Below are 144,179 nucleotides of genomic sequence, written 5' to 3' on the forward strand. Positions count from 1 at the left end.
AATACATTTTTAAAAAACAAATAAATCAAAACTTCAGGAACAGGTCCTAACATATTTTTAACTTTTGCAGAAAAAAAAATAGGATTAAAAGATATGAATTGGTGGGGCAAAAATTTTCAGAATAACTTTTTCCATAATAGCATCTCCCACCAATTTTCTAAAGGGATCCGTACACACCTGGATTTTAAATATTTTTGCACTGAAGCAAACTTACCTTTCAATTTCATTTTCTACCAAGTTTTTAAAGTGCCTGGATATGGTAAAAGCATGGGTGAGTTGAACGTGGGGATTGGTGAAGAAGAGTCTAATACTGGCTACACCAGGGAAGGATTTACAAACCAGATCTGCTCAGGGTACCTGTCTTCATTCCCGCCCCCGCCCCCAGAGCAGGTGCCCAGGCCTGAGGAGGGGCTTAGCTTCCTGGAGACTGAGGCAGGGCTATGGCCTGACCTCAGACCCCCTTGCCTGGGCATTCGCTTGTGTCCTGCAAAGCAGAGGCAGCTGGACTTAATGAAGTCCCCACTGCAGCACACCCCGCTGAAAATGACAAACGAACGGCATTACGGACGGTTCCCACAATTACTATCAGTTGGTTGTAATATAAATATGCAAATTCCCTGGGCTTGAACTTTAACACCCTCTGTAGAGACCATTCATCTCTTTAAAGTATTAATTTAAGTTGTAAAGGGGCCCATACATCACCGTGTGTCATTTTGAAAACAAATATTAATCAATTTTACCCTCGGAATTGCTGCGTAGCGGGGCGGCTGCGGGGAGAGATTTACATATTCATCCACGCTTAAGGAAGCCAGTGATAATGCAGGTACAACCCCGAAACTTGCGCCTCCAGACCTTATCTGCACGCCCTGCCAGCCGCGCCTGCCGCCTGCACAGCGCACCGCCATGCAAATGAGGCCCACAGACCACTATCTGGATAACCTTGAACGTGGGGACGATGGGCAGCGGCCTCCTCCCAGAACTTCCAGAATGCTGGAGAAGGTTGGGCTCACCCTCCCCAAGCAGTGAGGGTGAGACACCACCTGGGGCCTGGAGGTGCCTAGGGAACAGGTTCTACTCCTGTGGCTCCAGCCTTCAAGGACATAGATGATTGGAAGTGGTGGCCCTCTGGGGACAGAAAAGGACCCAGTAGCCTGAGAGCCGTGGTCCCCAAACTGACTGTGCACAGAAGAATGTATTTCCAAAAGTTCATGCAGAATGGAATTAAAAATGTATTTTGGCGTGGGGTCAGCCCAATGGCTCAACAAGCTAATCCTCCACCTTCAAGCACCAGTTCGTGTCCTGGCTGTTTAACTTCTCACTCAGCTTCCTGTTTATGGTCTGGGAAAGCAGTGGGGAATGGCCCAATGACTTGGGACCCTGCATGTGGGAGACTCAGAAGAAGCTCCTGGCTTCAAATCAGCTCAGCTGCAGCCCTTGTGGCCATTTGAAGAGCAAACCAGTAGATCTCTCTCTCTCTTTCTCTCTTTCTCTCTTCTCCTTCATCCTCCTCCTCCTGCTCCTCTCTGTAACTCGGCTTCTTAAATCAATAAGTAAGTCTTAAACAAGAAGAAAAGTTAATGCTCAAAGCGCCTAGCACAGAAATGAGCACGCCCTGTCCATGCTGGGGTTTCGGTGCCAACCATTATGTGTGAGGCTGAGCAACTGCACTGGCTGTTTCTCGTCCTCTCCAGCCCTGCGATCAACTCCCCATGCTTGAATCTGACCTGTGTTTGAGGGACAAGGCCTCCTGCCCTGCCCTGTCAGCTGCCAGTTCCGAGTTGCACATCTTAGTTGTTGCACCTGCCTGGGCATCTGCCACTTGTTTACAGTGGGAAAGGATCTGCACTGAGTCCCTGGAAAGGAAGGCCAGGGGCAAGGTCAGCATAGCCCCACCGTACACACACGACACGACTCCATCCCACCAGCCTCTTGAACCCAAACTTACAGGAATGCAAGACAACACAGTGAGGCAGCTGCCATTCCCCGGGCTGGCAAGCACCCAGTCCCAACCAGCAGACCACACATGGCACCCGAACAGGCACATGACACATGATCTTCCTGCCCTCCCAGATCTGACCCACTGCAGACCACATTTGCCAGTCTGTTTGTGTGTCCATGGGACAGTCGTCAGAACTCTACGTCACCGCCTAGAACACTCTAGTTCCCTTCATTGGCCCACCTGCCGGGTTGGGACAGGGCTTCTGTGTTGTCCTGCACCCACAGGCCTGTGTGCAGACACAGGGTTCTCCTGGCAGTTGGTAGTGCTGGCAGGTGGACACAGTGGACTACCTCCTGGCAACATCTGCTTCGAGTGAGCAACAGAAAGAGCTCCTCGCTCTTCTTCCCCAGGCTGAAGGACAGACACTCGTGTCATCGCTGCCAAGGCTGGGACAGCATTTGGAACTCTCCAGAAACCACCATGACACCTGCCTCCTGCAGGTGCATTTGAAACATCCAAAGAGCATACAAACAGACACATCAAGCTACATGTAAGCATATGGACGTGTCAAGATGAACTGTACCATTTGTATTCATATGTATATTGAATCAGATGGAAGCAGTTACATTCATGTATGCAAGACACATATAAGTATTGTGTATGTGTTGGGCAGTGTGCACACATCCACATATATGTTGTTTTTATGCATACATACATTGAACCACACACACGTATGTGCACATCACATGGATATGTGTGCTGAACCCTAAGTAGCTGCACATTTATATGCTGTACCACATATAAGTATCATGTACATACATGTGTATGTTGAATCAAAGTCAAGCCTATTTGGTCTGTGAGACTATGTGCAAAACGTGACAGCCAGAGGTAATGACAGAATATCTGACAGTAACCCCCAAAAAGAAACGCTTGCTGAAGACAGCCTGTGTTCACAGAGTTTGAATTCACCAAGCGTTCATCCCACAGATGCAGGCCAAGCCTCTCTCTAGTTACAGCTCAGCATCAAGTCAGGAATCCAAAGGGTGGAGGTACAGGGAGGGAAACGGCATCTGGGATTTCCATTTGTTCCTTACATCTCAGACAGAGCTCCAAGCTGTAAAGGAGAGCACGCCGTGATCTGCACCAACATTGCCATTCTCTGTACCTAAGGAATGCTCATGACTTTGAAAGATAGGGTAACGTGGAGGTGGAAATTCCTAGAAAATATGTGAAAAGGTACAATTACAGAGAGGGAGAGAGAAATGAAGAGAGAGAGAGATCTTTCATCCACTGGCTCACTTAAAAAAAAAAAACAGATTTATTTATTTATATTGGAAAGACAGATTTACAGAAAGAAGGAGATGCAGAGAAAAAAATCTTCCATCTGCTGGTTCAGTTCCCAAGTAGCTGCAACAGCCAGAGCTGAGCCTATCCAAAGCCAGGAACCAGGAGCTTCTACCAGGTCTCCCACACAGGTGCAGGGTCCCAAGGCCTTGGGCCGTCCTCAACTGCTTTCCCAGGCCACAAGCTGGAAGCTGGATGAGAAGTGGAGCATCTGGGACAGGAACCACTGCCCATATGGGATGCTGGCACTTGCAAGTGAGGATTTAGCTACTGAGCCATTCACTTCTTCAGTGGCTGCAATAACTGGAGCAGGGCCAGGTCAAAGTCGGGAGTATAGAGCTTCATCAGAGTCTCGGATGGGTGCAGAGGCCCAAACACATGAACCGTCTTCTGCTCCTTCCCCAGACCACTGGTAGAGAACTGGGTCAGAAGTGGAGCTAACACAGCTGGAGCTGGCATTCAAGTGAGATGCCAGCATGGGAAGACAGTGGCTTAACCTACTGTGCCACAACACCAACTGGTAGGTGTGTGTCTTAAGGGCAGTGTGGATTTTTTTTTTTTTTCCTAAGCACAGCAGTGAAGTGAGTTGGCCTTTGCCGGGGAAGCTGGCTTCAGACACAGCCACATTCCCATCAGGCCCTGAGACCCATCTCCGCAGACCTCCAAGTTTGCAGTAGTCAATGACCTGACCAGCGAACAGCAGGAGTGGTGACCTTGGATGAGTCGCCCCTGTGCTTTCATCCAGTGATGTGGGGACACTGTTGGTACCTGTCTTCCAGCCCTGCTGTGAGGGAGAAGCCAACCCAAAATAATGGCAAGCACTCAGTAACATCAGCTGCCATTGTTCATCCTCAGCACCGTGATGAACCTGCCGGTTCCATTTAGGAAACTGAGGGAGAAGATGGGGGGTCCAAATAGAACAAGTGGGGCTGCCAGGCTGGGTACCAGGAGTCAAGGCCCCAGCCCTTGACCCAGAACCCTTCGCAGCTTCCCAGGCCAGATACTTTTGAGCTCAAATCTTGGTCCCGTTCCTTAAAGCTCCAAGAGACAGCTGGCCGACACCACTCGGGATGATGGGATTTCCAAAGACGGATGGGGACATGGGTTGAGGGTGGGCTGGGGTTGTCACGGGAGCATGTGGCATGCCTGGTGCTCTATGTTCTCACCTCTCTCTTCACATTCTTTTACATTTAACAGATTACCAATATTAAAGGGAAGCCGATCTATTAGACAATTACCTAGGGGAACCCGGCTGGCACCATCAAGCCAATAGAGTTATGACAGCAGGGCCCGAGAGGAATCAGAGCTGAGTAAAAGCTGTCGGGGCCGCTGACAAATGATGATAAAGTGATCGCTCGTGCCAGCGCTCGATGGAAATTGACAAGGTGAGCCTCCCCCCCTAATGAACAGATCCAACCCTTGCTCCTGATGAGATGCATGGCAAGTTTAATCTCAATAAGCATCAAAAGAAATTTGCTTCCACATTTAGAAAGAACACAGATACGTGGGCAAAATCAGGCCTTCTGAGAAGGGAGTCAGTGCACGGCAGGAAGTGGCAGCTGTGGAGCTGGGACATCTTTGCTGGGTCCACTCAGAGGATCCCAGATGCACCTGCCAAACAATACCTCCATTGCGTATCCTGCCCCATTCCAGTACAGAAACTGGGACTTCCAGGGCACCTGTGTGAGAGCTACCTGAACCACTCAGAAAACCCCTGTGATGGTTGTTTGATGCCCAAGGTTCTGCTGCGATACTTGTAAAGTAACGTCAGCTACAAAACAATGCCAGCCCGCCAGACAAGACACGTTAGAGGAACAAGGCGGGTGGCGTGGGGGTAGGGGAGAGACAGCCTCTCCCCACCCCCCCGTACGCCACCACCACCACCACCAGGCTTGGGAATACAATGCACCAGCTGCACATTAATAAATATGTAATGTTTGATTAGAAATATGTATAGTATTTTTCCCTCCCCAAATGCCGGCTCGCCCTCAGGCGGAAGACGGGATCTGGCCCACACTGACGGGTTTCTTTCTTGCTTGCTTTGAAAATACAAACTCAAATGTTTTCCTGTCCCAGCTGTTTCCCATTGTTGCTGTTTATCAGCTTGAAGGATGAACAGCGAAATAAAAAAAACACGCCCGCATTTCAAATGTGCCAGTCAGTCACGGCATTGTCCCGGGAAGAAAGCTTAATTGTCTGTGCTGGCAAACTTCTTTTTGGGGAATGTCCAGGTTTGAAGAAAAGCTATTCAGCTGTGCAATTTGTTTAATACATGCAGAGAAAAGCATATAAAATCACACGCTTTTCTGGGGGGAAAAAAATTTAAACAAGGGGAGAAGAGGACTTGGAGAGAGGCAACAGCGAGGCATACATGGGAGTGGAGCAGGTTGTACCCCTAGGCACAGGTTGCTCCAGCCTTCTGGGGGACACTGCGGAGGGTCCCATCCCCAGAAAAGGGTCCAGCATCTATGACCCAGGAGGGAGCAATGGTGATGTCCTTTACTGTCCCCAACTCTGCCCTCCCAAGCTTCTAAACAGATTCTGTTGTCTAGGAGCTGAGGAGGGGGCAGCCTCAGCCAGCCACCCATCTGGGAGGTTTATTCCAGAACCTTTTCCCACATGGACAACTTGGGTGCAGGTCAGTCTGGTTAATGCCCAAAGCAGACATGGCTCTGTCACTGCAGTGGACCTGTCAAGGCAGGTACATAATTGGATAGGGTCCCCACCTAATTTCAGGACCAAGTAGAATCTATGGCTACCAGGTTAGCCTGTGGGAGGGGTGCAGAAGCTGGCACCTCCCCTGGACAATGGCAGCTACGTGGTTTTACAAAGGGTTGAATGTGCTCAGCTTACCTTGCCAAGGAGCCTGGCCTCATGAGGTTCCCCAGATCTGAAGTGGATACCTGGGGTTCAGATGGTGGTTTCTTGTGTCTCTCCTAAGATGTAAGTGACATGAGTCAGGCTCTTGTCTGTCAGCAGAGGAATGAGGAGGAATCAGGGCAGGTGGGAGTTGAAGGGACACCAGGGTCCTGGGAGGAAGAACCCAAAGGTGGAGAGAGGACAAGGGACACTTCTCCATTCAACTGGAGGTGGCAGCATTCCTGTCCCAAGTGTACCCTCCCCATGTCTCACCTCATTCATGTTATCCTGTAACTGGAAAGAGATGGCAGCACTGTCAGCATGCCAGCCCAGATCCTAACAGCAGCCCTCCAGTTTGCCAAAGCACCCCCCGCCATGCCCCAGCATCCCTCACCATGCAGTTCACAGCCACCTGGTGAGGTTAACACCACCATGACCTCTGTACAGGAGAGCACATACAGCGGCCGATCAGTTAGTGCCCAGACTTGAATGCTGCTCTTGGAGCCCTGGTCCACCTGAGCTTTTCGAAAGTAGCCCAGGTGAAAAAGTTCAGCCAGAACATCCCCAGGTTCTTCCGGCTTCCAACCAGCACTCTTGGAAGAGGGGTTCAGGACCAACCTCATACAGCTCCTGGAGGCTGGATATCTGATCCACCCGCCTCAGCGATGCCAGACGCCTCTGATTTCCCTCCAAGCTTACTCTCTGTTCCTTCCTCTCCCTCTGTCTCTCCACGGTGAGGCCCTCAAACATCCCTGCTCTCCAGCACCCCTTGGTTCTCATCTGTAAGCCTCTCTTCCCGTGATGACCTTGAAGTCTGTCTCACTGGGACCACAGAGGGAGCAGTATGGAGAGTACAGTTAATTGTCTTGCATCAGACCTATGTCTTGCCCTTGACCTGGGCTACCTGTACAAAGCCAGCTCTGCCCCCTGACCTAGGAGTCCAGCCATTCACACACCTCAAGGACCTGCACTGCATCAGTCATTCCTTCCTTCCTGAATATTAACTTCCCTCGGCCCTGCTGGTCCTGGTGTTGCCATGGAAACACATCCCAAACTGCCCAGCCCCCAGAAGGATGAGTACACTAAACAAGAGCTTCCAGTGGAGCAACCAGGGCTGCCCATTGCCCACTGTCTTCCTCTCCACAACCCTGTAAAGGAAAGCCACATAGAAAAGAGAAAGAGTGGCTGTGAGTGCATGGACAAACAAGAGCTCATGCACAACTGGAAGATGGGAGTGGATGAGCAGGATCCAAGGGAACTCCGTCAGCCCGTCAAGACAAGAGCTCTTGAAAAGTGGGAGAACATTCAAGGCTACCTTGGGCTGAGGAGGGACAAGTGCCAAGAGCCAAGGGGGCACAGAAGTCTGACAAGTTCACGGCCTAGCCATGCTCCGAATGCATTTTCATCAGAACCCGGCTCTGTACCAAAACAGGAAGCTGTGGCAGCCTTTAACCCCAGGTCTAAAGCAGCAAAAAAGTGAACCTGCTTCTGCCTCCAGCTTCATCCGCTGATCTGTTACTATGCAGTCACAGACATCTGAGAGCAAGTGAGAGAGGCAACTCTGATTGCCCCCACCCAAGTCCCAGGCATCATGATGTCACGATGTAAGTATAATCCCAGAACCCCCCAGGTCCATTCACAGAGGAAATAAATAAAGCAGGACTCAACCCACTAAGAAATGCTCAAGACTCTGTGAAGAAAACCATAAAAATTTATTTGTGAGTCATAAAAGAAGACCTGAATAAAAGGAAAGACATAACCACAGACCTGGCCAGGAGCTCAAGGTGCTGTAAACACGTCAAATCTGTTGAAGTTCAACTCTAAATTCAATCCCATCCCAATCACTCTACCTGTAGGACATTTTTATGGAACTGGGCAAGCCCATGGTAATTCCTTTCAAAGATCAAAATGCAAGGAGAAGCCCAGAAAGTTTGGAAAAAGCTAATTGAGTATTTGCTCTACCCAATATAGAAACAAAGTATTTTTTTGACAAAAAAAAAAAAAAGATGATGGGATTAAGGGAAGAAATTTTTAAAAATTGGAATATAAAGAACAGAAAAAAAATGTTTCATGAAATCAGAGGAATATGAAGTTTTCAATACATGGAATGGAGACAGCTATTTTATTTTTTAAGATTTATCTTTTTTTTGATTATTTTTTTCATTGGAAAGGTAGACACAGAGAGAAAGATCTTTCATCCACTGGTTCAGTCCCCAAGTGGCCACAATGGCCAGAGAAGAACCAATCTGAAGCCAGGAACCAGGAACTTCTTCCAGGTCTCCCACGCAGGTGCAGGGTCCCAAGGCTTTGGGCTGTCCTCTACTGCTTTCCCATACCACAAGTAGGGAGCTGGAAAGGAAGAAGTCAAATCCCTACTTCACATTACATATACAAATAAACATATATACAAATAATATATACACTGGATTAAGATGTTAAATACAAAAGACAAACCTGGAAATGAACTAGAAAGCACATGTTCCAGTTGAAATGAATTTGATTGCTATGATTTTGAAATGACACAGCATAAAAATGTCTCCATGTTACAAAAGAAATCCCTCAGAAGTAAAGATGACACATCAAGAGCTACAGGATTTATTTTCACATAGTTGAAAGGTGGAGTTACAAAGAGAGAGAGAAAGATCTTCCATCTGCTGATTCCTTACCCAAATGCCTGCAACAGACAGGGCTGGACCCAGACCAAGTCAGGAGCCAGGGACTCTGCCCAGGTCTCCCTCGTGGGCGTCATGGGCTTTTGACCAACGCTTGCATCAGCAGGAAACCAGAAAGGAAGTAGACTCAACTAGCACTCCAAAATGAGATGAGACTGTTCCAGGCAGCAGGCTGATCTTTAAACTGATACCATCTTTAAATTGATAGGTCAACTGTGCTAAAAGTGCATCTGTGGCAGAGCAACACGGCAATGCCTCGTTCACTGTGGAAAGCACCTGACGCCTCTCAGCATCACCATGTGACCCACGCTGCGGTCCCCATTACAACTCCTAATAGTAAGCCTGGCGTCCACGGTGCCCTGTCATTGCAGCAACTGATCTTGCGAGGCTAAGAATTTGGAAACATTTGAAAATAACACCATCATTGAAGCATCTTTTGCTAGGACTATAGAAGTGTTGGTCCTGGCACAGTAGCCTGGTGGCTAAAGTTCTCATCTTGCATGCGCCAGGATTCCATATGGGCACCGGTTCATATCCCAGCTGCTCCATTTCCCTTCTAGCTCTCTGCTTGACCCAAAGCTTGGGAACCTCTACTCACGTGGAAGACCTGGAAGAAGTTCCTGGCTGCTAGCTTCAGATCGGCTCAGCTTTGACTATTTCAGTCACTTGAGAAGTGAACCAGCAAATGGAAGATCTTTCTTTCTGTCTGTCCTTCTCTTTGTAAATCAGACTTTCTAACAAAAATCAATAAATCTTTTTTAAAAAGAGTCTATCTAAGCTCACACTCAAAACAAAGAAGTGTTAGGGCCCTGTGTGCTAGCCTAGTGGCTAAAGTCCCCACCTTGCGAGTGCCAGGATCCCATATGGGCACAAGTTCTAATCACAACGCCCTGCTTCCCATCCAGCTCCCTGCTTGTGGCCTGAGAGAGCAATCGAGGACGGCCCAAAGCCTTGGGACCACGGTGGGAGACCCAGAGGAAGCTCCTGGCTGCTGGCTTTGGACCAGCTCAGTCCAGCAGTTGCAGGCCCCATGGGGAGTGAATCAGCGGACAGAAGATCTTCTTCTCTATATATCTGACTTCCCAATAAAAATAATTAAATTTTTTTAAAGATTTATTTTATAATTAAATATTTTTTTTTAAAAAAAGGAAGGGTTAGAGTTTGTGCTACACACACACACACACCACATACATACACACTGAGGTCTAGAGAATGGAATGAGTAAAGTGATGCTGAAGAAGATGAGAGACCGCCACGATGTGCTGACCACCAGGAAGCACCTGCTCTATAAGATGTCAGAAACATTGTGGAAAGCTGTCACCACTGTCACAGATGGAGGTGTCCCAAGCATAACGAGCCACAACTACCATCTCTCAGGAAAACTCGTCCTAATTCACCCTAGCTTGAATTGCCTTTGGTCATTAGGATACCGATGTTGCCCTCCCTGAGCCCCGACTTCCAGGAACCGGGCAGGCGACAACTTCCAGCTGTGTCCTCCAGCCAGTGAGAGGCGCCTTAGTGTGGAAGTTCAACCCCACACATGACCGGGGCAGCCCACAGCCCATGACTGATGAATAAAAACTACAGAAGAGCCTGCCCATAAGACAAAAAACCCAAGTTCAGGGTGATTCATACTTCAGCGCTCCCTGCCACCACCAGGACTCAGATCAGGACTGGACTTGACTCAAACTTCACCTCTCTGCCCTATCCCTTCTCCTCTCATATTCTACCTAAGTCCCTGCTACAAGATTCTTTCTCAAGAGAACACCCTCATTTCATCCAGTGGTCCATAAATCCCATCTCAGGCTCTGATGGCTAAAATGCATGTTCCCAGGAGAGGTGCCAGGAACCAGCCTAAACGGATGGCATTCTGAGCCACTAGCTGGCTACAAGCCATGGCTCCAACATGCAAGGTGATGCAGCATTGTCCCTGGCAGCACAGTCACTAAGACTTCCACCTGTGGCATGAGGCAGGGAGAAGTGGCACACTGCCTGACAGCAGAGTTTTGATATTTGAGAGGCAAAGGAGAAGAGGTTCTTAGAGAGATGGTGGGCTGGGATGTCCACTGATGAACATCACAGATGCCTTCAAGAGGAACAGGCAGGGTCCTTTAGGATAGTGGTTAGGATGCCACTGGGACACCTGTACTCCATCAAAGCACCTGGGTTTGAGTACTGGTTTCACTCCCAGTTCCGTCTTCTTGCTCATGTGCACCTGGGAAGCAGCAGGTGATGGCCCAAGTATCCGAATCCCTGCCACCCTTGTGGGAGACCTGACTCGGTTCTGGCTCTCAGCTGTCAACCTGGGGTGAGGCCATTGTAAATATTTCGGTAACGAGTCAGCAGATAATAGGGAAGTTTCCTCTCTCTCTCTCTCTCTCTCTCTCTCTCTCTCTGTGTGTCCTTTTTGAAAGGAAACGACAGGCCCAGACAAGCGGTCCCAAGGTGACTCGGAAAGACCCATTGGCAGCTGTCCCCTGTGCAACAACTGTGGCAGACAGAGCGACCCGGCTCCAGATTGAAGGTAACAGTCACAGACTTCCAGGGAAATCTCAGTTCTAATTCCCAGCCTCAGCCTGCTTTGGACATCAAGTTGGATCCCTGATAAGGAAGGTTTGGGACTTGGGAACTTGGGGTTAGGACAAGCAAACACATGCATGTGAAAACTTGGAATGTTCTGGGCCTGCAGGAGCTGTCCACACCCCACTCTGGAAGACTCTTCCAAAAGCCTCAAGCGAGGCCTGTGAGACAATGACAATGATGTACCTCCTCAGTGGCTACTGTCACCGCCTCTCCCGGCCAGCAGCCAAAGTCTCCACATTGAGTGTGTGCTGAGCCTGCTAAGGGAGGGGAGGGCTTCTCAGTAAAGATGCCACAGTCTTGGGGAACCTGCTCTGGCAAGCCTGGGAGAGGCTGCCCAGGAGTGGGTCCCAGGCAGTCAAAGCAGAGCTCAGTGGTCAGCCAGGGAGCCCTGTCCCTGGACACAGGCTTGGTCACATGAGCAGGGTCTCAGGACTTGGGCCTGGTGGGCGGACACCTGACCAGGGCTCGGCAGCAGATGCAGCTGTGCTGTGAGTCCCACGGACTGAACCTTAAGACTTGGCAAATCGCTGGGACTGACACTAGGAATGGACGTTCACCGAGCCATGATCTCAGCTTCCACATTAAGAAAATTTTTAAAAAGTCAGTAAACTAAAACAATATAAAAGAAAAAAATAAATAAAGATTAGGACCCAGATCCATAAAACAGAAAGAAAAAAAAACAAACAGTGAAAAAGGAAGCCTGTTCTTAAAACACACACACACACACACACACATAAAACCAATAAACCTCTAGATAGAATGTTCAAGAAAAAGGAGAGGAAATGGGCTGGCCTTGTGGCACAGTTAGATAAGCCCCTGCCTGAGTCATCATCATCCCGTGTGACCTAAGGTTCCAGTCCTGGCTGCGTAAGTTCCAATCACCAGCCCAGATCCCTGTTAACGTGCCTGGGAAAGCAGCCAAGATGACCCAAGTCCTCAGGCCCTTGCCAGCCCCATGGGAGACCCGGTCGGAGCTCCAGGCTCCTGGCTTCAGCCTAGCTCATTGGCCACTCTCAAATGAATCTTTATTTATTTGAATGAGGATCTTTCTAAATAAATAAATAAATAAATAAATAAATAAATCACATCTGAATTAAACACAGATGATTTTTTTTCTTGTCCTTATTTATGTCAGGAAGAATAACTACTGTTCCGGAAAAGAGAACAGAAACTTTTCAATTTATTTGGAGGCCAGCATTAACCTGACAGTACAAGAAAAGAAAGCCATGGAGCAATTGTCCGTTATGAACCTAGATAGAAAAATACCTAACAAAATGTAAGCAAATGAAATCAGTAACGGGGCAGTTGGTGTGTGAAGTAGTGGTTAAGTTGCTACATGGGCAATCACTTCTCAGTCTTTGATCAGGCTAAGATCAGTGCATTACACGGGGCTCCAGAATCCCACACTGCAGCCCCAGGCTCCCTCACTGCTGCTTCCAATCCAGCTTCCTGCTAACATGCTGATAGGCAGTGCATGCCACTCCCATCCAAGACCTAGATGGAGGCCCAGCCTCCTGATGCCAACCTGGTCCACCCTGGCTGTCGTGGGCATTTAGAAGGTGAGCCAGCAAGTGGAGGATCTCTGACTCTCTGTCTTTCAAACAAAATAAAAATGGATAAATATATGTAAATATATATATATATATATATGTTTTTCAGAAGAAAGTACTAAGTCTAAGTGGAGATCATTCTAGAAATAGAAGCTCGGACATACGTTTAAAAACGTACCAAGCATTTGAAATAAATTGTGCCAACAGAATGGTAAAGAGAAATGAAATGATGACACCAGTAGTTCCAATAACAGATTCAGAAAATGCTTCTAACTATTCAACATTTGGCTAAATGTTCTATTCAGAACAATGAGGAGAGCAAGAGAAATAAAAAGCACACGTATTGTAAAAAAATTAGATTAGAAAACTCCTAGATGGAAGAACACTGGAAAAAGAGCAAATATTTAGAATGTTTATCTATATATTCTGATATAACACAATAATGAAAGCAAAGAAGCCAAAAATAAAATCAAGGCAAAATCTGAAAAGATACTGCACCAAGAAAAACACATGATTGGGAAGTAGTGTGATGCAAAGACACTCAATACCGTTAGAGTGAAAGAAGAGCCAACTAGCGCCACAGCGGGCTTCCACCACACACCACCAAGATGGTTTAACATCAAAGACCGGCAACCCAAACGGTAAGGAGAATTGGAGCAACTGGAACTGCTTTGAGAAACAGCTTGCCAGTGGTGCAGAGGGCTCCAGCTGCATCCATCTCACAGCCCAGCAACTCGACTGCCAGCTGTTTACAAAGAAGACATGGACACATATGTGCACACGAAGTCGGTTTGTAGCATCATGCTTCCTATTGGCCGACACTACACACCGACCCGGAACCCAATAGCTGGTGTTTGAATGGGATGGAATTCTTCCCAGCAATGAAAAAGAATCAACTACTGATCTCTGGAATAATATGAATGTGTCTCAGAAGCATTCTTGCCAAATGAAAAAAAAAAAGACTCAATTTGTATGAGCACATAGATGTGGGACCAGCCAGGGAAGGGAAAACAGCAAAACAGCGATGAGAGCAGCGAGTAGCAGGGATTACTGGGTTACAGGAGGGGCCAAGACAGCGAGGAGATGGGTTTCTGGGTGCACAGATGTCCCATCTCCTGATTATGGTTGTTACAAGACTGTATATGCTGCCAAAATGCACTGAAAGAAAGTCCAAGTTCATGCCCATAGTCACACCCTTCTACTTGAGTTGGATGGGGACCAAGTCAATTGCATATATTATTCCCTAAGCCATTTATACCAATGTGTTTTTCTGCATTTCTTAACATGAATGAAATATTATTCAAGCTATGAAATATGAGTAGGGGAAAAATTGAAACTAATTTGAACTCTTACAGAAAACTGCTTCACGGTAACTAGCTTTAAAAAGTGCTGGGGGACTAAGTGTGGGCAAAATTACAGTCAAAATTGGAAGATTATATCATGGAAATCCAGGCTTGCACGTTCAGATGGCTTTATAGGCTTCTGTGTCCCTCAGCAGGCTGGATGTCACCAAGCTGCCCCACAGCTGTGGTGAAGACAATGTCAGGCAGCAAGTGCTGCAGGCCCCACTCCCCCACCCCCAGCTCTCCCACAGGGGTCCCTAGTGAAATCTCAGGGTCTGTGGTAGGCACAAAGGAACTGATTGTAGTCGGTGCCAGGAGCACGCACACAGCCAGCCTCAGCAGCACCCTTCCCACACGTGCTCTTGACCCAACATCCCACCCAACCTGGACAACAACATCATCTAGGGAGGGTCCAGTCTTGAGGCCTCCAGCCGGCTCCTCCTTTGCCTCCCAATCTCCTAATGCCACTGTTTTCTTCCATCTCCCTACGCTGCCTCACACCACCCTCCCCATCCTCCCACCAACACCACAGCCCTTCGTGTCAGTCTGAGACCACTCTACGACATGGTGGACAGCAAACCCAAAGAAAGCTTGGCAGCAGATGGAGCAGAGGATCTTGGCAGCTGTGACGATAGACTGTGAACACCACACCAGCCATTGCTGAACTTGACTGTGGACTTCACAGTCATGTCTCACCCTAGGTCTTATGGGCATGGTCTTAATTGTTAGGACAGCAAAAATTGTGGCCCGGTATATTTATTTCCTACATAACAATTCATGCAAACAGAGGCTTGAAACAACAGAAACATGTTCTCTCTGAGCTCTGGAACTAAGGTGAGGGCAAGGCCTTGAAAGGCTCTGAGAGAGAACCTGCCCCTGGTCTTTTCCAGCTTCAGTGGCAGCAGCAACCCTGGGCCCCCTGAGTTTCCTTGGCTTGTGGATTCCCTGCTCTACCTTTCTGTCCATCTTCACTTGGCCTCCTCTCCTGAGTGCCTCTGTCTGTCTCTTGTAACAACACCTGCCATTGTGCATGGTCCCACCTTCATACCATCTTGAGATCCTTCCCTGAATCACACGTGCAAAGGCCCTCTATCCAAACAAACACACTTCTGAGACTCAGGGTGGACACATCTTTGGGGAGAGAAAGTGGAAAGGTCCCACATTCTGTCACCTGTAAAGTGAAAATGGAGCAGCCAGGGCTAGAATCCAATCTGGCTCTCAGGGGAGGTGCTGATGTAAATTGCATTTTCTGAGCAACGGAAGAGCTGGGATGAGATATTCCAGCTCAAGACACTAAGCAGAAACAAAGGGTGACTCCTCATTTCATCCTTCCTGCTCCTGAGGGAGGCCTGTCTACACTGGCTGGAGGCCCGGGGGTGGGTGCACCACCAACCTTCCTGAGTCGCCCGGTTCAAATGAGCAACCTTTCATCTGAGCACCCACTGGCCCAGTCAAGTTCATGCATCAAAGTCACTCTCCGAATTAACAGCTTCTCACATTTATCTGCGACATGACATAAGAGCTCCAGCTGGTGAGCTGCCCTGTGTGACTCACAAAGTAGGGAGAAGCCACAGCCAGCAGCCTCCGTGGCTTCCCCTAGCACCTGCAGAACCTCCTCGGGACACAGGTCATGTCCTTCCTGTCCCCACAGCAGCCTGAGCTGCCGGGAAGCACTCCCAGCATGTTCTCCATTCTCAACAGACTCTTTCTAAATTCACCCCTGCTCCCCACGCCCATCCCAAGGAAAGATGGGCTGGAAACAATGCCTTCTGCAGCGGGGCTGTGTTCAGTGAAGGCACTTGTCTTTGCTGAGGTGCAAGGGCCACTTGCAAGAAACAGGGTACAGGCCCTGGTGAAATGGTTCAACTGGTTAATCCTCCACCTCCAAGTATGGGGCCCTCATTTGGGCTCCGGGCATGTCCCAGCTGCTCCACTTGCCATCCAGCTCCCTGCTGGTGGCCTGGGAAAGCAGTGGAGGATGGCTCAAAGTCTTGAGAGACTTGGAAAGGGCTCCTGGCTTCAGCTCAGCTCAGCTCCAGCCATTGCAGCCTCTTGGGAAGTAAACCAGTGGATGGACAATATTTTTCTTGTAAATCTGATCTGCATTTCCAATAAAAATAAATATAAATCTTTTAAGAAGTACTTTAAAGTGTTTTGTGAAAAAATGATTGAGGGAGGCAGGGAGGGAGGGGGGAAGGAAAAAAGGAAGGAAGGAAGGAAGGAAAGAAGGAAGGAAGGAAGGAAGGAAGGAAGGAAGGAAGGAAGGAAGGAAGGAAGAAACAGAATTCCACCATCTGCCAGCCTGGCTTCTACCCACAGCAGCCACTTCCACTCAAAGCAGCCTTGTGTCTCCTCCATTAACAGCAGTGTGGGGGATGAAAAGATAGAGAACTTGGGCCCAGCGCAGTAGCCTAGTGGCTGAAGTCCTTGCTTTGAACCCGCCGGGATCCCATATGGGCACCAGTTCTAATCCCAACAGTCCTGCTTCCCATCCAGCTTCCTGCTTGTGGCCTGGGAAATGCACCCATGTGGGAGACCTGGAGGGAACTCCAGGCTTCTGGCTTCAGATCAACTCAGCTCCAGCGATTGTGGCTGCTTGGGGAGTAAATCAACGGATGGAAGATCTTCACCTCTGTCTCTCCTCTTCTTTGTATATCTGAGTTTCCAATAAAAATAAAATCCTTAAAAAAGAAGAGAGCATGGAGAAGTTGAAAGAGGACTGCTGGCTTCCTCCACGACCCCGGGTGTGGGGGCCGATGCTCGAGACAGCCCAGAGAGAAGCGCAGAGACGCCTGGAAGAGCAGCTTCTTGCTTGCAGAGTCCCAGCCCTTACGAAGAGAAACGGAAGATGGCATGTAAACCCTGGATTTCCAGCTGTGCTAGAAAAACCATGGGAGCTGATCTTCAGGAAGCAGCGCACAGAGCAGGGTGAGCAGATGAGACAACACTGCAACACAGAAAGGCTGTGGAACGAGCACAGTGCCAAGGGGCCCTCGTCCACCCTGCATCTGTAGGGCAGGCTCCTCCAAGACTTTGTCCAATGCCAAAGCCCAGGGCCAAGTGCCAAGGGTGCCCTTGAGGCAGAGATACAGAGCTCCTCCACGTGTTGGTCCATTTTCCCCTTCCATGCCTGCGACAGCCAGGGCTGCACCAAGCCGAGGCCAGTAGCCTGGACTGTAACTAGGTCTTCCATGTGGCTGGTAGGAATCCAGTACTTGAGCCATCACCTGCAGGCACCCACAGCGCACGTTAGCAGGAAATCGGATCAGAAGCAGAGCAGCCTCAGCTCCAGCCCAGGCCTCCTAAGAAGGGATGCAAGTGTCCCAGGAGGCATCCTAGTCACTGCCCCGGACACCTGTCCCCCAGACACCTGTCCCCCAGACACCTGCCTGGAGAGTGCCCCCTTGGCCCTGGGAATGAATGACGGACTATCGCCACCCTTGAAAAGAATGTTTTTGGAAAGATGTTAGAACCTGGTAGGGAGGCTTAACTCCCAAGAGAGTTCGGAGCTGGCAAGCACCTGGAGGAAGGGGCTGACTTTCCCCTCCGTGATGTTGGGCACCATTTCCCATCACGTGATTATGTTAGACTTGTTAACTAAGCTTCTTCCACCTTGGAATAATTTTGCATTTGCACAAGAGTCGCGAAGATAATAGAGTGTCCTATGCCCTTTACCCAGTTTTCCTAACATTAACCTCTGTCATAACCCCAGCGTCTTACTCAAGGCTGGGGAGGTAATGGTGGCACAGTCCCACTAACTAAACTATAAGCTGGATCTGGATTTCACAGCTTGGGCTCAAATCTCCTCTCCTGGCTTCAAGGTCCCACGTGGCGTTTACTCGTCTCAGCTCCTTCCTCTCCTCCAAGCGGCAAGTCTCTCCATCTCTTGCTTTCCATGAACTCGACACATTCAAAGCGAACCAGTCACATATTCTATAAAAGGTTCCTCAGTCTGAGTAATCCTACTGTTTCCTCCTGGCTGGACCAGACTCTGGGTTTGGGAGAGATCATTACAGAGATGAAACAGCCTTCTCATCTTGCATGACTTAAACACCAGGAACTTTAACCTTGACCTTGGCGAAGGTGCCATCCACTATGTCCTTGGGCAGGGAGTCACCAAGTGTATCCTACTAGGCAGCTGAACTCCATCTTCTGGAACCAGGAGTCTCTAGGAATATTCATAATTTCCTGTATGAAGGAATTCCCCCCCTCACTTAAAAAGTCATTCAATCATTTATTTATCAATGTGCCAGCAAGTCTTTTTTTGTCCCTTTTAATTATCATTTAAAACATGAGCAATTTAGACAACACTATCCCAGGTTTGATCACAGTTCATTTTAGATCTTTAAAAACTTTGTTTATCTGAAACCTGGAGTTACAGGGGGATGGCAGGGAGTGGGGAAGAGAGAGAAAGAGAGATCTTCTACCCTCTTGTTCATTCCCCAAATGACTGCAATGGCCAGAGCTGGACCAAGCTAAACCCAGACACTTCCTCCAGGTCTCCCACGTGGGTGCAGGGACCCAAGCACTCGGACCTTCCTCTGCTGCCTTCTCAGCTGCCAGAAACGGAGCAGCCAGGGCTAGAATCAGCGCTCACACGGTATCACAGGCAGTGCCACCATGCCAGTCCCTTGAAGCGATTTTGGCTCATAGAAGCCCATGGTCACTGATTGAGCCTGTGATGAGGTATGCATGGCTCAAAGTCATCAGAAATCATGCCTGGGTCTCCATCTCCAGCGCCAGGGGAGAAAGTTCTGGGGAGCCATGAGTCCATGGTTCAGCATCATAGCTCTGTCCCCTATCAGCTGCACCACTTCCGGCAAGGTCCACCTGTCAGCTAAACTTCTACTAAACAGGAACAGTGCAGCGGCCAGAGCCACCACTAGGGGCGCCTGTGTCTTCTGTCAGGGTGCTAGCAGATGGAAGATCTCTCCTCCGCCTTTCAGATAGATGAAAGTAAATTAAAACTTTTAAAATATAGGATAATTATGATAAATAATAACACTTTCTGTCCTGCCCCCACATTTAGCTAAACTCAACTAAGACCTCGTGGAGAAAACGCAGCGTCCACCTGCTGTGGTTGTCAGTGGTACCAGCTCACCTGCTTGCCAGGAATCAGGTAGATTCAGGTGTACACACTCTGCAACCCATCGGCTGTGGTTGGCAGCGGCAGCGGCAGCAGCTGGAGCCGGGGGAAGAACGAGGCCTGGCTTTGCCGGTGGCCCACCTTGGACTTGCTGGCCCGGATTTCGAGCAGCTGCCCTGTCTTCCGCGGTGAGCGGTGTGTCCGAGCCTTAACGTGCCAATGCAAGGGGCACAATGAAGTCGCTCCCAGCTGCTCCCACAAGGGTCTTCATCGATATGGCCTCTGCTGTCCTGGGTCCCGTGACACGGTTAAGGACACTCCTGTGTCCTCCTCCGTTCTCCCCATAGGGCTCCCCACCTTCTGCAATGCACCCCCTTGCCCTTGTGCTTGGTCCCTGCCAAGCCTGGGTGATGGAAGCCAGGGGTTGCCCCCCATGCACCCTGAGCCCTTCCTCTGGGCATTACTACAGCTAAGCGCCCATCCCACTGCCAGGGTCACGTGGTGACTAAGCCTCCAGCCATGGACTTAGCTCAGCTCTGGATGATCTCTGCTCCCAGAATTCTACTTGTCCCATGTTCCTACTGGGGGGGGGGGAGGAAATAGGGGGCCCCTGGAATGGATCACTCCATTTCCTCTTCTCAGTACCTCTCCCTACGGCACAGATCTTGCTCCCTGGAGAATTGGCCCAAGACATCACCCAGCCCTGCTCTGAAAACCCAACCTCCCACCCAGGACCCCACACTGCCTCCTGCAGGAAGTTCTCCTAACCAGACCAAATGCCCAGAAAGGGCTCCGATTTCACACACAGAGATCCCCTCCCAACACACACACACACACACGCCCAAGACATCCTGCAGGCAACTTGGATCCCTTGTCAGGTGGAGATCCCAAGGCACCCTCAAGGGACCAGCCTGACAACGGCTAAACGTACCTAGCACGCTTGGCTGGAGGTGGGTGGGCAGCACGCAGGGGCAGCTCCCTTGCCCTATATAGCCTGGACTTGCTGGGTAGTTCATCCTCAGATCTGACTCCTGACTCTTGGTTCTTTGGCTCATTCTGTAAAGCTTCCTGGAGCGGCCAGTGTCAAGCCACAGCAGAGGGCCACCACACCGAGGCGCCTGCCCGTCACGGATGTCAGCTGACGGCAGGAGCCAGTCCCCACTCTGCCCTCACAGCCCATCTCTGGAGCACTGTCAGAGTCCGAGGGTGAATCGGGGGTGAAGGACAAGTGCGGGAAGACACCTGAGTGGCTGTGGGGGGGATGGTGAGGACTGAGCAGGTGACCTGGGTGTCAGCAGGGGACTGCAGCTAGCGGAGCGGCCAGGGGAGCCTGTGGGAACAGAGGGAGACCACACGGCCTCATGCTCCTGTCCAGAACATTCCATCTCACCCAGCCCAGCTGCCAGAGGGCAGTCCCCACGCACCCTATTCATTACCTGACATAACTAATTGCCTCATGACATTTCCCATATTATAGACAATCGTGAAGTATGGGCCCAGCTGTTCCCCTTCTCGGACCAAGAATCGGTTGATAAATATGTTTATTCGAGGTCAACCCAGCCTCATCCATTAGAAATATTGTTTTCCTAAACATTACATTGATTTAATTTAACTCTAATCAATTTAAAATGGTTCTGACAATTAACAAAAGCTTCAAATATGACCTTAAAGTAATAGGATTCATTAGCTATGTTTAGGATTAAACTTACCCTAATAGAGCCATTTTTCTTCCAAGGGTATTTGGTGAGCGACTACTGGTCAGTCAAAATGAAATCAATTATTATAAATTATACAGTTAAAGTTGATTATGTATCCCTGCTAATTTGTATAAATAAGGGCCTCTGACAATAGGGAGTAATTTATTAATAACTATCTCACTGCAGCCGAACGGCACACTTCATGTTACAGCTGCTGGCATCTGTAACCCACGAAGGACTCCTTCCCTGGGCTGTCCCCACGTATGCTAATTAAACCCATAATTAATTGGAGCAGTTAGAGTTAAAGGCACAAAGCCCGTGCCCTTTGCCCTCCCAGCCATGATAGTCAGCTCCTTCACAAGGAAGCTGATCAAAAATTCATATGCTGGCAGGAAGGCAGCCGTGCCACCAAGTGCTGGGGACTGTGACAGCTGGCTGCTAGGGTGGGTGGTGGAGCAAGGGACACTGCCACCACCGCTGCCCCAGCTTCCATTCGGAAGGGAGACTCAGGCCCAGAGCAGGCTCCAGGGGCTGCTGAGCCACTGGGGGTGACAAGGGAGCCATCCCCACCAGATACAGGTGCACCAAAGAGTTGCTGTGGAAACGGGCGGACGCAGCCTGACTCAGCCCACTCCTGGGCCTGCAGGAGGGGACGAGGTCCACCCTGAGCACCGAGAGACACAGGATTCTTAGAGTCTGCCGAAAGGTCAGGGACCGCAGGGCCACCTGGGACTGCTGTGTTCTCCAGGGTTCCCCACGGCAGCTGTGGTACACTGGGGGCAGGGACACAGGGACCTCACAGCTGAGGCAGACAGGTCAGGATGGGGCTGCTGTCCCCACGTGTTGGGGTGCCTGGGGTGGGGAGGTGCTTTCCGTGGGAATTGTGGTGGGTCTTCTCTGAGCTCAGGAAAGCGCCTGAGGGCGCGACTCTCCAGGGAGAGGCTTCGCGGCTTCGGATGGCGGCAGGTGGATGCAGAGGGATGCGCCAGGTCCAGCCTGGGCTGAGGCCAGAGGGGCCCTTGGAACCCACAGGGCCACGTGATCAGACCAAGAGCTGGAGACAGACATGGGGGCTGCAGAGTGCATCTCTGAGACCTGCCCCCACCCCCAGCCCCATCCCTCTCACCCCACCCCCCTCCCACCCCAGGCTTTGCTCCAAAGGTTAAGGTCCTTGACTGCAGACAAGGTCAAGCTCAGACTTGACCTTCTAGAAAGTTTTTTGATCCTGCCCTTGACCTAGGTTTATGAAGAAAAGAGGGAAGCCCATGTGTGGAAGTACACACACACACACACACACACACACACAGTTCAATGTGACAACTCGAAGTTGCTATTCTCAAACACAAAAGAAAGTTTGTCCTCATCTGTCTCTGAAAGACACTGGATGCAAATGGTCTCACAGGAAGTGGGCGGAACTCAAAGCAGGACAACAAGGCAACTGGGAAAAGTCTCTGGGTCCGGGGCAGCAGCCTGGTAGATAGTCGGATTCGCACCTGCTCCCTATTCCCTCACCTAACAGCTCTACTTCCAGGTCTCCTGGGAGGGCCGCCTAACCCATGGGTGCTGGGACCTTTGTGGCAGGGCCAGGCACACCGGCCCCATGCTGGGAGCACGCCCTCTGCTCGCTCACCAGCCTCAGGCACACCGTGAGCCCCTGGACGTGAAGCCCAGGCCTGACTGGGAAGTGCTGGGTGGCAGAAGACAACTCAACAGTGATGGCTGGGGCAGGAGAGGCGACATGGGCCAGGGTGCTGGGAAAGTTGTCTGGGTTTGAATGCTTATGGCTGCTGAGGCAAGACAGCATCCTGTGGGATGGTGATGAGGTACAGGGAGGCAGGGCAGCCCCACACGGAGCCCCTTCCCATGGTTTCTGAGCAGACTCTCACACTCACAGTGGAATGGAGTCCCCGTCTACAGCAGCTGGGGTCTTTGGGGAGTTCTTCATAAAACCCAGGCCTGGGTATCCACCCGGTGGGGAAACCAAGGCCCTCACCTGTCTGGCAAGGTGGTCCCATAGCCCCCTTCCTGTCCCCAGCCCTGAGGTCCAGGTCACATGGGCCTCCCCACTTGGTCCTGTCTCTCCTGGCCTCCCTTCCATGAAGCATGGCCCTGTCTTGCCCCGCTCCTCCCCTGTACCGTTTGCTTAGAGGCTGGGACAGCATGGCCAGGGGAGGCTGCTGGACATGGAGGCTGAGGGTGAAGTATGGTACGAGGGTACCTGCGCTCAGGCCTGGCTGCCGTGGAACCCCGGCAGCTCACCTGGCACCTGTGCCCAGACTCAGGTTCTCCACCCAGTGCCCGTGCAGGGCGGGGTCAGGCCCGCATCAGGGTCAGAGGACAAAGGCCATCCTTTGTGCCTTCCCCCTGGGCTCCCCAGTCTCCTCAGCAGGACCCTGCTGTTGGGTGGTGCTGCCTGCTGTCCCGTCCTCCTGCTCCGCTTGCCCCGCCCCTTGGATGTCTCAGCCCTCACGCCAACTGGGGCTCCCTGCTTCCCTGCCTGGCGCTCAGTCGAGCCTGGTTTCTGCTTGGATGGCACCGGTGAGCAGCATCGCAGACGGTACAGCTCCCTCCCTGCTGGCTGACATCACAAACTGCCCAGATACTACGCTGCACCTGCTGTGGTCCCCAAGCACCCTTCTCCTGCATCTCACCTTTCCTGGGGAGGTATCCACCGTGAATCTTTGCTTGGGCTTTGGGGATATGTTCTAGAAGAATCCTCGATAGCCACATCATTTGTCGCAGGCGGGAAGGTTACACTATGCTGGGCGTGGCCCGGGCTTCTGAAGCCTCTCTGGGCGCTTCTGCCATTGTGAGTTTCTCAGAGAAGTATCCTAGTGGCAACAGCAGGGCTGGCTGTGAGAGCCACACAGAGGCGCACCCTACGTGGACACATCCTGAGCGTGGCCACGGGAGGGGAGACACCAGTCCCAGCCAGGGTGGGGAAGGGAAGGGTGACAAGGCACCGGAGGAAGGGGACCCGACAGTCCCTGAAGCCAGCCCGTGTGTGCACTGCAGAGTCCTGCCGTGCCTGAAGGACGGACAGGTGGCCCCGGCCTCCCTGCCAGGGACAGCAGCCCAGGGAAAGGCTCTCTGCCCAGTCCAGTAAGGCTGGCTGATGAGACCTCGGGAGAGAGGCACCTGCTCTGCGCCCAGCAAACCCCGCGTCCAGAGGAGGGTGGGGAAGGACAAGCAGCTCGCTCTCTTCCCTTCAAATACATCGCTTGTCTTTTAAAAAGACAGAGTAGCCGCCTAGGGAGGAGCTCACCCCTGGGCCCCTGGCTGTGGCTGGACACCCCGGCCTGTGAGGGCTGGAGAAATTGGAGAGACCATGCGAGGTGGCGGCTGGGCAGCTTTCCAGAAGCCCCTCCTTCCACCCCGGGCAGCAGCCCCTCCACTGACTGTGGGATGTGTCTGGCGTTGCGGCTGCTTTACACACCACCCAGAATGGACGCAGGTGGACACCATGGTGCACCCCGGTGCCTGGCAAGGACTCCACCTACATCCCATGCCAGGGGGTCTCGCTCAAATTCTGGGCTGCAGTCCCTGAATTCAGTCTCCTGGCAGGCAGTGGGTGATGGCTCAACAGGTTCCCGTTCCCCACAAACCTAGGTGGAGTAGCCGGTTTCAGCTTGGTATGGTTCTGATTGTTGCAGGTATTTGGGGGAGTAAACCAGCAGATGGGAGCTCTCTCTCTCTCTCTCTCTCTCTCTCTCTCTCTCTCTCTCTCTCTCTCTCTCGGAAATCAGGAAGTTTAAAAACCAAAATGCAGGGCCCAGCACAGTAGCCTAATAGCCTTACACACACTGGGATCCCATATGGGTGCCAGTTCATATCCTGGGGTTCCCACTTCCCATCCAGCTCCCTGCTTGTGGGCTGAGAAAGCAGTCGAAGCCGGCCCAAAGCCTTGGAACCCTGCACCATGTGGGAGACCTAGAAGAGGCTCCAGGCTCATGGCTTCGGATCAGCGCAGCTCCAGCCATTGCGGCCACTTGAGGAGTGAATCAACGGATGGAAGATCTTCGTTTCTGTCTCTCCTCCTCTTTATATAGCTGACTTTCAAAGAAAAAATAAAATAAATCTTAATTTAAAATGCAGGTTTGATTCTGTAAGCATCTCAGCTTGCAACTCTAGGATCTCCCTGGGTCGTTCCAATTCAGGGTCCGAAGTGTGGCAACGTTGATGAGAGGGGGTTGATCTTTCCGCAGTGGAACTCCGTCTACCTGAGTCGCAGCACTCACACGGGTAACTGCCCTGCGGTAAAGCCGCTAACTCCATCACCGCATCCTGGACACCGCACAGCCGCCCTTCCTGCACTTGCCCGGCAGATGGCGCCAGCTCATTTCGAATTGAGTCAGGAGCGGCCTCTTGCCGGAGAGACCGAGAGGACAGACAACAGCAGAGACGCCCGACGCCGGCCAGAGGAACGGGAGGTCGCGGAGGAAGCCTAAAGGTCCCCGGAAGCGTTCAAGCATCGCCCGCTGCTTCCCCAACCCGGAGGTTAAGCTCTGGGGCATCGCCATACCGCGTGATGACCACAAGATGGCAGTGCTGCATCCAGAAGGACCAGCCGCCCACGCAAGCCTGGACCTCACAAAGCAACCGGACACTGGACAAAATGACCTGAAAATAAGATTGTGGAGGCGGAGGAGAGTGGAGAGTAGCGAGTTCATCCAAGGCCACGACCACGACGAGACCCGTCCCCCTGCAGCCTCTGCGGTGAGACGCGGCCAGAGCAGGCTCTCGCCAGCCTCGGGCAGCTCCCCATGTCTCCCCTTCTGAGAAGAGACATTTTGCAGGGCCCAGAAGCTGGGGCCTCTTGTGCCTTTTCCGCTGGAGAAGCAGGTAGCAACACCAACAATGGTGACTGGGGAGGCTTCCATGCCTGCGAGGCACCAAGGTCCTGCCCTCTCCACTTCAGCACACTTTGGAGCCCTGCTGAGATGCCAGGGTCCAGGGAGATTGTGCTGGACGGGAAAGAGGGGCAGGGGGCCTAGAAGGGACTGCAGGTGCATGGGGGCAGAGGGAGGCAGTAAGTCTGAACTGTTCCCAGGGCTCAGGAGAGCCAGCGGCTGGATCTGCAGGAGTATGCCGAACTCCTAAATCTACACATTGATGAGTTATGTAAACACACAATGAACTAAGTTGAACCTGAACCAAAGGTCATAAATATTCAAAAATCTCCACCTCCTAATTCAGTTATCCATGCTGGGAGTAAGCGAGTTTTCTCTGGAAAGTGGAGTAATTATTGTAATGTTTGAGGGCATACAGGTTACAAAGTTTCGGCCCCAATTATTCGGCTTCCCCGTGATGACCACAAGGTGGTCACAAAGGGGAACACGTAAGTGGATGGGAGTGGCTTGGTTGCGATGAAAGTGTTAGCTGAGCTGCGTTCCTGGACCACAGCTCATCCAGCCCTGGTGTGATTGGTGCAAACCCCTGGGGGCAGATGCTTCAGGCTCACAGGTGGCTTGTAGAATCTCATAGAGGATCTCCCCAGATCTGTGGCATCAGCTAAGGCTACAATTCAAGGGTTCCCCCGCTCCTCCAGGGGGCTGGCTCACCCCCAGCTAACACGGTGGGCAGGGGCCTCTTAGAGATGAGGATTTTAGAACAGGTGCCTAACCAGCAGTGACCCCGCAAAGAAAAGGCAACGCAGCCTGCAGCCACATCAGAACAAATCAGAAATCTGTAGAAAACGTGCACATCCCAATGTAGGAGCTCACGGAAAGGGCTGCCTGCCACCTCACTGGGACCCAAGGTCAGGCCAGACCTCAAGGTCACTGCCCGTGCCTTGGGAAACTGAGAAGGGGCTCAGGAGCCTCTGTGGCAACATCATCCCCTCACCCACTCTCCAGACCGCAGAGGAACCCCCAGCTCTTTCCTTGGAAGAGACAACATTGGGAGCCAACTTGGGTGATTGGAGGCTGGGAATTCAAGAGTTTTCTGAAAGAGAAGCATTGAGATGCAGCGAGTGGATTAATGGACAGCTGTCTCTGTGCCTTTGTGACCTGTCGCTCATTCTGCTAGCTGAATTGCCTGGTTTGATCAGAGCCAATCCACGCTTGGCCAGGAACTAGCTGCTCCAAACAACATTCAGGGCCACAAAGACAACCCACCAGAGCTGGCAGCTCCTTCCTGTGCCCCCAGGACCTGACAGCCCCCAGGACCTGATGGCCCACAGCACCAGGAACATAGGCCTGCGTGAGCACCAGCACCAACTGGCTGCATGTGTGGACACAGCACACGGGCGGCAGCGAGACTCCCTGTGCCAACAGTGTGCCTCAAGTTTGGGGGTTACATTCAGGACCATGTGCCTGGGCGGGCCAGGAAAAGAACAGCAGCGTGCCAGCCTCCCTTCCCCACACTCCCCTCGCAAAAAAACAAAAACAAAAACAAAAACAAAAACCAGCAGCGTAGCCTGGGGATGGTGGCTCCTGTCAACCAGGTCAGATCTCCTGGCCGGGACTCGTATTTTCATTTCACCTCCCTGACCTACAGGCAGACGTGTGTGTGTGTGTGTGTGTGTGTGTGTGTGTGTGTGTGTGTGTGTGTGATGGGGATGGCATGTTGTGGACACACTTCACAGATTGCAAACATGTGCACCAAAACAAACTTCTTTCAGCTGCCCTTAGCATGAGCGTCCAGGAGGCCTGGTGAGACGCATCATCCCAACCCATTCACAGTCCAGGCAGACAGAATGGGAGCACAGGAACGCCACATCTGCAGCCAACAGCCCGTCTGCGTGCGGGTGGCATACTTTGTTCTGCACGTGTGTCCCTTCAGCTGTGGCTTCGTTGGTTTTTCTGGGACACGTTCTTGGATGCGTCGTTAATACTGCTGTTACCAGCTCTGACCCTGGAGGGCCGGGCAGTCTCAGGAAGCTTTGTTCTCCCTTTGTACCCCAAGAGACCACAGCAAGCGTGTCAAGCCATGCAGGGCCATGCCATCCCGGGGCCCAGGCACCACAGGGACACAGAGCAGTGGGCGGCCTCGCGGGTACCACAGGCTCTCGCAGCACAGGGCTCTGGGCCATATTTATAGCTGGAGGCAGACAAGGAACACCTTCCCATGGGAGTAGCTGAGATCCTGCAGGTGGGAGGTGGGGGGGAGGGCAGAGCTTCACTCCGAAATGCCAAGTTCAATGGCAAAACCATGCAGGACAACTATTGCCACAGACGCCCATCTCAGACAAGCAGCTGGTGTCAGAGTTTCCAAGGTGACTATAAGGAGAGTTGGGGACTGACACAACAGCTGCTTAGGGTCCTTTCTTGCTGGTGCCACCAGCCAGCCCCACCTCCAGAAGCTGTGGAGACCCAATCCTGGCTACCCCAGAATCCCACCCCACTCCTCCAAAGAAAGCGAGGAAAAAGAACCATAAAAATTGCGATTTAATGACACAAGAAATAGTATAGAGTACATTTTCTTTCCACAGTAGCACTTCACTCATCTCTTTAAAAAATTTAACAAAATTAAGGCTAAATCAGAGCGATCTGACAGTCACAGGATGTTTTCTGTGGAATGTTTTCATAAGCACAAGATGCTCTTCAGGCAGAAACGAATCAGATATTTTGAGTGCAATACCTGGATGTGCTCGTTGGTCCCGACCTACGTGGCAAGCACCACTGCCCCGGAAGCTGTTGACAGGATCTACTAATAAAATGAGCGTTTGTGATAGAGTCCACAGTATCAGACCGCCACGACCCAGAACAGCTGAGCCCCCAGCAGAAGTGCTCCCGAATCCCTCGAGAGGCGGTGGACAGGAGTTAAAGGTGCAGGAGCTTCATATGGGGAATGCTGCTACTCAGATGGACCCGTCCCTGACCAGCCCTTCTCCCTGAGCCCAGGACGCACGGCACCGTGACACAGTCCCGTCCTCAGTGCAGAGACGCAGGGCCAGGAATCCAGTGGAGTTCTGCCACGATCCGGCTACATGCATCGTTATTTCCCATGACCCAGAAGGGGAAGCTGTTTCTCTGCCACTTTCTCACTATTCTCGGCCACATCTCCTGATACTTGTCCCACTGCTTTCTGATGAGGAGAAACCAGTAGGCTGCTTTGGGGTTTAGAGTAAAATGAGTAAAATAAAAAGTCCCCAAAGCGCCAGCAAGATGTCTGAAAGAACAAGCAAGAACGTCGCTGGCTCCCTGCAGGACCCTCGCTCTGTCCCAGGAGCCTGTCTCCATGCTGCCCCACGCACACCTGCCTGCCCTTCTCCCCGCCCCTCTGCACACTGGCTTCCCTGTTAACACTCCCTCCCCTGTTCCATGCCCTACTTGCTCTGGAGAATTCAAACACTATTTTCCTAGAAAGTGGTCAGGCAGGCATCATGGCAGAGCAGGTAAGTCACTGTCTGGGACTCATGCACACCACATGCAGGTGCCTTAGAGCAAGTCTCACCTCCACTTCTAATCCAGCTTCCTGCTGATGCTCCTGGGAGAGCGCAGATTATGCCCAAGGACCTGGGTTTCTGCCAACCACGCCGGAGCTCCAGCTGGAGTCCCTGGCTCGTGGCTTTGGCCTGGCCAGGCTGGGCTGTTGCAGGATTTTAGGGAGTGCGTCGGTAGATGAAGGATCCTCTCCTCCTCGCCCTGTCCCTCGACTCCAGCCCCCATTGCCTCCTTCACACTCCCTTCAGATAAACCACACAAACAATCATCATCAAAGAGTCACAGATGCCTTTTGCATGTCACCAACTCCAAGAGCATGCTCTTATTTGTCATGGCGTGCCCTGTGGCCGTTGACTGGGACAAGGACATACCATATGTATGATGGGAGGCCTGCCACCCCAGAGGAAAGTCCTCCAGGGTCATTTACAAAGTCTCATCATAAAGTAGCAAATGACAAGAGACAATCGTATTTTTCCCCCTTAAATTTGCATGCGAGTTTCGCTTTTCCATTTATGTTGCTCCCATGGCCTCAGTTTCCCCTGTGGAAGTCAGATTCGAAGGAAAATCTTCAAACAAATATCCTCCTAAGACTTATCTGTGTTTTCCAAAGACTGCTCGGAAGGAGCAGTTGAGGTCTGTTTGCTAAAATGCATCTGCTGCATAAATCCAGGCATGCGCATACGGGATACAAACAAGAGAAAGAGCCAATCGCACGGTATGCAGGAGGAGTAACACCCTAGGGTTGCAGGGTCCCGAGCAGAGACGGGCCTTGGTGATCTCCCAGGCCAGGAGACTTCCCACCTTGTTGCCAGGTGAGCTGTCCACTATCAGATTTCACCACTCCCTGCGGAACAGGCAGATTCACCAGGCATGGCTGGAGGCCCAGGGATTTGCAATTTCCCTCTATTAAATGCAGTGCAACCTCCTGTTGGACAGAGGAGGAAATGACAGCTCAGGGTCAAGAGGCAGTCCAAGACAGCAAGGAGGCAACAGACACGGAGCTGGCCCCAGGCCTCCTGCCCGTCCCCCTCTACCCCTTCGTCATCAGCTCCGCTCCAGGGAGACCTGGAAGAGGCTTCTGGCTTAGGACTGGCCTGCCCTGCTCATTACAGCCATTTGGAAAGTGAACCAGTGGATGGAGGCTCTCTCTCTCCCTCTCTTTGTAACTCTGCTTTTCAAATACATACAGCTTTAAAAGAAAAAGAAAATGCCATGTTCAGACATTACATTACTTATTAAGCCCTTCCTTCCCTTGTTCTCGAATTACACGGATAAAAAAATCAGTGAATCCTTAGCAAACGAAGAACGCAGCCATTTTCCTATAACATTTGGCAAACAGAATCTATACAGGTCCCTGACTGTTTTCAGAATCCCGCGGCCACCACAATTCACAGCCTACTGCGTGACTTGGTGTCAACAGGCCTTCTCAGTCTTATAAAACATTCTTTTAGGGATAGAATACAACTCCTTTATAAAGCTAACAGTGAGGGCCTAGATAGACCAATCTCCAACTAACACAGTTTCTTCTTTCTATCGTTCTTGGTCATATTCACACTCTCACACACACACAAACACACAGATTTGGAGGTGGGAGACATGACTTGTGATATTTTCCATTTGTGGTTATGAATCATGAACTAAATTATAAATGGGTCTTGCCATATTGTCATCTTGATTGCAAATATAAAGTGGACCAAAAAATCCCAAACATTAAAAAGCCATGAGGAAAATACTAAAGAAAATTGAAGTCTAAAACCAAACTCAATCAGCAGGTGCTGAGGCCCTGACTTCATCCCATGTTACAACCAGGCTGTGCTAGAACAAGCAGGGGCTACCCAGAGGGGCCTGGAAGGGACCGTTGGGGTACAAATCCTTCCTGGCTGGCTTCGTGGCACCCAAGGGCAAGGGAAGGATCTGGGCCTCCCTAGGAACTGGCCCTTGGCATCGCTTGAGTGCTCCCTGCCCCCAGTAGAGTTAAAAGGACGAAAAGTCCCACCCACAGTGTCACCAGCCATCATAGGGGATGAGGCCCGGGGCATGCAGCAGAGCCTCCCAGCCCAGCTCTGAAAGCCCACACACCCTGGCCAGCCTGTCTCATGGCTTCCACCAGAGCCTGCACAGACAAGTTTGCAGGGTCCCTACTTCCAGGGGGAAGGGAGGAGGAACTGTCTTAAGAAAGAGAAAGAGAGAGTCTTCCATCTGCAGGTTCACTCCCTAAATGGCTGCAATGACCAGGACTGGGCCAGGCCAAAGCCAGGAGCCAGAAACTTCTTCCAGGTCTCGCACATGGGTGCTGGGCCCAAGCATTTGGGCCTTCCCAGCTGCATTAGCAAGGAACAGCCAGAACTTGACCCAGCACCCATATGGGATGCTGGCATCACACACAGTGGCTTTATCTGCCAGCCCTTCCTTTAAAAATCCTATCCACAAGCTCCCTCATCACATTTCTTATTCTACATGTTATAACATGCTGACTGACTTCTAGATAGCGGTGGCTGGAACCGACTTCAGCCAGGTCATTTCTCAGGTCTTCGCCTGACCAGGGCCAGCATCCCCTCTCCACCCCAATCTAAGGGTGTCAGTGTGAACCATGTGCATTTTTTCAGTTCTAAACTGTAGAAAAAAAAATCACAAGATGAGTCTGGGTACCTTAATAGGACCCATACAGCTAATAAAGAGGACTCGATGGACTAATCAAACCAAAGGGTCAGAGTGCCTTTAAACAGGTGACCACAATGACTCCTTCTGCTACAGAGCCCGTCGCTGCCCTAGGGAGGGGCCCTATGCCAGGGACACATGACCATCCTTCTGTCTGTCTGTCTGCAGGTTTGGGAAGTCAGTCCAGAAAGACAACACCAGCACAAAACAACACTCAGCGAAGAGACACCCCACGGCACTGACACTGATCGGCTACAGCTCTGTCCACGCACACACATACACACACAAGGGGTGGGTGGGGGGACAGGAGGTGCAGGGAGAATGGGCAGGGGTGCATGCTATCAAAGAAGACATTTCTACCCAGCTCAGTTCGTCTGAAGGACGAAGCTGCTGCTACCACTGCGGCAAAAGCTCGGAGTCATAACTGGTACAAAGGAAACCGAACCAACTTCAGCGAGGGTCCTGGCCGGCTGAGCCACCCCAGGTTCCCAAGAGTCAAACTTAAAAGAGTAGAGGTTCAAATCAGCAACACATCTCTTCAGTGACATTCTAATCTTAGACTTTACGTGCCCAATTAAGGTTTTTTTTAAAGTGACTGTGTGTTTAAGGATATATTATTTGCTTATCATGCTAATTTCTTCATAAAGGGTGCTGTGTCCTGCTGTATAAAATAGACAGCCTTGAAGACAGAGATGTTGTGAGCTGCTGGTCAGCAAGATGACCACTTCCTGGATGCCCCGATCCTTCAGGAAGGTTCCACCAGAAAGGGATTTGTCACGACAGAATCACTAACTCATCTCAGAACCAGAACACAGAGAGAACACCACACCGCTAGGGGGAGCTAGTACTTCCGGGCCACTGTTGAGCCACATGGAAGCTGGGCGGATTGCACATGCAGGAGTTGAGCGCTGCACAGGAGAGAATTCACAAGTCGAGTTTAGCACATCTCTAAGAACATGCCTCAAAGTAGACTCTCAATTAAACCAAATGCTCTCTCGCACCGGGCAACCGATAGCTACAAAGGAAAAATGATTTCATATTGTTGGTCCATAAAGAAGACGTGTTTATTTACATTCTCAATGGACTAAAGAGGTTTGAAACTGTCACAATCAAAATTGTATGCTTCGAAAAATATGTGACCAATGCACTTAACTTAAAGCTTTAGGTATTAATAACTTCATTTAGACTTTTTTTAAAAAAAACCAACACAAACATACTTTCTAGAGTGCAAAATGCTTCTTATTAAATACTTCAGTAACACAAAAGCAGTGTGTTTGTGGAACACAGGAATCCCGTCCGGAGGGGTCACCACCACGAAGACATCCATTGCCGGCAATGGACGGTCAGCACAAGGTCAGCTCCAGGAGACGTGTGCCCTGGGGTCCCCCGGCAATCACTTGTACAGGCTCATGGTGGGACTCTGGTACATGCACATGTAGGCGTCACAGAGGAGTCTTCGTGCGCAGCCCTGGATCCTCCGTGAGTCCAGGGAGTGCAGGTCTTCTGGGGACATCTTCAAATACTCTCCGACTTCCGGGCACGGCGTGACCTGAGGGATGTTGAAGCCGTTCTGACCCCCTGTGACAGAGACCAAGAGCTGTCTTAGTGGAAGACACTCACCCACTGGCCTGCCCCACAGGCCTGCCACCCAGCAACGGCTCCCTCATTGTCAGTTGACATTTCTCGGCTTCTTAAAGGATTCTGGGACCAACAGTGAACACAATTGGTAAAAAGGAAACACAACCTGAATAAAGCCCTCCGTATTCATCCAGGACTAACGTTACAGGCAAACATGCACTCAGCAATCTCCACATCCCTTCCCAGACCATACAAGTACCACAGCACACATCACCATGACACTGTGCAATTTAGAGCAGGTCCAGTACAACGGACGCTGCTAAAGTCAGTGGTTAGCCTAGCGGTTAAGAGATCTACCTCCCATATCAGAGTACCGGGGTTCGGTTCCCAGCTCCCGACTCCGGCTTCCTGCTAACGTGGACACTGGGTGGCAAGGGTGATGGCTCAGGTGACTCAGTCCCTGGCATGGGAGGCTTAGTCCGAGTTCCTGGTGCCAAGCTTTGGACTGGCCTAGCCCTGACTGTTGTGGGCATGTAAGGATTAAACCAGCAGTGAACTTTGTATGTGTTTATCTCTCACACAAAGAATGAAATGTTTTTAAAAGGAGTCCTATTATATTTCCTCTCATTTAAAAAATAGCTATTTATTTTTATTTTAAGGTCAGAGTTGGGGGGGGGGGGGAGATGGAGAGAGATCTTCCATCTGTTATTTCCCTCTCCAGCTGGCTGCAGTAGTCAGGGCTGGACAAGGTCAAAGTCAGGAGCTTCATCCAGACCTCCCACATGGGTGCCAGGCCCAAGCAGTTAGGCCATCTGCTGCTGGAAGTGGAACAGCTGGGACCCAATACTGGCACCCAAATGGGATGTTGGTATCTCAGGCAGCAAGTACAACACCAGTCCCTATGTTTTCCCTCCTTTTAAAAACATGTGCACATGGCTCATCAGGTTAATCCTCCACCTGCAAACACATCCCAGATGGGCACCGGTTCATGTCCGAGCTGCTCCACTTCCCATCAGGCTCCTTGTTTATGACCTAGGAGAGCAGTGGAGGATGGCTTCATGCCCCTGTGCCTGCATGGAAGACCTGGAACAAGCTCCTGGCTCCTGGCTTTGGATCACCTCTGGCATTGCAACCACCTGGCAAGTGAACCAGCAGATGGGAGATCTTTTTCTTTCTCTCCTCTCTGTAAATCTGCCTTTCAACTGGAAATAGCCCAGCATGTTGCATATCTCCAAGACTACGATGCCGCTCTAAGTGTGTGGTTTCAGGGCTTCATTAGAGTTCTCAGTGATGCGGATCTTCCAATGGCCTCTTCCCAAGTCTGAGACGCCTGTGTTCACACGTGCGGATGCCAATGGGAGCACATTCACACGCGGGGCAGGGCTCTGCCGCCCACGTGACTGAGAGCTGAGCATACTTGGCTGAGAGTCTGGGCCCCTGGTCAAGAGGCTAGCACTTTTCTCAGGGGTTTAGAGGCTCTAGGAACTTGGAATATAGAAAGTGGTAAAGGAAAAACAGGTGTAAGAAGAACAACACAGCTGGGAAGTTAAAACCTTTCCTGGGGCTGGTCTCAACCTGTAAACTCCAGACAGACAGAGATATAGCCGTTACATACTCACATCATTTATAAAACACACCAGCCCCCGGGGCTTATCAAGTATTCCTAAAGTAATGACTGACTACCCTGGAACACGGCCTACCGAGTGCAACATATTCCACATTTCAGGAAGAAACACACTGAATGCAAAACAGGCTCAATTTTCCAAAGGGGATGTTTGCTGATACACTTAGCTTCTGTCATTTGGAAGACAACATAGGTCTTTACCAGGATCCGAAAGATGGAGTAGGGAACATCAGCTATGTACCCTTAGATACCTTCCACCAAAAGAGGAATGATGGGACCGAGAGAGAGATAGAGAGAGAGAGAAGGGGAAGAGAGAGAGACTGTAATAGCCAGGTCTGGGCCAGCCCACATCTTAGAGCCAGGATCTAATGCAGGCCTCATACACAGAAGGCAAAGCCCCAGCGACTTGAGCTGTCACCTGCTGTCCCCAAGATCCGCACTGGCAGGAAGCTGGAATCTGGAGCAGCGCTGGCCTTGACCCCAGCCACCGGGACCCAGGATGAGGGTATCCCAAGCAACGCCTTACCCTCTCACTGCCCCGGCTTTCTTCCTCCCATAAGGTGCTGCCTGGCCTTCATGCTCCATGCTTGGCTCACTGTTCTCAGCCTTTATTGTCTTGTCTTTTTTATGATTTAGTTATTTATTCTTAAAAAGTTACAGAGAGGGAGGGAGGGAAGCAGAGAGAGGGGGTTCTTTCATTTGCTGGTTTACGCCCCTGCTGTCCACAACAGCCAGCTTGGGCCAAGCTGAACTCAGGAGCCAGTAGCTTCAGCTGAGTTCCCTGGGTGGGTGGCAGAGGCCCAGGCACTTGAGCCTTCTTCCAGTTTTCCCCTGGCCATTAGCAAGGAGCTGGACTGGAAGTGGTACAGCTGAGACACAAACCAGCGCATATGGCGATGCTAGCATCACAGGCTTCACTCTGCCTTAGCAACAGCAGCGTGGGGGTAACGCCCATCCTACCAGGATGCAGGTGAATGATGTCAGGAATCCCAGACAACCTGGCAGGTAGATGCCACAGCGGTTCACACACCTGACAGGGCCTGAGAGCAGACTCTCTCAGTCCTCAAGTCAGGTATTTCGCATTTTCAAGAGGAAAAGGCTGCCGCGTGCAGCAGGCAGGCCTCGGACATACCGTCCCGGTCGGCCATGCTGTCAAAGAACAGCCAGGCAGAGTCGTCCTTCCCGTATTTCACAAAGGCCACGTAGTGGCTCGTCTCTATGCAGAGCACAGCGAACAGCTCCATCTTCTGGCAGGGGATGCAGCCATGTCTCCAGTCCCAGTCAGGCAAGTCTTTGGGGAGCGACACTGGGTTGTATTTATGATTCAGCCTCTTGGGGTGAAGGTGGACCTACAAGGGGCAGAGTGAGAAGAGAAGGAATGAGCTGAATGGCTGCATATGAATGGCCGTGCCCCCTCTCCTTGCCTCCATCCCTGATAACGTGCAGCTAAGAACTTCACCGACTCCATGAATTCAGCCGTCAGAAGGGGTGTGAAGACAGCCTTCTGTTATGAATCCTTTTAAAGTTTGGATGACATCAGAAGACTTCAAAAATATGAAATCTGCCACAGATGGCAAACAACTTAGCATTCAGCAAGAGGCTACTCCTTCCATGATAGTAAACTTACCTGGGTATTGCAGGTTTTACAAAACTGCTTGATTTTTCCAGCTGAGATGTCCGGGTCATCGTAGCATTCTCTACACTCATACATGGCGAGCCCTCCACAGATTCGACACTGCCTGGGAGCTGCAACAGTAGGAGTGGGTGGGCATGTAAGGGGCCTTCCACAAAGTGTTCCTTCATTTAAAATGTCTAAAAGTTAACGTTTTATTGTAATTATCTCAAAGGCAGCAAGTCAGGGAGAGCTGCCCTCTGTTGGTTCATGCTCCAGATGTCCGTGACGGCCAAGGCTGGGCTGACATCTTCCTCATCGCTGCTGCCTCTCCAGGTCCACAGCAGCAGGAAGCCCAGGTCAGTACTGAAGCTGGGCACTCAAGCACACTACGCAGGCGTCTTATGCTAGGCTCAATGCCCAGCCCACCATGGAGAGCAAGCCTTCAAAGGGGTAGCATTCTATCCCCCTATCCTCTTAAACTTTAAGCTAGGGTTTTGTTGTTGTTGTTGTTGTTGTTGTTGTGTTGTTTTGTTTTGTTTTGATCTAGAACATCTTTAAAGACAGTTTCTGTGGTCCATTGACACTTCTCCTACATATTATAGAGCACTGTCCTGTGCTCACAAAATAGCCATTGATGAAAATCCCAGCATATAAAATAGGAAAGAGAACAAAAACCAAAAAGTATCTACAGTCAGCAGGACAAAAAAAAAAAAAAAAAAAGAAAAGAAAAGAAAGCTATGCATATGACAGTGAATTTCTCCAACGAGCGATAACTACGTATGTGCACACACAGTCAGGGATGTCACAGCCCTCTCCATAATGTCCTCAAGGCGCTTACTTGCTCACTTAGTGACATCATGATCATTTTCACGCACATGGATTTTCAGAAACATAAACTGTATTGGCAGTAGTTTCATTATTCAGACATACAAGCCCTTTAACTAGTCCCCTGTCGTGTCGTTCCTAACTTCTTAGTCATATGACAATGAGAATATGTGCTTATGAAATGCTTTTCTCTTGATCATTTTCTAAGAATAAATTCCCAGAGTGACAATTCCTGACTTAATACTTTCAGTGCTGCAGACACAGAGTTGGCCCTGTAGACACGCCGTATACTGCCTCCCTCAGATGTGCAATGATTGCAGCAATGAAAACTAGACTTCCAAAAGATGTTTATCCCGTAGGACTCTTGTTCACAAGTAATGAGACTGACCTGACAGCCTATTTCCATACACAAATAATCAAAGCCTGTAAAACAATTGTATACTTACTGTCTTCAAGTAAATCAGTTATATTTAATTCCAGAGAAGGAAATATTTTTTTGAATAATTTAAAGTCTTTTCCAAACCGAGGCATCTGAATAATCAGACATGACGGTGCCTAGAAAGAGGAGACAGAATTTTAGAACCAAAATGCTTGGAAAGTCTTCCCCGTGAAACTGAACTAGCCATAGCTGTCAAGCCAAGTGGGGAGTTCTGGGAACATGGTGGCAGCCTGTCACCCAGGACCCGCAGCGCACGTGGAGTGCAGGGGCAGGACACCAACAAGTCCCAGGTCTCCAGCAGCCCAGGCTCGCTCAGGCACAGCAAGCCAGGAAGTTCACAGTTCTCAGAACCCAACAACGGAATGACCATTTTCCACTCTGGGTTTATGCAAATATTTAATTAGAGTTTTGAAAAAAGAAACCTGCTTTTGCAGATATAAAAATGAAACTATCATCGTACCAGGACTCTAGTTTGTTACGGTTCAACAAATGAGCGACAAGATATTCTTTCAGAAATGAATAACATAAATTAAATAATAAAAATAAGCCACAAGTCTATGCTATTACGTCATGAAGCTACTAAATCAGAATCAGTAGATGGCAAAAGAAAAATAATTAAGTGTCCATTAACAAACCAATAGATATTACTTTATGGATCACTGGTTTCTTAATGAAAGGGAAAAATAAAACATTCTCTTTTTATATATTTGGATAATATACTTGGGTAATTATTTAAAAAAAAAACATTAAATCTTCCTATTTGCTTTAAACTAATTAGTTTAAACCAATGGTTTTAACAGTTTAATGGCTTGGTGTTTTTTTTCTGGCATCCCGAATCCAAGCAGTTCAATATTGGTTCTAAGGCATCTTCCCTAAGGACATGCTCACAGACACACGTACTTACGAACATGTGTTTTCTTACCAGTGTGTGTCTCACACTGCTCTCAGCTGGCTAAAAGCGACAGCTGTGGGATGCACCTGCTCGTCAGGAGCCTGAGGACGTCCGGATACAGCACAGGGAACAAGCACCACTCACCTCTGCGAACTTCAGGTTACTGTTGATGAAGGACCATTCCAACAACTGCTGGATGGTGGGGACGCCAACCTTCTCATTTTTCTCCATAAAAATCTGGTAGAAGTAACAATCTTGTACTTTTTGACCTGCTGATCTAAAACCAGGGAGAAAAGAAAAGTCAAGCCCACATACAACTCGTTGAATGATTCTCACAATGTGAACTTTGTTCCAGCAATGTCTGAGAACAGCAAAGCTATGAAATCAACGGTGTGGCTTTCCCTCAGTTTCACCAAAGAAGTAATTGTATGTTAAATGTACTTATGCGCAAGCACCTCTGAATAAACTCCTGCTTTAGTTTCTGTATTGGAAAGTTCTCTTAGTGATCAGGAGAAAAATAATGGAATATTCAGGAATTCCAAAAAATTCACAGGAAAATGAAATGAAAAGATGCGCACATTTCCATGAAGTTATTGAAATCTTTTTGTTAAATCCCTAATCAAGAAGTACTGTGTGAACAGTAAAAAACCAGAAGCTAAAAAGCACTTAGTTCAACTTCACTGCCCAGATCTAGAAGGCAGTAACTTGCACTTAATGCTTGAGAGACAGGAAAACAAATTTTTCCAAGCCTCAACCTTCTTAGAAGACCTGCTAGACCTTTGCAGTTCTAAACCAAAGGCCCTGAGACCTTGGGAAGGGCCAGGGCTTGCCAGAAAGGCAGGAGTAAAGCTGTGGATTGGCCCAGGGGTCCCACAGCCATGCGCTCTTCTCTGCCACAGCATGCGTTCTCTTACAATGGCTGCTCATTTATTCAACAAATATCCAGCAAGCCCCTCCCTGTTACAACACGCCACACTGCCACCCTTTATTGAAATTGGCCTTCTTTTCACCTCTGAGTGGCATTCATCTTTCAGACTAACTCTACCAAAGGGATTATTAAGCTGTAAGTGTTTATACTTTTAGCAGGGTACATTCTGAAATAGACTCAGAATGTATGTATAGTTCAAGATCTGAGGGGAGCAATATTGAACCGCTTTGATGATAAAGTCACAGTAATGCACAGCACGGGTTGCAGACACCCTCAGCCTCTCAGGGCAACTTATTCTCCACAAGAAACACATTCGGAGAACAAAGCAGGAGATGTTGAAGAACCAACACAAATAAAACAGATGATAACACAAAGGCCAGAGGTTTTCTTTGGCAGCCAAAAAGCAGAAAAGGTTTAATAACAGAAAATGAACAGGAACCAAGTAAGACAGGAAATGAAGAAAGCAGCAAGGAGTAGGAGTGAGCAGTGAATGAGCAGTAAAACCAGGAGAGAGCAGGAGCAGAACCGAGGGTGGGGCACAGGCACGGGGCAGGTGCACGGCCACCAGGCAGACTGCACCAGTGCCGTTCTGGAAGGCTACTGTGCAAGGGCAGTGTGCACCTGAGGTGCTAACGTTCCTCTGAAGCAGAAGGGATGCAACTGTGCTTACTGAGATGACAGACACACTCATGGATTTGTAAAATTTTAGTCCATTTTTCACTGTGAATGTGATCAGTATGCACTACAATTCTTCACAGATGCTGGGTCATGAAGAAATGTGGAACGTGACGCAGACACGACCCAGCCATGTGCTGGGGATATCCACGCCATGTCCTACAGTGAGGGGCACGCACGGCACCACCTGGAGAGTCTCCCCTTTTCTTGTTGCTGGTGTTAGCCCATCTTGCTTGGAACACCCGATCTCCATCACCCCATTGTTAGGTAGTGGCTCTCATTTTAGCTGCACCTAACCTTTAACATTGCACACATCAATACTCACTAGGATTACCACCATCCGTATTGCTTTTGAAATGAGAAATTTCCCAATTTCTTGATTCTTTCCTTGTTTCTGGCAACCCACTCCTTCATTCTAAATTCAGCTCTGTCTCATTGAAGTACATCATGTACGACGTCTCCCAGTGGCAAGTCTGTCCTAGTTCTTTCTGCTCAGGAATTCTGCACAGCATTATTCTTAGAATGTGAATCTGTTCAAACTTCTGAAAGTTCATCAGCTATTACCTCTTGAAACTGCTCCTTCCCTGTCTCTTTGGTGTCTCCTCTGAAACCATCCACCTTCCCTGCATCTTAGCTTCTTTCCTGTTTCCCAATTTTTTTTATCCAAGGTGCTTTAGGGGGCTCCATCTTCCAAACAAACAGTCCTCTCTCCAGCTGAGCATACCCAGTAAGGTGCCCCCGCCACCCAGGGTATATTTTCTATTTCTGGAAATCCTATTTTTGCTTGTTGACTTCAGGTATTCAGTCTTGCTTTTGTCTCTTTTATCATTTAATAATACCTAGCTTAGTTTTGTTTTTTTTTTTTTTTTTTTAGTTCTGTTCATTACTTCAGGTTTTTAAGGCAATTATCTTCCTATTGGCTGTAGCAGCTGACTTTCCCCCAGTCAGAAAGAAAGGTTAGTACTGGAGGGGGAAGATTGACACTTGGAAAAAAATAAATGGGTTAACTTAAAATACCATCTTATAATTTTTAAAATTTTTTTGTTGTTGTCACTTAAAAGGCAGAAAAGTAGGTAGATTATTCATCTGCTGGTTTACTGGTTTACTCCCCAAATGTTTGTAACAGTCAGGGTTGGGCCAGGCCAAAGCCAGGATCCCAGAACTCCATCTGGGTCTCCGGTGCTCCAGCAGGTGTGTGGGTGTCCAAGAACTTGAGCCATCACCTGTTGCTTCCTAGGCTGCGTATTTGCAGGAAGCTGAATTCCGAGGAGAGTCAGGACAACTAAAGCCTATCCCTATTCTATGACTTTCAACAGTAATCCTCTATATGAAGAGGTTGCTTTGGGGTCAGAAGGGGTCAGATTAGGAACTTGCCAGGGTCCTTCAAACTTCACAAGGAAGGCCTTTAGACTTGGAGGTGGTCCTAGAGGTAAGTCAGCCCTCAGTGCCCTCAGAGTTTGACCTGGGTCACTTACTGGAGGGGATTGCAACCATTAAGTATGCTGGGCTTCCCAGGAAACAAACAATGATGAAAACAACTTCTTAAAGCACCTGGGATTTACCTCTTTAAGAGGAAATGTGAAAATTTCTTTTTCTTCCAAAGTGCCTGCTACATTTCTTCCATCATGTATTGGCACATCTTTTCTTTGTGATTTGTTCTGAAGGCTGACTTGCAAGTTACTTGAAATTCTACATACAGTTAGTTCTATTTCTGAGCTTTCTATTTGGTTCTGTTTATCCATACTTCTAATTTTGGCACATCCTATTTTAATGCCTATTTCTCTGTCTGTATATCTTAGAATTATTTGCAGGAATCCTTTAATATTTTCATACAGCTCATTTTTATAGAGAATTTTAAAATCAATTCAGATCTAAATGCCTATGTCCAAATTATGTTATAAAAATAACATCTTTGAAGCATGCAATCTTCTTAATATTGAATTATCTTCAATAATTAATCAAATCATCCTTTAGCTCTATGTAAAAGTTTTTAAAAGTATACCTCAGAAAGTCACTATCCTTGGCATTTTATTATATGTTCACACAGTATGAAATTATTCCTTAACAATTCTGCTTAACAATATATAGAAGTGTTATTTGTTTATCCATGGTCCTTTTTTTACATGGCTAAAGTACAAACTCTTATTTTCTAGCTAATTCTAGGACTTTTATATGCACATAGATGGATACTATTTTTTAACAGGTAATAAATAGACCCTCCTTGGGGAGGTTAGGATGCTGGGTAGTGTTCTCCTGTCCCAAACCAAGAGTGCCAAGGGTCAGTACGGTGGCTCCTGACTCCAATGACCTGCTCATGCAGACCCTGGGATGCAGTGCTGATGGCTCAAGTCCTTGGGTTTCTGCAACCCATTCTAAACTCTTGGACTGAGTAGTCAGCTTCCAGCCTTGGAGTCAGCCTGACCCAACCACTGTGGCCATTTTGTGGGGAGTGAACCAGAAAATTGAAGCTTTTATATGTGTGTATGTGTGTATGTATGTGTATATCTGTGTATGTGTGTGTACGTGTGTATGTGAGTATGTGTGTATGTATCTGTGTGTATGTGTGTATGTGTGTATATCTGTGTGTATGCGTATGTGTGCATGTGTGTATGTATGTGTGTATGCGTATGTGTGCATGTGTGTATGTATGTGTGTGTATGTGTGTATGTATGTGTATATCTGTGTGTATGTGAGTATGTGTGTATATCTGTGTGTATGTGTGTGTGTTTGTGTGTATGTGTGCATACATATATATATAAGATTTACATATGTGCATACATTCCTACTCATGGATGTTTATGTGTTATATACTATTTAATTTTCTTAAACTTCCCAAACAATACCCAACTATGCTTGTGGCACTGGTCCCACATCCATCTTCTCATTCATCCAGCCAATAATGACAACAAGCAACATCGAGTAAGACAACAGCAGGCATGTGTATTTGTCTATAACTAGCTTTCTGGGAAGTAAAAGCATACTACCAAGGTTTTCAACAGAGAAACCCAGGCTGAAATGTAAAAAGGTTTACCATCTCAACTGCAAACATTCAAAGTGTATGGAAAATTCAGCCACATTTAGAGCATCTCACTAAGAACTTGACTGTGTTAAACTCCAGGCTTTCATTCAACTTGTCGAGGGAAAAAAATGAGTTACAGAACTGAGAACAAAAGAGCTAATTTAAGCCTCAATTAATTCTCTGAAAGGTAGGCAAAAAACAACACTCTCACAGTGATTAGAATAGAATGAGAGCATCTGAAAAGGTCCATTAATTTAAAAAATATGTATCCTCAATTTCATTTCAAAGTAATTTGCAATATTTACAACTAGGGTTAAATCAAAAATACAAATTCACATTGAACTTGTTCCAGTTAAGGATGGCACTATGTAATGATTAATATCAATTTGCATTTATAGTTGTCCAGTATACAAAGAGCTCTGAAGAATACAACGCTAGCTAATCACTAAAGAAGCCATTTCTACTGACTGATGGCAGTGGAAATAAGACCTTTTTTTTTTTACTGCTTATATAACAATTCAAAAATTACCTTATTTTTAACAATGGTTCTACCCTTAAAATATGATGAAACAGGATATTCAAGAACTCTTCAGGATCTAGAAGAAATTAAAAAAAAAGGTTACAGACAAAAAATTTTAAGTCATTCAATAGCGAAATTTATGTCTTATTTAAATACTTTATACATGCAATACTCTTTCAATTAAAAGCATGTCTTTTGGGGCCAGTGCCATGGCTCACCAGGGTAATCCTCCATTTTTAAGCAATGGCATCCCATCTGGTGCCAGTTCTATACCTGGGTGCTCCTCTTCTGGCCCAGATTCCCTGCTTATGGCTTGGAGAAGCAGTAGAGAACGGCCCAAAGCCTTGGGATTCTGCACGCGAATGGGAGACTCAGAAGAAGCTCCTGGCTCCTGGCTTCAGATCAGCTTAGCTCCAGCCATAGAGGCCATTTGGGGAGTGAACCAGCAAATGTCTGATTGAAGAATCTTTCTCTCTGTCTCTCCTCTCTATAGATCTGCCTTTCCAATAAAAATAAGTACATCTTTAAAAAAAAAAAAAAAGACAGAGATTTCAAGTTTTCCTGACAAAGGAAAACTACAAAGTATAATTAAAGGCTATGATATAAACCTCTTTCAGTTTGACAAAAACAAGATAAAAAAAAAAAGGACTTTTGTCTCCATTTTATTCTCATTTTTTCACATATCAAAGAATACAACAATTTACATTGAGTGAAACTATTTCCTTATCTTGGGGGGGGGTGCTTAGAATATGTGAAATAAAACCTGAAATAGGCTTTGTGGTGTAGTCCTCTATCTAACCCTCTGCTGCAGCTGCTTATCAAGCGTTGCTGACAAACTCACCACTGAATCCTGGAGTAAATGCATTAGCCAAGGAGACTAAAACACTTCTCTCTTGGCATAAACTTCATCCTAACCAGCCATTATTTTTTTTTAACTTTCATCTATAACAAGAAAAGGTAAGTGGGAAAACAAATTCTTTCACTGCTGAAAGACCAAGTCTGAATACCTCTGCTCTGGGAGGAGAGCTGCGCCTTTACTCCTCTAGGTGTGAGAACCTACACTCTTCAAAGAGCTCATTTACGTTTAGAAGTAGGAGCTGACTTTCAAAGGGGACAAAGTTGTACATTACTTAGAAATCAATTTCCAATTTAAGAGACACACATGTCAGCTAATAATTTGCATATAAATACACCTTTATGTATTTCTAATGCATACACAACTAAAAAGACAGTCACCTTTTTCTTCCGAGGTAAATCCTGATGCAGCCTCAACTTTTTCAAGTATTTTCCTCAATTTCATAATTTTTGTGGCACACACATATCCGTATCTATGTTCACAAAAGACGATTAGTTAGCTGATATTGACACACATACTAAATTATATAACTTTTTAACTACCACTCAATTTTTATATAATTCCAACATGTCATAAATCAATAAATTAAGAATCATTTGAAGAATCCAATTACATACTTCCTGAGGTTTGAAAAATTAAAAATATAGAAACAGAATTTATCCCAGATACCTTAATAACATAAGGCAAAAATATTTTCAAAAGTTAGTGTTAACTTTTTAAGTAACTTTTGGTTAAGGAATGAAATATTTTATTTTATAAAATGGAATAAACAGTTGTGAGAAAGTCATTATTTATACCAATGGATAAACTAGCCAACCAAAAGAAATGGCAAAGAGAATTAGTCAATTAAAAATGTCAAACCTGCAGCCCAACCAGCATAATTAAATATTGTGTACCTTTCATTGTCAGAATTTAGGTCACATTCAGTTTAGTGTCAATCCCACACAAAACTGTCAACTGAAAAGGACCTCAGGAGAAAATGTGATGGCCATGATGATCTTCCGGAAAGTAGGTGAGAAGCAGCCAGTGGGAGCAGCCATTTCTCAGGGTAACCAGCCCTTCAGCTGCTAGCCCTGTGCAGCGAGCGTGTGCTGGGCACCTGCTGGCATGCTCATCTAACAGGCTAGCCACCGGGAAAACGAAGTGCATAAGGAAAAAGAAGGGGACTCCACCCACGAGAGGCTTGCAGTGGAGAAAGCAGAGGCCCCGGGAGTGAATAAACCATGCCAGTTGTAACACAGGTGTGACTGCTGCCAACACAGCACTCGTGATCCACAGGCCATCCTGACTGCAGGCGGTGAGAACAACGGTATTCACAGAATTCCTATCAAACTGGAGGCAGGAAAAGAGGGACAGCTTTTCCTAGAGTTTTGTACTTGTCCTGTCTTATCCTAGTATCAATCACTTGAAAAGAAAAAAAAAATGTATGCCTAAAAAGTTGCATCAGACAAAATAATCTGAATCTGATGTGAAAATTGACTCATGGTCATCTTAGAGGGTGACATAATCACAGGTCCATTCTAGGATTTAAAGAAAACAAAAGATATAAGCCAGTAAATTTGTCTGCATATGCTGTCCTCTTCTCTAGCCCAGTAAAAGAGCAGGTCAGTGGGAATGCTCAACATAGACTGGCATTCTGGTGCAGCAGTGGCAAAGATTGTACCAGGGACTGACACGGTGGGACAGGGCATTAAGTCATCACTTGCGATGCTTGCATCCCACACCATTTCCAGTTCTCCAGTCCTGGGTATCCTACCTATGGTCCAGCTCCCTGCTAAGGCACCTGGGAGAGCAGAGGATGGCTCAAGAGCTTGGGACCCTGCCTCCTACATGGAGACCGGGTCAGAGTTCCTGGCTCAGGCTTTAGGTTGGCATTTGGGCCAGGACAGCCATCTGAGGAGTGGGAACCAGCAGATGGGAGGTTTCTTTCTTTCCCTCTCTTTCTATCACTCTGTCCTTCAAACGAATAAATTAATTTTTAAAACAATGCTAGGTCAAAGGGTCATCTCAGAATCATTTTTAAAGGCAGGGTGGGGAGGCCTTAATATATTCCTTTAACCAATAAATATCTTACTGCACTACAACTCATCTGTACCCAGGATAAAAGTAACAAGAAAATTCTATTTGTTCCATTTTTTACAGAAAAAAAAAAAAGTCTAAAAAGCCAGACTACACCAATTCAACTAAAAAGCATGCTTGCTGTTAGCAGTCGTGTTGCTGTTTCTGAAGACGGGTCCCAGAGACTAGCAGTCACTGTTGGCCAAATGTACTTCAACAGCTAAACTGGAGCATGGATCAAGCACTCCTAAAAAAGGTCAAAATCTGAACTGCTTCAAAATTTAAAGGGATATTGGGGATTTCAAATGTTCACACCAGGGATGCTCAGCCAGTGAAGCTTATGCAAATATTCCAAAGTCAGAACAACCCCAAAAGCTGCAGCACACCTGGTCCCAGGCTTCTCAGAGAAACCACAACTCAAGCTGCAACCAGAAATGCTTCGATAACTTCTCAGAATGCACTCACTTCCACACTTGGATCAAATTTAAGTGTGTTAAATAAGCAGAGTAAGGGTCAAAAGTTCTTAAAAATTAGTATTTCACCAAAAAACTAAATTCTGCTTGTTGTTCATCACATGAAAGCAAGAGGATTAAGTTATCACTGCACCAAACAGAAAAAACCAGCAGACAGCTGATCACTGAAGAGTAAAATGCTTCTACCACGATTATCTTCACTTACATTCGCAGAGGATTAACAATTTCTGTCCTCAGAAGCTCTTGAGTCTCACTGTAATATTCAACATCATTTTTCTCTTTGGGTCTCAGTAACACAGTGTCCAGAACAGAACTAAAAGCAAATAAGCTGCAAAATAAAAGAAATATTTTTCCTCAGGCACTAAACATATTTTCAAGAAAGAGCTTCTAAAAAGAGCCAGAAGAGGCAAAGAAACAAAGACCAGGGAAGATAAAGCAAAAAGAACAGAGGTGCACAAACCAAGACCCTAGTGGAGAGTCCTATGCTTCTACACCACGGAACATTAAAGGGAACATTAATACCAACAAGGTACGGTGTCAGGGCCTGGCACGGTAGCTACGCTAGCAGCTAAAGTCCTCTCCTTGAACACGCCATGATCCCATACAGGCACCAGTTCTAATCCCAGCAGCTCCACTTCCAATCCAGCTCCCTGCTTGTGACCTGGGAAAGCAGTCGAGGATGGCCCAAAGCCTTGGGCCCGTGCACCCGCAAGGGAGACCCAAAGAGGGCTCCTGGCTCCTGGCTCCTGGCTTCAGATTGACTCAGCTCCACCCATTGTGGCCACTTGGAGAGTGAATCAGTCAATGGAAGAGTTTCTTCTCTGTGTTTCCTCCTCTCTGTATATCTGATATTCCAATAAAAATAAATAATTCTTTTCTTTTTAAGTACAGTGTGCAAGGACAGAGTTGCCTACAATATTTTAACACAGAAAATTTGTTTGCAGAAGTTAAAAGAAGGTTCCCAAATCTGAGCCAAGCCACAAAGGGAGCTGGAAATTTCTTCTCATGATAAACGCATCCAAACTCATACTTCTCTCACTCCTCAAGTCCTTTTGCAAAGATCTAGCTTTCCTTAAATGTTAAAAACCCAAGTGACTAAGGAATGAATTTACAAATATCAAAGAAAAAGAACATTTGGCTAAAAACAGACTGTTTCCCGCCCCCCCCCCCAGAAAATCTAAACAACAGCATTTCAGAGCTGCAAGTCTTGTTTTTAATCAATAAATCTGAGAAACTGAAAATATCCTGCCATGCTGGCATGATGGCTGAACAGCTGAACCTTCAACTTTCAAGCACCAGCATCCTATATAGGCGCCGGTTCATGACCCAGCTGCTCCACTTCCCATCCAGTTCCCTGCTGGTGGCCTGGGAAAGCAGTAGAGGACGGCCCAAGGTCTCGAGACTCTGCACCCGCATTGGACCTGGAAGAAGCTCCTGGGTCCTGACTTTGGACTGGCTCAGCTACGGCCACTGCAGCCTTTTGGGGCATGAATCAGCTAATGGAAGTTATTTCTCTCTGTCTCTCCTCTCCATAAAGCTGATCTGCCTTTCCAATGAAAATAAATCTTTTTTTTTTTTTTAAGTATCCTTCCAATAAAAAGGCCCATGAGTTCTGTTCTCTCCACCTGTGAACCTGTGAGCCTGTACCACCTTCCCAGCACCTTCCCAGGATCACAACAGGGCTGGGCAGAGCTGGCAGGCCACACGTCATTTAACTGGCAATGGACAAGCCTTATAGCCCAAGGGTTCTTGATTCAATATTCAAAGCCTAAAGATTTTAAGTTAATCCACTTTTGGAAGAAGAATTGCATATATGAAAGTGACAGTATTTCCAAAGAAACCAATTTTTTCAGATAAAGCAATTGTTATGCTTGCCTCTGCCTCCCACAACACAGCTTCTGCAGCGACAGCTCACTGCTTGTCATGTTACTTGGTTTGTTCACAGACGGTACTTATTCTCTTCAGTCATATGATTTCCCCTATGGCTTTCACTTGTAATGATATCATTCAACTTACTCAACAGCCATTATTTTCTTTACATATTCATGTTCAGATGTAGGTACATGAGATAAACATTCAAATGCTTCCAAAGAAACACAGTATTATGAAAAAGCAAATCTTGTAGCCAGCCTTGTGGTGTAGCAGGTTAAGTCTCTGAGACAGCAGCATCCCACATGGGCAGTGGTTAAAGTTCTTACTGCTCCACTTCCTATCCAGCTCCCTGCTAAGGTTTCTGGGAAAGCAGCGGAGGATGGTCCAAGTGCTTGGGCCCCTCGTGAGAGACCCGGGAGAGGCTCCAGCCTCCTGGCTGCTCTGGCTACTTGGACCATAAGGGGAATGAGTCAGTGGATGCAAGACCTCTCTCTCTCTTTCCTCCTTCTCTACTCTCTCTAACTCTGCCTTTCAAATAAATAGAAAATAAGTTCTACATTAAAAAAAAAAAGAGCAAAGCCAAAGCCAATCTCCCTTTCTGTCCTGAACCCTGGTCATCCAGGGGCGGTTTGCAATTTCTGTCACATCTACACACACACACACACACACATGCACACAAAATCACTGTTCCCCCAAGGCAGGGTGTGAGCCTCCTGCATTAATTTTATACTTACCAGAACAAGGTTGAGTCTAAGTAACAAGAGTTGTAATGACCCTGGATCCCTTTCTTCTTGCCAATCATTATCTCTAAACCTTCTTTCTCCATTTTTGGAGGAGTGTTTTCTTCTACTACTTCACTTAAGTAGCCTCCAAATGCTGAAAAAGAAAAAAAAATTGCAATTATTTTAAACTATTAAATAGGTATCCCACACATATTTATTCATTGAAAAATATATTTCGGTATTTTGATACAAAGTTCAATTCTTCATTTTTGGTAAACTGTTATCCAGTGTGGCATATAAAAAAATGCTACTTTTGAACTCACTTCTTCCACAATTAATAAAAATGATATTGAGTAATGTGTAAGATATATGCTCAGTAAAATATTTGCTTCCCCAATACTTTTTATCATGTAACTGAAGATGACTTAAAGTCTGAAAAATAAGAAAAATTTCAAAATATGATTTTATTACTTTCACATAGATGGCTTTCCTGTGGACACCTGCTAAACCATCAGGATGCTTTGCCCCTACAGCCCAGAACTGGGAAGGCACAGCATCAGGACCCGCCACCTGAGACAAGTGATGGCAACCTCACCCCCCACCCATCTGACCACGTCTTCATGGCCCGTGCTTACTGACATTCTTCACATATTGAGGGGAAGTCAGTGCCTGACAGGTGACACTTTACTTTCTGCTTTACTAAATCCAGAAAATTAGAAGTCTGTAATCAACAGTAAAAAGTAATCCCCACTGTTTTCAAGTTCCAAACACTTTCACAAACTAACGCATTTTTTAACATGTCCCCTCTTAGAATAATCCAGTTTTGTCTAAACCAAATAATCATGTAAACACTGTCACTAGCACCTAATGCGGAGGGCTATGAGATGAGAACGGGAGTCATTCTGGATGTCAGGTAAAGCAAGAGCATCCAAATACCTAAAGAGTTACAGCGCTCGATCTGATTGGAGACGGGCTGCAGGGAAGCAAACCTGGAGTCAGGCCTGCAGCTCTTGAGTTTGACAAACAGTGCCTTCTTCAAGGCACAGGTGAAATACCGGGTGCCCCTGAAGGTCCCATCGGTGCAGCCTGCACATTCGTCCTCCTGGAAAACAAACACGTCCACTTGTGCCATGCTGCATCTTGCAAGACAGAATACAAAGAACTAAAGTTGTCAACACTTGCTCCCAGTCGATCCTTTCTCGGAGTCCCCTCTTCACACTAACACTCTAACTAACCAATTCCTTGCTCCAGCACGGAGTCCTCAACACATGTCCTTTCAGATTACATGCTTAAACCTTCCGCTGGTTAACTGACTTTTCTGTATCATTTCCACGAGTATTAAAGTAAGAGAAGAGGATGAAGATCAAGTGTTTTAACAACTCTCTTACCCCAAAAGCAATATTCGTGATGTTGTGACACAGCAGGTGTCCACAGGTACACCACAATCCCATATTCGATATCATATGGGATACCATTTGGGATACAATTCCATATTGGAGTACCAGCTCAAGTTCTGGCTGCCCTGTTTCTGACCCAGCCTCCTGTTAATGTGCCTGGGAAGGCAGCAGATGATGCCCAAGTGCCTGGGTTCCCTTACACCCAAAAGGCAGACCCCAATGGAGTTTTTGGCTCCTGGCTTCAGCCTAGCCTCAGCCTAGCCCTGGCCAGTGCAGGCCTCCGGGGAGCGAACCAGAGAATGGAAAATTTCTCTTTTAAAAAAACTTAATCATAACAAAAGCAACCAGGCTGCAGCTCCCACTGGTTTGTGTGAGGACCGAGTATGAAGTGGGTAGGATCAAGCTGGACTATAACACCCATTGGTTCAAGTGGAAGACAGGGCTGGAAAACAGAACTGACCCAGCAATTGCAATGACCAGCATGTGCATAAGCTGATTGGGGTGACGGACTGTGCCAGACCCTGTACTGGCAAGCACACACAAGAATCAGGTTTGGGATCATCTCAGATGAAGTTTCTTTGGAGATCCCTCTAACTGAACTGCTGATCTCAGAACCCCAACCATGAAGAGACCATGTCAGCCAGTGGATTCTGAATAGGTTTCATCGCAATTGGAATGGCGAGACTGGCAGCGATTCAGACCTGTTGAACTGTCAAAACTGCTTGAGCAGGACCCTCAGAGCGTGCCTCACGTCGGGGACCTGGGATGGGTGGGAGGCTGGGTGGGACTTGACCCTTTGTTTCTCCCCTGACCCCAGATACAGGCACAAAAATGATATTAGTGTGGAAACGATGGTATTGCCCACTTTCCTGTAGCCCTTGACCCTCTCTACCCTAATCAACTAAGTAAGATTATTTAAAAAAAGAAATAATTTTTTTTTAAATTACCAGTTCCAGTCCAGCTAGTACGTCATTGAGTCCTGGAGGCTGACCAATCCAGCGGATTACCCCATAGAAGGGTGGGTTCTCTTTCACCTCCGCCAGTGAACCCACTTCCAGACCATGTGAATTGCTGGAAGACATAGGCAGGGGTGGGCTCTCCTGGACTGGGGCATTGTTTAGCTCTCCCAACACGGACTGAACTGACAGAGAAAGTGAATTGTGACCGATGCTTTCATTGGTGTTCATCTTGTTCAGACTGAACGGTAAAGAGTGAAATCTGTTCTCGCTGGGCAAGGAGTTCATGGACGGAGGCTGCAGGGGCGGTGAGGAATGGCCGTAGTCTGGAGAGAGCTCTGTGAGCGACTTCGCAGGGTCTTCTGCAACTGCAAGAGAAGTTCATTGGAGAAGATTATTATGCCTTCTGTTTCTGAAAAGGAACACACAGAGCCAGGCCTGCTGCCCACTGAGCCTCTGTACTGGGATCCCACAGGCAGGCCTATCTCCAAGATGGCGCTCTCACTTCTCCTCCCAGTGGCCACCCTTTTCCACCTCAGTCAATGCCATGCAGCTGTCCGAACCAAAAAAAAAGTACTGAATCATGTCGGACATGTTCACTGCCTATAAGATAAGTGAGAAACAGTACAAACTAATGGCAAAAGATAAACAAATATTTCTAAACAGTTGATGGACCCACAAAAAAAGTACTATGTTGTCAAAATAAAGACAGAGGAAAAATAGAAAAAGAAAGAATATTCACAGACCCAGGTGAAGCAACACTTACAGAGCAAATTTACAGACTTGCTAATTTATTTTAGAAAACAAAAGCTAATTATTAAAGGATGTAGCATAGAACTTATGGAAAGACTAGAACACCCCAAAAGCAAGTAAGAATAAATAAAAGACAGACGTGAATGAAAGAGAAAACAAATACATAAAAAAAAACCAAAGCCAGAAGAAAACACAAAAACATTATACACACACACAGGAGAGACAGCCATAGTGCATAGCCACTCCCCTAAAACGCCTAGCACAACGCCACAGGCACATCGGAAGGGAAAGGCTGAACTTGTTAACAGAGTTGAGATCCCTGGCTACCCTGACATTCCAGCAAAGGTCAGACTGGATCCTGCTCATACTCTGCACAAAAATTCACTCCAGCAAGCTTAAAAACAAACGTGGCAGGCAGTATCATAAACTTGGAAAGCTAGATAACTTCCAAACAGAGAGAAATTTCTTAAACAGATGCATAAAATCATGAAAATTTACTAAAATAATATGACCACGCGATATTAACAACCCCTTGCTCATTAACAGCCAGCCAGCTAGAGTGAAAGAGCCACAAACGAGAAGAAAACATCTGTAATACATACAGGTGACAAAGAACTAGAACTTTAAAGATATTTGTAAACAGCTAAAAAAAAAAACACACAAAAAGAAAATAGAGAGAAAAGTAGATTTTAAAACACCTCCAAAAGGCAGTTCACAGAAGACAACCAAACCACCAGCAAATCAATGAGATGATTCTTGTCCTTACTGATACATAGATCAATGAAAGCCAAACCAACAGATCTCATTTCAGAACAAAGGTCTTAGAGTATCGACTGCTGGTAAGGCTGAGACGCAACTGACACCCCTCACGATGTGGGAGAGAGTGACACCTGCCCTCTCGGTCATGCCCTGGAACCTGATCTCCAGCATGAGGGCATATGGAAGCGAACAGGCCACCAGGGCAAGACCCTCAGGAGTGACATTAGGACCCTTATACAGGGAACCTGAGAGTGCCCTTCCCCCTTCCATGAGGGAAGATATGCAGAAAAGGTGGCCATCTATGAACCAGAGAGCGGGCTCCTCCAGCACACCCAAGCTGTGGGGGTATAACTTCCTTGGAAAACAACGCGGCAACATTTAGTAAAGGAAAGACGCATATGGCCCATTACCTAGTAACGCTACTCCTATTTATATGCCCTAGACATGTGTAAAAATGTAAGTTACACAGCTGATAGTAACACCAAGAAAATAAAAACAATTCAAACGCCCATGAATGGCCAAATAGATAATTAAATTGTGGTATATTCATATCATGAGATACTACAGAAACAGTGATGAAAGCAAAAATTACAATCGTACTACTCTAACCTGGATGAAACTTAGGAACTTCATGGTGAGTGAGACACTGAATTACATAATGCATGAAATGTGATATCAAGCTCAAAAACATGAGGAGATAACAGTGTACTGTTGAGGAACACAAAGCTTAGTGGTAAACATGATGAGAAGCAAGAGAATTATAAAATATTACATTTAAGACGATTATAAAAATAAAACAAAAAATTAATTAAAACACAAATAAATAAAACAAAAGAAAAGATATTTAAGATGATTGTAGCAAAGGCAGTGATGAAAGAACTCAAAGGAGATGGTAAATGCTTAAAGTGAGCAGTGCCTTCAAAGATACCCATCACATATATACCTACTGTTCTCTATGTCTACTTCAAGTTCTTCAATAGTAACATTTAGTCTGATATCTTAAATAAAGTATTCTTTCCTTTCTCAAACTCTAATCCCCCAAACAAGTACTGTTGTTTCTATCTAAAACGTGTCCATTTTTCTTAACATCGACCATTAACTCCTTAACCCAAGGTACTTTTATCTCCCACTCCACAGCCAGCACCTTCCCAATCTATTCATCATACGACAGCTAGCAAAATCCTTTCAAAATTTAAGGATATGAAGCGCTCCCGTATCATTCTCACGCATAAAATCACCTGTTGTTCTTAGAGTAAGTACCAAACTTCTTACCTAGATTTCTGAGCTCCTGAATGATCTAGTTCCCTGCCTAGCTAACCAAACTCATTTCAGACAATTCTTGGCCTTGTTTGCAGAGCTCTGACCACTCAGGCCTGTCTCCTGTTTCTCAAATATGTCTCCCTGCCTCAAGGCCCTTGCCTGTACCATCTCCTCTGTCTGGAATGTTCTCACCAACCTCACCCTGGCCGGCTCAGACTTCTCATCAGGCCTCAGCCCAAATACCCTCTCCTCAAAGAGTCCTTTCCAACCCCACCTGCTTGTACCATCTGCTTCATTTCCTCCCCTGCACATATCACAATCAACTATTATCTTGTCCATGTGTACTGTTACCTACCATACAATCTATGAAATATAAGCTGCACAAGAACAGCAATTTTGTTAGTTTTTGTCTTTACCACAATTGAATCTGGAGCAATCAGTATAGCCACTTATTCAAAGAAATATTTGTAACAGAAAAAAAAGTGAGAAAAGTGAATAAAATATTATAGAGAAAATTTCTTTAAATATATAAGTAAAAATAACTACAATGCTCTCCTACAACTAAATTATTTCTATTTTCTAACTTAATAATGAAGACCTAAACAATTTTCATATAGGTCTTAAAGGACCACTATTATTTCATGAAGGTTTTATGCAACATTATACCAAATTCTACTAGAATCAATAGGGTAGGAATATTCTCCTGCAATACAGAATCTGTATTATGAATAAAAAAAAATTACAGTATAAACTGAAAAATAACATATAGATTTCATAGTTTAAAACTTAGAAAGAAGTCACTACACAGCAAAAGCATCCCCAAATCTGCCAGTAATGACCCAGAAAGAGAGGGGGGCTGTACTTCACCAAAGGACCTTGCCAGGCACACCCAGGCCACCTCTTACCAAGGCAGCCTAACAGGAGACAGCAGCGCGATCTAACCAGCCTGCTGCCTTATGGCTGGCAAGAACTCTTTTATGTTAGGTTTCTTTTTCAAAAAGTTTTATTTACTTGAGAAGTTGCAAGAGAGGAGCTCCCATCTAGTTGTTCACTACCCATATGCACCTAATAGCTGGACCTGGGCCAGGCCAATGACAGGAGCCAAGAATTCAAGCCAAGCTCGCCATACGAGTGGCAGGAATTCAACCGCTTGGGCTGTCACCACTGTCTCCAGAGTTCACTGCCTGCCTTCAAGCAGGAAGCTGGAGTCAGAAATAAGATCTACATCCTTTTTTAAAAAATAGGAAGAATTCTTGAGGATTAAAGCCCTGACCACCTGTCTTCACTGTCCCACTCAGTGTAGATTAAAGGCAAAGAGAAGACAAAAGGAAAGACTCCTCACTCAAATCACTTCCAATATGAGCATCCAACCTGAACTTAACAGCAGATTTCCACTATTACCACGGTGAATGTGTCTGATCCTATAACTAAATCCATATGATCACCACAAAGTCATCATAGAATTGTACAGAACATTCTGATTTCCATTCAGCTTGCCCACAATTACTAAATCTACTATAGATCAAGCCTGTGAAAGACATTAGGACATAATCTGGCAAGTAAACAAACCAGTTTGATGACTCCTGATCCAAACGAGGGGAAGTGGGAGAGGAAAGAAAGGGTTTCTGGATAAACTAAAGAGGCTGAGACTTGAGAGGTAAGTAGAAGCAGGCCATGGAGCTGCAAGAGCAGGGGGACTTCTGGCCAGTCAGAGCAGTACACACCACATCCCAAGAAGGGCTCCAGCTGAGGGCAAGGGAAAGAGATGGATAAGGGGTCACAGTGCAAGAGTCCAACATGGCAAAAAAACTTCAATGTCTGCCTTCCGGCACCAGTGAAATCCTAATACATATTAAGCAAAGGAGAATCAGGACAGAACACATTCTCTGTCAGAAAAAGCACTCTGCGAGGAAAATGAAGAGGGCCGTCGTGCAGTGAATACAAGCATGCATGCTGGCGTCCAACAGACCTGGGCTGGAACACTGATTCGACTCCTATGGCTGTGTGATCTTGGCTAAGTTATTCAACCACTCTAACGAAACAGTAAGTTATTATGAGGATCAAATCAATGTATGAAGTGGGCAAGAAATGTCATTGCAATTATGGTGGTGAAAATACAGATGCTGCTGCCGATGGTTGCTGTGCAGAACAAATTGAAAGGAAACAGACGGAGGCAGGAACAGAGGTTTGGCCACTATGTTAATCCAGACAGGAAGAAACGAAGGATCTGAACTAAGGTCGTGGTCACAGGAGAGACTAAGGCAGAAATGAATCGACGGGGACGACTCTGACGACACTGAAGGGGAAAACCCACAGGACTCTGTGACAATTACTTAGGATTTATGAAAGGGACAAAGTCCAGGATGGGTTCCACAATTCTGTGTCAAGCAGCTGGACTCACATCTGCCCTTCCTCACTCCCGATTCCCTGGCACAGTCCAGTCCAGCCTCTGACAAAACTGACCAAGGGGGCCCGGCACGGTGGCGCAAGTGGTTAAGTCCTCACCTTGCACGCTCGGGATCCCATATGGGCGCCGGTTCTATCCCGGCAGTCCCGCTTCCCTTCCAGCTCCCTGCCTGTGGCCCGGGAAAGCAGTGGAGGACGGCCCAGAGCTTTGGGACCCTGCACCCGCGTGGGAGACCAGGAGGAGTCTCCTGGCTTCGGATCGGCATAGCATCGGCCGTTGCGCTCACTTGGGGAGTGAATCATCGGACGGAAGATCTTCCTCTCTGTCTCTCCTCTCTGTATATCCGCCTTTCCAATAAAAAAATTATAAAAATAAATCTTAAAAAAAAAAACTGACCAAGGTTGTCAATGACCTGGGCGCTAACCCCACAAGGGCACTGTGTGGTCTGCACCTCACTTCACTGTCCACTTGCCCCACGGCTTTTGGATCTGGGGCTCTTGGTTCACCCATGTCCCTCTCGGCAGTTTTTATATGTCTTTTGATGACTTCTCTTCTAAACCCAGTCATTAAGTTTCTTAAGATTCAGTCTTAACTTATGCCTTCCATCCCCACTCTGTCCTCAGGTAATATAAAAGTTTATTTCTCCAGTTTTTATTTTTCTTCTAAGCTCCAGATCTGTACATCCAGCTGCCTACGTGACAACTCAGCAACTCAACATCTTCAATGGGACACATGAACTCAACATATTAAAAACAATTCATCAACTTTCTCTCTCACTAGTTAACACTGCTAGCCAGAAAAACAGGAGTTTTCACTGATATCTTTCTTGATTCTCACTTTTTTTTTTTTTTGGTCTGTCCTTTCGATTCTCTTCTTTCCATCCACTCCTCTCCCTTTCTTCCCCATGTATAGTCCCAGCTACTATAATCTATTACTGGGACCTGCCACAGGATCCAATAACGTCCTCGCATTCACACAGTTCCCACTTGAATCCACTGTCTGTCCTGCAGCCAGAATGATCTTTTGAAAAGACAAGCTTAGTTATAGCATTCTTTACTGAAAACCCTTCAGCAGCTCCCTATTTCCTTCCACGGAGCACTGCAGGCTTCATGTGGCCTGGTTCTGTTGTCTCTCCATTCTCATTGGAGAAAATGCTATTCCCCTCTCTGTGTTCCAGGTCCTCTGGTTCTTCATAGACCTTGGCACATCACACATTCCCCCATCAGGCCTTTACAAACGCCATTCTCTCTGTCTAAAAGTATCTTCTGCTCCCTTCCACTCCTGTAACAAACCTAGGCACAGGTCACTTTCTCAGTGAATCATTCTAGCACCCTGAAGTAACCCCACCGAAGTACATCCAAAAGCTGTGCTCTTGCTGCATCCTCACCATTGTGATGCTCGGTGATTAGCAGGCTAATCATTAGGCTCATCACCATTAGCAGGCTCAGTCATTGCTTAAATCATGTCTATCTTAACCACCTGATTTAAACTCAAAAGGGGCAAGGGCCATGTCTACTTCTCTGTGCCACTGTAATCTCTGTGCCTGGAAGAATGCCTGGCACACAGGATGTACTCAATAAACAGTCGCTTAACAGATCAACAAAGAAAAGAATCAGCCTGAAGAAAATGATCCCGGAAACAAAGGAAGACAGAGTCTTTAAAAGGGAGTACTCTAAAGAAGTTGAGAAGGACACAGACAGCAGAGTCTCCGATTCTAAACAGCCTCTCCTCTGCATGGATCAGTTAAGGGGAGAGATCAAACTGCAAACACATTTTTAAATGCTCCGTGATTCTGCAGTTTAAATTGTATGCAATATTACAGCCAGAAATAGTATAAGAATTTTCTGCTCATTCTATTTCTAAAAACTACAAAAACTGGTGAAAAAGTCATTTTCTCTGATGAGTGAAAAAGAGGATCATTATTTAAAGAAAAAAAAAACACTAAAGTAATAGATTACCTTCATCAATGTACCATGCATTTTTTGATTTGGACTGTGGTTGTGAGTCAACAGAAGACCCATTTAGGTTATAAAATAATTCAGATCTGTTTCTATTTCCAGGCTCTGAGGTAGATCCTATGGAACAAGAAAAGTTCCTTTTAAAATTAAAGTCAATATGTTGTGAAAGGTGTTTTTTTTTTAATATGAGAAATAAAGCATGTGATATTAACAACAGTTCATATAACCAATAGATGGATACAAACACAGTATATTTTCTCATTATCTTCAGTTTTTAAAATCTTGGTAACCATTCTGGCAATGTAACAGGTTCTTCTCATCCAGAGTCAATACAGGAGGGAAACAGCACTAAGGCAGGCACATTTTATCTTTAAATAAACCCCTTTTTAGAACTCATTACCTGTGCTGAAGCTCATTTCTAAGTGTCAAAAATCATCTTTCCCCAGTTTCATGTGATGAAGCTGCTAGTTCACAAATTTCAACTATTAAAGTTGTATGCCATATAGCAACATTCTACTTTACATCTGACTGTAACTGCTACGGCATTTCCATTGTATTTGTGTAAGTTCATTCAATGACTTTCACATCACAAATATACTGCCTAACAATGCATTCTCTGAATATATCCCCATTGTTTAGTGCCATATGACTGCATTTCAAAATGGTTCTTTTTAGAATTAAAACTTTTCAAATGCTATATACAAATCAAGGTATAAATTCAGTTTAAAAAGACGTAAGGATAAACATTCTGAACTGGTTAATCACTAAACAGCTAAAGCAGTCCGACTTCTTACATATCCGATTTACCCAATAAGAGAGTTACTGTGTTGTGGGCACTCAGAGACCGTGGCCTGCTTCAGTATAACCTAAGAAACCACTGCACAGCAGAGAGCAGCTGAGTATCCAGAACCCACACTGCAACTGAGGGTTTATTATTGTTGTTGTTGTTGTTTTCTCATTTAAACAGTGAACTCAATACCTGTATCTAAGATCTGCTACAACATAATTAGCACACCAAGGCTAGTCATATTTAAGAGAGGGCAACAAGCTTGAGCTACCCTATAGACAACTATATGTTAACATGGAACACACTATCACCTTAAATATCCTACAATTAATTCCAAGTCTCGTCTCCAAAGCCCTGACATCACATATTTCTTACAATTTCCTTTTAAACAAGTTTTAATAGTTTTATTCACTAGATAAATAAGGAAAACATATTCTTCTCTCCTAACCCATAACTGATGGACAAACAAAAATCAACTTTAAACTTTTTAAGTAAGCTATTTGGTATGTATGACTACCTTTGTATAAATCTGAAGTAACAATAACGACAAAGCTGTGGACTGCACACAGACTGGGAATAGCTTCCGGAAGAGAGACAAAAAGTTCCACTAAACAGTTGGAAATTTAATCTGTGCCATGTGTGATAAGCAAAATCCACACAATTAATCTCATGTATACTTTATTCTGTATTTTTCTGTCTACACAGGAGTATTTTACACAGTTGTAATTGCAAGCTATATACACAAATCAGCTTCAAAATTAAGCTGATTATGGACCAGCAAAAGTCACAAGTCCACAAGAAACTTTTCATCAGGTAAGAAATGTTGGAAACTCTTAAACAATAGCATCTATATAAGACTTTTCTTTATAAAATTCATAAACTCTTAAAAATGCCTAAAAGAAGTCTACATATATGTCATAGAGCAATAACTCATATTTTAATAGCATGGCAAATCAGGTATCACATCAATTACGAAGGGTCGTACCCTACAGATTCATACCTGTAGCCTTTGGTTTACTATGACTGGATGAACCCTTGTCCCCAACACCTCTGGACATAAAGGCAAGTTTGGGAGGTCTCCTTTCCTGTGTCATGCTATCTGAAACAATAAATATGTTTTTTAAATATAAGAGCAAATTTTGTGAAAGAGAAACAATAATTAAACAATGATAAAAAGACAAAACATAACTTTCCAATCAAAAACCAGATTGCTACAGTTTTCAAACTTCTTCTTAGAGGCCACCAGAAGGTGAGGAAACCAACGCCCTGCTTCAAGAGGCACTTTCACCAGTGAACACAAGCCGAGTACAGGTTAGCCAGACGCCTCAAGTGTCCAAAATTTACTCACTTGTAGGCCATTTTAGGGCTTAAAATACTGCAAGAAAAGACCTCTTCACAGTTGTTGGAAACCTTTCCCAGAACACCCTTGGGCATTACAAAGTGTTCTGTACTCACTTATTTCTGTAAGATGCTGAGATAAACACAGATAAACAATTTCTATACTGCATAAAAGCAACAGCTCTAATACGCTAATGTGTCTGCTGAATCTCTCAAGAAAGGTCGAGGGAACTTATACCATTTTTTGTGCTACTCGACCCAGCATCTCAGATTAACATATTTTCATGGGATTATATTTTGGAAAAAATGCATAGTCGAGAATATGTTTTGCGGTAAAGGATATACACACAAAAAACATACATGAATGTTCGGATTAGCACTGATGTATTTATAAGCACTTATTCATATAAACAAGACAACATACAGAACTATAGACAGATCAATATTAGAGAAAGCCGGAGACATAAAGCAACAATATTTTTGAAGAAAACACTTAAATATTTCATTTTCAAATAGAAGCATAACAAATTTGGCAAGCATGCCCTTGAGGTTGAGGTATATATGCCTTTAAAAGCCCAACAGCGTTCACAAGATTTCAGACAGATCAAGCCAACGTACGAGAGTCAGGGTGGACAGCTTGTCCCCTGGAAAGTTCCACAACACAATTTGGGAGTCCAACATGACACGTAAGAGTCCTACCTGATAAAGCTGCATATCAGCAAAATGATTGTCACGCACAGCGGAATTTTGAGGACAGAAAGAAAAAAAAAAGAAAGAAAATTTATACTATTCAAACACAAGAGAAAAGGAATTTAGTGGGGGGAAAGGGAAAGGCAACCATACTGGATTAAGCATGGATAAAGAGGCTTGGCAACTTCTTTCCAGGGGTAGGAAAATCAAGGAATGCACCAGGACACTTCAAAAGCTCATGAGAAAATAAAACTAAAAGACATTTATTTGGGGGCAAAAAAAAATTGTTTTCCATGAGCTTTTCCAAGTATCCTCATACTATTAAACTAAATCTTAAACACTCTAGAAATGATGGAATACTGGGATAATACTTTAACTCAAAAAGGATGCTTATTGAGCAGATTTTGGCTAAGTGATAAAGTAAAACAGTAACTATATACTGACACTTTCAAGTTCATTTTGTTATTACCCACTGAGAGCAACTATGGAAAGAAAATCTTAGTCACTGAGAAAAGTACCCAAAATATAGTGTATAAATTGATGAATGGAAAATAATTTCAACTCCCTAAAACGACAGGGAAAGTAATGGAAAATGGCCTGAGTCTTTGGGCTCCTCGTCACTCACAGGGGAAACTTGTAGGAGTTCCAGGCTCGTGGTTTCAGCCTGGCTGTGCCTTGGCCCTTGCAGGCCCTTGAACAGTGAACCAGAGGATGTAAGATCTTTTTCTTTCTCAATCTCTCTCTGTCACTTTGCCTTTTTAAAGAATCAATTATTTATTTGAAAGGCACAGTGCTAGGGTTGAGAACTAGAGGTTGAGCTTTCATCTACTGGTTTACCTCCCAAATGGCCACAACATCCAGGACTGGTGCAGCTTAACACCAGGAGCCTGGAACTCCATCCTTGACTCTTAGAGGGGTACAGGGGCCCAAGCATTTGGGGCATCTTCAGCTGTTTCCCCAAGCACTTTAGCAGGGACCTGGATGAAAAAGCAGAGCAGCTGGAACTGAAACTGGCATCCATATGACACTATGTCATAATACTGACCTCCAAGTGGATAAATCTTTCAAAGAAATAATAAAACAAATTTTTAAAAATCCAAGAGACAGTTTGTGAGATTAAAACTATCCTATGTGATTAACATTATTGCACAGTGGGTTAAGCCAGCACTGCAACACCCACATCCCATATGGGTGCCAATTACAGTACCAGCTGCTCCATTTTTGATCTAGCTTCCCACTAAGGTGCCTGGAAAAGTAATGGAAGATGGCTCCAGTCCCTAAGCCCGCTGCAGCCATCCACATGGGAGACTAGGAAGAAGCTCCTGGCTCTTGGCTTTGCCCTGGCCTAGCCCAGGTCGCTGTAGCCATTTGAAGATGAGCCAGCAAATTTCCATAAATAACCTTAAAAAAAAAAACTATCCTGATTAAAGACATTTTAAAAAAATAGTTAAGCTCTGACTACCAAACAGCATATACAAAAATGTACACAAAAGCTCTGTTCATATTAACCAAAAGCTGTATATAATCCATTCTTCAAGAGAATGATAAAGTAGCTCGTGGTCTATACAGTGGAATACTCTGATAAGAAACAAGACCAAAAGTAGCCAATATTATATAGTATACTCAAAAAATGATAAAATGATAATGATCAGCTTATCCACCACCCTTACTGATTTAATTCAGGATGCTGAACCTTTTTCTGCCAAGGGTTTAAATACTTATAACATCACTCGTGGGCCACACAAAGTTATCAACTTAAACATTAGTCTGTTATAGATTCATTGGATTTTGAGTCCTGCGCGTGGCTGCCAGAATCAGACTGAAATATTTTAAAGCTCTCTTATGGTTGAACATTCCCCACCTCATATTTAATTAGAAAAAAGAAGAATCCCTTGGAAAAAGCTCAGGCTGGAATAAATCAGTGAACAATCAGTAATAAATCAGTGAACAAATCATTGTTCAAACCAAAAGAAATGTGTTTGAGTGAAAATGCTTAACATCAGTAACCACAGGAGCACAATTCACACTCCAATGGGAAGTTAAGAGCCGTTGAGGAATGAAGTACTCTAAGACCTAACAGCAAACAAACCTCACGTAGCATGATTCAAACATCTCTAGAAGACTGGATTATTGGTCTGAAAAAAATCTTTTCCTTCGACAACCCATCACTAAAATCCATTTGAGGAATGCTAAAAGGTTCTATATACGTTAACATCAGGACAATTATCAACCAATCTCTCTGGAAGCTCATTTTACATTACCTATCAGAGTGTAAAATGTACATATCCTTTAACTCAGCAACTTTATGCCCAATATTCTATCTTTCAGTCATATTGGCTTCATGCACATTATTATGTACATGCGCAATTCAGAGAGTTCATTTAAGTGCTGCAATTTGAACAGGATTTGGTTTCCCCAAACTCACATAGAGGTTTAAACACAATGTCTTATGTTACCCACTGGTGAATTAGGCAGGGGCCTGATTCAACCATGGCTTAAGGTAAGTCATTATAGTAAGTCAATCGATTGGTTTAGATCGCTCAAGTGGAGCCTCACAATCAAATATCAGCACACTTACATAGAGAGACCACATCAGGCACAAAAAAATAACACATATCCTATTCCTGCTGCTTTTTGGTTTGTCATGGGATCACACTTCTACACAGAATCTGCGACTACCAACCTCCGCTGGATGCCAGGCTAATCGGCCAAGCAATCTTGAGCTGCAAGGTGTGAGCTGACGTAAACCTTCTTTCCTATTACATGGCTCTTCTCAGACATTTTAGTGAAAGTAATGAAAAGCTAACTAAAAAGATAAGCTTACTTGATGCAAAAAAAAAATTTTAATTCATGTGTAATTTCTTTAGAATACCTACTTCTCATGAACCCTTTGAAGATTCCTAATAACTATGAAGTTATTCATTTAGCACTGTTTGGAAGAGCAAGACCCTGAGGCGGGAGCTGCAGACTGAGGCACTGCTTGTGACATCCGCATCCCATTCAGGTGTCAGCTCATGATCCAGCTATTCTGACCCTCCTGACTTCCTCTAAGGCACCTGCAAAAGATGTGCAAGATGGCACAAGTGTCTGAGTCTCTGCCACCCTTTTGGGTTATCCAGATGAGTTCCCAGCTACTAGCCTAGTCCAGCCATTTGGAGTGCAAATCAGCAAGGGAATATCAAACCCTCTCTATTTCTGCCTCCCTCTCTGCCTTTCAAATGCATACATAAATCCTTTTTTAAATAAAAATATAGCAAAGGACTAAAAACAACCTACATGGCTCATTGGTAGGGGACTGGCAAAGAATATATATTCATAAAATACAACACAATGGTTTTAATAATAGATTAAGTATGCAACTTATACAAATATGAAATGATCTCTACTATCTACATTTAACTTTTACAAAAGAAAATTCAATTTCCCGAATCTTCTGGGAAAATGGAAGAAAACACATGTTTTCTTCATACCACCTGTTAAGAATAACAAATAGTAGAAGACACTGAGCGATGAAGAAGGTAGAAGACCAATTAGGAACCTTCCTACCTAAGCAATGACATGGTAGGCATTTATCTGGGTTTTCTTCTTGATCCATATCTCCCACATTTCAAGCTGAAGAAGCGAGAATCACCCCCAGAAACTTCAGTAGGCACAGAAAGAGAAGGGCCCAATCAAAGTCTGTTCTCTGTAGCCCACATATATCCATTTTCCAGGCCCGGCACTGTAGCCTAGTGGCTAAAGCCCTCATCTTGCATGTGCTGGGATCCTATATGCGCAACAGTTCTAAACCTGATGGCCCCGCTTCCCATCCAACTCCCTGCTTGTGGCCTGGGAAAGCAGTGGAGGATGGCCCAAAGCCTTGGGACCCTGCACCTGTGTGGGAGACCTGCAAGAAGCTCCTGACTCCTAGCTTCAGATCAGCTTGACTCCAGCCATTGTGGCCACTTAGGGAGTGAATCAGCAGACAGAGATCTTTCTCTCCATCTCTCATTCTCTCTTTATATCTATCTTTCCCATAAAAATAAGTAAACTTTTCCCCAAAGTAATATACAGGCTTCAAGAGATACATTCAAAATCCAAAAAGACTTTTACAGATACACCCATGGTTATTTTAATTTGGATATAGAGAAGCAAAAGATCCAAAGCAGCTAGAAATCATTTTGCAAAAGATCAAAGTAGAAACAACCAGTTTACCCAACTGCAAGATTTACTGCTTAGCTACAGTGCAATGCTGGCAGTGGGGCAGACACAATGAAAAATCAAGAAACAGACTCACACAACTGATCTTTTAAAAGATCTATTTAATTATTTATTTGAAAGTCAAAGTGACAAAGAGTGGAATAAACAAAGACAGAGAGAATTCCATCCACTAGTTCACTCCATAACAGCCAGATTTGGGCCAGGCCAAAGCCAGAGGCCAGGAACTCTGTGTCCTATGTGGGTGGCAGGGATGTAAGAACTTGAAGCATTGTCCACTGCCTTCCTGAAAGTAACAGCAGGGAACTAGATCAGGAGTAGAATGAGTAGGATTTGAACCGGTACTCTGATGTGGGATGGACATGACAAGCAGAAACTAACACTGCAGTGTCACAGTGCTCACCCTACCAAACTGATATTTGACAAAGGTACAAAATGAATCCAACATGAATTCAATAGAAGAAAATTATTCTTCTCAACAAATAGTTCTGGAACAATTAGTTATTCATAGGGTAAGGGGAAAAACATTCCACTAAATCTCTCATATTAAAAAAGCATTCAGACTGGTTGATGAACTAAAATACGAAACTTGAGAGCGGAAAAAAAAAATCAGGGAGTGTATGCAGAGAAATAAAAGCGCTCATACACTGCTGATGGGCAGCCACTCTAGAAAGCAGCATGGCAGTTTCACAAACAAGTCGAGTTACCATATAACAGCAATTCCAGTTCAGTCGCAACTCAAGAGAATCAGAAACAGATGGCCAAAGACAAGCTTGTATATGAATGCTCAGAACAGCATGTTTTATAATAGCCAAAGGCCATAAATAGTTCAAGTGTTTATCAAGTGGTAAAAAACAAAATATGCATGCCTAGTCCATTCAATAGGATAATATTCAGTCATTTAAAAACAGCCTGGAGTGTAGATCAATGCCACAAATCACATGGGTAAACAGTTAAATAATGGTACATCTAATAGGAAGTAATTATCAGCAATAAGAAAGAGCAAACCATTGACATATATAATAACAAGAATTGTTGCTGAAGATAAGCCAAACTTAAAAGATTATATACTACACAATTTTATGTATACGATACTTCTTTAAAGGTTTATTTATTTGAAAGGCAAAATGATGGAAAGAAGAGAGACAGAAAGATATTCCATCTGCTTATTTACTTCCCAAGTGGCAGTCATAACCTGGACTAGACCAAAGCCAGGAGTCAGGAACACCATCTGGAACTCCCACATGGGTCACACAGGTCATCCTCTCTCTACTGCTTTCCCAGGCACATGGTTAGGGAACTGATCAGAAGTGGAGCAGCCACCACTCAAACTTGGGTTTAAACATGGAAAGGAAGGATATGAGGGATGCTGAGGTCAAAAGTGGCAGCTAAACTCACTGTGCCACAGTGCAGGCTCCAGTAGACCTAATACTCTTGAACTGACAACATTACAGAACTGAAGGACTGATTAATGGCTGTCAGAGGTTAAGAAAGAGATGAGAGAAAATATGTGGCAATAAAAGGACAATATAAGGTATCCTTGTACTGAGAGGAATGTCTGCATCTTGACCATGTCAGTGTCAATCTGGCTGTGATGCTGCCCCAAAGTTTGATAAGGTGATACCATTGTGACAACTGGCTAAAGAATAAACAGGATTTCTCTTTGCTTGCAAGTCTGTAATAATCACAAATCTCTACAAATCATGATAAAGAGCTTGCTTTCAGAATGTAGAACGAATCCTCAAAATTCAATGCAGTTTAGCACGGAAGTTAAGATGCCAGTTGGAACTCCGCATCCCATGTCAGAGCCTGGGTTTGACTCCTGGCCCTGCTCCCAAGTCCAGCTTCCTGCTCATTTGCACGCTGGGTGTAGCAATGATGGCTGTGTGCCTGGGTCTCTTTGGGAGTCCCCGCTGAGTTCCAGGCTTCTGGCTTCCCCCAGCCCAGCCCTGGCTACTGCACTGCAGGCTTCAGGAGAGCCAGCCACTGTAGACCTCAGCTCCTTCCATTCTCATCCCACCCCTCTCTCTCATTCTCTCTTTCAAACAATAAAGACAACTATTTTTAGAAAATAGAACTCTGGCCACCTAAATGACCACATGAAAGCAAATAGCACCGCACTTCCAAACCCCACAAGCTGACAGCATGAACTAGAAATGCAGAACTGTATCATTCAGGGGTCGCAATAATTGATAATGCTTCATCACACAACTTCAAAAACTTGAACATAAAGTCAAATTAGACAGCTTAGTGCTTTTAATCATTTGGGAACACATGGGAAGAGGAAAAATGTTTATAAACAAAAACCTCTCTGCTCCTCTCAGTTCCAGGTATCCACTCTTAGCCAGCAACAGCAAGCAGCCAACTGAAGAAGCCATCCCTATTCTCGCCAGCTGTTCCACTGTTCCAAAAACAGCCTTTTTTTTTTAAATGCTAGAAATATATTAATTTTACCCTACAAATGAAGGTAATTGGGTAAGAAAGAAAAACTAGTGCTTCTCTTAGAAACACTGTGACTTTTTTTCTCCTCAAGAAAAGGGTGTTAATGATGACATGAAATTCAATGCAGGCGCATTCAAATAAGCTAAATTAATTTTCATTTAAACAACTTTAGTTCTTAAGGTCTATTTGCAAGCTTTATTTTGTTAGCAAATAAGTGTGATTTGTGTGTTATGCTTAAGAGCTGGTATCATTCTTAATTATCTTCTATTCAGGGTTGATGAATAGCAGGCGGAATTCGCTTCCTTTCTCTCCATGTAGACAGTCAGCCGTGGAGGCCTGGGGACTCCTGATGCACAAGATCAAAGGATGCTTGACAAGAGACTCCCGAGGGTCTCAGGCAGCTAATCTGTGTAATTTTAATTCTATCATATCATTTAAGTAAACTGTAATTCTAAGTGTTTTAAAGACAAACACAAACTGCAAAGAATTCCTTGTCAGGTGATAGTTTCATCACAGGAAAAATAGAAATGGAAGCTTTCATCCTTTGGTTTCCTTTTTATGTACTGCTGCGGAAACCCAAGGCAATTTACATTTCAAACCAAATTGAGATATGGCACAGTGGACAGGAGGAAATCCCACTCTACGGGCAGATGGCAGGGGCGGGATGGCGAGGAAGAAATCACCTCAGATCTTTATTCCATAACACTGGGGAAAATGCAATCAATTATACATAAGTCAACCTCATAGTTCAGGTACCTCTTTCTTAAATTACAATACTAACCTAATGATTTCACTAGTCTCTCAAATTATCCAGTATAATAAATGAGATGCAATTGTGAAACATGCCAAACAAACCCAATTAAGGCAGGTCAAAAAATAAGTTGCATTTAAAGTAAAATATCCCAGATTTAAACTGCAAAACACCCTGTGGAAATTCAGAAAACACCAAAGGAAAGGAAACCCGTCAGCATGCTTCACCGGGTAAGGCAAGAGGTGCTGGGCTTATCCATGTGATTCTGGAGGAACATAATAGCCAGACTGGGTAAATAACGCAGGAAACATTTGCGAGGGATTTTCCCTTAGCCATCCAGCAAGCACACACAGTAAGATCTGTGCCACTCCCAGCCCTACCGACGTCCTGAATACCCGGTGGCATGGGGGCTACCTTGTGCATGGTAGATGTTTAGGGCAATCTCTGGTCTCCATCCACTAGGTGCCCAGGTAATGATCAAAACTGTATCAAGAGAGAGCCAAATAGCCACTGTGGGCAAAATCATCTCAGGCTGTCAAACCTTCAGTAACACAAAGGACAAAAACAGAGCAAGCTAAATGGTTAAAAATCAGACCATATCTCAAACAACAATGGACTGTAAAAATAAAAGCTAATCATAAATGTCATCACACCTCCCCAAGGAAATCCCTCCGTTTGCTTTTTCCAGCTGCAGCCCAGCCATGGCCACAGCTGACACTGGGAGGCTGAGTCAGCACATGGGAGTCCGCTGTCTCTCGAATAAACGTTCCTCCTTTAACATCAATTCATTTATTTGAAAGGCAAAATTACATAGAGAGATAGCTCTTCTATCTGCTGACTCACTTTCTGAAAAGGCTGCCAACACCCAGGACATGGTCAGGCTAAAAGCCAGAAGCCTAAACTCTATGGATGTCTTCCATGTGGGTGGCAGTGGCCCAAGCACTAGGGCCTCTGAGCAGAGAGCCGGATCCAAGTGGGACAGCCAGGACTTGAACCAGCGCTCATATGGGATGCCAGTATTACAGCTTCACTCACAACACCACAACAACAGCTCCTCAAACAGTTTCAAAGGATTAACATTATTTTCTCTGACTATAATGCAACTGAGTAAAGAAGAGAAAAATGAAAAGTATAATTCGGGTTAAATCTTTTAAGATCCTGAAAGAAATTTTAAAATACTTTAAAATTAATAACAAAGTAACTACAAATCTAATTGCGCAGAATGCAAAATAGGCAGGTATGTTGAAATAATCCACAACTTTGGATACTTTACATTCAGAAAAAAAAAGACTGAAAACTAGTAAGCTAAGCATCCAAATTTTAGGAGTCAGAGAAATCATAATACCCAAAAAGTCAAAGGAACACAAATCAAGAAGCAAAAAACTCAAAAATTGCTGAAATAGTAAATAAATATATCTAGAAACTATTAGGAAAGCTACAAGTTGGTTTGCTGAAATAGTACAAGTGAGAACTTCGGTAAGACTGACAAACAAGATAGAAAAGGTGAGTGGCACTGCCAGGTAAGCTGCCACCTGTGATATCGGCATCCCACCTCAGCGCTAGTTCATGTCCTGGCTGCTCCACTTCCGTGGTCAGACGTGTTATCCATTGCGCCACTGGCCCCGTGCTAGCTGCTCCACTTCCAATTCAGCTCCCTAACAATATACCTCCCTAACAATATTCCTCTCCTCTTTGCTGTCTGTTCTGTCTTCCAGAGAAACAAATCTTTAAAATATTATTGGTGGAACCCAGCACGGTGGTCTACCAGCTAGGGTCCTCACCTTGCATGTGCCAGGATCCCAGGTGAGCACTGATTCTAATCTTGGCGACCCTGCTTCCCATCCAGCTCCCTGCTTCTGGCCTGGGAAGGCAGTCAGGGATGGCCCAACACCTTGGGGCCCTGCACCCACATGGGAGTTCCAGAGTGGGCTCCAAGCTCCTGGCTTCAGATCAGCTCGGGACAGGACATTCTGGTCGCTTGGATAGTGGGTCGGCGGACACAGGATCTTCCTCTCAGTCTCTGCTGCTCTCTGTATATCTGACTTTCGAATGGAAATATATAAATCTTTAGAAAAAAAAATTACTGATGAAGTTGACATTTTCTCTTAAACAAACAAAAACAGAAACAAAAAACCCAGGGCACTACAATATACTGCATGAAAATAGAAACTTAACTGCAGGTACTTCTGAGAAGGATCAAAAACAAGAGTATTTTATGAATAATGTAATAACAAAAAAAAACCCACTGACACTGATATAAAATGGATATATTTAGAAAAACTAAAATTTACGAAAGACTCCCAAAAAAGAAATAGAAAGGTTAGGGAACATATAAATCAGCAGTTAAATATTCCCAGGAACAGTAGCTTTACTTAATAGTCAAGGAACAGGTGATTCTAATCTTAGGTAAACTCCAAAAAAACCAAACCAAAACAAAATTATCCTATGCACTTTATGAGATATAGGATTCCAAACCCAACAAGGAAAGTAAAAGAGGAAAATTACAGGTTGATATTTTCTGTGAACACAGTTTTTAAAAACAACATGCAAATACTAGCAAACTGGACCAAGCAAAGTATGAATCATGATGAAGGTGGAATTTGCATCAATTTGACTTCATATTAGAAAATTAATAGATTAAAAAGAAAAGCAGATTATTTCAACAGAGAAAAGGGTAAGATTATTTTAACAAAGGAAAAATGATAAAATTCAACATCTGTTCTAGAAAACTTCCTAGCAGGTAAGTTGTCTAACCTGATGAATGGCCACTACACCAGTAAAATCCTGTGACAAACACTGAATTTAACAGTGAAACACTGACAGTAGACCCTTTAAGATCAGAAACAAAACAAAATGCCACTCACGACTACTTGTATCCAATATTCTATTTAATGGCTTTAGCATAGAGAATAAGAAGCCATTTTTTTTTCAAACAAAAAGATGCAAGGTTAAAAAAAAAAGCAAAATTGTTATTACTTGCATATAATGATGACTGGCTACTAAAAAGTAACAAGTAGATAAATTCTAAGCAATTCTTATGACTTTAAAACAAAAATTGGTCCATATAAGCCAACTAAGATACCACTTTACCCTGGATGGGCTAAAATGGTATTGGCCAAGATCTGGGGAAATCAGAACACTTATACACTGCTAGCCATTTGTGCATCTCCAAGTCTGTTTTCCAAGAAAAACATATGCCTACAGAAAATCTGCCCTTAAATGTTCATTCCAGCCAAAAGATGAAACAACTCAACAAAATCTGGTAAATCCACACAGTAGAGCATTATTTAGGCACCGAAATACATGCTGTAACGTAAATGAACCTTATCACATTATGCTATATGAAACAGTCCAGTCCCAAGACACAAATATATGATATGATTCAATGTATATGCACTATCCAGAAAAAGCAAACATCCAAAAGGAGAAAGACTGTTGCCCAGGACTAAGGAGAGTAAAGAGGGGAGTGTCTGAGGAAAGGTGCAGGGTTTCCTTTCAAGGCGATAAAGATAAAAGATTTTTTTTTTACATATCTACAATTCTATTTTACATACCGATGAGCACACTAAGCTATATTAAGTTACACACTTTAATGAATTGTGAAGAATGTGAAATGAGATCTCAATAAAACTTTTTAAAAAGCAACTGTATTTCTAGACATCTGTAAACACTGTTACAAAATATGTTTTACTTCATATTGCATCCTACTGGATGCAAACCCTTCGGGGAGAAAATATAACATTTTACTAAAAGGAGATTAATAAAAGAACACACTACAAAGCTCATGCATTAGAAACTTTAATGTCAATTCTCCAACTGCTTCACAGATTAATTGCAATTCCAATTAAAATCCTAATGGAACTCTAGCGCAATATTTGAGAAGCTGATAGTTAGCAATGAGAGGCCAAGGGTCGGTAACAGTCAAGGCACTCATTAAAAACCAAGGAAATGTGTTTTCCCAGCTGTAAGGACTTCTTCAGCTATGAAACTGCAGGCTAGGAGGCCTTCATGTAAGGAAAGAATAGAGCCCACAGAGAGAATTCTTTGCTCCAAAATTGCTATCTTTTATTTCTGTTTTCCACAACGTTTTTTGAAGTACTCTCGTGCATATGCAGAAACTTGATCTATGCTACAACCATGGCAGATCAACTTGGGTATTTGCACTAAGGTCTTAGAGCCTACAAAAAAATAAAATCTAGATGGATTACAGAATCAAATCGGAAAAGCAAAACTGTCATGCTTACAGAGGATAGCTCAGGGTAGGAAAACTCCAATTATTGAGAGAGGACAAGTGTTACTAATATTAAAACATAAGACGATAAAGATCATTAAGAACAATGCAGGGCTGAAATACGGGCGGAGAGAGGCAGATAGACAGGGACAGAGTAAAGCAAAGAGGCTGGTGGGGGGAGGGATGGGAGACAAGGGGAGCTGTTGCATGGTGGTAGACTCAGCTGGATGTACAATGTCAACGAACAGATAACAGTGACGGTGGCCCAACACGACAAGGTGCTCACCGCCACGGAACCCTACACTCAGTGCAAATGAGAACTCTTGCAATGCCTATTTTGCTACCATGAAAAACAAACAGCAACCACACACACAAGAAAAGGCAAATGACAATCGGGGTTTGAGGAATGAGGCACGCCTTCACCTTGTACTAAAAAGCTTGCCTCCTTAACACATAAGGAAACTGGTGATAAAAAACTGACAACACATACAAAAGAATGGAAGAATAGTTCACAGAAAGAGAAAGAAAAGTGGTTCTTAATCACGTGAAAAGATATTCAGCATCACTCATCAGAGAAATGGAACTAATGAAACACATTTCTCACCTATTCAAGAGAACAAAAAAATTCACCATATACTCTCCTGGTGAAGCTTGTATTCTGCTGACAGCCGTATAAACTGTATAAATCCAGCAGAGAAAGCAATGAGCCATGTTCAGACCAACCTACATGCCTGCACTCACGCACCCAACAACCCCACTTCATCCTGCAGATACTCTAGCAATGTGGACAAATTTACCCACAAGGCTACAGAGGCATTGTTTGGAAAAAGTAGAGATTCAGACATAATCCAAATATCCGTCAACAGAAAACTGGTTAAATAGATCATGAAAATTTTCCTCAATGCAATAGAAAATTATACCATCCTGAAAAAAAAAAGAACTAGACTTACAAAGAACACAAACATAAAAAAATGAAGAGAATAAAACAAAAGTCAGGATGGTGTACATGATATGCTTTTATTGCAAAAGGGGGAACAAGAATATATGTTTCTACGCACTTATGCATTTGTACAAAGATATCTAAAGAACTAACGCAAGTGGTTACCACTGAGAAGCAGGGGTGGGGTGAGTGGGCAATCGCAGTGAAGGAGGCAAGCATGGAAACACGAAACAAGATGCTTTAATGTACCTTTCAAAAAACTTGGAGATAGCAGAATGTATTTCTTACTAAAATTATTTGAATAACTTGATAGAGTTTCAAATTTGAGAATCTACTCATCAAAGTTCAAATAATACAATGTGCATCATTACATGGAGGACTAGGTCTCAAACCCTAAATACATATATCCACATAGCCTAATGTGTCTAGAAGTGTCCTGATATCTGCAACCCACTTTAAAATACATTCAAAAGATAACAAGTGCATGGACACAGAGACGGAAGGACAGAAGACGATCATGGACACCAGAGGGCAGGGGTAGGGATGCTTGGGATACATTTTTTTCACTTCTCAGTGTGTTTGAAACTTCATAATAAAATATTTTATAGTATTTTATTAAAAATTTCTAAATAGAGAACTTATGAATCAAACAACTAGCAGAAAAACAGGCAAAAGACACAAACAGGTACTAAGCAAGAGAAACATAAATGTTCCATAAACATATGGGAAGCCATTCGGCCCTACTTATACTCGGAAACTAACTACAAATGAAAACCACCTGCCACTCTGCTTTTCAAACCAAGGGGAAAAAATAGACTCCCTTTTTCTGAACTTCATATAATCTCTTTTCCCTCTTAATTTGAAAAATAAAATGAGAGAGACACAGAGTTCAACCGCTATTTCACTCTCCCAAATGTCTGCAACAACCAAGGACAGGCCAAGGTGAAGCCAGGACCCAGGAACTCCACCTGGGTGTCCCGTGCGGTCAGCAGGAACCGGAACACTGGAGCCATCATCCACTACCTCTCGGGTGTGTTAGCAGGAAGCTGGGCAGGAGGTGTGGAGCAGATGCCTGTGTCCCAAGCAGCAGCTTGACTCAACGCACCACAACACTCCCATATCACCTCTTCACAAGCAGCCATTTTTAAAAGGTAAATTCAGGTTCAATTTTCCTTTACTCAGAACCCTCTGATGGCTCCCCAACTCCATCAGAGTAAAAGCCAAGAATTTATGCACTAGCCTGCTTGGCTCTAACTGTTCCAGCAGGCAGTCCTCACCTGTCCCTCCTTCTTCTGAGTCAGTCTGCTGCGGCCACAACCAACTCCTGTTGCTGGGTAAACTGGCCACGCTGGCTGAAGCCATGGCACCTGCCTGGAATCTCGCGTGGCCTTTGTGTGGGATTATCCCATACAAAACAGAAAACCCAACCCACCATGCCACCACTCCCTGTCTCTTACCTTGTTTACCCATTTATTTCTACATTCTCACCATCTGATCTAAGTTTACTTGTCTGTCCTTTCCTGGTAGGATGAAGGCTGTTCCATGGGAAAAATGCTAATCTATTTCACTTATTATTATTTTCCCAACATCTAAAAGAAGCCTAAGGCAGGGCTGAATAATATCTGAATCAAAGAACAACTTTTTATAAAACTGTTTTTTAAATAACAATCGTTTATTAAAAATACCTATAAGCATTTCCACTTACACATCAATAAAGTGTGTTATCTCCAGAAACAGGCATGAAAAAGTAAACTAAATATCGTTCAATGAAACAGCAAGTTTCCTGGATGTAAACTATTTCTTTTCAAAGGGAGCCAAAGAAATAACTAAGAATCTAATTTGTAAGAAATTAAAAGCTGATTTTAAAGAAATAAAAAGAGCAAAGCACATTATATTTTTACAAAGCAAAACTGAAATGAAGCTACCATTTGAATCCCAAATCACCAACTAAATTCGTGCACTCTGGCTATAAAACTAAAAGCTAAAGTAGAAAGCATTTTCCATCTTCAAAAAGCAAGCAGGTATCACTTCCCACAACAACAAGAATACAGGAAACACACTCAGTGCAGGGTACAGGGAAATTTAGGGATCATCTACTAATTAGCCCCTTCATTTCACCAGAAGAGAAAAGAAACCAAGAACCAGAAGGGGCCACGGGAAACTGGAAAGTTCTATGTCAAGATTAGCAGTAATGGAAAACCACCAGGAGCAGAGAGCAAAGCAATCCTGCTTGTCTGTTCTGTTCTGATTCTTGCTATAGTAAAATCCGGCTTTTATAGATTTAGAGACAAAATATATCTCCATGGAAACAATTCTCCCAAGAATACATGTAAGACTGAAAAGTGTGGTTTTCTATCCTCTGTCTACACAACGGGAGCCTGAAAGAAACACTGCTCTGTAATCTGACCGGGCTGGATGGGAATTCTAACTCGACCGCTTACTTCGATCTTAGTCCTATTTGCATCCCAGGTTTATATCAGTAAAACAGGATTCATTTAAGACCTGCCTTCTAAATTTGTCAAGAATGTAAAAAGGCACAAGCTCTCATTTAAATCAGAACGTGGTGCATTCCTGTCTACCTGCAGACCTTCTGATGTTTGACTCGGGTTGCCTAAAGCTCTGTCAGAAGCTGCATGGCTGCTTGCACGAGCTGCACCAGCCTTCTGCTAACAGCTGGGGGATGGCTCTGCAGACCAGGCCAGCAAGGGAAACTTGTCAGTCATTCCGTGCTACTTGTTTAATGTAAAAGAAAAGGTTGGTTAAGTTTTGTTTTAAGTTCTAAAGATGACTGATCAGTTTCTGACTGCACCACAAAGCTGGTCAATTACACCATCAGAAAATTACACAACAGATCTCCTTCATCCTGCAGCAACAATCTTCATGACGCGTTCACCATTTCTGCTTTAAGGCTTCTCACTTAAACCAAACTCTTACTTAAACAGGTAACAGTTTATTACATTCTCTGACCTTTCTCCTTATCAAACAGGGTTTCCTTCCTCCCTTCAACATGGATAATGGTCAAAGAAACAAAAAGAATGATAGTGTATAAACACTTCCTCACGTTCATATATTTCTGGAAAGTGGAAGCGCATTCCATTTAGTAATTCCATAATACTGAAGCAAAATTTCAAAAAAAAAAAAAACGTTCCATGAAGCGTAGACACTTACATCCTAACATAATACACATTTGACACTACACAAGACCCACCTGGGATGATGTCATTAATGTGCAGGAGAAGGGTGCTCTCCACGCTGGCAAAGCTGCACAGCTGGACTCCGTCAAACCTCCCATCCCAGTTGCCAATAGGGTTATCCTGGAAAGCAAAGACAACAGAAGCCTTAAAAACTTCCTCAAGAAAAACAGAAAGTCTCTGTTTTCTCTAGAACAGTCCTTTAGAATATTATTTTAAAGATTCATTTATTTTTATTGGAAAGACAGATTTACAAAGAGGAGAAACACAAAGTTCTTCCATCTGCTGGTTCACTCCCCAAGCAGCTGCAAGAGCCAGAGCTGAGCTGATCTGAAGCCAGGAGCCAGGAGCTTTTTCCAGGTCTCCCACATAGGTGCAGTGTTCCAAGGCCTTTGGGCCATCATCTGCTTTTCCAGACCACCAAGAAGGAGCTGGAAGGGAAGCAGAGCAGCTCGGGCACAGACTGGCACCCATACAGGATCCCGGCACTTGCAACACAATGATTTAGCCACTGAGCCATCAAACCGGGTCTGGTCCTCTAAAATATTTTACACAGGTAAATTTTAACTAGCTTGCCTTCAAGAATAAATTAGAAATAAACATTCAAATTTTGTTGGGCCCGGCGCAGTGGCGCAAGTGGTTAAAGGTCCTCGCCTTGCACGCCCGGGATCCCATATGGGCGCCAGTTCTAATCCTGGCAGCCCCGCTTCCTTTCCAGCTCCCTGCCTATGGCCTGGGAAAGCAGTCGAGGACGGCCCAAAGCTTTGGGACCCTGCACCCACGTGGGAGACCCGGAAGAGGCTCCTGGCTTCGGATTGGCATAGTATCGGCCCGTTGCGCTCACTTGGGGAGTGAATCATCAGATGGAAGATCTTCCTCTCTGTCTCTCCTCTCTGTATATCCGCCTTTCCAATAAAAATGAAATAAAAATAAATCTTTAAAAAAAAATTCAAATTTTGTTTGCTTATTCATTTATTTTGCTTTGCAGGAAAAATCAAATTCATTATAAACCCATAAGACAAAGAATACTTTTTTTTATTCTCAGGAGTAACACCCATCTGAAGTTGAAGACACTGTCTTGCATAGGAAGATATATTAATATTTCACTCAGAAACCTGTCCTTAATTAGCCTTTGCTTGCTCTGATTACTCTGACAATCTGAACTTTCATATGACTTTCCACATACAGAAAGTCTATCTTTCAATTGTTCTTTTGTCATTTTAAGAGCATGCAAGAATTTCTTCTCCACACAAATTAGGATAGACAGAGAACAACGAGGAAAGCTTAGAATCAGACGGGAAACAGTCAGCGTGGACTCACACATGCCTAACTAGGTAGGACACAAAGATTAGTTACTCCTCACTAGGGTATTGAAGATTTCTCTGCACACCCCTCCTAAAACTGTTCTGCACTTCAACTGTTGACATATGCCTTGTTAGAGTTATAAGCCAGTTTAGACTACCCTAAAATCTGCCAACTTCAGCAAAATTATGCTTCAACACTGTGAACTGCTAAATACTAAAATGAAAATAGACACAAGACAGCTGAATAGTACCCTATAGCCATTTTAAGGTGTAAAGAATCCAGTTGTATATAAATTAAAATTGAAATGTCAATGAAGTAGTTACAGGATGTGGTTAAGAACTTGCATTTTTTAACATATTGGTTACTCAATACCATGTCAATTAATTCCATAATGTTGTAAATTACTGTTGATGTTATATTGTGGCTTTTACTTGATCGGGATGATATTCTGCCAGCTCTGCCTTCAGACCAAAGATGGTCTCCCCAAGAAACCACTGAATTTATCTGGATAATAAGATGCTGGACTCCATGCTTGGTATATGCTTGCAATGAAAGAAGCAAGACTGGATTTGAACTGTAATACTGCAAAAAGGTGGAGAATCTACCATTGGGGAAACATATGGGGAGGGGTTGGGGTAATCCCAGAGCCTATGAAACTGTGTCACATAATGCAATGTAATTAATAATAAAAAAATCACTATGGATGCAAATAAATTGAATAAATTGAAAAGCAAAAAAAAAAAAAAAAAAGAATTTCTTCTCCAAAACAGACTTGCATATTTCATTATGGTTCAATGTAGTACCAACTAGCACAGTGCACTGTGTGGCATTACACAACTGCCCTGACTCCCAAGATGTTCAGCCATGAAATGTCCCTGGAGACAGGAGTGGATGAGAAAAACTACATTGGCCATATCTTCCCTCTTCAGGAGTGGAAAGCAGCTACTGGAGCGACAGAGAGAGGGTGAGTCTGGCAGGACAAACCTCCATGCAGCCCATCCTAGGGCAGCAACATGATCCCTAGATCCTATCTAAGGAAGGAAAGGCATAAACAGCTTTGCTAAGTTTGGGACCTGAGCCAAATGGTGTGTGGTAGGGGAGGAAGTTCAAGTGTGCAAGACCCAGATGGAGCTTCTGGCTCCTGGATTCAATCTGGCATTTGGTGAGTGAATCTGCAGTAGATCTTTCTCTCACTCACAGCCTTTCAAACAGATGAAAATAAGTACACATTAAAAAAAAAAAAAGAAAAGTATTCACAAAAGAGTGGTTTACCAGGGGTAAGAAGAGTGAGCGGTTAGGCTTCCTAGGTAAAATTTCAATATGGATGATGAAAAAGTTCTAGAGTAGATGGCACTTACAACACAACTATGAGAATGTACTTAGCACTTCTAGACTTCAAAATAATGGTCCAGACAGTAAAGTTTATACGACATATAGCTTACCACAATAAAAACAATCTTAATGAATGATACCCTAAAACTCAAACTATTGCTTTACTGGAGCGACAGAGAGAGGGTGAGTCTGGCAGGACAAACCTCCATGCAGCCCATCCTAGGGCAGCAACATGATCCCTAGATCCTATCTAAGGAAGGAAAGGCATAAACAGCTTTGCTAAGTTTGGGACCTGAGCCAAATGGCATATGTGGTAGGGGAGGAAGTTCAAGTGTGCAAGACCCAGATGGAGCTTCTGGCTCCTGGATTCAATCTGGCATTTGGTGAGTGAATCTGCAGTAGATCTTTCTCTCACTCACAGCCTTTCAAACAGATGAAAATAAGTACACATTAAAAAAAAAAAAAAGAAAAGTGTTCACAAAAGAGTGGTTTACCAGGGGTAAGAAGAGTGAGCGGTTAGGCTTCCTAGGTAAAATTTCAATATGGATGATGAAAAAGTTCTAGAGTAGATGGCACTTACAACACAACTATGAGAATGTACTTAGCACTTCTAGACTTCAAAATAATGGTCCAGACAGTAAAGTTTATACGACATATACGTTACCACAATAAAAACAATCTTAATGAATGATACCCTAAAACTCAAACTATTGCTTAAAAACATGTAGTTTTTCCTCCTCTCGTGTATTTTCTGTAAATGATTTTACATAATCATTAAAATCAGACCAGTCAACAAAATTTTGTGAAACATTACAAAAAGAGAAACAAGGGTTACAAATAAAAAACACATCCAAGAAAGACATCACACAACACTTAGCACTTTAGGTGTTGTTGCCATCACTGCTGTCTACTGTTCAGCCACACTTCGGCAAATTTAAAGCCTCGGAACATTATTTTGGGTTCTTCAAACCAGAAGAAAAAAAAAATACAATTCTACATCCAGCCGCCTGCCTCATTTCAATGTTCTTCTACCAAAGATAAATTAAAATATGTTCTCTAAAGTCCTCCATATTAGTCCACTTTAAATATTCAAAGTGTTCAGTTTGTTCCTAAATTGGTCATATGTTAACACATATATTCACAAAGATAATGTAATCCAAAAGTTTCTTACCATGTCCACACCAACAAAATATCCTAAGCTTTCTTTTCCTGGCAAGACATCACAGAATATAACCGTTCCGGATTCTATAGTTTCTCCAACTTTCAGAGAAACTCTGGAGTTGATTTCCAAAGGGGGGAGTTCAACCTGCATTGTGTCCACTGGACCTGCGTAATCACTTTCCAGTCCGTTGTCGTCATCTTCGAGGATTTCTAGCTTGTCCAAGGCAACAAACACTCCGCAGTCTTCATCACATTGAAATAACTGTTTGCCTTGATATAACCCATCGGTGAAACCTTGGCCACGACCTTCTTCCTAGTTTCCAAAGTGAGAGAGAAAGAGGGAAAAGATACACAGACACAGAAAGATGATCCATTTGAGGGATTTCAGGTAACTCGATCTGAAAAAGAATTCTAAATAACTGTTAAATGAAATTAACCATTATTAACCATTGCTATGGGCTTTAGGATTTTTTTTTTTAAGGAAGAAGCTCTACCAGGTACTGATCTGATATTTTTAAATCATAATTCTGTTATGAGCTGGACTCTACTCAACATGTATTTCAAAGACTGCTTTCATCCCAATAGTAAATTTTATTTTAAAATAACAGTAATGTTGTCCATTTCTTAAACACTTACTCTATGCCAGCCACTGTGTGAAATCTCCTATCAATGTACAAGAAATATATCGCATGTGAGGACGGTTGTCATTCTACAACTGAGGAGGCAGATTTAGTGAAGTTAAGTATGTTGCTTAAGCAACCTGGCAACCCACCTAGCAAATGACATAACTGGGATTCAAAACCCCTACTGTCCTACAATCACTTCTTTAATAATTAAATCAGAAAGCAAACAAGGCATGAAATTCTATTTGCAAGACTGTCAAAATATAATTGACTTTTAAGTTCTTGAAGATTAATATTAACCCTGGAAATAAATTACTGAGTTCTTGAGTCTCTTTCCAGCAGAAATAACTTCTAAGATAGTTTTAATATATATTACCAGGGATAGCTATAAGCAAGTTTAAATCACTGTAACTTACTTTTTTTAACTCTCCTATCTAAACTGTCTTTACTTATTCACATAGATTAAAAAGAACTGAGAAATCTGTGGATAATAATACCACGAGCTAATAATTTTTAACTGATTAGAGCTGATAACATTTTATTTTAATACAAGCAATGTTAAAATCTTTTCTTAAAGATTTATTTTTATTTTTATTGGAAAGACAGATTTACAAAGAGAGGGACAAAGATCTACCATCTGCTGGTTCACTCCCCAAATGGCTGCAACGGGCAGAGCTGAGCCAATCCAAAGCCAGGAGCCCGGAGTTTCCTCCGGGTCTCCCACATGGGTGTAGAGTCTCAAGACCTTGGGCCATCCTCTGTGGCTTTCCCAGGCCAAAGCAAGGGGCTGGATAGGAAGTGGAGCAACTAGGACAAGAACTGACACTTATATGGGATGCCAGTGCTTGCAGGCAGAGGATTAGCCAATTGAGTCATGGTGCCAGCCCCACAATGTCAAAATTTCTATGAAAATCTGTAATAACTATGACTCATTTGTATGTGTATATTCCCAACGTAGTAGGCAGTTTTTCTAAAAATTTCAGGCATCACCTTTATATCAAGTCAGTTCATAATTAAGGCATTTGGCACAGTGGGGTTAAGTTGCCACTTGGAGGGCCCATATCAGAGTGCCTGGTTCAAGCCCTGGCCACTGTGCTTTCCAAGCCAGCTTCCTGTCACGTACATCCTGGGAGGCAGCAGATGACAGCCCAAGTGCTTCAGCCTCCGCTGCTCCTGTGGGAGGCTCAGACGGAGGTCCAGCCTCCAGGACTGGCACAGCCCCATCTGCTGTAGCCATCTGGGGAGTGAACCAGCAGCTGGTAGATTATCATTCCCTCGCTCTCAGTTTCCCTGCTTTTGAAATAAAGCCAAAATAAATCTATGATTTTTAAAACAGATCCTAAAGATGATGAACATCAAATATTATCTCACACTTGTGATGCTGCATTCCTGAAGAGGCAAGAGACAGATATGTGTAAGTGCATACAGACACACGGAGAGCCACAGACACACCGGGTTGCTGAGACGGTTTCTCCATCTTACCAGCAATTCTACGCCGAAAAAGATCCCCGACACTGTCCTCTCTGCTAACAGGGGTCCCCTGAACCGCACGACTCCAGGAAACTTCTCTTCCCCGGATCGCAGCTGCACCTTCACAGGGCAGCCCACGTCGATCTGGAGGCCTTTACTGAGTCTGCTCCTGTTCTTAAACAGGCTGAACCTCTCCTCACAATTGGTAATCGCCAAGAGTAACTCTGTGAACTTCTCATTGATTTCCACAACGTCCTTCTCATCCACAAAGAGAACAGCATGGGGTGGCTCTAGGATTTTTAATCCGATCTGATTTTTCTTGCTTTTGGCAGAAGGGATCCTCGCGTGGCCCAAGGAGCGGTCTTGGACGTACTGTCCTATACTCCCCTTCGGGACTTTGAGGAGCTTCTGCGTTTGCTTGTCTGTGACGCTGCATTCCTGAAGAAGCAAATAAAAAATTCGCTCTTCCCAGTAGGATGAAGGGACTTTTTCTTGGCCCCATAAGCCTGAACTCATTGTGATATTCACTTTAAAACAGTAACTCAGAAAAAAATGGGACTACTCGTAAGTTTATGGTGAAGCCACAATAGTTGAATTCACTGGCAGTCCCCAGGCACGTGCAGAGCAACTTGGTGTCCATGCTGTAAGAGGGCAGAAATCCAGACGCCTGGGGAGGAAGCAGAAGGAAAATTCACGCTGCATTCTGTGCGACCTAAAAATCTTATTTGACCAGTAAACATGCGCTTACACAAAATATTTCCAAAAATATATACATTGTTCATATCTACTGTAGGTACAGGAAATGCAGTAGTAAAACATTCCCGAAGACAATCATGTTTATAAGGCACTGAGATGTATAATCGGATTCCAGCAAAAATTTCGAAGATGACCTTTAAAAATACACATACTCTGACATTTTTTTAGCTTGAAAAAGGAGCAATGGTAATGGATTTTTGTCTAATTTAATAGATAGGCTGCTATTCTTAAGCACAGTACACATTAATCTTACAATTCAAAAAGGCTATCATTTCAGAACAGGATACGTAAAAAGTTATCTAAGATAGTGCTTAATATCTGTATCAATAAAAACATCATAAAATCACATTCAGAAGCTGTAACCACAACTCATTTATGTGTATGCCATCTTCTGATAAGGGAACATTTCATCTCTGACTCAATTTCATTTTCTTAATCTTGTATATTTTGTCTGAGGTAAATGTTAATCACATTCATCATACCAACATCTGATGTCTCACAATCACAAATACGAGCTACTCGGCCTGATTATATCAAAAGACAGTTTGGGCTGCAGGCATGGGGTATGGCCATAAAGACTCCACGGGGGTCGAGTGGGCAGCACGATGGCCTGCAAGCTCTGGCATCCCATATGGCCACCAATTGTATCTTGGTTGTTCCACTTCCCTTCCAGCTTCCTGCTTGTGCCCTGGGAAAGCAGTAGATGATAGCCCGAAGCCTTGGAACCCTGCAGCCACACGGGAGACCTAGAAGATGATCCTGGCTTCGGATTGGTTCAGCTCTGGCCACAGTGGCCTTTTGGGGAGTCAAACAGCAGGTGCAAGTTCTTTCTATCTCTCTTTCTCTCTGCAGATCTGCCTTTCCAATAAAAATAAATAAGTGTTTAAAAATAAATAAGACTGCTAGGCACATGTGCATCTCTTAACAGGGCCAAACTTTGAGTTCCAGCATCACTCTGGTGGCAGCTTTGAGCAAGTGCTCACCCTAGCAGCAAACAGCTGGGTCCCTAATACGTACATGGAAGATCAGGACTGAGGGCCAGGCTCCTGGCTTCAGCCTAGTCCATCTCTGGCTGCTGAGTGAACCAGCAGCTGGGTAATTCTTTCTCTCTTTCGCTTTCAAATAAATACAATAATTTAAAAATATTTTCAAATTTTTATGAAGAAAATTTTCAGACATCTGGTCTTGAACTGTGTAACAAAGGGCATACAATTGCAACACAAATATATTGAGTTGCAGATACTGATTGTAACTATGGAATGTCTTAATGCCATAACTTTTATTTCCTTTCAGCTTCAAATTTGCATTTGACTTTACAACAATAATAATCTTTCACAATTCAGCAGCTACATTCTCAACCTTACTTGAACTGATGGTTTAAAGCTACACAACTTGTTCAAACTGAGACGTCACTATTTTAATTATTTTTTAGAAAACGTGAGGTGCCATGCATTCTCTGAAGGGAGTACGTGGCTTTCTGGTGTCCAGGTGCAGGGTTCATTCCCACCTCCTCTCAGCCAGAGGCACCCACTTCCATTATTTTGAGCAATGGCAGCAACTGACAGCACGAGCCTATTTACCTAGCCTAGTCCTATAATATAAAACACTCCTAAGACCAAGCAAACCAAATTTTAAGTTTCAGAATTTAATTTAATGATGAAACCAACTGGCAAGTCTATACACAGGGGAATCATTATTCTGGGAAAAACTACTGCCTACTAAGCTTCTCCCCCTACAGTAAAAGGCCATTCCCTGATAAGTCAGCATGGGACCTGCTCAAGACAGGCTGAGCCTGGCACCCCTTCTGACCAACATGGGCAACATGCAACGAGAACAGAGGCAAAGCCAGCAGGCAGTGATGCCTTGTGTCTTGCTGTAATGGGTTTGCCTTAGTGCCACTTGAGGGCACTGTCTACTTCAGCAGGCACAGCATCAATTTCTCTCCGATTTGCTCTTACATAAGGCACCTGTGGAAACCTCAATTTTAGCAGCATGTAACCCTTGTTGTCGTAGGAGCGGCCCACTCCACAACCTCAGGACTTGGATCTGCTCTTTTAAAGCACCAATAGGATGTGTTTGGCATTTTTCACCCGGATGCTTTTTAAAGCAGCCTTCTTTGTTCTTGGTCACTGAGTTTTCATTATGAATACACACGGTGCCATGTGCATGTGCTGTCACTCTGTGCATGGGCTGTACATGACGCTGCCTGAGCTCTGGGTCTGCTTCCTCCACAGCCACAGTCGAGTTTTCTCTTGCAATCAGCCATTTTCTGTGGTTTCCTGTAGTATGCTTTTGACTCCTTTTTAGGGCTTTGTTGCTTACCAACTTACCGCCTCTACCTAGTTCTGAGAAGCCACATGATGAAGTACATGTGTGTGCTTTGAAAAACAAACAAAGCAGCAATAACAGAGAAGAGAAATAACCTAAATTCTGAGAGGATCGTGAGGAGGGAAGGTACAGAAGCTTTACTGCACAAACATAATTTTGATCATTCTGAGAAGGTTCTGATAGACAAAAAGTAACTTCTAAAAAAAGAGAGCCGGTGCTTTGGTTCCATTTGAAATAATAATTTACGCTTTTTGGCTGACAATTACAAATTACCAGTCAAAGCAATTCCATCAGCATTTTGAAAAGAAATACTTTTCAACTCCTAAAAAAAATATTTTCAATATTAAAATCAGAAACTGCCTTGAATCTTAATAATTATTTAGAGGGCAACACTTCCCACTGTGTTGGTTCTCCATGTCACAATTTAAAATAAGAATTGAGTGTTAATAGAATATTCTGTCGACAAAACCAGACTACTATATGCAATGCAGTAGGACATGACATAGTAAATGAATTTAATTATAAAACTGCTTTTTGTAAGTTATTCAAGGAAGATAGTCTCTGGTAAAAATTGACATAACTAATTGGTTTTTAAAAGGTTGGGAGCAAAAGCAGTTTTTATGAAGCATATTCTAAAGGGAGCCAAACAAGGAGCTGTGGCTTTTTTTTTTTTTTAACTTGCATTAACTCCATGAGAACAAGCTTGGGCTCAACATCTAAGCAACGGATCACGTTAGACAACTTGAATGGCCGAAGCAAAAGTTATAAAATATTTAAAACATATTACCCCAAAATAAAAAGGATGTGGTCTTCCCTCTTTTAGAAAGACCGCAGTAAAAATAGGTTTGAAACTATCCTATTAAAAATGGATTATCTTCATTGCAACTGATAAAAGCCGAACAGGGAACTAATGGTTCTAGTCTAGGGACATACTAGATGATAGATTTAATGACCATTAATATTCTTAAAATAGCATCATTACAGCAAAAAAAAAAAAAAAAAAAAAAAAAGCTAACACACACTTTCACTAGAACTAGTCCCAGCATTCTTCTTACAAGCAGAATAGTCACAAGAGTTGAGAGCTCTGGGCCTGGCACCAGGGCACAATAGGTTAATCTTCTAACTGCAAATACCAGCATCCCACATGGGTGCCAGTTTGTGTCCCAGATGCTGCACTTCTAATCCAGCTTCCTGCTTAAGGCCTGAGAAAGCAGCAGATGATGGTACAAGCCCTTAGGCCCCTACACCCATGTAGGAAAACTAGAAGCTCCTATCTCCTAGCTTCAGATCTGCCCAGCTCCAGCATGGCGGCCCTTTGGGGAGTGAACCAATGGATGGAAGATACCTCTCTCTCTCTCTCTCTGAATCTGCCTTTCAAATGAAAATAAAGTAAAAAACTTCAAGTCTTAAACTCCAAGCACGAAAACCTGACTGAAGACCCAGGAAAGATTGAACTCACATTGTAAATGAGTTCTTTATCAACCAGGAGAGTTGGTTTGTGGGTTTAGGAATTTTATGCACTGGGACCAGGCTTAGACACTACAACTGAGAGAAGACTTAAGGTTTGTTCACGCCAGCTGCCTTCAACACGTCACCCCATGTGCACTTAGCTTCTGCCTCTCGGGAAAGATCACTAGAGCAGAAACACAAGGACAAGACAGCACGGCCAAATCCAAAGTCAGGGGAGGGCAGGTGTCGGGGCAGGGGGAGAGGGTCAAAGGCAGGGAGTCACTTTCACTGGCCTCTCTCACTGCTCTGCAGGTCGAATCAACTGTGTGAGTGAACATGTCACAAAAGACCCGGCCAAATACTATCTGATTTCAGGCCACATTAACCACTGATATCCCTGTAATCACTTAAAGTACCAATGAAGATTACCACAGAGTAGGAATATAATAATATACTTAAACCTAAAACCATGCAGAACAAAAGGCCTGCCTTTGGTCAACCCTGAACACGAAACAGGGCCACCTGGCTTTCAAAACATCTCGTTACCTGAGCTTCCTGAGGGTTCGGATGCTGGTAGAGGGGAACTGAATGGATTGAGATTAAAGTCATTAAATCAAGATGAACCCTGCAAGGCACAAACATTGTACCACTTTCCCATGAATGCAATGGAAAATAGATCAAAAATTAAGCTTTACACACAAAAAGGAAATATTAAAGAAGAGGCACACCAGGATCCCATATGAGCACAGGTTCTAATGTCAGAGGCCCCGCTTCCCATCCAGCTCCCTGCTTGTGGCCTGGGAAAGCAGAAGAGGACGGCCCAAAGCCTTGGGACCCTGCACCCGTGTGGGAAACCCAGAAGAAGCTCCTGGCTCCTAGCTTCAGATCAGCGCAACTCTGGCTGTGGCAGCCACTTGGGGAGTGAATCAACAGATGGAAGATCTTCCTCTCTGTCTCTCCTCCTCTCTGAATATCTGACTTTCCAATAAAAAATAAAATAAATCTTTAAAAAAATTTAAAGGAGAGAATGTTATGTTCTAAAGTAAGTAAACTGATAAGCAAACAAAGAATACATAGCACAAAGGCACATCATTAGCTATCCAAAACTCACGATGGTTAACCTAGCCGGAAGATCCAGTGTCACGTTCATTCTGCAGTGTTATCAGGTTTTACCGTTCCTAATAACCTCACAAAGGCAGGTGTAATTCAAGAACTTTTTGTATCTCCTGAGATATCCTACCTGTCCCAAAAACCACAGGATGCTATCCAAATTCAAATTAAACTTGCAACGTGGAAATACTGCCCCTAATCATATAATTATATAAACGGCAAAGAGGTTAGGAAGATCAGACTCTGGAGAGCTGGAATGACGACTCTCTTAGGAAGGAGCATCTCTCACTAAAGGAGCAGGTTGTTACAGCTTTAATCAGCTCTAGAAGAGGAATACAGAGATCCCAGGACCGGAAAAGGAACTTGAGTTTAAGGTTCCCCATTGAGTAACTTGGGGCATGAGGACACAGTGCCTAAAACAAGGAGGATTTATTAGATGACCAAATATATATATATAACCTGACTCTCTCACCTACATGTTCCTGTCAGAAAAAGGAGAAACGCTGCTATTTCACTGGAGGTGAGCCAAGCAACACACTCCCTACCGGAATTCCCTACACACCTGCCAGAGCCCAGACCACAGCCTGCCAGGGGGCATTCGACACCTGAGAAACAAATGGAAAATTTCTGCCTACCTCTAGAGTGAAAGCCCAAACTCCCCCTTCCTCAGCCTGTTTTTAAGTATAGAAAATCGTCTTCCAGGTTTAAAAGGAAAAAGGAAGGGAGATGGAGGTATTCAGTGATTTATGGCTACAGCTTGATTCTCTAGACTACGACTGGCTCAACAAAGCCAAGGTCAATTCTCACACCATTTCTTTATTACACAGGGAAGAAGAAAACAAATGAGGAGAATTTCGTAATTAAGAAACCAAGTTGCTTCAAGACTCGTTGGAAACTAGCTTCCTAAAGCCTCACACTTAGGAATTTTATATAACCCAGAAATGTAAGATTGCTGTGTGAAAATCAGGAACAAAACAGCAGATGAAGACAATCAGCCTTCTCTCTTCTTGTGCTAAACACTTCCTTAAATCAAACACAACCACAGCACTCGCAGGCACCCAGACCACAGAAATCATGGCTGGTATCTATATATAAAGCGCCCTGGCCCTATCATCCAAAGGCAGGCCTCCGAACAAGGGCACCATGAAATTCTGTAGCAGTTCATTAAGGAAGGTTCTGGCAGTTATCAACATTCAGACAACAAGAACTCCAACAGGAATTTGCAACAACTTATTCCCTCCTCCCCCCCCCCAATTGCTGTCCCAATTCCAAACCACCCACTACTCAGTGGGGGAATGGCAGGCTCAATTCTTTGGGCCATTCAATGGGCTTGGGGACTGAGGGCAGCATGCAGAAAACCACCACATCCCAACCCCCCGCCCCGTCCCTGCTGGCCAGTTTTTTGTTGTTGTTGTTTTGTTTTGTTTTTTGGGTTTTTTTTTTTTCTTTCCTGAAGCCGTGGGATGCAAAATGCATCATCTGAATTGGCCCTGACTCCAAGCCCAAGAGGAATGCTCTTTAGCTAGGGCGACAACTTTCCAGAGGAAACGGGGCAAAGTGGCAGGGAGAGTGGGGGCGAAGCATCTGCAGGTCAACAAGCTCCACAGCCGCCCGATGACAACCAGCCTAAAACACGCAAATGCCAGGGGGTGGCACAGTAAAGATGCCAAGCACATGAATAGCCCAGCAGCTGACCCAGAGGAGCACCCAACTCACAAACACCATCTTCCTTCATCACCACGATTTCCTCCACCACAGGGTTAACAGGATGGAAGGGGGGGGGGGGGCAGAATACCTGTCGCAATAGGGCGCACCTTTCAACTACAGAACTCCGGGTTGTTGGACAAAACCATCCTGAACCTGGAAAGGGGAAACTGAAAGAAAAAGCAGAACACGCCATTACGGAGGTCAGAACCCCGACTGTGCTTCCTGGACGGCATCTCCAAGTACCTCCAAATCAGCCCTATCCAAGCGCTCCCCTCTCCCTCCCCTCTCCCTCGCCGCCTCCATCCCAAAGGGAGCTGCAGCGACCCGGGGCCCACCGCAGCCAGGCGGGATGGGGGGCCTGCCCCAGTTTCCCCGTCTCTAAGGGGGCAGCGGGCAAAGAAGCAGTCTGCGTCCCGTACTGTCCTCACCCCCAATCTCCGGAGGGGGGTCCAAAGCGACAGCGACCACGCTGCCACCACTTAGGATCGATCCCTTCTGGGAATGCACGGCCAAAAGCGGAGCCCCTGGGTGTGGGAGCCCGGGCTGACGTCAGAGGGCTCAGCACCTCCTGGGTTAGGGCAGCTAACGGGCCGGCGCCGAGGCCCGACGGTCACCGACGCGGCTCCAAGCGCCCTGAGGCCGGGGACGAGCGCCTGAGGGGACTGGGCCGCCGGCCACTCGGCTGGCCCGCTCACTCGCTCACCTCGGGCGGCCGGACGTAGCCCGCCGCTCAGCCAGCCAGGCCCGCGTCCCGGGCCGGCTCCGGCGCCCCACACCCACCGCCCCAGTATTTACCTCCGACGCGCGAGCCCCCGCGCAGCCGAACCTGCTACCTGGGCCCGCCCCCACCTGCCCCGCCTCCGAACCGCCCAAGACGGAGGGAGGGAGCGGGGGCGGAGAGGGCAACCGCCGTGCCTGCCAATCGCAGCCCGAGAGGCCTTCCTACGCGCGCCCTGATTGGGCCTCCTTGTGACAGACCTTCCTCCAATGGCTGCCCGCCCGGCGCCAGCTGAAGGGACTTTCCGCTCTGTCAAGCTCGGTGGAGCCAAAGGGAAAGCAAAGAGGGAGGGCGAAGGAGAAGGGGGATGGGGGCGGGGAGCTCTGCCTGACTGGCCGAAAGACTGCGGATGCCGCGTTGCCATTGGCTGATATTGGAGCTGGGCGGGGCGCTATGCTCCCCCGGCTCCACCTCCCAAGCGCGTGCTGGAGTCTTTGCTCTTGCCTTCAGCTGTCAAAAGGAGGTAAAGGTGGGAAGAAGAACCCAGAGCAGAGCTGGGAACTGGATTTCAGAGTTCCAGAAAAGAGCAAAGCTTTAGAACCAGACCGAAGTTCAACTCTTCTGCTCTCTTGATTAGTCACCAGTTGTGGGGAAACTCTCAACTTTTCTCTTCTGTAAAATGGAGATACTTGTGTCACCTGACAGGAATGTTGTGTAAATTTAGTCAGGAGTTAAAAGCGATCTGCGAGCCCTGCTGCTCACTGAGCGGCCTTGCCCACCTACACAGGGTCAGGAATCAGGTCTACTGCAGGTGGGGAAGGAGGCATCTCCACACGCTGCCTCCCTCAGCCCCGCGCCCCTGGCCACCGGCCAGCTCTTGGGTGTAGTTAAGGATCTTTCAATTAGAACGAAGGCTTCTGATTCCCAAAAGTGCTCAGAACAGTCCCAGGGCCTGGCAGCGGGACTGGCTGCACTGGATACTCCTGTTAATTACTTCCTTCTCTTTTGACATTTTAGGTACTAATTATAGGAGAAGGTGATTAATACTGAGAAAGGAGGAGTGTGTGTGTGTGTGTGTGTGTGTGTGTGTGTGTGTGTAATCATGACACAAATTTCCCCCACTGGAAAGTGATGCCTTTCTGAAAATCTAAGGAATTGAAACTGATAAGTGTACATGAGACATCACAAGAGCGATGACTAATAGTAGCTGTAAACAGGTCACCTCTCTCCCTCACCATAATCACCCAGAGTGAAATGGACCCCTTCCAGAGACCTAAGCCTTCCCTCCACTCCTACCCCTTCTGGGTCTGTTGGTAAAAGGCAGTCGAAGCCACGAGATGAAAGCCAGTGGGTCTGGCCGACTGGGGTCTCCCGTAGATTTCAATTCCCCGATAAAGCCAACAGGGCTAAAAAAGCTATAGGCTGGCCGAGAAGATCCTAGCCTCAAGACTGTTTTTACTTACCCACCTACTCCGGGGACAGGACAGAGGGGAGGCTAGGAAAGAGGAAGTGGAGTAAGACAGGGGTGTTCTAAATCCTTTCATTCAAGACAAACACTCTCACTTACCCCGGTTGGCCACACTCCTCACCATTCCCTTGCTCCAGCCCCAGGATCAGTTCTCACATTGGCATTACCCACTGGGCCCCTCTTTTCTGATGACAGTGCCTTGTGCTGCTGACCTCTGCTCCAAGGGGCCCTCTCTCTCTCTCCCCTCTCACCACATGTTCATCCAGGCCACCCAGAATGCTCTTCACCCAGTCTGAGCCTGCCAAACGGGCTTCTCTCAATCACCATCTCCTACCTGTTGGTAATGGTGGCCTGGAACGTGGTGTTGGCGACCATTCTGAAGCTGTGTTCAGCCTCACAAGCAGGAGAGATGAATGCCAGGGGCTGAGATGGGGAAACCCGTGCCATGTATTTGCATTCCTTCATAAACCAAAAGGGAGATTGAATTCCAGAGAGGGAAAGTAACTTCCTCTAGCCAGCCAGGAGATGGGTTGGAACCCTGATTTTTCCCTATCCCAAGCTATGGCTCTTTCTACCTCTTTTTAAGTGGTTTCTCCAATGAAAATGCCCACCTGTAGAATCCAAATTTCTTATTCAGGAAGGACCTAGCCAAAATCCAGCCTCTTCTGGTGTTTCCATGGATAGTCCCCTGCTCTCACAGAACACCTCTGTCTGCCCAGCACCTCACAGTCTGTCCGACCCAGCCGGGGACCCAGGGTTCAGGCAACAGTGGGTGAGCTACTGAACAGGTGTCAGGAAACAGAATCATGTAAAAGAGATGGTGCCACCTGTCTCCAGCTAGGTAGGGACATTTTAAGCAGCAGATTCAACAACCACCTAGGTAGATTATGGTAAACTTCAGGACACTGGCTCTGGGCAACACACCAAGGTTGCTTGGGTACCCTGGGAAGTCCTGTTTGAAAAATGCACCTTTAAGAGGAGGGACAAAAGATGGGTGGCAATTCCAGGTACGGGAGATCTCCAGACAAAGGAAATAGGAAAGTGTAGGACATGCTAAAGGAACTAAAAGAGTGAAGCCCAGGCAAAGTGATACTAAAAGGCCTCTAAGAGATAAGTGTGGGCATTGGTCTTCATCCCAGGGGATGAAGGTTGGGAGGGTGTCTAGCAGGGTGCCTATCTGAGATTCTGAGTCATCTCTCGCAATTCTCTTACTGCATCCAACAGGAACTCAACAAGCAGCCATTGAGTAGAACCTCTCTCTCCCCAGGAGCTGGTAAACTCTAGGTAGCTTAGTAGAGTCTATGACCCAAAAGCCAGGACTATGACCACATAGTCAGGACTCTAGGTGCCCCGGTTGATAGCCATGGTCATGGTCCTTGACCAGCTCCTGCCATGTGCTTCCCAACGGCTACTAGAAGGTACTTCCAACCTCACTAAGTTCAGGGTTGGTTTCGTATCCTATTGTCTCCTCAGTGAGGCCCCCTTGTAAGGGTATCCACTCCCATGGCAACCCTTCTGCTCTTCATCTCAGTAAGCTGCAACTTCTAGCTGCACATCAGTTTTCCCCAGTTCCACTCATTTTCCCACCAAGCATGTGAACTGCAACGATCATACGCAGCTCTAAGCCTAGGGCCTAACTGAACTCAGGTATCCCCAGAGGCAAAGATAGATGCCAGTGCCTTCTCCATAGTAGCACAGACTGAGCTTTCGGGGGAATGATGCGCCTCCCTCCATGGAGGTGTAGGGGACTGCAGGTGCAACTTCACATTCTCTCTGGGGTTCTCAAAAAGCTCCTTTGTTGAATACAAGGAGATTACTTTAAACATCTTTAATCCAGCTGAACGATAAGCCCATGATGTCCTTCCAGTCAAGCCTGTGGCTGTTATTGATGATGAACCATTTCTGTGAGTGATTTTATTAAAAAAAAAAAAAAAAAACCCCAGAAGGGAAGAGTATTTGGTGCTCTCCATCAGCACCTTTGTGGTACACGTGGAACACATCCGGGGCAGCAGATGGACGAGGAATGGTCTCGTATCCAAGAAAGTCTTGCTCCCTCGCAAGGAAACATGAGCAGCAGGAGTGGAAAGGCAACTCATTTTTAGAATCAGTTCCAACTTCCGGCTCCTGCTCCCTTGAACCAGGGTGTCTTCTTCATTCACTCACCAAGTATTTTTTGGCACTACTCTAGACTCTGCAGACTGTGTAGTGAACATACCCCACCCTGTGCTCCAGCTCAGTGAGGGCACAGGTGTGCAAAGACTGGAAGGACATGAGGAAACCAGCCCTACCACTGTCTAGGAGGGGATGGCTAGGCAAGTGCAGAGACCTGCAAGCAGCGGTGTGCCTGGCATTGTCAAGGGACAGCAAAAGAAGCCAGTGTGGCTGCAACACACAGAGAACTGGGGAGTGGAAGGATAAGAAGCAAAGGTGAGGCACGAGTGACCAAAGCCAACAGGACACTCTGACATTCACTCTGAACCTACCATCCTAGAAAGTAAAGGTCAGCTCAGTGGCTGCTTTGACCTGTAGTTGAGCAGCTCACTCCTGAGCAGAAGGCACAGACAAGGAGACCAATCCAGAGAAGAGCAGGTCCCTAAAGAGCCCCTTGTCTCCTGAGGGTAGGGACAGAGCAGATAAGAGGAAGGAAGCAAAGGAATAGGGGACTGAAGAAGTCAAGAAAAGAAGCTCTTCCAAATACCAAAGGCATGCTTTGCTCCTGAGAGGAGTTTCCAGATAAGTGATGGGTGGGTGGGTTGCGGTGGTGATTGATGCCTAGAGGATTGGGTTTGTGGCTTGTTCTGGAAGCAATGATAATTTGGATTAACTTTAGAGGGGAGAAAGGTAGTCTAGGGGCAGCAGCAGCCACAGTGTGCACATAGTCTTTCACAGTAATTCTCCCACAGGAAGGTGCTCAGGCCCATCCACTAGGACTTTGATATTCACCTGTCATCACTGCACAGGGCCCAAGACTGTGTATTCTGCCATGCGGACGGACTGCCAGGATGCTTCCCCAGTGTTGTGTGCTTTACTCACCAGGCTGAACTGATCCCCTGCAGGGGGACTTCAGGCTGCCTCAGTGCAACGCTGAGAGCAAGCTCTCGGCACAACACAGCCCCCGTAGAACGTGACTTTCTCCCTCTCACATGCTGCGGTGTAATCATCTCAGCATTTGTTTTGGTGCTGTGAGGCAGAATGCGGCGGGAGGGGAGGACAGAAACACTCAGATTGACATGTTTTTTCTTCCAGAAAGATGAGGAGGATAATTAAAGTCTGAGGCTCCTTTGAAAATGCTCCTGTTTCCCTGGCTTGTTTTTCTGCACATGAGGATGATGCATCCTTGACACAAACGGGGAGCTTGCTTGCTCCCAGATACGCCATTGTCCTTCCAAGAGACTTCCCCACCAACCTGCAGCCTCCTGGTTCACTGGTTCCCTGCAGTGTCCCAGTGTGCTTTTCCCAATATCTACCAGACATTTCAAAGTTACAGAACTTCTACTCTGAACTCGGGACAATAATTATATCACAAAATCTCACCACCACCATCCTTACCCAGGGTTCTTCTGCCCTCTCCTTTCTCCATCACCTCTCCCTGGGTGTTGTCGTCCATATGCGAGGATCCCACCCCCATTCTGACACCAGGAAGGACCCTGCTGTTCTCTGTGGTGTGGTATCTCCCATGGGCTCCTGCCTCACACTGTACCTTAATACCTCCACTTGCTTCCTGACTTACGGCATTGCACCTCATGCTTGACAGTACTAAATGGAAGTCCCTCCCCTTCCAAGCTTGCTTCTTACCCACTGTCCCCAGGTAGCTGAGTCAAAAATCAAGGCAGCCTGGATTCTTGCTTTCTGTGTGTCACCCTGTGGGCAATTTCCCCTTCTCTGCCTGCTACCTGGTGGGTAAAGCTTACAGCCTACCTGCACATGACCTGAGGCACAGCTTCTAGCCTAGTGTGCCGAGGGAATGGAAGCCAATTACAGTGTCATTGTTGGGCCAGGGAGGGGGTGCTGTTCAAAGACTCCTTCCTGCCCTCCCCTTCTTTAACCTTTAAAAACTTGGAATTTGTGCTGAATAAATGGACATCCCTCACCAGTTTGTCTTCAGTGGTTCTGCAGATGAATAACATCATCACCTCACCCTCAGTGGCCTCGGGGCCTGCTGACAGGAATAAACCCCCTGAGATCAACCAATCCATTCCAAATGGAGCTCCTAGAAATCTAATAGGAGTGGAAAACTTTTTTTTTCCCTGCCAAGGCCCATGCATCATTCATGGAACATGCAAAATCACCAACTAAAAAAATAGTCTGTTATAAATTTATTGAATTTGGGGTCCTACCTGTGGTTGCCCTGGCAGGGCCAGATTCAATGAGTTCAGGCATCTTCTATGGCTTATGAACCAGACATTCCCAGCTATGCAAGCTGTCTTCCTCCACCTCCACTGCCAACTGCCATTCCCCTCAACAGCCCCATCCATACCCTTGTGCATTATTCCAGTCCAGTTGCTGCATGATCAAAACCAAACTCTTGGCCATTGGTCATCCAGGTCCTTTGTGAATAGATCCTATGTTGCTCTGCTAACCCAAGGAGGGACACCCTCCCCTTTGCTTGTCTCGCACACATGTGTTTCCTGTGGCCGCTGTCACATCCTATCACAAACCCAAGGACACAGATTACTCTCTTATAGCCTTGGAAGCCAGAAGCCCCCATACAGCTGGTCCCAAGGTACAGGGAGGGCTGTGCTCTCCACAGAGGTTCCAGGAGAGAATGGGTTTCCTTACCCTGCTTTTACAGCTGCATCCTTTGGCTCCTATCCCCTTTCTCCACCTTCTCCAGGATGGCAGTGTCTTCCTTTAGTGGTCACCTTGCCTTCTTGTCTTGTACCAAACCTCCCCATGCCAGGGACACTTGTGACTGCATTCAGAGACAAGCCAGCTAAGCCAGGATCATCTCCAAACTGAAAGCCCTTAGTCACGCCTACAAAGCCCTTAGTCACGTCTACAAAAAACAATATTGGCTTTTTGCCAGGCAAGGCCAGCTTCACAAGTCTCAAGGATTAGGACCTGCATATCCTCGGTGGCCATTATTCTTCATGCCACATTTACTAAGCTCTTTCTCATGACTAAGGTCTCTGCACAGCTTTTTCCCTGTGCCCACAAAGTACCCCCTTCTGACCTTTGGAGACAGTGCTTACCTGACACCACCTCATTGAAGCTGTCTGAACCACTTCTAAGCTGAAGTTGATTCCATCACATGCCTTAGCTCATGTCCTCCCTCGGTCTTACTGCAACAGACCTTATTTAATCTAAGGATGAATGTACTTATAGTGTGGCTAGCTTGTTGTCTGCTGTCTGCCTCTCTGTCTGCCTCTCTCTCTCTCTCTCTCTCTGTCTCTCTCTCTCTCTCATTTCTGCTGAGTGCCATAAGAACAAGGACCCTGTCTGCTTTCTACCCATGGATTGTCCCAACACACCTGGCTAGCCAATCACTGCTCAATCACTCTGGATGAAGAATTTGCCAGCCAATAGGGTATGATGCCGATGAACTCTGTGCTGCTTTATTCCTTGGAGAAAGCAGCCCCACCTCCAACAGAAACAGGGGTCAGGGCAGGGGCATGGCAGCAACAACAGAGGTGCCAGGGATAAGCCACAGCTCCAAGGGAACCAGACACCTTGCGAGGAAGCAGGACATGGCTTTGGTGTGCAGCCCCCAAGCCCTTGCTCAGGAACTGCAGCTAAAAATGATTCCACTAGGCCCGCACAAGAGGTTGTTCACAGTGGAAAGCTGCATGCAGGCACAGATCTCCTGCATCCTTCTCCTAAAGTTAAAGATTCCTGGAGCCACTGGAGGAGAAGTGAGGGAGGCTTTGGGGCTCTCCTGCATCTGCCACAGCCCTGGGCATGCGAGGCTCCCACACTGCCTTAAAATGTCACGCTGGGTAAGACCCTTCTAAGCCAAAGCCAAATGTGTTGTGATTGCCAGGCCTCTTTCTAAGAATTGCTTTTGCCTGAAGCCATAAATCATCCAGTTGAAAACATCATTTCCCTCCCTTTTAAGTTGAAAATGGCGCTTTAAACCATAACAAGTTTTAGGAATATTTAAAAAACGGTAACAATGAAGAGAGCTTAGAGGATGCAGTCATTCCCTGTGATCATTTATAGCATGAAGTTCATGGTCATGTTTTCTATAAAAGTATAAACATGAGAGAAGACATAACAAAGTGGTTTATAAATATTAACCAGTTTTCACACATAGTAATCTTTCACACAATAACACTGGTGCAGGCCCTGGCAGTTCACTAAAGCTTCACAGGCATCCTTTTGAAAAATCCAGAAAGACACTTGCTTCTAAGAAGGGGCCTGAATTCGCCCTGGAAACCTTCACACTTGCAACTTTGTGTCCCAAAGCAATCTGGCACCGATACAAGGCAACGCTCAGAAGCCTGTTGTCAGCATTCAGCTCACCAGGATCAACCAGAACCATGGCAGGGCTGTTTGAAATGCCAGCCCAGATGAACTTCCAGCAGGTGCATCTGGATGAGGAGCTGCTTCTGAAGGCCTCTCTGAAGAGCAATTGACTTCACTGGAAAGAAAAGTCCACCTGTGATACCAGCTGGCGTGTGGCTGTGGTTTTTGTGCAGGTCAAGAATGGAGGAACAAACACTGCTTGGGGGTCCCCTTCCAACAATGTCTTCAGCACCAAGGAAAGAAAGCAAGGGGTTGCTGCAGCTCTTCCCATTTTGGGTGCTCAAGATGCTGCTCGTGAAATATCAAAGTCGAGGATGTGAATCTTCTCGTACAACTGGGATGAGTGGAGGGACCAGAGGTGGCAGTGGCTGGGTGGATGTCCACGAGGAAAAACATGGCAGGAAGTCACTCCTTTTAGACTCTTCCTCTTCACAAAAGGAATGGGAAGGGTCTTCCGTATGGGTGCATGTGTCCATACCAACAGGTCCCACTGGTCCATATCAGAACCCTTACAGGATCAGCCTGCTCCTCCTGAGTGCCCATGAATGAGGTATTGGAAAGAACTCGAAGGCAAAACTAGACTTGTCAGAGGTCTACTGTGCAGAATGCTGGGGCTCCAGCCTTGGCCAGAAGATAGGAAAGCTCCTGTGGTCCTTGGGCAGATAGAGTTCAACCTGTTGAATCTGCAGACTATCAGCCAGATGACATCAAAGCAAGAGTCTGGGGTCCCTGCGGGCGAGCGCCTCTATTTCCTCTGCAGAGAAAGTGTTCCCATGGAGCCTACAGGGGACCAAGGGTAGAGGTCTGAGTGAGGACAAAACCAGAGCAGTGCTTTCCAACCAAGCAGCTACTCTTACAGCCCACACTGGGAGGGACCAGCTGTGGCACTCCAGGGCAACAGTCTGCATTGGGACCCAGAGCACTCATGGATTACTCTGCATGATGACCCAGGCTCTGTGACTCTGCAAAATGAGTGGCCACCACACAGGGCCCAAGGCTGGCCACTCTTTTTAAGGCAACAGCAGCATCTATCAAGAATGCAATGAGCAAGTCCCAGTGCCCTCTCAAGCTCTGTCAACAGGCAGCAAGGTAACATCAGAACCCTTAAAATATCCACCTGATGCTGGTGGCTTGCTCCTTGGAAACAGACTGTGACATTCCTTAGCACTATGCAATAGTTTCACAGAGAGAAAGACAGCCCACACACTGCCTGGGACCTGATGACCTCCCAGGCTGCAGGCATTACTCAATGATACAGAGAGGGGAAAAAAAATTCTCCATCGCAGTTTTTAGAAGCTTTTATCTTTAATGACATCTGAAAACCACACCTGCTGTTGCCCTAATATGCTTATTGAGGCAAAGGCAAGATGTGCACATTTAAAGTGGGGTTTGCAGGCTTGTAGGGATGAGGCAATAGCCCTGGAATATACAGGCACTCAAATGGCCTGGATGATGACAGTACGCATAGGGCTCTCATTGCGACACTTAGGGTTAAACCACCACTTGTGTTGCTGGCATCCCACATCACAGCACTGATTTGAGACCTGGCTGCTCCACTTCAGATCCAGCTCTCTGTTCACAAATCTGGGGAAGCAGATGAAGGCCCAAATGTTTGGGTCCCTACCATCTACATGGAAGAGTTAGATGGAGTGCCTGCCTCTTGGCTTGGAATAGCCCAGACCTGGCTGTTGCATCCATTCAGGGGAGTGAACCAATAGATGAAAAATGATTCTGTCTCTGTGGCACTCTGCCATTCACATAAATAAAATAAATCTCAAAAAAAAAAAGAGAAAATAAAAATAAACCAAGCCTGACAGTGGGGCATGGAGGGTCTGCAGCTGCCGAGTGGGCAGGGATATCTGAGAAGGCCAACCTTTCCTCCGCTCGGGATAACCTCTGGTTATTGAGAATGGGACTGAGTTACCAGTTTTTGCTTTTTTTCTTTAACAAACACCCTGTAATACAGATTTTTACAAGAAGTGTCCCAGTTTTATCGGTATGAATCCCAGTGTCTGAGACACATACGGTAAAACCTGCTCATGATGTGTTAGCCAGGGGAACCTTCCTGATGGGTAAGAACAAGAAAGACAGATCTTTGATTTCAATGTTTTTTTCCAAATTGATAAAGGAATACAGCTTTCGGTGATAAAGAGGTGGACACTGCAACTATACAAAAGGTCCCACCTTTCATGACCTCTATCCAGGGCTCTAGAGGGTCTGGCGCAACCACTATAACCAGGGAAGGGAGACAAGATGCCCAGGAGGTCAACAGCTCAGTTCTTTTACTTTCTTTTCATCCTTCAGCCACACCGCTGTTCCAACTGGGTCACCCAAACAGAGAAGTCTTCAACAAGCACTCATGAGTTAGAAACAAGAGAATCAAGGTTGCTGTTGTGGTGTGGTGGGTAAAGTCACGGTTTACGACATCCCATTCATATCTCCTATCAGAGTGTCAGCCAGAGGCCTGGTTATTCTGCTTCCAGACCCAGTTTCCTGCTAATGCACCTGAGAAGGCAGCGGATGATGGTCTAAGCACTTAAGTCCCAGATGGACTTCCAGGCTCCTGGCTTATTTTGCCCATTGAGGAGTAAACTAGCAGATGGAAGATTTCTGTGTGTCTGTGTGTCTGTGTGTGTGTGTGTGTGTGTGTGTGTGTATCTCCCCTCTGCCACTCTGTGACTTGGCCTTCCAAATAAATAACCTTTTCTCAAAAATGAAAGAACTGATCTCTGCTCAGAGGTGGGAATCCCCATTTTGAGACAGAGCTCACAATCCGATTGTGACCGTCAGGAGGGATCTTTGGAGCTCAGGGGTTCCTCTCTTGCCTCATGCCACTCTACGGATCAGAAACTACAGATTCAGCAGGGTTTCCAGGTCTCCCCAAGGACCTTACCAGACTTCCAGGATGGTGTCGTTGCTTGCCAAGGCCTGCAGGAGGGCCTCTGCCCCCATGGAGGTGATGTAGTTGTTGGACAGCCTGGAGAAGAAGGTGGGATGGTGAGCTTCAGCACACTTGGCTTGCCTCTTGAGCCTGTCCAGTTAAAGAGGCTTTGGGAATTAGCCAGTCTACGGAGTCCTGTCCACTCCACAGATGTTCCTCTTTCCTGGCTGAGCTCACTTACAAAGTCTCTGTGTTTAAGTGACAATGCACCCTGCTCTTCTGTTCACCAGACAACTCCATCCCAGTAAGGAGTCACTCCCTGGGAAAGGCACTGTGCCACACAGCATCATAGATGCCTTTGGTTCAAATCTCGACTTTTGATTCCATCTCAGGCAAGTCAATCCCAACTCCCTCAATCTGTACAAATGAGTCTACAAGAGTACAAACTTCATGAAGTGTGAGAATTAAAGAATGCCCCATCTATAGCATTTGACCCAGTACCAAACTCATAAATAATTAACCGATAGTACTACTGTCTCATGAGTAGGGGGAACTTGGGGTACCCTGGGACACACAGATGAAAAACAGTAGGAACTTAGGAAAGAGGGAATAGGAGATAGAGTTGTGGGGTTGGAGGGAACAGGAGAAAACCCCGTGTTTCTCAGCCACCTGTCTCACTTAATTTTGCCTTGGAGAAGATGTCTACTTCCTATCTTACCTCCTCCACAATTTTAGGCACTTCTTACCAGCTTTCCCTGCAGGCAGTGCTACCAGCCACGTGGGACTTTCCTGAGATGCTACACGGCCCCATGTTCCATCAGTAAATGCACACAACCCAGAAAGGAAGGTCCGGTTATCCCCACTCACACAGGAATGAACGTGTGTGTAAAGGAATGGATGCATGACAAGCGAAAGAATGAATATATGAGTAAATACAACACCAGAGAAACCACTGAGATGCTCAGGCCCCCTGAGATGGAGACAGGCCCTGGAGAGGGGAAGAAACGTCTCTCTCAGCAACCTGCCTGTCATATTCACTCGTCTTTGACCTCCAACCCTGGCTAGCAGGACCTACCACTCCCTGCCTCAAGCCTTTGTGCCAATCCCGAGCTGCACAAGCTGGAGAATTCGCACCCACAAGCATATGAAGCCCCAGCACATGGTGGATAATGTCCCCACTTGCCCTTCCCACATGCCCCCTCCCCTGGCTCCCCAGCCTTGGCTGGTGAGGCAATCAGGCACTCTCTGCACTGCTTCCTGGAGGACCCCATCAGGGCTGAGCTCCCAGTTCTCTCAGCTCTTTCCTGGCTCTTGACACCCTCCTCATATCACTGCATTGCACTGCGTTGGCTGGATCACTTCCCATGCAACCAAGGCATGTTGGAATCCTGGCTGGCCCAGACTAACACAGGCTGTTTTCCTGTGAGTCCCCAGGCTGGGCAGCGGACCTCGTCTCTCCATCACAAATACTCCTTTCCCAAGCAGGTCATCCTTGCCCTAGTTCCTGCCTGGGAGCTCCTTACTTCAGGACTTTCAAACTTGAATTTCTCTTCAGTCCTTCCGCGAGAGAGCATACACCTGCATCCTGGATATGGTTGTCTTCCAGGCTGGCAAGAATAAGGGAAAACATTTTGTTGAACAGATTCCCAAACCCCCAACTACCATATTCCCTTTCTTCAATGGAGATTTCATTCCATTCAGGGCAGCCATGTGCTCAATGATAAAAACTACATTTCCTAATATACATTGTAGCTAAGGTTGGGCAAGAGACACACAAGGCTTTTGACACGGCTTTGTAGCTTCTTCACCAGCTCTATGTCACCTGCCTTCAGACTGCCTATCCAAGCAAAAACAAAGCATTTACTGGTAAAAACAAACCACTTACTGGATCGAGCCCTTATAGATGAAGGACTCCTATCATTTATAGTCTATTATAGAGTTAAACTAAATTTGGCCTAAAGTTGCCTCCATGCTTAGAGTTTCTGAAACAGTGAACTGTGACCTAATTCAATATATAAATAAATTGCAATTTAAGACTATATTCTTGTAATAAACAGCTAAGTCTCAACCCACCACGGCAGCCAAACTTCAGCCAACACAGGCTGCCAGCTCACTTCAAATGCTGAGTTATAACCAATCAAGCTCTCTATCACTGTCCTTTTCATTGCAAATACTGCCGGCCAGAGCGCTAAGTAGAACTCTCTGCATTGTCCTTGATGCTTGAGCATTCCTTGCCCAGTTTAGTTCACCTAAAATCTAAAATCTTGTAGGGCAGTTTTAAATAGTACATTCTCAACAAATGTACCTCTACTTAGAAATTCCAAGTGATAAAATCCAATCAGTATATAATTAATGCCAAACTGGCAGAGCTAGTGAGCCCTTGGTAACACAAGGCCCACTGTCACGCAAGTTTGCCTCCCTTGATTGCATTTCAGAAATGTATTTTTAATAAAAAGGACATTTGTGGCAATCTCATTACTAAGCAAGTCTACCAGCACCACTTTTCTGATGACCACTAGCACTTTCTAGCGATACAGTATGTCTTCATGGAGGTAGGTACGTTTTTAATGATTCAAAACTGCTGCACACTTGGAAGACTAGAGTGTAAATGGATTGAATATGATCCGAGAAACCAGAGTGGTATGTGGTACGGAACAGAGCTCCCAGGATCTCCAAGGCATGCCTGTGTCTGATGCAGGGCTATGTTTCTAGGGTTCCAGGCCTTCCTTCTTGCTGGAGAAACCAAACACTCAGCTTTTCCCCTCCCTGACAGGACACAGAACTGCCCAGAACCTGTCAAGATCCTCTGCTGGAGGATCTAAAGGATGGAAAACTGTCTCGGGTCAGCACTGCGAGCATGCTTCATGCTTTATCTTTCAATTTCTCCATACCCCTCCTTCCGAGGAGGCTCTCTGGCGCTCATGCTCGGGGTTCTTAGTGACTCAAAGTCACTCAGAAATCACAAAACTTTCCCAGTAGCCAAAGTGCTTGGCAGCAGCAGTAGCATCAGTTGGCCACTGGGATTCTTTCAGATTACCCACAGAACACAAACACATGGCAGGTGTACCTTGTTGAATTCTTACAAAGATCACATACAGCTGGCAGCACTGAACAGGTGAGAAGCCTGAGATTCAGAGCTTTCTGTTGAATTCACACAAGAACACACAAGCCTGCTTGATGACCGAGTTTGTGTGTTCTTAACCATTCCATCACATGGAGGCAGAAAATAAACCAGCAGGCTGACAAATGTAGCTAAATAAAAAGAATCGGGCCCTTTATTCTAGGCTCTCCAATTTTGTACCAGTCAGTACATAGAAAAGCAAACACAATCAAGCAATCAATCGATTGATCAATCAATCATTCACTGCTGCAGATGAGGCCAGGGAGCCTTTCACTTGCCTCTCACGCACAGGGACTGCCCAAACTCACCAGAGTTCTTCTAGTGCCACGTTCTTTTCCAACATCGATGCTAAGGCTTGGGCACCCACGCTGCCAATGTTGTTCCCCACCAGGCTAGATGTAATCAAGGAGCAAAAACATGTCAGCACACAGAGGGACCTCAGAGAGAAGCGAATGTATAAAGACCAAAGTACACAGCACACACAGCTTCGCTCTCCAGTCTGCTCCACTCAGACATCACCGATTGATTTCAGAACTTTCCTACACCAATTGAAGACATCACTCATTGATCGCAGTGTCTCTGAGGCCAGGAGCAACCATAGAGGTCTCCCTAACATGGTACACTGGGTAGCTACTGTCCGTGGATTAGAGGTCCACGTGGGATCTTCCTTTTACAGGGAGGGAATCAAGACCTTGAGAGGGCAAGGGATGTTCTCCAAAGTCACACAGAGAGACTCGTGTGCCCAAATCAGATAGTCTCTCTTCCTCATCCCATTACCCCATACAGCAATGGGATTGTATGGACAAAGTACATAGGATTTCAAAGATGGCCCAAGCGCCTCCTGGCTTTCCCACGACAGCAGTAGGGCACAGCAAATCTTACCTGAGCCACTTCAAGCTTTGGTGCTCACCCAGGGCTTCAGCCAGGGCCTGGGCCCCTTTGTCACCCACTTTGTTGCCCCAGAACCTGGAAAGGCCAGCAGAATGAACGGTCAGTCTCAGCATGGATCTTCTATGTGATCTAAACATAAGCCACCTGCACTCCTGCTCTCTTCAGCCCCAGCCAGCTCCAGCCACATCTCTCAGTGGGGTGCCCAGGATGCAGCAAAAATATACCTGCCCCTGTTTTGGGTGGAGCTCAGAGGCCCACTCCATACCCTCAGAGGTCAAAGACTCTCCCAACAGTCATGCACAATGTTGTGACATTTTTCCTGCCTTTTCTTTTTTAAAGATGTATTGATTTGGAATAGAGTTACTGGGGAGGAGGCGGGGTAGAAAGAGAGAGGATGAGATCTTCCAATCACTGATTTGCTCCCCAAAAGACCACAGTGACCAAAGCTGGACCGGGCCAAAGCCAGGAACCAGTAGCTTCATCTGTCTCTCCCATATAGGTGGCAGAAGTCCAAACACTTGGGCTATTCTCTGCTGCTTTCGCAGGAGCATTAGCAGGAGGCTGGATTGGAAATGGAGCAGCCAGGACTTAAACCAGTGTCCATATGGGATTCTGACCTCACAGAAGATGCCTTAACCTGCTGTACCACAATGTGGGTCCTTTTCCTGGCTTTAGCTCACATCTGCTTCCTAGGACGTGGCCCAAACAGGCCTAGAAGGACCCTCTGGGAGCACCCAGAATAAGTCTGACCCTTCTTCCAAAAGCTATCTCTACTCCTTCCTGCCACCTCCTATTTCTTCGTGGTGTCTAACTTTTTCACCTGCTGGGGCACTCTCCTACGACGCTTTGCAGTTTGGAAACACTCCTTTTCCAAGAGGCAGAACCCAACTTGCTCCTTTAGATCCAGTTATCGTACAGATGGGGACCTGCCCTGGGCACAGATGTGCCCAAGGGAGCACAGAGAACTGAAGTGGAGTGTCCACTGCCTCTTCATTCAGGAAATACTGGTGGAGCCCTGACCATGCTCCAACACAGATCTGCATTCCAGCGATACAACGTTTCAATAGCAACACATCTGGCAGCCATCTAAGCCAGCAGCAGCAGGAGATGGGAAAGACAGATTAGGGACATCAAAGCAACAGAATACAATGCAACTCTTCTTTTAAAAACTGAGGTCATAATGGGGGCGGATGTTGTGGTCTAGTAAGCTGCCACTCAGGACGCCAGCATCTCATACCCAGAGCCTGGGATTGAGTTTCTGCCTCCATTTGCAATCCGGCTTCCTGCTAATGTGCATCACAGGAAACAGCAGATGACTAAGTCCCTGCCACCCACATGGGAAACTAGGATGGAATTCCTGGCTCTGGCTTTAACCTGGTCCAGCCACAGATACTGTAAGCATTTGGGGCATCAACTATTATATGGGAGGTATTTCTCTCTTGCTCTCACCCTTTCAAAGAAGTAAACTTTATAAATTAAAAATTGAGGTCATAATGATTTTTTTAAATGACCACAATACATTGTGAAACATAAACATTTTTTAATTGAAAAAATACCATGCAGTTTATATCACATGAAAGTGTTTGAGGGCCTGAGGACTGTGTCTAACCCACACAAAGACCTTGAGGTATGTGTGTTGAAAGAGAGGTAAGAACCCCAGATGTGGGGGCCACCACTGTGGCATAGTAGGTAAAGCCTCTGCCTGTGGTACTGGCACCCCATACGGGCACCAGTTCAAGTCTAGGCTGTCTCTCTCCTTCCTCACTCTCTCACATGAACAGCTCTCTCAATAAATACCTCTCTCAAATAAGCAGCTCTGCCTCTCAAATGAATAAATCTTAAAAATAAATAAATAAATAAAAAGCTAACAAGAATCCTTGATGTGGCCCGGAGCAGAGGAGAGCTCAGCGGGACCGTGGCCTCCTTCCCAGACTCCCTTGCTGCTAACGCTCTTTGTAGGGGGTGCTGATTTCTGGAGCAGGTTAGTCCTGCTCCTGACACAAGCTGCATTTGTGTGCAACCTGCTTGTCTAGGATCACAGCACCTGAGCCTAAGGTTATTCTCTCCTCCAGGTATCCAAATCCCCAGGATCTGTTAGGTAGACCTCAGTTCACACAGCACAGGGAGGGGTGGCTGGAGTGTAACCTAGGGAGGCAGACAGGGGAACCCTGTTTGTGGCCCTGTGGGCTGTGGGACACCCCGCCTCCTCCTGCCTCAGCCTGAGCATGGCACTCCAGCAGCAGGGACTCAAGGGGACCTGGAACAGCCCTGTCATCCTGGGTCCACTCTTCCCCTTCCCCAGCCACACCCCCGCTGCAGAGCTATTTTCCATCACTGCCCCCTGGGCCTTGTACAGAGCTTTAACTTTCACGTTAATCTTAGGTGGAGCCAGGCAGTGCTGTTGTTCAGACACATGGAGTGGTTTCATGTGCAACCAAGGCACACCCCTAAGCACTCTCAAATACCAGAGGGGCTTTGAGTCCCCCAGCTCGTGGCACTGCCCTCCCCCAGCCCTGGCATCCTCAACTTCCTATTAAGAAATGAAGATGCAAGTGCAGAAGTGGCTAAAGGCAGCTCACACTTTCTCTCTGACTCATCCCCCGACTGGGGCCTGGGCTGCCTTTGGGCCTGCCTGGCTGAAGCGTTACTATTCTGCCCCTAAATCCTTTCTAGCACCCACTCCCCGAGACACCCCACTCCTCCAGTGGGGACCGGGGGGGGGGGGGTAGGGGCGGGGGAGGAGGAGGAAGAAATCCAACCTTACCCTAGGAACTGCAGGGAGCCATTGCCCCGGAGCCCTTGGGCCAGCACCTGGGCTCCTTCGGCAGTGATGTGGTTGTTCCCAAGCCTGGAGAGGAAGACACAAAAGGGGCCCTGGCTTGTTGGTGTCCTGGGTAAGGAGACTCACGTCTCACCAGAACTCAACAGACTCATGTGCGGAGCAGTTCAGTTAAGCACACCTGATGGCACTCTGCCCCGCCTTTTTTTTTTTTTGGTGGGGGGCCTCCAGCAGAGAAAGAGCTGTGGGGTCTGTTATGCAAAGCAGTGAGAAGGTCTGGCTTGTAGGTGGTTTCCCTGGGGTTCTGGGGCAACAAGGAACGAACGGGAACTTGCTGATACACCTGCTGCTGTGGTCTTAGCCATCCTGGATCTAGGTACCATGTGCCGCACGCCCCCCCGCCCCCACTGCAACTTTCCTGGATCTGCCCTGATGAAGAGCCAAGGCAGGCCCAGGACACTGGGGGAGGGGTTCCTGCTGAGACTGTCTGCTGACACCCAGAGGGAGGGATGCTGCCCAAGGGAGGAAGGGAGGAAGGGAGGGCGGGCTACAGGGAAGTGGCTAGGCACAAGAGAGCCTGGGAAAGTCCCAGCCAGGAAGGGTAGGGCAGCATCCAAACCCAGCCACCGCAACGAATCTCCAAGCTCTCACCCACAGCTCAGCCTCCCTAGAAAACCAACACCTGCTTTCCCCTTTTTTAAAGAGCTTTCAAGACTGCCTGCCTCCTGCAAATCCAATAGGACAGGTCTGCTCATCCCCTTCAGGAACAGGTGTAGCTCAGCTCCCCATGGGTGACCAGGCGCCCTGGCTGTTATACTCTGAAATCTCACACCACATGCCTGCTGGTGTCAGGCCAATGATAGACACACGAGATGTGACTACCCTGCTGGCTGAACAAGGTGCTTCCCCCAGTCCTCCTTTGCTCCTTTCTGCCTCTCTCAGGTCAGCCCCCCAGCATCCTCCTTTTCCTTTGCCCCAGACAAGCACTTTCCCCTAGTAGGAGGGGGTCTTCAAAGAGAACACAGAAAAGGTAAGATTGTGTGAGGGGAAAAAAAAATGCAAGGACTTCCAACTTTTCAGCACCAAAATAAGCTCATCTTAAATTCCATTTTCCACATACTTTCTGAAGTCCTTTCGTACATTTGTGGCACATCTAATTCCTTCCTGGAGGACTGGACTAACAGAAGGCTGAGCAAGCTGAGCGCTTACATAATTCACCAGGATCTCACAGTCCCCAAGCTTGCTATATAAAGCTCTTGCAAAACAGTGCCAGCTCTGTATGTACAGTAACTCAGTCATCAAGCCATGAGGGGGGGCTCTGACTGTCATCCACCTTCACAGGGGGGCCAATGGAAGCGCCCAGATGTGAGGCTAACATCAGATTGCAATGCCAATGAGAATTCTAATCTCAGGGATTCTGGAATCAAACCTTGGGCAATCTGGGGAGGGCATTTGGCTTTGTGGTTCAGACTAGTCACATTCCCTGTCAGAGCACCCGAGTTAAAGTTCCAACTCCAGCTCCCATGGCAGCTTCCCCGGGAGCATCAATATGGCTCAAGCAGTTGGTCCCTGCCATCCATATGGGAGACCAGGCTAGGTTTCCTACGGTGCAGTTTTGGTCCCAGCCCAGCCCTGGGTGCCGCAGACATTTTGGGAGTGAACCAGAAGACCAGAGCTGCCTCTCAAATTAAAACAGTAACAAGAAAACAAAACTCTTCCCTAAAAATATGGGAGAAGAGTTATAATCTGGGCCACAGACAGCATCCACTAGTTCAGTCCTCAAATGTCCACCACAACTAGGGATGGTCCAGGCCCAAACCAGAAGCCCAGGACCCTAGGCAGGGTCTCTCACATGAATGGCAGGGACCTAGGTGCTTGAGCTCTGATTGGTTGCCTCCCTGTACGCTCAGCAGCAGGAAGCTGACGCAGAAGTGCAGAAGCTGGGACTTAAATATGGGTTGTAGGTGTTCTAGTGACAACTTTACTGCTACCCATGTGCCAGACCCTAAATCCAATACTCTGCTACTACCCACAGCTCTCCCTGGAAGCGGATAAGCCATCCCTGACATAACCACGCAGGTGAAGGTGGCAGAATAGAATCACCTGTAAAATTATGACCTTGACAGCCCTTGATGAGAGTGAGCTATACGATCAACCATTTGGAAATGGCAAGTGCCAGGCCCCCAGACCCAGCCCAGCAAGGGTAAAAAACAGATGGAGGCAATGTCTTCACTTATAGCCTCGAAAATCTCAGGAGGCAGGGTGTCTGGGGTCGGGGCTGATGGGGATGTGGAGGGGAAGAGAACAAGAAGTCAAAGCCATCGGGGAGCAGCTGTAAGGGCCATTCCACCGTGTGCAGTAGGAGAGTCCAGCCGAAGCCAGCAGGAAGGAAGCCCTCCTGGTTGGGAGTGCAAACCCTGCACCCTCTCAGCAAGTGAGGCACCTTCAGGGGTATCCCAGCTACCAAGATCTCCCCCAGGCAGGACCTGCTCAACATGTCAGGGACCTCAGGGCTCGTAATGTGCAGACCCAGAGAAGGACAAAGGATCCAGGAGTCCATCTTCACCTTGAGGGCTACAAGGCAAAAGGCAGGAAGTCCACAACAGAAATTGTGCAATCTGCACGGGGTGGTTATGGCACCTGAGCAACTCACAGGAGACCTGCTCTTCAGTCAGAGTGGGCCAGGTACGAGCCCAGACCAGATCCAACTAATTCAGCTATGCTGCAAGAAAACAGCTTCTAGGAAATGGACAAACCCAGGCTCACCTCAATGCCAAGAAGTTCTGCTTGCATGCAAGGAGTTGGGCCATGGAGTGGGCACAGCCATCGGTCAGTTTGTTGTTGAACAGACTGTTAAGTTGCAAGAGAAGAGACATGGGACAGAGGTCAGTGAGTACCCGAACCCAGGGCCAGCTGTTCCATGGGGTCAGGGCTCAGCCGGCCACCTCCAAGTCACACAACAACATGGTCCCCGCCCAGGGCTCACCCCCAACGGCTAGGGGCAATGCAGCTCAGGGTGAGGCTGGGGACCCAGGCCCAAAGCCCACAGCCCATCCTGACTTACGCCAACTTCTGTAACTGCTCACAGTTGAGAGCGTGTTCCACAAGCTTACAAATGCCTCGGTCTGAGATATTGTTATCACGCAGGCTAAGGAAGAAAACAAAATAAGTACATTGGAAAACGAAGTTGACAAAAGAGGGAAAAAATACACAAAATCCACCCCCAAAGTGACTTTAACTCACTCTCAAAAGTGCTAGCATCTGTGCCTACAGTAAATACCACACATATAGAACACCCCAGACAAGGGGCATCCCTGCCCTGACCTGACCTAGATGTGTGACAGTTGGGAGATAGCTCAGGAAGCAGGGACCAGAGCCCGTACAAAAGAGACCTGAGGGGCCCAGCATGGCAGCCTAACTGCTAAAGTCCTCACCAAACATGTGCTGGGATCCCATATGGGTGCTGGTTCTAATTCCGGGAGCCCCACTTCCCATCCAGCTCCCTGCTGTGGCCTGGGAAAGCACTCAAGGATGGCTCAAAGCCTTGGGACCCTGCACCTGTATGGGAGATTCAGAAAAGCCTCCTGGCTCCTGGCTTTGGATCAGCTCAGCTCCGGCCATTGAGGCTGCTTGGGGAGTGAATCAATGAACAGAAGATCTTTCTCTCTGTCTCTCCTCCTTTCTGTGTATCTGACTTTCCATTATAAATCAAACAGTCCTAAAAAAGAAGAGCCCTGGGATCCTTGGGAAGTCACAGATCTCCCTTCAGGCATAGCTTTCATCTCTGCGAAGGGAACTGTCCTTCACAGCAGGTGTATAAAAGGGTTCAAGGTGCAAAGAAGCTGATGTACAGGGAAGGTACAGCTGGAACTAGACAAATAACCTGCCAGGTGAGCAGGGGAGAGACCAGCTGTACCACAGTAACCAAGCTGTGGTGAACAAGGCCCTGCTAACCAATCCTCCACCCAACTCAAAGACAGTTCAGACCCGGCCAGACCCCACCAAACAAGCCCCCTGGGACCCTCCTCTTGAGCCAGGATTTCCCAAACTCACCAGATCACAAGATCACCCAGAAGCTGCCGCAAATATCAAAAAACCAAGCCAGCTTGATTTTGCAACTTGGTCCTTGACCCAGGTCCCTCCCCTAAAGCTGGCCATTCTGTATGACCAGGACAGGGCCTAGGGATCTGCATGCTTCAACGTGCTTCTTTATTCTCAGGCAGACTGAGGAGACCCTGCACAATTGGTTAACAGTTCAGGCTCTGGAGTCCCCCAGCTGGCAGTTTTGATCCACATTGGAACTTGCAGGATTGCCAATCTCACCCAGCCTGGCACACCGGCCTTGTGAGCACCTGGCACAGCTCAAAGTCCCCTGTACTCATCACCAACAACATGCTAGGAGCATTTTATGCGCCTGGCACTGCCCTGAGTGTCTGCTACTAGGGATGTCCCTGCATCCTCACAGCAAAGGGCTGACCCTTACGTCTGAGAGAAAGGGATGGTGGCAAGACAAAGGAAGGGACGTCGTCAAGGTTGCACAGCACAGAAATGACTTGAACTCAGCTGGCCTGACTCCAGCTGCCACCCCTAACCACGACACGCTGAGGTCTTCAACAGTGACTGTCAGCATGCATTATGTGGCCTGTTTGTGGACACGAAACCAATCCCGAAGGCCCCGAGCAGCATATTTAAGATGGAAATAGGAGAGAGCAGAATGCATGAGTTAACAAGGGAAAGTCATTTCTGTAAAGCTTTTGTTTCTATTTTACATGCTGATACGTTGTGTGTGTGTGTGTGTGTGTGTGTGTGTGCCTTACTGTGAGTCACAATCAGAAAACTTTGAAAGCCGTTATCCTAGAGTCACAGAGCTGAGATTCCCACAAACCCACATAGGGGACTTTGTATGCGGGGTTTCTTCAAGGCTGAGGGTTTTGGTTGGCATGGAAACACTTCAAGCGGAAGAGATGCTGCGTGGTGCCACAGGAGAAGAGCCAGTCCCCCTGCCTTCCTTCTTCTCCCTCCCCGCCCCCATCTCTCTACCCTCTCTCATACACACACCTAGGAAATGTCCATGCGGCAACTTCACAGCTGTCTCCCTCCCCCCACAAGGACAGCAAATTTTACTGCACCCACGGTAAAGAGCAGAATTTGGTCAAGGACCAAGTTGAAAAACCAAGCTGGCTTCCCACGGACAGGGAGCTCCTCACAGTGTGAACTTTAGGTCACTTATGCCAGAGTCACTAAGGATGTGTAACATAAACACAGATTCCTGGGCGCCCCCACCCCAGACCTCCTTAGTGGGACTTACTGGGGTGGGGGCAGACAGGAATCTGTATTTCAGCTAGTACTTTTACACGCCATAGTCCGAGCATGAAAAGTTAGAACCAGGCTAGCCGTAACCTTCCCTGAAAACAGACGCAGACCCACAGCCTCTGCCTAGACCTTCTACGCCCACAGGCATCAGGCAAACATTTTCAAAGGAGGAGACATCCACTTGAAAATTCTGCTGGTTCTGGTGTCCTGTAACACAGCAGAGTAACTATAGCCTAATAACACTTTATATCTCAAAACACCCACGAGATGCCTCCTGATATAAAGACATGGTGAGTGTTTGGAGGAGAGGCAAATGCTAATGACCCCTGATACAGTCACTATGGACTGCATGCATGTATTATCATGTTGTGGTCCCTGCATGGCACACACACTGAGTCGGTTCTTTAGAAACAGTCCTAGGAAAGCACTGCACTCCTGTTGAGGACCATCCAGCCTCCTTGAGATTCAAAGACCCCTTTGGGAACCTTTATAGACTATGAGTCATTTCTATCTCCTGGGGCCAGCATGGTGGCAGAGCAGGCTGATCCTTCACCTACAGCGCCAGCCCCCCATATGGTGCAAATCCACATCCCAGCTGCTCCGTTTTTTAATGTTTTAAATTTACCTTTTATTGGAAAGTCAGATTTACAGAGAGGAGGAGAGACAGAGAGAAAGATGGTCATCCTCTGGTTCATTCCCCAAGTGGCCTCAATGGCCAGAGCTGAGCTAATCCAAAGCCAGGAGCCAGGAACTTCTTTCCGGGTCTCCCACACGGGTGCAGGGTCCCAAGGCTTTGGGCCATCCTCGACTGCTTTCCCAGGCCACAAGCAGGGAGCTGGATGGGAAGCGGAGCCGCTGGGACACAAACAGGTGCCAATATGGGGCCCTGGCATGTGCATGATGAGGACTTACGCCACTAAGCTAGTGCACTGGACCCTTGGTCTCTCCTTCCTGTAAATATGACTAACAAGCAAAATAAATATTTAAATCTATTTTTTTAAAAATAGCTCCAAAAGATGGGACTTCAAATCTCCCAATCAAAATACCATGAGTCTTTCTCCTGGGGAAGTTGAGGATCACACTAGCTGCCTTCGTTTTCCCGGCCAGATCCCAGTGGGGCTGGGCTGCATCAGCAGGCAGTCTCTCTTTCCTCCCAGCTGGATTCAGCCAGTGGACAGACACAGGAGACAAGAGTCGGGGGCAGAGAGGGGACTGGATCCCACCACTGCAGGTGCCTGGACCTCAGCGGGCCTCTCCAGCTCCCTCCTACCTAGCCATCGAGTGCTCCCCCAGCCCCAGCTGCTCCTCTGCCCCGACCCACTCCCCAGCTGTCAGCACCCCAGTCTCCTTTGCTTTTCCTCTTTGCTCTCCCTCATGCTTTGGTCCATAGTCCCTTTACTAAACTCTGCTCGAATCACCCAGTTCAAGTGTGGCATCTGTTTCCTCTAAGATCCCGACAGCTATACTCATATTCTACACTAGTTGAATGTGATGTCCATATTTTATGTACACTAACTAAAGGGTACTTGCAGAAATGGAATGGAAAGTTCATACTGTGCAAAAAAGAAAAAATAACAGATATGCATGCATAGTTTTTTTTTCTCTCTTACAAGCATTTTCAGTGAGGTTTTTGAAGGCCACCTCAAATGCATGGATTTCCAAAAGCTTTTACACCCACATGGACTCATGTTTTCATTTCACTGTCCAGGAACCTCCCAAAGTGCTCCCATCAATGTTAACCATTACATTAGACACATAGAGCCATAATGACTCTGTCAGGGCTAACGAGCCTTGACCCAGGTTCTAGCACAAGTGCATGTGTTTGTTTCATGGGGGAAAATACCTTGCTGCTTTGCAGAGAGCAGGTGTACCCTCCCTGTGTATTCAAGGAGAGGCTTCTCCTTGCCTGGGGGTAACCTCCACGTCCTAGGAAGCTGTGAATAGATTTTTTCACTTTAATCTTCAACTTCTGCTTTCTCACAGATTCTTAATCAAGAGCAGGATCTCCCCCTTTCCATGCAGATGGGAAGTTGGGGATCCTCTCCGACCCCAGGATGTGGAGGGAAGGCCCGGGAATTCAAGAGGACAGATGTTCCCCAGGGCAAACCTGGTTCTCAGGCAGGGCACCAAAGGCGAGCACAGGTACTACCAAAAGACGCCTGTCCTCCCTGGACAGAAATTGCTCCAACTTTTCATCTCCCAGGTCCTGGAATTCCCACCTCGCTGGGATTTTAAAAGTCTCTAATAGGGTCCAAAGTCACCTCTGACTTGGGGCAGCTCCACATATGGGCACACATTACATGAAAGTTTGTACACAAAGGATATCAGCGAATGGCTGGTTTGCATGAAGCAGGACATTTGCAAGTGTCTTCCTGGTATTTTGTGAAGCCCAGCATGGCCATTTCCCATGTCACCTGGGCTGCTTCAGGTCTCTGAGGCTCAAAGCACGAATAACAGGGACAGTCCCATCCCTGTTTTCAGTCCAGGGAGCTACAGGAGGTGAGAGAAACTCATTCTAGCAAGGATAGCACAGGGTTTTCAATCAGGGAGGGTTATTGGTGCCTCGAAAAACATGTGTGGGAACATGAAATGGAAAGATGAGTCTATTTTGGTTCAAAATGGAAAGATGAGTTTACTTTGATGCAAAAAAAAAAATTGAAATCCATGCATAATGAGGAGAGAAAACAAATTCAAGTAAAATGCCTATCATGAAAAAATCTGTGCATGGATTTCAAAAATGTTACATGGCAAAAAATACACTGACCTTCTAATTCCATTTTTTTTCCCCAACAAAATCATGACATGTTGAATGACATGTTGAAGCACTTTGAACAGGACTGCCCCGACTGGAAGAGACCTGGCTAGTGCCCCACAGCTGGATCTAGCCTGCCCTTCTGGATCCTAGCTCACTATTCCCACACCCAGGGAGTCCCCACCCTGCCAGGCCAGCCACACCCAGTAATGCTCACTAGAGGGCCTTGCAGGCATTAAGGCATGGCAGCAGCTGCTCCACACCGATGTCTCCCACCGAGTTGTAATCCAGCTGCAAGGCCACGGGTCGCCGGAGGTGCCGGAGCACGAAGGCCAAGGCAGCACATTCAGTGGGCCCCACATTGCAAAACGTCAGCTTGAGGTGCTCGACGTTCAGACCACGCACGGCCTCCCGGGCCAGTCGCTCCTCCTGCATCTCATAGAGGCTCCGAATGAGCCAGATGAAGCCGGGCATGGCATGCATGCTCTTAGCCTCTCCTGGCACGGCAGGTGGGATGGACTGGAAGTGCTTGTGGAGGCTGCGGGCCAGACACCAGCGGGCACAGGCCTGGCGCCGCATCAAGGCCTTCTCGGATGCCTGGCATTCAGCCAGCAGGCCCCGGTGCTCCTGAGAAAGCAGACCAGCCAGGAAGGTGGCTGTGATTTGAAGGTTGTGCGGCTCGGCCTTCTGCAGCAAAGCTGCCACGGTGCTTTCCCTGGGCTCTGAGCCTTGGACACACAGCCTGGGCAGCAGCCTGGCCAGTGGTGAGCTGCCAGGCCTGCCACAGTGGAAGAGGTATCTGAGCGAGTCTGAGGGCACATCAACACTGAGTACCAAGTAGAATGCGGCAAGAAAGCACTGGAAGGTGATGTGCAGGAACTCCAGGGGTGCCGTACTTCCTGGCACGACACTTTGGGCTTGCACCAGGAAGCCAAGAGAGATGTCCTCAGGGTTGACTTGCGCTGCCTGGAGCTGCTGGGTTGAGAATACATAGCAGCACATGCCCAGGCCCCAGAGAGCCAGGCGGCCGAGGTGCAGGAGGGTGGGGAGCCTGCTTTGAAGCAGGCTGGGGCCCAGGCCCTGGGAGGCCGAGTCCGGCAGGGAGGCATGCAGCAGGAAATGCTGCAGGATTAGGAGGTACATATCCGTGGTGGTCTTTGGGGAGCCCCCATCCCTTAGCAACAGTTCCTGGTGGCATTTGGACACCATCCACGAGAAGACAGGAAGGTGACACAAGCCGTGCAGGGCTGAAGTCGTTTGGAGCAAGCGGATGAGGCGATCTGCCACTCCGGGCTCACGGTGGCACTTCCTCAGGTACAGTTCAATGCCCTCTTCTGAGAAGCCCTTGAGGTTGAACTCGGTGCGGACGTACTTTCGGAGAAACGCCGACACCGCATCCGGACGGCTGGTCAGTACCTTGCGGGCATTCTTCAGCAGGTTGCCTTGTAGCAGGTTGAAGAGCAGAGTCTGGATGGATGTGGGGTCCGTGGGAGAACAGTGACGTTCCCGGTCGGTGAACCTGAACCTGAACTCATCAAAGCCATCAAAGGTCAACAGGACCCGGTCAGGGTGGTCCAGGAGGAACTGGAAAATGTCCTGCTGACCCATATCAGGCCAGCAGCAGTGTTCAAAGAGCAGCGTCCTTACAGAAAGCGGTCGGGCCACACACTGTAGCTGCCGGCAGCTAAACGGGAAAACGAAGAGAAACTCCTGGAAGTCCCGCCCTGTGGCCCACAGCAGGTGCAGCTGCTGCAGCAACGTGCTCTTGCCACTGCCTGCTTCGCCTACCACGAGCACGGTGTCCGCATCTTCATTCAGGTGGCTGTGGGGGCTGAAGAGCTCCTCCAGGCCCAGGGCAGCTGGGCTGTTGTGCAGGGGTCCAGTCGTGCCCACCTCTGTCCTAACCTCCAGGGTGTTCTCTGTGTATATATCCTCTAGGCAAAGGTTCTCCGCTCCATCATAAGTGCTAAGGAAACGAGACTGGGCGGCCACGGTGGTCCTCAGCTTGGACATGTACTTCTCACAGGCCGCAGCTGGAAAACAGAAGCAGATGTGGGATGCGGATGGCGAGGAGCACAGCACACCTGTCCTATCTGGCTCCTCCACCCCCAGACTGTGGACCAGGAGGATAGTCAAGGACCCTTCCAAAGCCTGGGTTCCCCAACCCCCTGCAAAGCGGGTGGGATGGCACCCATGGCCTTCTAGAGTGTTTACAGGAATGGATGATTCTTAGCACAAGATAACAATGAAAGGTGCGCACTCAAAGCTCATCCGCAGTCACTACTGACATCAGAAAGCACACAGAGGGCTAGAGTGACCCCGGGCTGTGGACCCCTTTCTGGGCACAGTGGCTGGGGAGCAGCTGTACCCAGGGTCTCTTGCCACTTTAGTTAAAGAGACACAGAAGGTGTAAGAGCTTTGGAGACATTTCCAGAGTCAGAAACCTCTGAATTTAAAACCTAGGCCCACCATCTTCATGGACAAACCACTTAGCCCTGCTGGGATACAGGTATGCAATAACAAATAAAATTCACATCTCAGTGAATTACTTCAGGAGACAGTGAGATAAAAATGGAGTTTAGAAGACTATCTAGAGGATCCAGCATGGTAGCCTAGTGGCTAAAGTCCTTGCCTTACACTCGCCAGGATCCCATATGGGTGCCAGTTCTAATCCCTATGGCCCCGTTTCCCAGCCAGCTCCCTGCTTGTGGCCTGGGTAAAGCAATCAACGACGGCTCAAAGCCTTGAAACCCTGCACCCATGTGTGAGACCTGGCTCCTGGATCCTGGCTCCTGACTTTGGATCAGCACAGCTCTAGCCATTCCGGCTGCTTGGGGAATAAATCAACAGATGATAATTTTCCTCTGTCTTTCCTCCTCTCTGTATATCTGACTTTTGCTTTCTGTCTCTCCTCCTTTATGTATATCTGACTTTCTAATAATATATAAATAAATCTTTTTTTTTTTTAAATAAAGACAATCTAGGACCAGTGTGGATTAGTCAACCGACTAATCCTCCATCTGCAAGCACCAGCATCCCTCTTGGTTACTGGTTTGTGTCCCAGCTGCTCCACTTCCCATCCAGCTCCCTGCTTGTGGCCTGGGAAAGCAGTACAGGACGGTCCAGGTCCTTGGGACCCTGTACCTGCGTGGGAGACCTGGAGAAATCTCCTGGATTCTGGCTCCTGGTTTTGGATTGCCTCAGCTCTGGCATTCTCAGCTATTTGGGGAACAAACCACCAGATGGAAGATCTTTCTCTCTGTTTCTCCTTCTCTCTGTAAATCTGCCTTTCCAATAAAAATAAATCCTTCAAAAATGATATTTGGCACTCAATGTATCACAAAAAATAGAATTATTTATTATTACTAGGGAGAAAGGTAGACACAACAACTGCCCACCCCCACAACCACCACATGTCCTGATCCCTGGAATTTGCCATCCCCATCCCGGATGGGACTCTGTAGATGCAATGGCACTGGAGACCTGGAGATGGGGAAGCCTGCTTGGCATGGGTGTGCCAGCCCTGGAAGGGCTCAAGCCCAGAAGGCACCAGTGTCAGGCACTTGGCCTTCACTCTACGATTCTGCCAGTACTTCCACATTGAGCTCATGCAGCTCTCTTTTTCCTTCATCATCCTAAAACCCCAACCTCAGCAAACCATTTCCTGAGTCACAGTTTAGTTCCCCTTTCAAGAAATGGGGAAGTGCTCATCCAGAACCCTGAGCTGGGAGGATGTCACCCCACTGCAGCTTCCCCACCCCCATGTGAACTCCTTCATCTTAAAGGCCAAACAGCAGCTTTCAGAGAGCTCCCCTGTGGCCAAGGAGGAGTCCCTGAACCTGTGTCCTCTCTTTGCTTCCAGAAGGTAAGGAACATGGTTGCTTTCTCTGCCCTTCCCCCCAGGAGTACAGGACATTTATCCCAAGATATGCTTCGAACACCTTGATTATCCATGCACAAGAGTGTGCTCCAAAAAGTTCAAAAAGTTCAAGGAAAAAAACATATTATGAGAAAATGGGTCAATATGTGACAAGTGAGTTAAGCTGCTGCCTGTGATGCCAGCATCCCATATGAGCACCACTTCAAGTCTCAGCTGTTCTACTTGCCATCTAGTTCACTGCCTAGAAAGGCAGCAAAAAGATGGCCCAAATCTTTGGGCTCAAGCATCCACATGGGAGAATCGAATAGAGTTTTAGGCTCATGGTCTGGCCCAGGCCCAGCCCCAGATGCTGTAGCCATGTACGAAGTTATTCAGTAGATGGAAGTTGTATATGTGTGTGTGTAACTCTACTTTTCAAGCAAATCAATACATCTTTAAAAAGAAAAATATGCATAAACTTTAAACATTTTTGGTACCAAAATAAATACAGCTTTTATGCCCATGAGCCTTCTAAAGTATGTACATATCTTCCCCTCTAATATGCTGATTTCCGGTAAGTTTCCAGCCATCACCAATGATACTGACATTCTAAAAATAAATAAACAAAAACGTATCTCTCATTTTCAAGAGAAACAAGTACAGCTCAATCATCCCCTTTAGAAGAAGCCTGTAGCAGAACACAGTGCTACACTATCCGAAGGGCCTGCTGTGTTTGATCATAGCAACAGAAAACGCTAATTAAGAGAGGGCAGGGTGGCACAGTGGTTTAATAGGCTAATTCTCAGCTTGCCAGTGCCAGTCCTGTCTCCTCCATTTCTCTATTTATGACCTGGGAAAGCAGAGGAGGATGGCCCAAAGCCTTGGGTCCCTGCACCCGAGTGGAAGTCCTAGAAGAAACTCCTGGCTCCTGGCTTTGGATTGGCTCAGCTCTCGGTGTTATAGCCTTTTTTAGGGACCAAACAAACACATGGAAGAATCTCTCCCTCTTTCTCTCTGAAATTCTAACTTTGCAACTAAAATAAATAAATCCTTAAAAAAAAATACAAGAGCTGAACTGTGCACCATGCTGGGCACTGGGCATCCCTGTGTCATGCACTCATGTCCATACCGTAATCTTAGACAAGAGTGTGCATCCAAATGTCACACAGGGCTTCCTCAGCCCTGCCACAGGCCAGCTCACTGCGTAGGGGCCACGGCCCACTGTGATAAACCCATTTGACAGCACAATAGGCCTTTGGGGCTGCTGAGGTCTCCCCAAAGAGATGTAGGAATAAGACTCGAAAGGTGCCAGGTTCTGTTATGACTGGCAATGTCTTCTACCAAGAAAAGACAAAGTGCAGGAGGGGACGGTTTAGTACCACACTCATCCTCTCCTTCACCATTCAGCCTGCTGAGCCATGAAGTAGAGTAGACCCCTACTTCCCAGTCTTGCAGTGAGGGGCTGTGGTTGTCCACAAGGCACCTGGCAAGACGCCCCTATCAGAATACCTGTTTTACTCCTTGGCTGTTCTGCTTCTGATCCAGCTTCCTACTAACGTGTCTGGGAAGGTAGTGCAAGTACTTAGGCCCCTGCCACTCTAGTGGGAGACCAGGATAGAGTTCCTGGCTCCTGGCTTCAGCCTCATCCACAGCTGGCAGATGCATCTATTTGGGAATTAAACCAGTGGATGGAAGATATCTCTGTCTCTCCCTGTCTCTACGTTGTTCTGCCTTTTAAATAAACAGGCAAATCTTTAAAAATACGATGATGGTTATGTGTGGTGCTAGCCGTTAACTTGTTTCCCACGGCACTGCTTGGTGATAATGCGATCTACTCTCCTGTGAGGGTTAACTTTCACTATTCTCCACCACCCAAACTCACATTCTCTATCCCATAAAGACGTGCATACAGGTTTTGAATTGGTCTGGGCTCTCTCCATCCCTAAAATTCAGCTACATAGTACCAGAAACTCAGGTACCCAACAGATTTAGAGACTGTGGCACCCTCAGTGCCCATGGTCACCAGGCAAATCAGGAACCAGAACGGCCTGGGCAATACAGTGGAAAACCCAACAGACATCTTGCCAGGTGCTGGGTGACACAGGTTCTGTTCTTGGCCATGCACCTGGGTCAAGTTCCTTTCCCTTCCCTTTGAATGCATACGTACCATCGAAGGGCAGGGCCGACGAGACTGGCAACTCCTGAACATGTTGCAGAAGAAAGGCAGCCAAGCCATTTGCCTTCACTGTGGCAAGATCCAGCAGCCTCCTTGCCTGTGAGGAAAACAAAAGTCATTATTTTTTCAGAAAGGCTGTTGATGGGATGGTGTCAGAGAGCTTCTACTGAGCACAAGGTTGGCAACCCTCATCTGAAAACGCAAAATCCTAAATGGTCCAAAATCCAAAACATCTGGAACACCAACATGATACTGTAAGTGGAAAATGTCACCCTTTGAAAATTTGTATCATGCACCAAATTATTATAAATATTGTATAAAATTACATTCGTGCTATGTGTACAAACATAAATGCCAAATGTGAATTGTAAATGAATGCTATGTTCAGATTTGAACCCCATGACGAAGTTACCTAACTGTGTTTATGCAAATATTCCAAAATCCCCCAAGGAGTCAGAAATCCAAAATTTTTCTGGTCCCAAGAATTTTGATTAAACAATATGTAATCTATACCATAATTTCATAATCTCTCTTCTACCACAATAAAAGGTCAGAAAAAAAAAGTGAGGGTGGAGGGGATAAGGGAAATCCCAGGATCTATCAAAATGTATCATAAAATGGTAATTTTTTAAAATGTGAAAAAAAGAGTGACTACCTTAAAAAGGTAAACAACACAAAGCCATACACATGCAGAGACACACACACACCAAAAAAGATTCCGGAAACAACCTTTAAGAAGAGATGGGTTTTCATCAAATACCATGGCTTGAGTCCTTGAAGATGAGCTCCAGCTGAGATAACTGAATTTTCTCATTTCCAGACTGAATGTCAGTGTTATACATTGAACTACCCTTGTTCCATCTCCACATCTAGGCCACACCTTCGGCCTTTCATCTCTGCAAATGTCAATGCCAACATTCCAGGCACTCAGCCTCGAAGTTCTGCAGTCACCCATGCAGCCTTGGCCCTGCGATCCATCTGCATGTTCTGTCACTTCTGCCTTTCCTATGAATCAATAGAAATACAGTGGCATGCATAAAGGCAAGCCACCCAAGTAATTTCAAATCTTCTCACAGACCCAGTTTTTAAAGCAAAGAGACTGATGAATTTTAAGTGTGCAGGTATGTTCTATTGAACCCAAGATACTCACTGATGCTATTATCATGTCAATGTGTGAACAAGGTCAAAAATTGGCTAAATATGCTACCTTCTTTCATATGAAATGTGTGCTGTGTCTTGATTTCCATGTGGAGCAGCTGTGTGCCAAGTATCCACAAGTGATCAAAGTCAATACATTGGCCAGGTGGTTCTAACGCCTCACCACTTAGCACCTCTTTGACTACCGTGTTGCTCCATGCCACCATCATCACTCGTGTCGAAAATGACAAAGGCCACCAGATTCACCTCCCTGCCTCCCGTACCCTATTTTCAAAGCCACAGCCAAACTATAACCCTTTACAACAAATCAAGTCAGCTGACACCATTCCTGTGACAAATGTCCCAATAGCATCTCCATTTTCTCAGGGTCAAAGCCCAAGTCCACCTGTCAGATTCAAGACCTAAAACCAACAGAAATCCCTGACTGAACCCGGGTTACTTGTCTGACCTCACCTCTGATGCTTCTTCTCTTGGCTCACTCCACTCAGCACCTACCTTTGGCTTCCTAAAAGTAGCAGGCAAGCTCCAGCCTCTGAGCCTCGGCTTGGGCTGTACCTTCTGCTTGCAATGCTGTTCCCTGCTCTCAACCCCCTCACTTAAGCTCCACCTTCTCCACCAACACCCTCTGACTATGCCAGTTAAAGGTGAAATCACTTGTCCCCACAGCCGTCACAAATGCCCACTCCCAACCCCCGTGTTTCCTCTCCACAGCTCGTTTCTCCTTGGAACACACTCTGGCATCGGTTTCCTGTCATCCCTGCCACCTGCGGCAGGAGCATCTCCAGGATTCCATGGCTGGCTGGCTCATGGAAGTCACCCCACACCCCAGTAGAATGTCTGGGACAGATGAGGTGGCGCAAAAAAAAGACAGAAAACAAAAACACAAAACACTGGGAAGGATTTTGGAAGATTCCAGAAAGCCAAATGTTAAACCAGAAACAGAGCAGGTAAAAACCACATGGCATACAATCTAGAATTCACAGATGGCTCTGGAATCATCTGCAATAGGTACCTTTGGGACCTGAGGGAAAACTAGAATAAGGCCTGAGCCAAAGTGATACATAAACCAGAATGCTGGCTTCTCCAATCTACTTCAATCTACTACTGCCAGCCAGGGCCAACTGTGAAGACTGATACCCTGGAAGTTTAAAGGAGACAGTCCCTGAATGTGAGACCCTAGTCTCATGACCGAAGTGAATGTCACACCCTAAGCACAGGCTTTAATTGAACAAGTGCAAAACAGACACTAAATGCTGATACTTGCCAGCCCTCCCACTCCTTGGGTTTTCAGACCTCTAACGTTCAAAGCCTTCCTCCAGGAGGAAGGAGGGCAGGAGGGCTGTGGGCCACTCTAGCAACCTGCTCAACACCAGGGGAAAATTCAGAAGACATGCTACGGCCATTTCCCCCAGATGCTCACAGTGACACTGAGGGTGGATAAATTTCACCTGTGCACATCCACAGTTAAGCGTCAAGTTCTTAAGTTCAGTGATGAAAAGACAAGCAAGGATGATCATATGCTCAAAGCAAGGATCCACTACAGGGGTCAGAAGCCAAACAAGGTGGAAAGGGAAGGAGTGATTTGGAGAATAAAAAGCTCACAAGGGTTAAAAAAAAAATCTTACCAGACAAACAAGAATACCCAGTTCCTCGGGCCAGCGCTATGGCACAACTGGTTAAACCACTGCCTGCAACGTTGGCATCCCATGTGAGGGCCAGACTGAGTCCCATATGCCACATCTCCAATCCAGCTCCCTGCTAACGTACTGGGAAAGCAGTGGAAGATGGTCCAAGGGCATGGGCCCTGTACCCACGTGCAAGACTTGGTTGTGGCTCTCTGGGAAGTAAACCAATACATGAAAGAACCTACCCTCCTCCCGTGCCATAACTCTGCCTCTCAAATAAATAAATAAACATTTTAAAAAATCCAACTATAACCATGATCTTAAGTAAAAGAGACACATTATCCGTAAAACTAGAACAAAGTGCTGTAATCAGGGGCCAGCTTTGGCGGTACAGCACGTTAATCCCACCTGCAAATGCCAGCATCCCATATGGGCACTGCCTTGGTGTACCAGCTGTCACAATTCTGACCCAGCTCCCTGTTAATGGACTGGAAAAAAGCAGCAGAGGATGGCCCACGTTCTTGGGCCCTGACACCCACATGGGAGATCTGGAAGAAGCCCCTGGCCCCTGGCTCCTGGCTCTTGGCTCCTGGCTTCGGCCTGGCCTAGCCCAGCCCTAGCCATGGCAGTCATCGGAGAATGAACCGGCAGACAGATGAAGATCTCTTTTCCTCTCTCTCAGTAACTCTGAGCTCTAAAATAAACACATGCATTTTTAAAACTCTGTGAAGAACAGTAAAAGCAAACAAAAAAACCCTGCTCTTGCAAACTAAAAGTACACTGCAAAAATGAAAATTTTAAGTTTAAAGATGAGGATGTCATTCAGAAGCTAGACTAAAAACACAATAGAAAAGTGAAGAAATTACAAGATTAGCAAAAAAAAAAAACTTCTTATATTTAAGTAAAGAGTGAATATTCCATAAACAATGAAGAAAAAAAAAAACAGGAAAAGATCATCAAGAACCTACTCAAGGGCATTTCCTAGGACATAAAGATCTTAGTTTCCAGGGCCTGGTGCGGTAGCCTAGTGGCTACAGTCCTCGCCTTGCACACACCAGGATCCCAAGTCGGTACCAGTTTGTATCCCGACTGCTCTGCTTCCCTTCCAGCTCCCTGCTTGTGGCCTTGGAAAGCAGAAGAGGATGGCCCAAAGCCTTGGGACCCTGCATCCACATAGGAGACCCAGAAGCGGCTCCTGGCTCCTGGCTTTGGATTAGCTCAGCTCTGGTCATTGCAGCCACTTGGGAGTGGATCAACGCACAGAAGATCTTTCTCTCTGTCTCTCCTCCTCTCTATATACCTCACTTTCTAACAAAAATGAATAAATAAATAAATCTTAAGAACAATACTAGTTTCCAGATTCAAAGTCTCTCTTGGGCAACTAGCACCCAAGGCATATAACTGAAATCCTCGAATGCTGAAGACTACAATGCATTTTTACTTATTGCAGTTGGTACACAGCTTTTTGCTTGCAGCCACTTGTGCCACAACCTCTAGTGAGTTCCAGGTCTGGGTTCTTATGTCAGATATCCACTGTGGTCTCCACAGCTCCAACTCTTGGCTCACCACTCTCCACCTCCTGTGATACCGTGCTGAGGCTGCACTGTTGTCTCTGCAACCTTTCTCCCACTTCCGGTTGGAGCAGGTCCCAGGATTAGAGAGACACCAGGTGTCCTATCTAGTTAGGTTGTTGGTGGCGCTGATCTTGTCGGAACCTGTTGGATGTTAGCTCTGGGTGCCACACAGACCTATTTTGACCCGTACAGTGCCACAGTTGGTATTATTTTCCTGCGAGACTTCAGCGAGTTCTCGCGAGCTCAGCACATGTGCAGTTCACTGTTGTCCCTTGCAATCCCAAAGCTATTGCCACAGTGCGCAAAATGTCGCCTGACGTACCACCACTACAGTTCTTGATCTGCTGGCTGTCAGATCCGAGGGCTACCCAGACCTGTCTTGGGTGGAACCTGTAGAATGCCACGTCGTTGCAGTTCACCGAGTCAGAAATGAGCTTACTCCCAGGTCAGAGCATGCTCAGTCCTTTCCCTTGCCCTTTCCTCCTTATGCAAAATAGCACCTAATTCAGCTCTAGGGGCTGACTGGACTACGAAATCCACTCTGTTCTAACACTGCCCGTCTGAGATTTGCTGCTCTGTCTCTGCTCCTGGTCAAATCAAACGGACCAGCAGGACGGACAATTCTTTGTCTGGGTTTACCTCCCAAGCTCCCTGTGAAAGTCCCTTCCCATCTCGTTGCTGGTGGAGTTCCAGCTGCTGGTGGAGTTCAGATCGCCATGCTGGAGTATCAGTCACTGCAACACCACACTGCTGTGCCCGCTGCTTTCCTGTGTCTGTCAGTCTCCAGGTACCCCTCTGCTGTTCTGTCCTTTCCTATTTCTGAAATATGTCCTCTCTGCTTCATCCTGATTAAATGTTTTTCCGTCCGTTTAAACGTGTCCTTACCCTATTCTACCATCTTGATTCCAGAATGCTGAAGACTAATTGAAGATCTTACAAGTCTTCAGAAAAAAAGTGGTTTTAGAATGGGGACTGGCATTGTGGCACAGCAGGTAAAACAGCCACCTGTGATGCTGGCAATCCTATATGAACACCATTTGGTGTCCTGGCTGCTCCACTTCTAATTCAAGTCTCTGCTGGTGCACCTGGGAAAAGCAGCAGAAGATGGTACAAACACTTGGTCGCTTGTCTTTCTCCATCTCTCTGCCTTTCAAATAAATAGATTTACTTTGTTAGAGACTCAGATGCATTGAGGGCAGTTATCTCCAAGGTATCTGAGCAAGTGTGTCTCCATCATGACCCAGGATCCTTCCCTCTCTCAAAGCCTACTGCCTGAGTAAGCTGAGAACATCTGCTTCCCCCAATAGCTGTGCTCAGCCTTGACCTACCCCTGGGAGCTAGAACAGACCACTTATGACATCATTCCCACTAGATGCCAACATGTAACTCACCATCCAATAGTGATCCCTGTATTTCCTTCAACTCAATCAGAAGCTCGTCTACCAACTTCCCAGTGGGACCTTTATAACTCCCAGGTAAGGGAAGGCAGACCTAAGGCTCTGTTCAGCTTCCCTGACCTGGCAGTCTTCCCATAGGAAGGAGCTGTTGGTCCTTTCTTTATACAGCTATGCTTGCTTGCCTTGCAGCACAGGTTTTCAAAATAAAATACCATACTCATTGGGAATTTATTTTCAAATAATTAAGTGGTACTAAAAATATTTTTAAAGCAATAAGATGGTGGGCATTCCATTGGATAATGGATACCTAATTCAGCTGCACTTGAAAGAAAGACCTGGGTAATGGTGACCCTCTATTTCTAACCCTGGGTTATGGGAGAACATTTGTGCCATACATATGAAATGCATGCACTTTCTGTAGCAATGGTACATTTCCCAGCAGGAGTAAGTGTTTAAGTTAATATTGTGGTAGCAGCCAAGCAATTGCAAGTTCAGTCTGACACCTCAGCCCATCAGCTTTAGCAGGTGCATGAGTCAGATGGGCAACTGGTATCACAGCTGGTGTTGTCACTCTCCTATTTCCTAACAACTGTTACACCCAATTGAGCAAGTTTGCCGCACCAAGTTCCCACATTTATTATGGACGGGAGTACATGCTTTGGAGAAAAACAAGCCCAGATTCAAATTTTAGCTGGGTTGTTGTCCAGGGCCTTGACTTGGGCCATTTTCTTGCTTTTATTTAATCTGAAAGGCAGCTAGAGGTATTTCCTATCCATTGGTTCATTCCCCAAATGCTCACAATGGCCAGGAGTAAGCCAGGCTAAAGCCAGGAGCTGGGACCTCAGCCCATGTCTCCCACATGAGTGGAAGCGGCCCAGCTACTTAACCATTGTCTCCCTGGATGCATATCAGCAAGAAGTGAATCAGGACCAGAGTTAGGACCCAAAACTGGGGACCACAGAACACAGGCACCCCAAGCGATGCCTCAACCCCTGTGCCAAGTGCACACCCCTGCGCTTAGTTCTTTAATTTGCATTATGCTTCATTCCACAGCATTTTTCCATCCTCAACCTGAAACCAATGAAAATCATTTCATTATAGGAAATTAAAAGATCAATCGTGGGGAGACATTTTAGTTGGACATATACCAGGTGCCACCCACAATGAATCAGATGTTTAGCCCTTTAATGACGGCCACGAAATCAGAGAATAACACAATTCCAGAGCTCAAAGGAGGGGGCCAGAGAGAATTAGACTATAAACCTTAGGCATCAGGCTGTGTGGTCCCTTTGAAATCTCCTCTAATCCTCAGACCCAGAGTCCACTACCCTCACACCCAGTCTCCATGTTCAATGCTGCTTGTTGCCATCTTCGGAGATCTCTCTAATGATGGATTCTTAGTTCATCAGAATTCAGTCTTTCTTCCTGCTGAATCAGAGCATTTAAGATTATATCTTTCCCTCCATGTTCTACTTTAGCTGCATCCTGTAGACTTGGATAATAATTCTCATTATTACATGGTCCTGAGTATGTTCCAATTTCCATTATGATTTCTTCTGTGAGCCACAAGCTATCCCATTTTGTTAAGATTAATTTATTACTGGAAAGACAGATTATAGAGAGAGAAGGATCTTCCATCCACTAGTTCACTCCCCAAGTGGCCACAATGGCCGGAGCTGAGCTGATCCAAAGCCAGGACCTAGGAGCCTCTTCTGGGTCTCCTATGTGGATGCAGGGTCCCAAGGCTTTGGGTAGTCCTTGACTGTTTTCCCAGGCCATAGGAAGGGAGCTGGACAGGAAGTGGAGCAGTCGGGACATGAACCGGCACCCATATGGGATCAAAGTGCATGCAAAGCAAGGATTTAGCCAGTAGGCTATCACATCAAGCCTCCATTTTCTTTTCATCACTAAGTCGAATACTTCAATTCATGTCCTCCTTCCTCTGTTCCTGAGAAATCAAGGCTTCCTTCTACAAATTCCTCAGAGCACTGGGATCAGACTACACTGCCCAGCTTTTATTGAAGATTACCAGACACAAGCATTTTGTTCCCCAGGTGGATTGATTCTGGTCCTCAACAGACCCTAAGAGACACCCATGTAAACACGGTAACTCCTGTATCTTCTGTAATCTCAGAGGTGGTGCTCATGGTTCTGTGTGCCCTAGGGATAGGGGCCCACAAAGTACCTGCTCTGGAAATACTCAGCCACCAGAAGCCAGTTTTCCATCACACCTGGAGACTGGGGAGCTTACTTTATCAGTTTCCGCCCAGCCTCATCTAAACTGACTTGCACAACGGTGTTTTCAAAAAGCCAACAAGGAGAGGATACTGCAGCTCCACAGGTTAAGTTACTGCCACTAGTTGGGATGTCCACATCACACATTTAGGAGCCAGCTCCCTGTCCCAGCTACTCTGGTTGTGATCTAGCTTCTTGCTAACAAGTCTAGGAGGGAGCACATGTTGGGTCTTGTACTTGGGCCCCTGGAACCCCACATGGGAAACTCAGAGCTGCTAATTCCTGGCTTTAGCCTGCTCCCACCCTAGCTGCTGTGGCCATTTAGGGAGTGAACCAGCAGATGGAAGATATCTCTCTCCCTTCCAAATAAAGATAACTAACAACAACAAAAAAAAAAAAAAAAAGACAAGAAAAAAATACAAGCTGAAAATATCCTTGACATTGGAAATGCCAGCAATGCCTGATGACATCAACAGGCTGGGATATTAACTATGTGCCAGGCACCCTTCAAAGCATCACACGAATCAACCCATCGACTTCTCCCCAAGCTTTATGTTTTCATAGAGAAGCCTGAAGACACAGCTCCACCCAGCACCGCCCTGACTGCAGAATACAAGCCCTTGGCCACAATACCACACTGTATTCCATCAGAAGGGCCTACTGCCAATCACCAGAGCAACCTGAATCTGCCTGCCTTCCTTTTTGGAGGAGGTCACCCAGTTACCTCACAGAGCTGCTTTCATGAGGACCGCCTATGACTGCTACTGGTTTCCGTTGGCCAGGATGGAGAGCCTTACCCTCTGGGATGATGTGAAGATGGGCAACCTGATTTCATCACACTCATACTGGCTGATGAATCCCTGATCCCGTGCCAGGTCCAGCACGCCTTCCACATGGCTGTAGAGTCTCCTGACGATGGCTGGCCGGTGATTCTGCAGGTCCTGGGCTGGGTGGAGTGAGTGGGGGTCCCAGCAGCCATGCAGTTCCGGGCACCTGCTGTTGTCCTGGGCTTCCTGGATAGCCGCGATGAGCTTCTGACAGCCCCAAGTGCCCTTATTCCACACAGTGTCCAAGAGGCGCCTGGCCAAGCAGGACAAAGGCTGGCCTAGGAGGCGGAGGCCTTCATAGTCCTCCCAGGAGAGGACTTCCCATGACAGCAATAAGTCCAGGATGTTCTCAAAGCCCTCCAGGGACCCTGAAACCAGCAGACCCACCAGCTGGCTCCTCTGTGCCTGGAAAGCCTCTTGTGAGCACATTTCACAACCTGCAAAGAGAGTATGGTCAGTACACGATTTCTGCAGAGTCCTGGCAAGGGGCAGGGCCACAAGCCAGTCCCAGCCAACTTGGTCCTGGTTCCAGCCTCGGACAGTACCCAAGCCGAGGTTTCCATTGCACTGATGTGTACACTGAGTTGGGGGGAAAACAAGACTACGGCTCAAGGTTCCACAGAGAAGTTAAAGCAGCCCAGGATTCAACCAAGACCCCTGCCTCCTGGGTGCATGCTTGAGCCTTGGTTTGAGAAGCTTAAGGCCCGGGCTGCTATGAGGAGCAGCATCTCAAGGAATCGAGGATCCATTTCTCTTCAAGGCTGGGTGCTGATAGTCTTCCAGCCCAATCCTGATTGGATACAGGCCCTGGCAGCTTTAGTAACAACTAATGCATAGGAAGTATGTACAAGTGGACCAAGCACTGTTCTAAGTGCTTTTCCTATGTGAATTCATTTAGCTATCCTAACCACTCAGGCAGATGTGATCATCAGCCCCACTTTACAGATGTCAAAATTGAGGTACCAAGCGGCTGTGTTGTGCAACTAGATAGACTAGAGCTAAGATTTGATCCCAAGCACCACAACTGTAAAACACATAATTTAATTCTCTTATAGCTAGGTTCCCTGCAGTAGCTTTAAACTTGCCCTGGGACAATTAACCCCCAAAACTGCTACAAGACCCCAATTTAAAAGCCACTATTGTAGTACAGAAGGTTAAGCTGCTGTTTGCAATGCCTACACCCAAATAGTAATGCCTGGTTTTAGTCCTGTTTCTGCTTCTGGTCTACTTCCCTGCTAACACCCAGGAGGTAGCAGGGGATGGCACAAGTACTTGGGTCCCTGCCACTCACAGAGAAGACCCAGATGAAGTTCTTGGCTCCTGCCTTTGGCCTGACCCAGCCTAGGCTCTTGGGCATTTGGGGAGTGAACTAGCACATGGAAGATATCTCTGTCTCTCCCTCTCTTGCACTCTGTCACTCAGTCATTTGAAAGTAAATGAATAAAACTTTAACAATAGCAACATAAAGATACCAGTTTAAGTCGTCTGAGAACTTAGTAGGAGTAACCTCCAGGAGTTCCAGGCAGAGAATATCTCACAGTCTTCCTGATTCTGCAACGATCACAAGCGCGGGCACAAAGGCTTGGGACTTCACAGAGAAAGCAAAAGTGAGAGGCATGGGTTGGAAAAGGAAGAGCACCGCCTGCCACTGTCTACACACCAGGGACATTCCACGACACTCCAGGCGGCAGAAGCCAAGGCCTGGGGATTTTGCATCCTTCCGGTTGATTGCTGGACGTGTCTCATTCCTGCTTGGCTCAGGCTGGAGCCTGGATCTTACTCATCCCATCTAAGGCTGGCACCACATTGGGCCCAGGGCAGGCGGGGTAAGAACGCTCATGAGCCAGAAATCCAACCTTGGAGGGGGAGAAACACACGTGGCAGAGGAAAGCAAAGGAGAAATCTCCAGCTCATACAGAGGCTGGAGGCTTTGTGCTGACCACAAGGGAAAACAGAGGCAGCTCGGGAGGGAGGGCACCCCTACTACAAAGGTCGATGTGGATCTGGGTATAAGAGAGCCCTCCAAGCAGATCTCCTCCCTGTGCCCACCTCCTACCAAAGGGGCCAAGCAGGCGGCAGGGTTTGGGGCACAGGAAGGGGTAAGATGGAGCTCTGGCCTTGGCGTTGGCCTGGATCTCAGCTGTGGAATATCAACCTCAGATGCAACACTCAGATGCAACCTCCCCTCCACCGACTAAAACCCCTGCCCAGCATCTTGCTACTCTCCCTTGGAGAACAGCCCCAGAAAAGGATCAGTACTTGTTTTATACCCAGTCTGGCAGAATTGCAGAAGATTGAAAGTTAAGATCGGAGGAAGCCCAGGGACGGGCCACCTGCTCTTTCCTTCTTGTTGGGAGGGTTTAGACCACAGTCTGCATCAGGCTTGCAGGAACAGGCACAGCCAGGCCGGCTGTGGGCTGGCCCTGCTGGGAAGGCAAGAGCCGAGTGACCTCGTACCAGGATTGTTCATAGACTCCACCTCCAGGGGAAATCCGGAAAGAATGGGCCAGAAGCCAGAGCTAGCGAAGCCGCTGAGCAAGACCATTCTTGTAAGTTCTAGCACAAAATCTTGTGCAGCCAATGTGCTCTGTGCAGAAAGGAGATACAAGACACAGCCACAAGGAGCTGTGCCACAAGGAAGCAGGGCCCTGTGTAAACACGTCAAGGTGCTAACGACACTGACAGCTGCCACACGGGGCACACCCTAGTGACAGCAGGGTTCTGCCAGTGCAGGAAGGGAGAGGCAGGCCCAAGCCATGGGTCTGGCTGTTCTGTCTCCCCACCTCCCAGCAGCTGGGTAGTCCTAGCCTCTGCTGGTTTTCTGGATTCTGAGCAGGGAGAAGACCCCAGGACCAATTCACCCAGCCTCCTGGGGAGATGAGCCTGGCCTCGCTGTTGTCCTCATTCAACAGCTCAGGAAGTTCCTTGTCATGTCTAGCTCCTCTTCCTCCTGCTTCAGTTTACACTGAGAAAAGGGCAGGTGGGTCTCCACTGAGGACCCATGTCATGAATACTACCCTTGCAGCTCTCCTTCTCGCTCCTACGTCCCTGTCCAGATGTGCCTGCCTCACATGAAATGCATCACTCTGTTTTCACTGTGTTCCCTTCTTCGGTTGTAGCTGTGGAGTCCCCCTGCTCCTCCCCGGGGTGCAGCTCAAGGAAGGAAGGGCACTTGGTTGCTCAAACAGAACTTACGTGGGTGCCCCCCTAGTTGGCAAGCTCAGGCCAGAGCCCCAGCACCTCCCTTCCCCAGCTTCAGGAAGACCTCGATTCCCAGTTCTCATCTTGCTTGCTCTACCAAACACACTTGTCCTAACTGTTCCCTCCATGCTCCTTGAAGCACTTCCCTTGTGGCCAACCAGGACACGTCCAGCTGTCTCCTCTTGTCTCTTGGCTGCTCTTCCTGTCTCCTTGGCTGGCTCCTAGTCTGGGTGGAGGGTGCCCAGAGATTTTTGGTTGGGCCTCATCTCCATCACTCTCTCACTAAGTGAACCTACCTGTTCCTACAGCTTGAAACACCAGATACATGTGGTGAGCCCCATGTATTTCCAGCCCCCCTCCAATCCTTTCCAAGTTGAACTCATTCATTGTCACCAGGGTGCCTAAAGGGCATTTCAAACTCAACAAGCACAAAACCAAACTGTTGATTTGCCATGGACAGCTCCCAACCCAGTTGCTAGAAGCACAAGTGTCAGCCATCTTTCAAGCTTTTCCTTTTTTTTCCTTTTAGGAAGGAAATACAGAGAGAAAGATCTTACATCAACTGGCTCACTCCCCAAGTAACCCACAACAGCCAATAGCCAATAGCCAGAGCTGAGCTGATCCAAAGCCAGGAGCCTCTTCTGCATCTCCCATGCAGGTACAGGGTCCCAAGGCTTTTGGGTCATCCTCAACTGCTTTCCCAGGCCAGAAGCAGGGAGCCGGAAGGGAAGTGCACACAAACCAGTGCCTATATGGAATTCCAGTGTGTGCAAGGTGAGGACCACTAGGCTACTGTGCCAGGCCCAAATCTTTCACTCCATCTTCCCCTGTATCTAGATGAGAAAACACACCCCCATCCCCCACCCCATCCCAGCCCCTCTCATCTCCCATCTATTTACCGCTGGACTTCCAGACCCAAGCTCACAGTAGGTGGCTCCGCTGCTCCCAGCCCTGCAGTCCTCCTATTTCCTTCTGAGTGAAAACCACAGATCTTCAAGGCCCTGTGTGATGGTGTCCCCTCCCCAGGCTTTCCCCTCTGCATTCCTGTTCTCCCATGACTGCCCATGCCACACCTCTCCCCGCACCAGCCACATGGGCTTCCTCTATGGACTCAGGTCAAAGCAGATGTCTGCTACTTGTCTTGCCTCTGCCTCGGGACCTGCGTACAAGCTCCTCCCTCTGCAGGGACACTCTCCTGTCCGCCGGGGACTCAGCCACCCCTAACCTCCTCAAGACTTTGCCCAGCTGTCACTGTCTCCAACAGGCCCTCCCTGACAATACTGGAGAACATTTCAATACCCTGTTTTTGTTCATGGCACTTTCCACTGCTTGACCTGCCACAGGGTCACTTAATTCATAGTTGCCTACTGCTTTCCACAGTGAGCACTCGACGAGAGCTGGGAGTTTTTCTGATTCTTCCCTTCCCGGAGTCTCACCCAGGGCATGGATAAAGACTGAATGAATGCAAGAAGTGGTTTCCCCTGCACAGCTCCTGAAGGCAGACACGGAAGCAAGGGGTAGAATGTGCAACCCATAGGGGCTGGTGGTGGGTGCAACAGTTCCAAATCCCACGAGAGCGCCTGGGTGCAAGCCGCAACTGCCCTGCTCCCAATCCAGCGCCCTGCTCATGCGCCCCTGAGGAGGCAGAAGACGGCATCTTGGATCCCTGCTCCCCCATCCCCTCCCGGGGAGGAATAAGGATTGAATTCTAGCTTCCTATCTTCAGCATGACTCAGCCCTGTCTACCAAGGGCATTTGGGGAGTGAACCAGCAGGCAGAAGATCTCCTTTTGTCTTCCTCTCTCCCTCTGAAATAAAACGAAACTAATCTTAACTATCTGCAAGCCACATCGTTCAGCCACCGTGTCGGGAACAAGTGACCTGTCCCGAGGCGAGGCATGTGCAGGAGGGGTTACTCTGCCCTAGGAGGGAGATCCGAGGTATCCTTTTCCCATTCAAGAAACACAGACGGTGGAAGAGACCAAGCCACAGCCCTCAGGGCCCCCAGAGGCCATGGGTGGGGACCACAGGGGTTCAGCAAGAGGGAAAACAAACTCCATGGAGTCTGTGGTGCAGTCTCCAGCCCCTACCCAGTAACCCGAGCCCCTCCCCTGTGGGTCAAGTCACAGGAGGGTCCTTCCACGCCTGGCCAGAAGGCTGCTCCACCGCCTTGAGAAGCGAAGCACCTGGCAAAAGGCGCGATGGGTTGGGGGGAGGGGGGCTGGCAGGTGGACCCTGAGGCGACCCACCTGCGCAGCTCATCCGCGGGTCCCAAATCGGGCCTGACACCCACCACGGAAGAAGGAGGAGCCACCCGACGGGGCTTACCGGGCAGCAGGTGGGCTTAGAGATGATCCAGGTGGATTCACTCTCCTTCACAGGCATAGTGAAACTGGTGGGGAAACGGAGTCCCCCCGCCGAGCCCTGAAACCGGACAAGCCTCCGCCTCTCCAGGCGAGGACTCCTCACCCGGCAAGTTCCCGCTCCACAGTCCTCCAAGGCCCGGCCCCCACCCTTCAACCACAGCCTCTCACAAGTTCTTGCCACGCCCCAAGGCGCCCACCTCCTCCAGGGCCTCCGCCCGCCAGCAGGATCCCCAACACCACCGGCCTGCTTTGCTTCCACCGCCTCTTTACTCCCCTCACCCCCGGGAAGTCCCTGGGAGAGACCGAGGCAGCGCCTCCCGAAGCCCAGCGGGTCCAAGGACACGGTCCTCCGTGGCGCGCAGCCGCGCCCCTGCCGGGGCAGAGCACTCACCGCCAGCCGCCGGCGCCCGCACTCCTCGGCCCGCGTGGGGCCGCGACTCTGGGCCGGGGCTCCAGGTTCCCGCCGGGCGCGCTCGGCCCCGCCCCGGACCCCGCCCCCACGCTCTGCCCACTAGGTCCCTTCGGCCTGCCCGGCTGCCACACACCTCCTGGGCCCCTTGCAGTCCCCCGCAGCGCCAAAGACTGACTCACCTGGGACTAAGAGGGACAGTTGGCCAGAAAGAGCCCGGGCTGCCTGTGGGTTAGCACGGGCACGCGTGCGTGTGTGCGCGCGCGTACACACACACACACACACACACACACACACACACACACACACACAGAGTTAAATCAGGAGCTGGGAAAGCTCTGGGTCAGCACCCTGTTAGGGATCGGTAAGTCCTGGGTCGCGTAAGGCATTCCCTTGGGGGAGGGTCCCCGAAGTTGATTTATAGAAAAAATAATGAAGACAACTGACATTTGCATAGGACTGAGGCAGTCAACCCTACAGCCAGGGTATGGACTGTCGTTATCACTCCTAGCTTACAGGAAAAGTTAAAGCAGCCAGGAGTTAATGAGCCTGCTCAGGTACCAACAGTGGGGTTAGCATCTGCCCCCCAACCCTCCTGCAACGCAGCCTGCTCTAACTAGCAACCCACACGGCTTCCAGGTAAACACCCGCACAGATGATGCCCAGCTAGCTCAGCCTGGAAGAGGCTCCCTTCGCAGTCCTGCACCTCTGCGGGGGAAGTCTTTCTGGATGGTGTACAAATCTTTTGACAAGGAAGTTCCCCACCGCTTCAGGCTATAATCATGAGAACCTGGAAACCACCTACATGCCCAGCAATGGGTGACTCAAGAAAACTGAGAGCCGCTGAATTTGGAAAACTCAACCCAACTTGCCTTCTCTCTTGCCCCACAGGTAACTCCAGAGCCACTTTCTCAGTCTGACCTTCCACCTCTCTTGCAGGGGCCCTGGACTCCAGAGTCCAGTTCTGAAGCGAGAACACATTCTGGAAGGTAGTTGGGTCTTTGCCATGCGCATGGGCAATCCACACTGAGTTCCTGGCTCCTGCCTTGAAACTGCCCCAGCCCTGCGCACATCTGGGGAGTGGATCCATTGACAAGAAATTGTTTTGTCTCTGTCTGCCTGCCTTCTTTTTGATTTGGAACAAACTTTCTCCAGAAGACAGCTATGCCTTAGCATAATTACCAGCACCCACTTGGGCTGAAACACCAATGTCTCCTACCCGGGTTACGGCAGGAGTGCCTGGCCCTTCTCCGTGATTCTGGCTACAATCTTCTCAAGACAGTGGCCAGGGGCCTGGTTCAGTAGCCTAGTGGCTAAAGTCCTCGCCTTGCACAAACCAGGATCCCTATGGGTGCCAGTTCATGTCCCGGCAGTGCCACTTCCCATCCAGCTCCCTGCTTGTGGCCTGGGAAAGCAGTCGAGGACGGCCCAAAGCCTTGGGACCCTGCACCCGCATGGGAGACCCAAAAGATACTCCTGGCCCCTGGCTTTGGATCAGCTCAGCTCTGGCCATTGTAGCCACTTGGGGAGTGAATCATTGGATGGAAAATCTTCCTCTCTGTCTCTCGTCCTCTCTGTATATCTGAATTTCCCATAAAAATAAATAAATCTTAAGAAAAAAAAAAAGACAATGGTCAGAACGAGACTTTTAAAAAGTCTTTTATTTTTCCTCTACTTTAAAACAGAAAACCTTTTGATGTGTTTCTTTGAAAGGTAATGTTACAGAGAAAATGAGAGGCCTTCTACCCTCTGGTTCACTTCCAATTGGCTGCTATGGCCAGAGTTGGGCCAACCCAAACCCAGGAGCCAGGAACTTCCTCTGAGTCTCCCATCTGGATGAGAGGGGTCCACACATTAGGGCCATCTTCCACTGCTTTCTCAGGTGTATTAACAGGAGCTGGATAGGAAGTGGAACAACTGGGACTTGAACCAGTGTCCACCCAGCATGTTGGTGTTACAGGCAATGACTTAACTTGCAATCCCATAATACCATCCCCAAGTCTGATTTTTTTTCAAATAAAAGTCAAATTGAGTCATTCCTCCAGATTCCCACCTCTTTCAAAGTAAAAGCCAGCAGTGTGCTCTTACCCCTGCTATCTGGTCCTGAGTGCCCTCTCTGACCCTTTTCCTTGAATGCTACCCACATGCCCTCTGCTCTAGCCACACTGGCATCCTTCCTGGCTGTTCCTGGAACATGCAGAGCCTGCCACCACCCCTGGGGATTGTGCCTCTGCTGTTCCCCCTGTCTGGAATGCTCTTCCTGCAGACACATCCACGGTTCCTTCGCCTCCCAGATCCTTGTTTCCATGAGTCTTCAGGGAGGGCTTCTCCACTGTTCTGTGTATTTTAACACCGTCTCCCATCTTCTGCTTGGCTTTCTTTGGACTCTTTCTCCGTATTTCTCACCTCACACAGATCCCCTGGGTTCTACTCATTCATTGTATATGTTGTCAGTCTCCTGCCTAGGAGAATGTGACTCCACAAGAATTACAGTCTCTCTCATTCACTGCCTTAATCCCAGACCCAGAGCGGGTAACTGCTGAGTGAACTGCAACAAGTGATGCAGTAATTCTAAGTGAGAATGAACACATTCCTGTAAGCCCAGGAGAATCATAGCTTCACAAGCATAATACTGGCTGAAAGAAACCAGCATGCCAAAAACATACATACTGTCAGACATCAGAGGAGACTGCCATGGTGAACTGGATGAAGCTGCCATTTGCGGCACCTGTTACTCATACTGGAGTTTCTCTTATGAGTGTCCTGGCTACTCCATGCTTCTGCCCCAGCTTATTGCTTATGTACCTGAGAAGGCAAGCAGGTGGTGGTCGGGCACTCGAGTTTCTGCCTCATGTGGGAGACCTGGATAGAGTTCCTGGCTCCTGGCTTCCTCCTGGCTCAGCTGTTGGCAACCATTTATGGAATGAGCAGGTAGATAGAAGATCTCATTGAACACCTCTCTGCCACTCTGTTTCTCAAATAAATAAAATAAATATGTGAAATGGAAATAGTATTTTAAAAGCTGGCAGAATTCAATTGCAGTGGCAGGAGGCAGGATAGGGGCTGCCACTGGGGAGGAGGTTAGAGGTGGTGACCAGGAAGGGAAAGATGGGGATTTCTGTGGGGTGAGTGATTGTGCTACTTTGGGTCTGAATGGTGGTTGTTCAGATTCAGATACTTCATGAAATTCGGTCAAGTTCAACCCTTGTGATATTCAGTTGAAATTTGGTCAAGTTCAATCCTTGTGATATTTGTATTTTCCTCTTTATTGATTGTACTTCAACAGAAATGTACATAGAAAGAGAGACACATGGTGACAGAGAGATGGTCTATCTATTGGTTCCCTCCCCATCTGGCACCAACAATGAGGCTGGGCAAGCCGGGAGCTGCTTCCGGGTCTCCCATGTGAGTGCAGAGGCCAAAGTGCTTGAATCATCTTCCATAGGCATCAGGAGGGAGCTCCATGGGAAGTGGCACCACAGGAACACAAATTGGCACCTTAAAGGATGCCAGTGTCACAGGCAACAGCATAACCCAACATGCCACAATACCAGCCCAGTTAGTTTAATGGATGGTATAAAAATGTTTATTAGCATAAAGAAATATCCATAATAAGAAATTCTAAAACAAAGTATCAAAAGTAAATTGTGTTCATTTTATTTTAAAATAATTGCTTTTTTTTTTTTAAAAGATTTATTCATTTGAAAGGCAGAGTTACAAAGAGCATGAAGAAGAGACAGAGATGGTTCATCTGTTGGTTCACTCCCCAAATGGCTGCAACAGGCAGAGCTGGGCTGGTCCAAACCAGGAGTCAAAGGTTTTTCTGTACCTAACACATGGGCCTCAAACCAGCATCCATATATAATGCTGACACTACAGGTGCCATCTGCTTTCCCAGCTATGTCAGCACAGGTGCCAAATATCTATTTATTTTGAAAGGCAATGTAATAGAGAAAAAAATGAGAAACGGAGACAGAAATAGAGAGATATTCTATCTGCTAGTTCACTCCACAAAAAAAGACCACCACGGTTTGTGCTGATCCAGGACAAAGCCAGGAACCAGGCTATGGTTTTTGGTTTGTTTGCTTTTAAGATTTTTTTTTTTTGAAAGGCAGATTTACACAGAAAAGGACAGAGAGAAAGATCTTCCATCTACTGGTTCACCCTCCAAATGGTCACAATGACCACAGCTGAGCTGATCCGAAGCCAGGGGCTCTGATTTCTCCTTTAATGCCCATCTCCTCCAATGAAGCTTCTCTCTTGCTGGCCACAAGCCGGCAGCGTCTTAGGCTACAGTTGGGACACTAGTAGGATGTCGACTTCCTCCACCTACAAAGGCCCCCATGTTAAAGCTGGTGGCCCTACTGGGAGGATGGGACTTGTGGGAGACAGGGCCAAGAAGGAGGTCCTGAGGTCATTTGGAGCATGTCCTTGGAAGGGAGTTCTCACCAGAACAGATGACTACAAAAGCCTGAGTGAGCTCAACTTTGTTCTCTGGGGTTCCTGGATCACCAAGCGGTCCTTCCTCTGCACACACGCTGCCACAGCCATCCAGCACCCTCACCAGAATCCAAACCAACGAAACCAGGTGGCCTTGGACTTGAACCTGCAAGGCCTTCCTGAGCAGCTTGTCTCAGGTACTGTGTTGCAGCAATGGAAAGTGACATACTATTTCAGCTTATATCCCATGTGTCTGTCCCATTTTTCCCACCAGACTGTGAGCCCTTGAGGGCTCAGGGTGCCACCCGTTCATGATTTCTGCAGCTCAGTGCTAGGCCTCAGTTTGTATACTGAGCAATGTATTAAACACAATGGAACAGGCGGCTCTCTTCACTGAGCTGCCATGAACGTGGGATCCCAGCGAGTCCGGGCCTCTTAGGCAGCCTTTGGCCTAGCTCCACACCCACCTCCAGATCAGACCCAGCATTTTATCACTTCCCATCTTTTGTACTAACCCAATTCCAAGATCATCGGCAAACTGGGCAAGTAGTGATGAAGACCAATGCTAGGGTCTGAACTGTGTCCCCACCAAAATGATATGGAAAGACCTCCTAAGAGGAATGAGTGCCCTTATAAAGGAGATCCCAGGGGCCAGCATGTTGGCATAACAGGTTAATCATTTACCTGCAGCACTGGCATTCCATATGGGTGCTGGTTCAAGCCCTAGCTGCTCCACTTCCCACTCCAGTTCCCTGCTTTTTTTTTCTTAAGATTTATTTTTTTTATTAGAAAGTCAGATATGCAGAAAGAGGAGAGACAGAGAGGAAGATCTTCTGTCTGGTGATTCACTCCCCAAGTGGCTGCAACAGCCAGAGCTGAGCCGATTCAAAGCCAGGAGCCAGAAGCTTCTTCCAGGTCTCCCACATGGGTTGCATAGTTCCAAGGCTGTGGGTCGTCCTTGACTGCTCTCCCAGGCGACAAGCAGAGAGCTGAATGGGAAGCGGGGTCCACCG

General features: G+C 46.8%; 2 protein-coding genes and 1 long non-coding RNA gene across 10 annotated transcripts in view; all 3 read right to left on the reverse strand.

The window, feature by feature from the left end:
* Positions 1 to 33,157: 33,157 nt before the first annotated feature.
* CYLD (CYLD lysine 63 deubiquitinase) lies at positions 33,158 to 92,365 on the reverse strand. Of its 6 annotated transcripts, none has more exons than XM_040982720.1 (19): positions 92,216 to 92,308; positions 91,620 to 91,679; positions 84,175 to 84,829; positions 82,080 to 82,382; positions 78,289 to 78,394; positions 62,529 to 62,537; positions 61,492 to 61,590; positions 59,705 to 59,821; positions 52,559 to 52,935; positions 51,151 to 51,316; positions 50,227 to 50,368; positions 47,826 to 47,948; positions 45,470 to 45,561; positions 44,243 to 44,309; positions 39,236 to 39,368; positions 38,207 to 38,315; positions 36,948 to 37,066; positions 36,453 to 36,669; positions 33,158 to 33,696 (listed from the first exon to the last, which is right to left on the reverse strand). In XM_040982720.1, exons 3-19 carry the CDS (start codon positions 84,676 to 84,678, stop codon positions 33,512 to 33,514), a joined length of 2,868 nt encoding a protein of 955 aa, XP_040838654.1. In that variant the 5' UTR covers positions 84,679 to 84,829; positions 91,620 to 91,679; positions 92,216 to 92,308; the 3' UTR covers positions 33,158 to 33,511. The 6 variants fall into 6 exon arrangements, with proteins under 6 accessions (XP_040838654.1, XP_040838653.1, XP_040838657.1 ...); XM_040982719.1 differs by having other exon boundaries at positions 91,601 to 91,679; XM_040982723.1 differs by lacking the exon at positions 62,529 to 62,537 and having other exon boundaries at positions 84,175 to 84,803; positions 91,601 to 91,679; positions 92,308 to 92,365.
* LOC121158093 lies at positions 64,241 to 66,305 on the reverse strand. Its single transcript, XR_005884138.1, has 2 exons — positions 64,372 to 66,305; positions 64,241 to 64,338 (listed from the first exon to the last, which is right to left on the reverse strand). It is a non-coding gene; the product is annotated as an uncharacterized LOC121158093 (long non-coding RNA).
* Positions 92,366 to 99,483: 7,118 nt separating the features above from the next.
* NOD2 (nucleotide binding oligomerization domain containing 2) overlaps positions 99,484 to 144,179 on the reverse strand; it is a 46,245-nt gene continuing 1,549 nt past the window's right edge. Inside the window, exons 1-12 of one of the 3 annotated variants that reach the window (XM_040982725.1) lie at positions 138,709 to 138,737; positions 132,722 to 133,188; positions 123,927 to 124,032; positions 118,118 to 119,933; positions 112,900 to 112,983; positions 112,602 to 112,685; positions 109,821 to 109,904; positions 107,048 to 107,131; positions 106,474 to 106,557; positions 104,568 to 104,651; positions 103,057 to 103,140; positions 99,484 to 100,943 (exon numbers count right to left, since the gene is read on the reverse strand). In XM_040982725.1, the coding sequence (XP_040838659.1) occupies positions 100,871 to 100,943; positions 103,057 to 103,140; positions 104,568 to 104,651; positions 106,474 to 106,557; positions 107,048 to 107,131; positions 109,821 to 109,904; positions 112,602 to 112,685; positions 112,900 to 112,983; positions 118,118 to 119,933; positions 123,927 to 124,032; positions 132,722 to 133,180 (3,042 nt within the window). In that variant the 5' untranslated portion in view covers positions 133,181 to 133,188; positions 138,709 to 138,737 and the 3' untranslated portion in view covers positions 99,484 to 100,870. Of the gene's footprint in view, positions 100,944 to 103,056; positions 103,141 to 104,567; positions 104,652 to 106,473; positions 106,558 to 107,047; positions 107,132 to 109,820; positions 109,905 to 112,601; positions 112,686 to 112,899; positions 112,984 to 118,117; positions 119,934 to 123,926; positions 124,033 to 132,721; positions 133,189 to 138,279; positions 138,472 to 138,708; positions 138,738 to 144,179 lie in introns of those variants that run through there. The other 2 variants (XM_040982727.1, XM_040982726.1) reach the window with 2 other exon arrangements.

The sequence above is a fragment of the Ochotona curzoniae genome, unplaced genomic scaffold (assembly GCF_017591425.1).
Source record: "Ochotona curzoniae isolate NIBS_2020 unplaced genomic scaffold, NIBS_Ocur_1.0 contig_3622, whole genome shotgun sequence".
Lineage (NCBI taxonomy): Eukaryota > Metazoa > Chordata > Mammalia > Lagomorpha > Ochotonidae > Ochotona > Ochotona curzoniae.

What these genes read in the sequence shown, in the direction of transcription:
- CYLD (XM_040982720.1), bottom strand. Translation starts at nt 84,678, where the DNA reads ATGAGTTCAGGCTTATGGGGCCAAGAAAAAGTCCCTTCATCCTACTGG. An exon ending in TTTTCGGCGTAGAATTGCTG is followed by an intron (nt 82,383 to 84,174) that starts GTAAGATGGAGA and finishes TTTGGAAACTAG; the next exon opens with GAAGAAGGTCGTGGCCAAGG. An exon ending in CAGCATGGCCGACCGGGACG is followed by an intron (nt 33,697 to 36,452) that starts GTATGTCCGAGG and finishes TCTCTGTCACAG; the next exon opens with GGGGTCAGAACGGCTTCAAC.